Source organism: Acipenser ruthenus, chromosome 6 (assembly GCF_902713425.1).
Source record: "Acipenser ruthenus chromosome 6, fAciRut3.2 maternal haplotype, whole genome shotgun sequence".
Classification (NCBI taxonomy): domain Eukaryota; kingdom Metazoa; phylum Chordata; class Actinopteri; order Acipenseriformes; family Acipenseridae; genus Acipenser; species Acipenser ruthenus.
The window spans coordinates 8,593,638-8,718,794 of record NC_081194.1 but is presented as its reverse complement, the minus strand read 5'-3'; the positions used below and the strand labels follow the sequence as shown (position 1 = coordinate 8,718,794).

At 38.3% G+C, this 125,157-nt stretch overlaps 4 protein-coding genes across 17 annotated transcripts in view; 3 read left to right on the top strand and 1 right to left on the bottom strand.

Annotated features, from left to right (window-relative positions):
• The window catches only part of mrpl2 (mitochondrial ribosomal protein L2), a 6,743-nt gene extending 4,106 nt beyond the window's left edge, over positions 1 to 2,637 (bottom strand). Inside the window, exons 1-3 of one of the 2 annotated variants that reach the window (XM_034019081.3) lie at positions 2,522 to 2,637; positions 1,600 to 1,709; positions 771 to 996 (exon numbers count right to left, since the gene is read on the bottom strand). In XM_034019081.3, the coding sequence (XP_033874972.1) occupies positions 771 to 996; positions 1,600 to 1,698 (325 nt within the window). In that variant the 5' untranslated portion in view covers positions 1,699 to 1,709; positions 2,522 to 2,637. Of the gene's footprint in view, positions 1 to 770; positions 997 to 1,599; positions 1,710 to 2,455 lie in introns of both variants that reach the window. The other variant, XM_034019082.3, reaches the window with a different exon arrangement.
• A 1,025-nt stretch (positions 2,638 to 3,662) lies between these two features.
• Positions 3,663 to 72,433, top strand: klc1b (kinesin light chain 1b). Of its 12 annotated transcripts, XM_059024915.1 has the most exons (17): positions 4,339 to 4,459; positions 4,717 to 4,775; positions 29,091 to 29,354; positions 30,687 to 30,917; positions 32,195 to 32,273; positions 33,192 to 33,420; positions 33,857 to 33,944; positions 34,277 to 34,378; positions 38,526 to 38,699; positions 39,549 to 39,648; positions 42,809 to 42,861; positions 42,965 to 43,032; positions 43,573 to 43,681; positions 46,392 to 46,532; positions 67,224 to 67,348; positions 68,000 to 68,057; positions 69,220 to 72,433. In XM_059024915.1, exons 3-17 carry the CDS (start codon positions 29,106 to 29,108, stop codon positions 69,310 to 69,312), a joined length of 1,899 nt encoding a protein of 632 aa, XP_058880898.1. In that variant the 5' UTR covers positions 4,339 to 4,459; positions 4,717 to 4,775; positions 29,091 to 29,105; the 3' UTR covers positions 69,313 to 72,433. The 12 variants fall into 12 exon arrangements, with proteins under 12 accessions (XP_058880901.1, XP_058880898.1, XP_058880893.1 ...); XM_059024918.1 differs by lacking the exons at positions 4,339 to 4,459; positions 4,717 to 4,775 and adding an exon at positions 3,663 to 3,708; XM_059024910.1 differs by lacking the exon at positions 4,717 to 4,775 and having other exon boundaries at positions 4,340 to 4,459; positions 46,392 to 46,505.
• Positions 72,434 to 74,289: 1,856 nt separating this feature from the next.
• LOC117410920 (lysozyme C-like) lies at positions 74,290 to 77,199 on the top strand. Its single transcript, XM_034017875.3, has 4 exons — positions 74,290 to 74,493; positions 74,915 to 75,148; positions 75,985 to 76,057; positions 76,747 to 77,199. Exons 1-4 carry the CDS (start codon positions 74,319 to 74,321, stop codon positions 76,829 to 76,831), a joined length of 567 nt encoding a protein of 188 aa, XP_033873766.3. The 5' UTR covers positions 74,290 to 74,318; the 3' UTR covers positions 76,832 to 77,199.
• A 9,007-nt stretch (positions 77,200 to 86,206) lies between these two features.
• ptk7b (protein tyrosine kinase 7b) overlaps positions 86,207 to 125,157 on the top strand; it is a 94,385-nt gene continuing 55,434 nt past the window's right edge. Inside the window, exons 1-2 of one of the 2 annotated variants that reach the window (XM_059024908.1) lie at positions 86,207 to 86,314; positions 86,700 to 86,853. In XM_059024908.1, the coding sequence (XP_058880891.1) occupies positions 86,712 to 86,853 (142 nt within the window). In that variant the 5' untranslated portion in view covers positions 86,207 to 86,314; positions 86,700 to 86,711. Of the gene's footprint in view, positions 86,402 to 86,699; positions 86,854 to 125,157 lie in introns of both variants that reach the window. The other variant, XM_059024907.1, reaches the window with a different exon arrangement.

The window sequence follows — 125,157 nt, the reverse complement described above, 5'->3', positions numbered from 1 at the left end:
ATTGTATACTTCGAAACATTTGTTTTCTTTTAAATATTCATAAACTAATTTACTTTTTCTCCCCATTCCTCATCCACTCAAAATATAATATTTTCATGTAAGTATTTCAATTTCGTTTTTGATGAAGTTAGTTACTTTGATTGACCATTGGCCAGCAGAATCAGGTGATAATCTGTTTGTGAAGCAGCAGAGAAACAATCACGTGCGACGTCTGAACGTTATTTGATCCTCTGACATCTAAACGTACCTGCTGTATCCTAGGTCTGAGTAGGGCTGCTTATTACAATGTCAGTCAAAATAAAACAGCATTTTAATCAAAATTTTGTGTATTTCCTTGAAAATCAGGTATAAATTTTCAGTAAAAAAAAAAAAAAATCCTGTAATTTTTTGGTAAAATTGGGAATAAAGAGTTAATGTGCAACGCTACTCATATTATATTGCAATGCTTTCAGAAGTGTAAAGTTCTTTTCATATTTTGGTCTAATTAGTTGGAATGAGCTACCTCTAGAATTTAAGTTTGCATTTATTATTTTGTAATGTTTTAAAAGAATGTCTCTTGCCCCTGTATGTATGTATGTATGTATGTATGTATGTATGTATGTACAAGTACATAAAGTTCAAAAATACTGTTACTGTATTGTATTATGGTAAATCAGGGCTGGATTGTCCAGTAACACCATATTAAAAGATCTGGAGCTTGCCATAGGACAGCCTAATGTAGCTGTGTGCAGGCCAGGCACTTTTGAACAGTAAGCCCTAAAGCTGCAGACCTGTGTGATCTCTGCCTCCAGTCTTCTTTTTGCCGATTGGTCGGATGGTATATTTGGTTCTCTGTTTCCAGCGGGTGCTGTTTTGGCACAGTGCAGCGGAGGTCAGGATTCCTCGCCATGGCTGCAGTTGGGTGCCAAAACAGAACGATGTCTTCCGTACAGTCAGCAACAATCGGCTGCAGGGCAGACTGGAATACCGACACAGCTCTGTCGCCTGTTTGACTGTCTGTGAACACAAGTCAACAAATGATACCCTAAATACCTAGTGCAGTGTTTCTTAAATGAGGACCACCAGTATGATTTTGCATTTGTGACTGAACCAATATCAAACACTTCAATATCACAATTAATATATACAGTAATACCAAACCATGTTCCAAGAGTCTCAACTTAGACAAGTCAGAAGTCAGCAGGATTACTGAAGGGTGGACTTTAAACTTGATGCAAAACAAATAAAATGAATCTAAACTGAAACAGTGTTGCTAATGCTTTAGGAGATGTATTTGAAACAATGGTTATCACATCTTTAACACTACATATGAGTTCTCATTTTGATATTACGTACCAAGTTACACAAACTAATTCTGCATGAATTAAAAATATTGCATAGCAGTTTCTCCTATTCCAGGTATTACTACGAGCTTGATTAGCCTAGCTTAGGTGTGCCTCACTAAACTCATAGTACATATTACAATCCCTGCACAATTAATCAATACTTTAATGGTTGTTAAAGGTAAGGGCCCAAGGGGTAGTGTATCTTCCCTGGCCTGTGCTTTTTGCTTAAAGGCATTGCTATGTCCAAATTAACACTGACAAAGTTGTACTATACCTGTGACAAAAGGGGGGCCGGCCGCACTCTCTGAGCCACGTTTGATGAAGCCGAGAGGGAGAGGGATCCTAGGGCCCGAGCAAGGGCCGACAAAGCCATGACACCTTTCACTAAATTTCCAAAAGAAAGACAAAAACATAAGACAATTAAAAGGTGTAATAATATTTTTAATACCATACTAAAGAAGGTTGTAACCCCTCGAGCCCATGGTTAAAGTTTTTTATTGTAATTTGTTACAAGTAGTCTGTATGGAAATGCTATTTTGCTTCTAGAGTTATAATGCAGCTTAAAGATGTCAATTGTAACGTCTGAGTATTGCAAGTTGACGGCGCATGCCTATGCATCATAGGATGGCTGACAGAGTTCGAATGGGCAGTGGGTTAGTGTCCAAAAGCTTTAGAATATAAACCAACTAGACTGTTAATAAAGTCTGCTTTTTCAAAAAGCATTGTGCACAGGTAGGTAAAAATATATATTATTATCCAGTACTTCAAGTTCAACTGAAAATGGCTGAGGGATACCACAGTTGTATATGTGTTTACATAGCTTATTTCATTCATACTTCTATAAGAATAACGCTGTTCTGATCGCATTAAAACTGATCATGCATTGATGACAACCAACCACATTTTACTGTAGAGTATTTAACATATTGAATTCAATAGTAACTAATAACCAAGAATGCACAGAATTATACTGTGTAAAAATATAATTATTCCTGATTTGTAAAGCGTTTTAATAATAACATCTACTGTCTGCTAACCGTCCTAAGTCATTCTACACTGTGCATTGCCTACAGCCTGTCAACAAATGTACTGCTTCGACTGAGAACATATTCTTAGATGAATTAAATTACCTCGCAAATAAACAACAAAAAATATCAGTGTTCAAATAAAAATAATTCTTATCAAATCTTCTTTACCGCTTTCTGATGTCCACAGTAGGAGGTCACAGTCTCACAGGCACATAATTTCACTGCACAGCACACTAGTCTTGACGCTCTTTGATGACGCCTCCATCCTCTCTCGCGATGTGTGGTGTTTGAGAGCGTATGACCCGGGTTTTGCATTCACATTTTCAAAGATATATTTGTTATTATTTGTTATTTTTTTGTTACAATGTGCTGTGCACCGTTCTATCACCAGTATGTGCCTAGAATGCATGATGCACAGAAAAATCCTAAAACAACTTACATGAATTGAACCGATTGTATGTGTTGCTCCTCTTTGGAAGCAGCGAAGGTTACAGAATATACTTACTCTGCGACATGTTGGCTCAAAAGTTAGGGTCGTGCTGGACAGCTTGGCAAAATGATTTACTTCTGTTCAATAAACCCTGTATGCAGGTTTACATAATTACTTTTACAGACAAATAATGCAAAACTTTTTTTTAGAAAATTCTTATTAAATATATCCAACTAAAATATTTATGTTTAAATAATAATAATAATAATAATAATAATAATAATAATAATAATAGTAATATTTTGTATAGTTTGAATTGCATTTTGATCTGTAATTAAACTTCAGTTCATTACTATCTTAAATGTCCTTGTAGTATTAGTATTAAATGCTATGCAAATGAAATATCTTTGCAGAAACGTTTGCTATCGCCTTAAGAAAAGCAGCATTATTCCAGGAACATGGGGTTTGATGGATGAAACTAGAGATGATTGGAAAACCTCTGTGTTAGTGTATTCTATTCTGGAATGCATTGATTTATAATTTGATGTTATCTTGAATTTACACTTATAGGGCAGAGAGGGTGCAGGGTACGAAAACACTTCAACAACACAATTATTGGGAGAACAGTGGAAACGACGAAGCTTAAGAAAAGTTGGATATTTGGTTGTATAGGGTTATCAAGAACCTTTAGCCTTAACGTAATGATGTAACCCACAAGGCCAATGTTATTTATAGCTGACCGGTTTGGAAGGTCATTTGGGTCAATCATTTAGTACAGGTATGATTTGGACCAATCAGACTACATAAAATACTACGTGTTCTCAATAAATGTAAATGAGCTACGTATGTTGTACACGGGCTGATCATTTTACAGTAGTACCTACTAGAGGCGATCTGATGGGTGTTTTCCTATTATCAAACAGAGGTACATTTACCATTAATTATACATTATTTTTTTTGGAAACAAATCCGTTTCTCTAAAAAGAAAAAAAAAAAAAAAAAAGACGACCAAGACAAAATGAGAAGTCCACCGCAATTAAAAAAAATGTACAAGGCCCAATGTATTGCATATGATAAATATTCGCATCCTGTTTTCTTAATTGAAAGATTTTCTTCTACGCTGCAACTAAAGATTTGCTGAGTGCTGCCGACTTCTTGAGACACAATGTTGACCGTGACATACGGGTTCAATTTGTATTAACAATGTACACAATCGTTGTTTTTTTTGTTTGTTTTGTTTTTGTTTTTTTTATATTAGATTCAATGTAAGATCTTCCGACAATTGTTTAAAATTACACATTAGTTACAGTGGGGATACCACTGAATTAAAGCGATTTAAAACTACTTTTAATTGGATCATTTAGTACACATACTATTTTCTTTAAATTAATTGGCTCTTATTTCATTTCTAAAGAACTTATTGGACCAAATTTGTACGTGTAGTAACTTATTTGAAATGTGTACTACCAGCTCACATTTTTGACGCAGTTGGCCTTCCATAACGGGTATTAAATAACGTGTGTTTGGACCCAGATGGCCTTCCGTAGACGGGCCCCGCCTGGCTATGACAAAATAACGTCATTCATAAACTCATGCAGTGGCCGATGGGAATACACATGCGCAGAAGAAGACATCTTGGATTTAAAGGGACTCTAGCTACGAACCAGTTAAACAGGGTGAGATCCCTTTTAAAAAATATATATACCACTTCATTCACATAGTTTTGTTGCCTTACGTACACACAAGACAGACACTGCGTTGCTAGGGTTACCCATGCCCAAAGAATAGTCTGATTTTGACTTTGCTGGACAGAGAGAGCCCCAGACTGCGGTCGCGGATAGATACAGAAACTGACTGATTTTTTGGGGAGTGACCATACATGCCAGACAGTGAGTGATGTGAGATTTAATTTTATTTACTTCTTTGTCAAAAGCACGGCGTTCCTTAACGTCACTACAGTGACAATTGGCAGCCTGATATTATAATTAAAAGGTAAGTTTAATATGTATAGTAATATTTACTACAGTAATCTACTTTTAATAAAGTCGTTTATTATTGTTTCCAGAAATTGTAATGGACACAGACTATTTTTGTACTGTAATTTACAGTACAGAGCAAGACGTACCAGTCAGATAGGTAAAATCGCTTGTTTTTTTATGCGTTACTAATCAAAGTTAAACAAAAACATGCTTATATTGAAACTGTAACAAGTTGACATATTACAATTTCTCACAGAAATGTACGCGGTTTATTTATTTTTTTTGCTCCAGAGATTAGTACAACAGCAAAAAACATAATGATCATGATGTGTCCTGATACAAGTCGTTCCATAGGCCTATATTATAATAATGATAGCTAAACAAAGTCAGTAGAGTGATCAGAGCCAATTCACATATTCAACATATTACCTCACCAATATACAGTAGCCCTGCATTAAATCGGGGTGGCTTTTTATTAGGAAATATGAAATCAAAGAGCAAGTTAGAACATCAGAAATTGAATCTTTGAGCTTGACCATACATGTACTGTACAGTCATACAGACCTTTCAAAACCCATTGCATTAGTTGGTAACTTTCTTTTCTAGAGTGTGTGCTGTATTCTTTTTTTGTACTGTAAGTTAACCCAAACTCTGCTTTAAAAATGACATTGTCTTCAGTGTTTTGTGGCTCCTTGTCTCAGGGTCCAGTTGTAATGGTTAGTCATTCATAACAGTTTAATTGTAGTTGGGGTTGTCTCTGAACTAGAAGTTGTATTGTGTTCTGTCCTGCTAAGCCAGTTGATGTCATGAGACCAAATTAGAGCAATAGGAGAACGCAGGAGGAAGCTCTAATATTGCTTTTTCCAGCCCCTGAAGGAATAAAGCCACACATTCAAATACTGTACCTCACAGCCACAGATATTACAATCCTATGATACCTACAGTATTATAGTGGGAAAAAATAACACCACAAAAACTTTTGCAGTACTGGACAAACGGTGCAAAACTGTTTGTATTTTTGTCCTGCTCCATGTTTTATTGTGTTTTTCTCCCATGCGTGTAACATTACATTGCCTGGGTGGCCAAGCTTCATACTGTGTATCCCATTTCAAGGTTACCTAGGCTTGCTCGCCAATGTTTATTTTCTGCTTCTCATTGTTTATCAAAACACAAGAAAACAGTTTGGTGTTGCATTTTTCCAGTTACATGTTAACATTCTCACACTATGATAGCATGTTATTTAAATTGCTTGGCTCAGCCCTCATGCATTGCAAAGAAACTGCAGCTCTCTTGAACCTTTACAATGTTTTTAATTGGGAGATCAAATATAAACTAATATTTAAGTATTTTTTTAATTCCACCCCATGATTTTTGACAAGGTCTTGACTTGAATGTATTTAAATCTATTTTTTTTGTATTCCATATTTACCAGTTTCTATTCGTAACAGCGCTGTGGTTTGTTGAACTTTGGTCTTGTAATCCGACTGTTGTGGCAGTCTCCTAGTTTTCAGTTTCCAGTGAAAAAATACCAAGCAGATGAGTCATTTGGACTTTTCTCATTTCCAATACAATAGGCTATTGGGCTAATGAACACCGTGGTCATTAGTTTGGTTCCAGAGTTGAGGCTAAATCTGTCACTATGCTACACATACAAGTAAGCACATTGTGCAATGTATGTTTTATAATGAATCTAATACATACTGTGGCTTCTTATTTCTTTACTGTAAATTCATACCTGCTTTTCAATTACAGATTAGCAGGTTGCAATCCAATGTGCACCCTGAAGGAAAACCAGAGATGGAGGGTAGCGGTTAATATATTAGATTGTTGTCACTCACCACTCACTCTTACTTCCTAAGATATTGCATTGATTTGGAATTTTAACAAATAGCTTTGCAGCAAGTTCACTCAGCAAAACGGATCTACAAATTCAGCATCTGTCCTGGCTATGGCTACAGAGCCATAACACTAAATGGAGTTTGGTATCTAGGGCTTGACCTCTGGTAGAATAGCTATTGTTTACTGCTCTAGTGTAGGGATGGGCAACTCAAGTTTAGTGCTGCACAGCCTAGGTTTTTGTTCCAACCAGGTCTTTGACATTTCTTTTAAAACTTACTGCGCCTTGCTTTTCAATGCACTGCACATAAAGCTAAGACACTACTGATCAGATGTAAAAAGCTGCATTTTATAGGGCTGTAGTAAATAAAACAACCTGCAGTGTATGGCACTCCATGACACCCAATCCTTGAACTATACCAGCTTTAATTGGTGCACTGAGCCACCCTGCTAAGCTGCCATGTACTGTACAGTATATGATATATTTTAGTAGACTGAAATTATACTTTGTAGTTTTTTGATCAGTAAATCTGTGACCTTTTCCTTGTACTACAGTTCTGTAGTTTTTCTAAAGCTGTTTTAGAACTGCAACATTATATCATGCTGCTACAGTAGACAGGTAGACTAAAGATAATTAAAAGCAAAATAACCCTTTCCCAGTATCATAAAACTGACAGATCCTGTTCATGTTATATTTGTTTTGCAAATTGACTAGCTTAGACCGAAACTCAGAAGTTTAAAGCACCCTTGTGGCTTCAGTAGATTTCAACAGCAACTGTGGATGCAGATATCTTATTTTATACAAAATCCTTATGCTGTTCATATGGGTATATCAAAATTCTTCAATTTAAACCTCCCCCACTACTGTATGCATGATTAGAAGAGGCCCATAGTAGCTACTGTGGGCATATTTCCAATTGGTGTGTGCCAGTGCCTTCTACTACTCAGGAGTGAGCTACATGCAAATAGGCATTAATTGCCCAGATTGCCAGATGCCCAGATTCTGCCCAGCAGCCCCTCGCTGCGTTGCAAATGAAAGCCCTCGGCCTGCCGGGAGCACAGAGAATAACAGCTGGTCACATGTTTGGATGAGTACATACATGTCTATTTTAAGTTCATTTTATGAGCAGCTTTTACTTCCCAGAGGGCTGTTTTGCACTAATTGGCATGTAGATTATACCAACACATTACAGTCATTGCAGTAATAAAAAGCTAGCTTAGATACTCGGATTGAGTGCTTGCAGACTGGATGAGGCTGCCTGGCTTGCAATGAGTTGCAAGTCTGGGACAGGCTGCAGCATGTCTGCCCCGTAGGTCCTGAAGGAGGCTGCTGTAGCTTTTGCTGAAGGGAGGTTTATAAAAAGCATGTTCTGACAAAGTGTGGATTTATAACCCTATACCTATAGCATATTTTAATAGTTCCTTGCAGATAAAATTAGGTAAAGGAATGTTGTGCTTTATTTGTTTTACTGCCATAAGCAAGAGTGCTAGCATAATATTTTCCTTTGTTTAAAATCTAACACCAGACTTGCCCTGTGCTGCCAACTACTTCAGCGCTCATTCTTGTACACTGTCTTTGTACACTGATTATATGTCTGTTCAGCTGGTAGTGACTGAATTCAATTACTTTTCTCAAGTCTAAATAAGGATACTGTAGATTTTTTTTTTTTTTTCACATAGAAAAAAATAGTAGATATGTTTTTGCCATTGTCCATTAACAAATATATAATAGCATACAAACAAAATTTGATAAAACTGGTGGTAAAGTTTACTGATGCAATCAACACTATTGTGAAGATAATTCCGAGTTTATGATTGCCTTTAATGGTATGGATTGATAAAGTTACCATGGTTTGTTTATTTTCCCAATCAGTTGTTCAGCCATCTGTTCAACCAAACCCTTCAGCATGTCGCTTCTTTGCCACCCCTCATAGCAAAGTCCCTTCCTTTATATGGTCCAAACGCCAACATGCTATTATAAAACCTCCTTCATAAAACTTGTGTCATGTCAAAGTTGCATTAGCATTATTTGCTGTGTGTTAAAGTATTTGTTTACACCTTTTGGTAAGGAAGTTTAGCTCTACTGTATGTCATGATACAAAGGCTCTTTGCCTCATTTGTTATTCTTCATCCTAGTTTTCTGTTTTCTTTTTTCATTCTTGTTAAGTCTTCAGCTTTCTTTCTAATGATTTGTCTTACCTCTGCCAACATGATCACTGGTGTTGCTGGCTTTCCTGCAGGTCACATGTTCTGATTACAGCAAGACCACTGGAGTGAGTTTGAACTACAGTACAACACATGAAGTGATTGGGTACCAGCAAGTAACTTTTCATCTGCATATTCCAAATTGAAGTACAGTAGAAGTAAAATACTAGAAAAGAACCAAAGGGTCCTCAACAGAAATAAAGGGGACTGTGATAATATTGCTACTGTTAAATTGATTTAAAAACCTAGATTACCACCACTTTAAGTCAAACTTTACAGACTCTTTTTTTTCCATTTGTGCGGTCATGACAGAATCAAAAACACAGTGCTGTGGCCTGACTCCACCTAACTCTTCAGTGTGATGTCAGTGTTGGCCTTTCTTCAGTAGGCAGGTAATTGCCTAGAATTTAAGATTGGTTTCTGTATTGCTCTGTGCATCCAGTGAAGTGAGTTTTCTCTTCCAGTACTACTCTGTAACCTTGGTTGATCTGTTGCCAATGGCTTCTAGGCCACTTTAAGAGCAAGTTGGTTGCTACCATATTCAACTTCTTAAAATTGAATTTCAGACGACACTAAAGTGATAATAAAACATTAACTTACTGTCTGTACTCACTTGTTTGTTGCCTCATTCTGTTGAATAGGTAATCTATGCAAATGAGACTGCAGTGAACTCCGCATTTTATATCTGAGATATTTTTCAAGTGACCACACCTTTAATTGTGTCCAGGTGTATGATTAATAGCGTGCTGCAGCATGCTCAGTGTTAGTTAGTGGAGTCCTGGTCTGAGAGCATGTAACACAGCCAGCTCTTATGTTTTTTACTGTACTTGTAACCATGTATTGTTTCAGTAAAAAAACAAGTCTCAGTGAGTTTGTTCTGTTATTTTGATATTAAATACACCACAGTAAACACGGTGTCATATATATTTTAGATATTTCCAAACCATTCTTTTTCCTTATCAGTTTTAATGAATGGCTGTTTTTCTATTGCAATCAAGTAAGCTGCAAGTAAGCATTTCATTGAATTAGTTAATTTTTTTTTTTTTTTCAGCAGTGCACTTCCTAATTACAGTCCCAAGTATTTATTATTATTATTATTATTATTTATTTCTTAGCAGACGCCCTTATCCAGGGCGACTTACAATTGTTACAAGTTATCACATTATTTCACATTATACAGATATCACATTATTTGTACATACAATTACCCATTTATACAGTTGGGTTTTTACTGGAGCAATCTAGGTAAAGTACCTTGCTCAAGGGTACAACAGCAGTGTCCCCCACTGGGGATTGAACCCACAACCCTCCGGTCAAGAGTCCAGAGCCCTAACCACTACTCCACACTGCTGCTATATGCGTTCTGCTGTTACCTTTCTTTTAAAATGGTCAGTTTGAGAAATAAACTGCTTTAATACAAAGCTCATGCTACATTGACTGTTTTTCATTATGATAACATCTTAAATTACCGTGCCTGCTTTTTAACTGAATATATATGGGATATAACGTGGCTGCTAAAGAAGATGCAACAAACAATAAATCTCTTCGTGTTGACTCAGAACTTAGGCACCCTACAACATTGGTTTATTGGAGTTCACAAAGAGAATTTTTTTCATCTTGATATGATAACCTTTTCACTTATGTTTTTTTTTTTTGTTTTTTTGTTTAATTGACTTATTGCTGCGTATCGGCTCTTCATTATAATTTTCTTTTATTACGTTTTCTGGGCATTTTGTTAATGTCTATTTTTAGTTATGTTTTTCGTTCTAAATTTCTTGAATGCAATGTTTCATTAAAATGTACTTGCATGAGGTCACCAGCACAACTGCTGCATGAACCTGGGGTTACCGTATCTGCTGATGTTCATACAGCACCTCTGGACTTCCAGGCATTTGTGTTCGCTCAGATTGTTATCATCCCTCTTGCGCTTCAGTTTATAACATGTGAAATGTTGGCTTTTTTTTTTTCCTTTACAGACCAGTGTCATAGCGCATTTATAAATATTGACTTGTGTTGTGTATGGAATTGGTGCGACTTAACCACGCAAATCACGTTTTGATCCAAACAATTCCCAATACAGTCGTCTCTTGAGTTGATGTAGCTGAAAGGACACTGCAGCCATAATGGCTGTGAATAGACAATAATTTTGAGGGGCATTGCAGCAATTGCCGCATGTCTGCTGTTAATTTCAAGGCTTGCTTGCAGCTTGCATCCTCGTCTTGGTTCCGTTTTCAGGCAGAGTCCCGGAGTTGCAGCTTTGCTTAGCAGAGTGACAGCACCTTGTTTAGCATTCGATGTGGAGCGCAAAATGTTCAGTTTTGCTTGGATATTTATAGTCTTTTTTCACTTTGCTAAATCGCCACTTTCATGAGATCATTTGTGTGTCTTGCCTTTTTTTAAACTCGCAGTCCTTTGATGTTTTAGTGTCCTTTTCCACTGGGACATCGCTAGTTTATGTCTTCCTTGTTCAGTTCAGGCGCCAGTCCTCTAATCAGTAGGTCACATAGTTCAGTATGTCTGCAAGCCAGAGGCCCCCTTCTCAAGACACAGCAGTTTGCCCTGTTTCTCAAGACACACAGTTTCATTAATGAATCCAGTTACATTTCTAATACACGTTCATGTATTATCATATTCAGGGAATATGTCCCAAAATCAAATACTAAATTGTTAAATAATGACAGACAGAATTGTGTCAGTGCCCTGAAGCATGCAACCAGCTTTCAAGTGTACTAAGCCTATTCAGATCATGGAGGAACATCCAGTACACAATGCCAACATTTTTAATTTTTTTTTATTTACATTCTACTGCAAAAACAGCGTAATGTACTAACTTTCACCAGGACACACAAATCAAATTAATTCAGAAACTTTTTATTTATTTGTTTTTTTACACAGCAGCATTGCAAAGACAGTGTCGCAGGACTGACTTTATAACCACCTTCTAAATTTACAACAAAAGATTCATGAGCTGCAGACTTCATTGCAGCTGGCAAGCAAAAAAAATCAAGCAAGCAAGCTCAGGGACTGTCCACAATAAGGGCACAAGGTTTCCAAATCACTTTATTTGAGAGGTAGCTGGTCAGAGTCTCATGATGCAGAATGGACCACTGCCAGGCATGATACAGACCCCAAACCCTGCAGCTGCTTCTCTTTGCCAAGTCTGAACTGCCTATGCTGGGACATGAACTTCATCTTTAGGGGCTGTGCAGAATTACCCTATGTGATGTCATTTGGATTGGGGTTTTACTTTCATAAGGGTTGATAGATTATATTTCTCTTGATTTGCATGCTGTAGATTTTACGTGATGACACTTATAATCAGTGTTCCCTCAGGATAAAATGCGCACATTTTTCGCAATAACTGGCAAAAACTTTCACACTCAGTTTACTAACTTTCGCTAGTTCTTATCATAAATATCAACCTCAATCAAGACTCCAACATCTTTAGTTAACCCTGTAATCTACTAGTACAGGGTGGGGGAAGCAGGCGTCTTGCGATTCTGCCTCTGAACTCGTCGTATAATTGAACTAATCATTGAAGCACAATCTTTCTGTATTATTTAGAAGTATAAATACTCCGGTAAACATAAATAAAAATCACTACACTCATACTTTTGACAGTTTTTTTTTGTTTTATTTCCCTTTTAAAAAACGACCATTTCAGAAATATCATTCTCAAGCATTTTGAAACTGGTAAAATGTAATCAAAACATTAATTTAGAGTCTAAAATACACATTGCGTGTATAGTATAGTAATTGAAGAAGACATACCGTGTGCATTTTTTTTGTGACTTCATATCATATGCAGTGTGGAGTAGTGGTTAGGGCTCTGGACTCTTGACCGGAGGGTCGTGGGTTCAATCCCTGGTAGGGGACACTGCTGCTGTACCCTTGAGCAAGGTACTTTACCTAGATTGCTCCAGTAAAAACCCAACTGTATAAATGGGTAATTGTATGTAAAAAATAATGTGATATCTTGTAACAATTGTAAGTCGCCTTGGATAAGGGCGTCTGCTAAGAAATAAATAATAATAATAATAATAATAATGTCTCTACTGAAACTCAACATGGCGGCTGCACCAACGAAGAAAAAAAAATGTGATGTTTCCGCAGAAGACAGTATAGCTTAAAAAAAAATCTGATTATCTATATGAGGATGGTTGGATAATATTCTTCAAGTTAATACACAGCAGTGAACCTGTTCAGAGCAGGGAGTCAGTCAACACGCCTTTTTTTTATTATCAGCGTTTCATATTTTGTCCTGGTTAGTGTAATGCCAGTAAAACACAAAATTTAATTGTGGAGTACTGTAGATAGGATTACTCTCACATGACATTGCTGGACTAAACTGTTTAAAATGTTTGTATTGTTTTGTAATGCCACCAATAAGGTACTTTTTTTTTTTTTCAAAACTCCTTCATTTGTACACTGAACTACATTGTTAGTGGAAGACTGTAAATATGATTCTCACAACTGTGCTGGACATGGCTTTAATAAAAATAAAAAATAAACTCTTAGCTTTAATAAAAATAAAGGATTGTGGTAAGATTAACTATCAACATTATATTTATGTTCAAATGCCATGTTTAATTATTAATACATTGATAGAAAGTGGGGGAAAAAACTGAATTTGCTATTATGGTTACAATTGAAGGCAGTGCAGGCACCGGTGTTTTATACAATGGTATAAAGCAGTTCTATGCAGACCACCAGTTAAGCATGCAGTCTGTATCTGTGATAACAACTGACAGGGCTGCAGTTATGATAGGATCTCAGACAGGCTTCATAAAGGTAAATATACGCTTCATTAAGAGTCATACATACATACATACATACATACATACATACATACATACATACATACATACATACATACATACATACATATATAAAAATCAGAGGATGATTCCGAATCAGAGACAAGCCACAATAAATGTCTTTTTAAAATTTAAAGCAAATTGTAAAATTGAGATACTTGTGTTTGGAATATTGTTTCAAAATTGTATAATGCAACACAAACCAAATAATACATTAAGGTTTAATGCGTGGCCGAAGGTTTCTCACTGATATTACCCTTTCTCAGTCAAAACAGCAAGTTTGTCAGTATCAAAAAAGCTTAGAGGGAATGCTGCTTATAATAATAATAATAATAATAATAATAATAGTCACAGTATTTTTTCTGTATGGTGTGCATGGTTTTGCTGCACAGGTGCTGCTGTGCCCCTGCACGTGCTGAACAATCACGTTTTCCCTATTTGAATGTAGCCTACAATGCACCAGGCTTTGACCGCTCCAGGTTTTGACCTTCCAATGCACAAACAGATGACTATGTATATTATATATATCACCCATTCCAAATATTGATAACAGAATAGATTTTGATAATGGTTTTAGTAAGCAGACCTAGAACAGTACATAATGTCCTTGTTTAATGGCAAATGTCCAGATGGAGAGGAAGTCTACAATTTGAAAATAAGTCTGTGTGCCATGATCTTGGTAACACAGAGAAGTCCATTGTATTTTTCATTATATTGTTTTTTTTTATGTTTTTATTGGCTTCAACAGTAGGCCTTTTCCATTCCCTGTATTGTAAAACTGTTTTATGACATTGTCTTACAAAAAACTGCAAGTACTATATTGGCAAATTTGCTGGTGGTTGGCAGGGATAGGGTTAATTTCTGACACTGCCAGATAAATATTGGTGTGTTGTAGTGTTTGCACAGCCACGGGTGTAATTATTTGATTTAATTTAATGGGTGTCACCTGCCTGTAATTCGCAGGCAGGTATATAACAGGAACCAAATGTTTGTACTGGGCAGTCTGAGTGAAGGCAAGAGGCTGTCAGCCGATGTAAGGTACTGTGTGAACCTGTATTGTTTTGTATTGTGTTATGTTGTGTGTGTTACTGGTAAACGGCTTGGCCGTCCAGTTATAGTTCGCTGAAGCAAACAAAAGTGTAGTTTAGCACTCCATGTGGGAGTTAGGTTTTATTTATTTTTGTTTTGTGACTAATAAAAGTGCACAACCAAGCTAAACTTCAATTTCTGTGTCTGGGTCTGCTTAAAAGGGGCAAACGAACCTGTGAACAAGTGAAATCCTTCATTAATACATATGTGTGTGTGTGTGTGTGTGTGTGTGTGTGCTGGGACGAACACAGGATTTTCATTATTCAGCTATTTGCTCATAATTTAAATACTTGTTCATTTTCAAAAAGTAATAAAAGCCATTGTTTTGCTCAGAACGCAGGCAGAGACAGCATAGCAGCAGCGATGTGGCCCCTGTGTGTGCCTTTGCACACGCATAATCTGGTTTGTTTACTTTTAAATAGAGGCTCAAGAGCTGCTGTGTTGATCCTCTGTTTTATTATTTTTTTTTAATATATATATATATAAATTAATTACTGGAAAAAACGTTGACTAAGTCGATACAATCCATTTAACTTTTGGGTACTGCAACAATAAAAATACACCTTTGGTCCCATTAGACCATGTGACAGGGTAGCCATGTGGTGACGTCAGGCCAGAAGCAGGAAGGATTCAGAGACACTGCAGGTACTGTGCTTGCACCGTTTTATTTTCAAATACAGAAATAAAATAAAAGGTTTAACAATAACACACTTACAGAGCAAAATAAAAGTTTAAACAAAATCATCATGAACACTAAACACAAACAATAGGTCAGGCTGGGCAATCGCCTTCACTGTTCCTATAAGTTTTGTTTAAACTCACTGGTTTTTCTCTCTCTCTCGCTCTCTCTCTCTCTCTCTCTCTCGCTCTCGCTCTCGCTCTCGTACTTCTCTGTACTCCCACCCAGAGTGCAGAGAGCTGCAGACTTATATGCAGGTGACCATCTCCCGATTAGCAATAATTAAACAATTATTTAACTCGGGAGATGGTCACCTTCTGCACAAGGTTTTTAATGTGGATGGGGCTTCCCATCCACGCTGCAAAAAAATACAAAAATGCACAGCTTTGACGTCATACATATACATAAATAAATCATAATACAAATCATTATAATAATAAGGGCTTTGCCCTGCCCCCTTCTCATGTACAGGGCTCCTGGCCCTGTTACAGACCATATCAGTGGGACTTCTGTACAGATCAAAGATTGGTTCTTGAACCTGAAATATAATCCATACACACTTCTAGATACCAATGACAATCTGTTTTCTGTCTGATGCAGAGCACAATATGCAAATGGGATGGAACCATTCTGCATCTGGATAATGCTGTACTTCTTTCTTGCTGGTTTTGTTGTTGATTTGAAAGTTGTCATTTTTACTGTAACAATGCATTGCCCTGATGGCCTCCCCCACTCCCCATCCCAGCATTGTATTCTGTACCTTGCGACCGTTGATGCTGTCAGCAGGAGTACAGCCCTCCCCTCCCCTCCCCTCTCCTGTGCAATGGACTGCTCCCTGTTGTTTGTTCAATAGTGGCACATCCTTCCCAATCTGCTGGAGGAAGGTCATTGAATCACACGAGCACACGGATGCTCATATCTTTCTTAATTTGGTTATATTTAGATTCCTGAGGCAGTTTTCCAGGTAACAAAGCCACCAGCTCTGGTGTCGTTTTGTTATCACCATTAAAAAATAACTGAATTACATGGGTGAGCGATGAAGATTGTTTTCTAACAACAGGTAAATATGAATCCTTTAGTCTTTTGTTTTATAGGCTTTGATTGTTTTCATCTGACGGGTGTCTGCACTTGTACAGTGCATGACATTTTATTTCTAGTTTTTAGACGGAAAGAAAAACAGTATTGCAAATAAAATGTAAGATTTGCTTCTTGACATTTTTTTTATTATATTTTTGGTGGCTTGCTTGCGAACATCGCTTTTTTAAATATTGCTTTGCTACCATAAGTGTATTCAGAATTCCTTTAGGGTTCCATAAAAAACAGTATTGTAAATGAATGGTCTTTATTGTATGTTTTGCTAAAGAAAAACTGGATAACTATGTGATTTCTATAGATCAAAACTGGCACTTTAAAAAATACATTTTGTATTCAGACTTCAGAATCTAGTATGTTTTTTTTTTTAATATATATAGTTGAAAAAAAAGATATATGTATTGCTAGCATATGGTCTTATGATTTGATTATGGTTGTGAAATTGTATTTTGTAAAAGTAAATGATTTAAACCTTCATTTTCATGTAATGTGTTTAAAATGCTGTATTGCATAGATCAATAAAGGAGTGGTCAGTGCAGTGTAGAAGGTTTCCTCTACCTTACTGCTACAATAAAGGGGATTTTTTATGCTAAACATTGCAATACAATAACTTCTTTTTTTTTGGTTTGAGCTCAAGTATATAGTAATTGAATATTGGCAGCCTCATGTATAAAGCATTTTGTACCAAAGACTTTATTTTAAAGGGTGTTTTTCATAAGTAAGCAATGCTTCCCAAATGGGATAACAAACACATAACTGTGATCATTCAGAGAAGATGTTTTTAATTATTTTGAGAATTTTTATGGATCCAATCGGAATAACTTTATAGTTGGGTTGGGGTTTTATTTCAGAAATCGTACGGCAAAAAAGAGACCAAAACAGCTTTCTTAATGTAAAGTCAATTGGAACAAGATAATGTAAACTCGTTGGAAATTCATATACAGTCTGACTATTTTTAATCTATAATTGGTGATGTCAAAATCGTATATTGGTGTAGGTTTGCAGATCTGCTTGGCAGGTGTAGCTGGACAGGCCTGGCCATTCTAGAAAGCCAGCATGGCCTACAACATTCATTGTTGTGTCCCCCGGGGCTTTTATAGGAATATGAAGCTCGGCTGTCTAGATGCAGCTTGATGAGGCTGCTGCAGCATGAGCTGAATCCTAATGTATCCCAAGAGGGGATGAATTGTGAAGAGAGAAACTAGCAGCGGATCATTTATTTTCAGGGGGGAGGGGGTACCTATATAATGTAATAATGCTATTTTATTGACAACCCCATCACCCCCTACCCCCATCCCCACCCCATGCCAAACCATGTTATTGCCTTCTCTATTGTAGGTCTTCTCAGACACCACTGTCCAAGCAACACTTGAATGGACAGTTGGGACTTGAGCAGCTGCCCACTCCTTCACAGCTGCTGTTCGACAATGCCGGCTTGTAGTGTGACAGCATTGAGTATTGCAGGATAAAGTATCCCCACCCCACCCCACCCCACATCTCTAAAATGCACTCCCAATAACCAAGACAGATTGTTCTCCAAGTTTGAGCTAGAAGGATCTCCTACTGTATATATAATCTTGCTCCTTTGTCATCACAAATTTAAGTCAAATGGTACTGTGGCATAAAAGTATTGCAGTAGGCTTGTGGTTTAATCCTTAAATCCTTTAGGAAAAATCTGCACAAATAAAAATAGAACAAACAAGGAAGAAATAAGTATGCAGTTGTGTATCAAAGTACTGTGCCTGTGTGAAAATGGGCCGATCACAGTCTGTTATAAATGTTAGGGACGTTATGCACAGTGTTTGTGAATGCATCTGGATTTATACTGGAAATCCATTGAGCTTGTTAAACACTGCACATGTGACTGCCATATTGCTATTCCTAAAGGTGTCTGCCGTAATTGCTTGTTATGTACCAAGAGTGGATTATCATATGTTAATACCACAAGTGTGGGTCTACCTAGCGTTGCACTCAAATGGAACAACATGCTTACCGGGACTAGTTTTGAATGTGTCTTCACGTACATTCCAGTTCTCCTCAAGTGGCAAATAAAAACCGTAATTCATTCCAACAAACATTTAAAGCTTGAATCTAAAATCTGTTTTAATCAGCATTGCTTTGTTCTAGTGACTAAGCCTGCTTGTTTAATGTGTATGACCGACGAACAGCTACATTAATATGTTGTGGTGTGTGCTGAATTATGAGCAGTATTGCTGCTTTGGTAAGACAACAGTGTCCAGCTGTACCGTTCAATATAAAAAGTGTACTAAAATGGAAAGTACATTGAGAGGTTTCTGTGTTTGAAAAGGAAAGAAAATCAATGAGTGGCATGAGAGACAAAAATGTTTGGAACATGGAATCCAATGCAGCAAAATAGTATGATTACTACTAGCAAATAATAATAATAATAATAATAATAAAAATAATAATAATAATAATAATAATAATAATAATAATAATAATAAAACTGTACTCAGTAGGAGACTAATACAGTAACATACAAATTACAATAGTTTCTTAATGAATTGCTTAAATCTGATGCCAGAACAAAACAAAATGTGTTTTCTCGTAACTGTATTCTACATGAACCCGCTCTTGATTTGGAGCTTGGTGGCTCCAGTCACCTGTTGTCACTGCATTAAAGCAGCACTTAAGTGGATTGGCATCTAAAAATGTAAGGTTAGGCGAAGCACCACTGTTCTGGATAAAATGCCAACTCCTGTAGTGCAGACTGCGGTTAAGAACTCACTTACTGAAGGAAATAGGAGCTGCTGGTCTGCATCCAGGCTTAGACAGCTACTGTACAGTATATCAGTAATGGGATTCTTCAGACACCGTTTTATTCTTCACCATTTACATTTTGATTTGTTTTAGTCCTAGACATGACACTGGCTGGTGGCTGAACATGAAGTTCTGATGTATGTTTTAGCTTTATGATCCCGAAAGAAAATATGATACTTAAAGAATCGTCTTTGTTTCCTTTTAAATTCTTGTTTGTTTTAGAATTTTCAGTAAAATTGGTTACAGTGTTTAGCACTGTGCTTGATCTACTATTGCAGTTTGCTTTCTTTTAGCTGAATATCTTCTGCCGATTTTTATATAGTGTTGTTTTTTTTGTATAAATTGTGTTATCACCTACAATGAAGATTAAACAAAACCCCTATGAATAGGGTAACATGATCTAATTAACATCCACGCTTCCAGCATCAACACCTAAACCTTCTCTAACCCTAAATCACAATTGTACTACAAACATGTCTTTTTATTTTTAACTGTAGTGTCACTATAGGGATTGCAGAATTGCGATACAGTTCCATAGTGGTAGGACTAAAATATTATTCTGGTGTTTTTTAAATATATATTTTTTTCTTTTCTGTACTTTTAATACAGATTCAAACTGATTAGTACACAAAGTGTATGTCACAAAGGTTCATTAGGGGAAAAGAAAAGTGAGAATTGTACAAGCAAAAATCAGGGACGCCACTGTTAATCAGACATCTGAGAGCTATGTAGAAGGTAACAAGTTCATACAATAACACTGCTAGATTTTATTTGTATACATTTCACATCCAACAGTATTAAAGGACTAGAATTCTAAGCACTATTTATTAGGGATGTGTTTTTGGTAAATTTTTATAAACGTATAAACTCTTTGCAATGTCAGCTAAAGTTGCTAGTGAAGATATAACTATGTACATATTGACACATTTTCGGATAGTATAATGTTTTTAGAATAGTGTGTTTCTTAAAGGTTCATTTAACAACAAAAAAACAGGAACCCATTATGTTTTTTTGTAGGTTTTTTTTTTTTTTGTTAAAGTAACTTCGCCCAAAATTTATATGGTTTAAAAAAACATTTTAAAAAGAGACGATCATCACCCACTGTACAGCGCGAAAGCGAGTTGTGCTTACAATTGAAATACTTCTGGAAAAGGTAATTACCAGGGATAAAATAGCACAATATTTTCAAATTTTAAAGCGCGCTATGACTGAAGTTTGCGGTCTTTGATAGTAGAGGTGGGATTTTTGAGATCTATTGTTGCTCGAGACGAGTACTTTACAACACACTCGAGCATTACAATTTCCGAGTTCTCGAATCAAACGCCACTCTCCTCTACATACTGTACTAGCGTATATAAACCTCCCAAACATTGCCACAAGTCCTATTTTAAATGCCACATCAACACACAATCAAGTAATATATTAAGTAATTAATATAATGTTTGCCTTCTTGTGCAGTTAATTGTATATGGTCAAGTATTACTAAATAACATATTATTAAAATTCACGTATCCACACAACTTTACATTAAATTGTAATAAGAGATGCCTGGCCTACCTGTTTGAAGTGTGTCTCGGGTCCTTTACTTTAGTGCTGTAGTTCCAAAATACAAATAAAAACTGCACTAAACATAAACGGCCGTTCGGTCCAAAAGCTTACAGAACAATTTCAAGTGAAAAAAGCCTTCCACCTATATGGGAAGCTTGGGGAATGGGGTCCACGAGTCTGTGGTAATTGCAACTTTTTCTCCCTTTTGAAAGTTTTGTATGAACAGCTGCAGCATGATTTTCTTTAAGTTTTAAGGTAGCTGTCTGCCGTGTGGTTGTGTGTATTTGCTGCTGAGTGACAGGCAGGAGATCGAGACGGAGGTTGAAGTTGATACGCCTCGCAGGCTGTGACAGGGTCTTACGTCACGTGCGTGGATAGCTGCTGTTTACAAAGTACAGAGAGACATTGGGGGGTGGAGTTGAAACGCCGGCACAGACGCGCAGGATTTATTAATACAAAATAGAAACGAAATAAAGATGGTCATGTGACGCTACCAGCCATGGTAATGCACAGAGGACACATACAGCAAGCTGTACAAAAGGCAAAATAAAACACAGTACAAAAACTACAAATAAAAGGTGCCCCAGAGGGCGAGCGCTAGCCTTATAAACGAGGCGTCCCGCTCCAGGAACCGGCTACACTACGTAACCCTCGCTATACATCACATGGGATCCCTATCCCCTAAACTAACCTACTCATGAGCCGGTATTCATACAACGACTCCTGCTGCTTCATACGGCCTTGGCTAGGCATTGCCTTCACAAGCACCGCTTGTGAAGTTGCGTAGCGGTCGTTCCTGCAGCGCGGACCCTCTCCTCCCGAGTATACGCTGCTCCCCTCTGGCATGGCGTTGCAGTCACCCCGAGCCATCTCCCACGGATGTTTTTAAACCGACGGACACTCGGTCAAGAACCACCCACCTGCTGATTGAGGACCAGCACAGCCAATCACTTGCTGCCCTTCCCCTCAACCAAGCCTAGCAGGCAGCAAGTCTCAATCGAGCGCCCGTCTGTAAACAATAATGTAATTAAACAAATCAACTCCAAAACGACACACAATAAACCCATTTCCCCATACAAATGATATCAACACTAAATACACACCTGCAGGGCAATCGCCCTGCTACATACCTCCCTCCTTTAATATTACTATAATTAAATTACAATTTACACTAATAGACATCTTACAAAACCCACAGTCTAAACACCCAGTCTAAACAAAAACAAAAATTACTCTTTATATCTACTCCCCATCCCCCCAATTTTTTTTATTTTTTTTTAATTACTATTCTAAACATATATGGGTGGGTGGGAGGGAACATTAGAGCCCAGCCAGCCTCAACCAGCCACCAGACAGCTAACTGGCTCCAATGTTAATCATCACAATTATAACTACTTTATAATTCACTATTATTTACCATCATTATCATTTATCAATATTCCCATCACCATAAATATTAACCCATAATCATCATTTACCCTTTATTACTATTATCACCATACACATCACTAATTTACTATTATCATTCACCATTATCATTTAACCTTATACTTTATCATTCCTATAATTACTAATTATTACTAACATCACTACAATGATCATTTCACATTACCAATAACTATCATTCATACAATAAATCATTTAACAATAATCAACTAACATTTACTAATTAATTTACAACTATTCACCAACAATTATGATGACCCCTGGGCTTCTATGAGGGGGCACCCATTCAACCCCGCTTACCCCCTAAACCCAGTGTCCCTTCACGGGGCTCCTCTCCGGAGGATTGCCCATCCTCCTTCTGAGACGATCTCCCACGAATGACAGGTCCTCCTTCGCTGACGCTCGGCAGACAGTTCCTCCCGCTGGCTTCCGGGCAGGCAGTCTCTCCAGCTCCTCCCTCGCCAGGTTCCAGGACCGGAACTCCTCCTTCTGCAGCTCTCGGGGATGGACCTCCCTCGGCCTCTCTGACGTTCGGCTCCATCCGTTGGCTCCATCCATCTCCTTCAGCAGCCCCTCAGGGTTACCTGCGGTCTGCCCGTGTCCCCCCCAAAAAATTTCAGAGGTTTGCTCCTCCATGTCTCTCTGTAGCGATCTAGCCTTGCTTTGGCACGATGCAGCGGAATCCCCTTCCGACACCAAATGTGACCGGGTCTTACGTCACGTGCGTGGATCGCCGCTGTTTACAAAGTACAGAGACATTGGAGGGTGGAGTTGAAACGCCGGCACAGACGCGCAGGATTTATTAATACAAAATAGAAACGAAATAAAGATGGTCATGTGACGCTACCAGCCATGGTAACGCATTTCAGGTTTCTCTGAAATTACTCGACCTTCTGTCTTCATATTTTATGACGTCATAGGAACCCTAGATTAAATTATTTTCCTGTAACTCACTGAAGCCCATCTATTATATATATATATATATATATATATATATATATATATATATATATATATATATATATATATATATATATATATATAATTATTCAGAATTTTGAGTGACATAATTGTTGGTGTATGCAGTACCTTTCCCAGTCATTAACCGCATACTGTATGGTTGTGATTAGTCAGGGCATAATGGCTTTCTTTTCTGCTTTGCTTCCTAAATGCACATTGCTGCAGTAAAATGACTCCCCTCTGCAGATTTATTCATGTGTACGTGAAAATGCTGAAGTCAATGAATTTTTTTTCCCTACAGTGCTGGCACACCATCAAAGGATTATAAATAATTAGCATCCACTGCTGTTTCTGCTCTCACTGGAAGTATTTTCAGCCCTCATAAGATGACAATCCAATATTTAAATTACAAACTGTATATGGTTTAGGCTAATATAATACCTTAACATAGGTGGTTATTACCAGACATTAAATGGATCAGACATCACTGAATTAGTCGGTAATACATCCACATCCAAACTGGATAGAATACATACAAGGGGCTGTCATTAATCCAGGTTGTTATAAGACTTCACAGGACAGATATACTGAACTGATTTTCTAAAACGAATACAAAAATACATTATTTAAGTGCCCCTACATTGTATTGAATTTCTCTTTATCCCTTGAATACTGTATTTGCTTTGTGTTTTTTTTAATCATGTTTGCCCATTGAAAACTGCTGTCCCACAGGGCTCTGTTTTGGGTCCAGTTTTATTTGGTATTTATTTACTCCCTCTTGGTCAAACAATCAGCCGAAATGGTATTCAATTCCATTGCTATGCAGATGACAGTCAACTTTATTTGAAAACTACACCAGGTATTGCTGTGGCTGTCTCTCTATTGAATAATTGTCTAGCCAACATAAATACTTGGTTGCCTGCAAAATGTCTTTCTTCCACCTTAGGAACATTGCTAGTCTTAGATCCTCATTATATGTGACTGATGCAGGAAAGCTTACACATGCCTTTATTTCATCAAGGTTGGGTTACTGTGATGCTCTTTTCGTATGTATCTCCTCTAAGGTTATCAACAGGTTACAATATGTTCAAAATAGTGCTGCCCGTATTATCACTAAGACCAAGAAACATGAGCATATACTGTATCTCCTGTCCTTGCTCCTCTCCACTGGCTGCCAGTCAAATATAGGATTGATTTTAAGGTTTTATTACGAACTTATAAATCCTAACATTCTCAAGGCCCTGCCTGTCTTAGGGATCTCCTTCAGTACCACATGCCTAAATGAAAATTGAGATCTGGTAACAATGTTCTTTTGTCTGTGCCTAGGACTCGTCTGCGCACTGTGGGTGATCAGGCTTTATGCTCTTTAGCCCCACGCCTATGGAATGCTCTGCCGGGCTATTTGAAAAATTGTGACTCAGTTGATGTTTTTAAATCTAATCTTAAAAAATTTGACTGGCTTTCTGTAAATGATTTGTTGTTCTTACTGTTTGTCTATTGAAATGTCTGTTTTTATGCTGCTTTGTGAAGTGCTTTGTGATTTTTAAATGAAAAGCGCTATATAAATAAAATGTATTATTGTTATTATTGCCTTCTAGATGTCAGCAAGTTCGCTTTAAGGGTCATGTAAAATGTATACATCTCTATTTAGAAACAGTACATCTCACACATTTTCCTTTATAAAGTACATTGTCACGTAACTGGTCTTGCTGTGTCCTGGCCACGGACCATCACTTGGCATTTTCAACTTGATCAATATAACTGCAGTAGATACTATCTCTAAGTAAGCATTTTGTTTTTGCCAGGAGACTGTGGTATTGTGAATATAATGGAGGCGCTCATATATGAATAATAAATAGAACGTCTCTTATTTAAATCATTAGTCATGTATTGTGCTTTTCAGAAACTACATTGGCTATACAAGCATATTCTTCAGAGAGCTTGAGATTCTGTTTGTACTGATCCTAGCAATCTTTTAGCCTGTAGTTAACAACATCAATTAATTAAACTGTCTAGTTTAAAATATCTTCTCTTGGCCATACTTAGGTGAGATGTTAGAAATAGGAGGCTATAGGAGGCTGTGGAGGCTGTGTGGTCCAGTGGTTAAAGAAAGGGGCTTGTAACCAGGAGGTCCCCAGTTCAAATCCCACCTCAGCCACTGACTCATTGTGTTTCCCTGAACAAGTCACTTAACCTCCTTGTGCTCCGTCTTTCGGGTCAGACGTAATTGTAAGTGACTATGCAGCTGATGCATAGTTCACACACCCTAGTCTCTGTAAGTCGCCTTGGATAAAGGCGTATGCTAAATAAACAAATAATATGCATAGCAACTTTTTTATACAAATGTTATGACAACTACCTACTCCTGCCTTGGCGGTGTATCATCCCAAGATGCTCAAATCAAGAGCACATGTCAGTTACAACTAGTTTCATGTAAATTGACCTTGAACACTTAGCCAACTTATCTACTTGGCACATGTGTACGGTGCCTTGTCTTTCTTTCTGTTCTAGTGTTGGTCAGAGAAGTGTCTGGCTAAAAAAATAAGTCAACCCCAATTTCTAGAATATACAATGAGCTTTTTGACTACTGTAGCTACCTGAAGAATAAAAAAAAGGAACCTGTTTACTAGTTTAAGGCACACTTTTGAATTTCTTGACTCTTTGCCACCAAATTCCATTAAATACCCAAACTGTTGTCCAGATGAATTTCAGGTGCAGGGTTACTTAGCAAAAAATAAATAAATTAAACAAAAACAAGGTGAAAAACAATAGTAGCAGAACAGATGTGGGCGGTGGCCTGATCACTGTTACTGTGACACGGCAAACCTGATCGGCAGCTTTGGTTTCCTGGTTTTTATTTACGCTGACTGATTAACCCGGAGGTTTCATCATGTCACATGACAGGCAGGTACTAGATACTGAAGCAGATCTTGGAGAGCTAAACCTGCGTTCTGTGGAAGATCCTGACATGTAGTCTAACTACTGTTTTTGACAGATTTCAGGTGAAAGTTCTTAAATAAACAAGCTAGCGACTGAAGGCAGGATTTAATTTGAACAGAGGTAAGAAATTGTTTGCTTTAAAAAATAAATAAATAAATAAATAAACAAACTAAATCGATAGGCCCACTTGCAGCTAAATGTCCATTGTAAGTTTCTAATTTGTATGTAAAACATTTCTGAGCAGCCACATACATCATAATCTTAAGAACTGTGGTTATTAAAATGAAACTACTTGAGCTCAAGCTCAATCTAACAACTAGCAAGGACATAAGAATGTGTATACCTTCTAAATTCTCCTCACCATGAGTGCACAATATACAGTATTGAGCAAAACACAATACCCCAGAAATAAATGCAACTTCAGTTTGGGGATAACCATGTTTGTGTGCTGTATGAAATACTGTAAATCAAAGCACTGCTTTAAAATAGGCCCTTCACACTACATTTCATGTTATTTAAAGTGTTTTTATTTATGGTTACCTCCAGTGCAATAACCTGTCTTTTTGTTTACATGGTTTATGTTTTTACATTAGTGAAATGCAGATTTTAGATTACTCATTTATTTAATAAGTAACAACATGTTTTTGAGGTAAAGATGAAGTGAAATTGTGACTATACTGAAATAGTAACTCTATTGTTTGTTAAATCTAGTAATTTTTTATATGACAAAATGTTTAATGTCTGATTTAACAACCAAAAAACAGTCATTAACTGTTCTGCTTTAAATAAGCATCTTAGTCTCTTGCTGTGTGTAATTCCTTTCTGTGTTTTTGGCAGATTTATCAGTATTTCTCAGCAGGAGCACAGTGCTGCAACAGGTTTTAAGTGTGTGCATGTTCGCCAGCAACTTAGAATAAAAGCACTTGCCAGTTAATGCAGAATGCTAAAAAACAATGGCTGTAAGATGGAGTGTGTTTTTTTATAAAACACAATAACAGTAGATTATTTAGATTATAATGCTGGAGCCCTGGATCATGTACAAAGGTATTTTTCTTACTACAAACTGTTTATGGCATGTGTGCAATTGAGTTCTTCTGGTCTCAGTCCTTGTCTGAGGTGAGAGCTCTTATTCAAGAGAAGCTTTTGAGGTCAGTTTGTTACAAATGAATGATGCACCAGGGCAAAACTGGGGAACAAAAATATATCCAGAATCATTATTATTTATTTCTAAACGTTTTCAAGGTGCATACAGTACGATGAGTGGATATGAGAGCAGCTGGCCTGGCCGGACAGTATCTGTAGTAGACGTGAGAAGCTTAGGACCGCCAGTTGTGGTGACCAGACAGTGGTCACCACAACTGGTTATGCCACAAGCTGTTTCATTGTGGTATAAGAGACCCATCTACCTTGCAGCCAGAACTGTCTGCACAGCCCTAACTAATGTTTTCCGGTTAGATTTAACCCTGTACAGCATGGAATTGCTGTGCGGTAACAAACATGTGCTTTCAACTAATCTAGCATGAACTACTAAGGCCTGCCATTTCCCTTTGTTACTGAAGTGTGTACGCCAGTAAACATTTAGACAGTATGTGTACAAGGACTTAAAACCTCAAATTCCTCTTGACTGATGATCTACTGTAGTTATGCTCAGATATGCTTAAAGCTCTGTCTGACAACATGCCTTGCTTGTGCAATGCTGATTCGTTTTTGGACTCCCTAAACAGAATTGATTATTTATTTATTTATTTATTTATTTATTTATTTTTGAGTAAAAAGTTATTTGTTAATTTTATTATATATAAATAAATAAACTGACTGGAATTTTTTTTTTTTTTTTTCACGTTTGGTATGGCTTGCTTCACTGACCTTTGGTCAACATTTTAACTTTCATACTGTAGCCAGGCGTAGGTAATCATGTGACAGTCTGGTGCTTTTTTTTTTTTTTTTTTTATATCCCTGCCTAATCCTTCTGAAACTCGCCTGCTTTGAGGAATAGATGCTGTCTGTGTATACACTTCTTTTGCAAAACCAAACAACTGACTGCTGTTTCTAAAAGTAAAAGGCACAAAAGAGTTGGATCTGCAGAAAGTCAACTTATATTTGCACTGAGCTGTTCCATACCGTGCTCTATTCTACTACTGCTCTTAATTATAACTACTTCATGTATCTTGTATTTGACTTTACTCTTGTAGGTATCCGTATTCACGTTTTTTGTAATTGCTGTTATTTGAAATCATTCTCATCCATTCATCGTACTTGCTCATACTGGACTTTACTCGTATAAGCAAATAGTTTTCATATAAGTTAACTGCTCTTAGTCAAACCCGCTCTTACATGTCATTATGTACTGTATTCTCTATTTTTTTTTATCTTATTTGAATTTGATCTTTTGCTACTAATTTTATTATACTTTGCAACTGCTCTTATCTGTAATGTGATACTTTACAATGTGATATTTTGTAATGTGATACTTCATACTGTGATATTTTGTAACAACTGTAAGTTGCCCTGGATAAGGGCGACCTGCTAAGAAATTAATAATAAATAAATAATACATAATACATAATAATTAATGAATTAATTAATTAGAATGCCTTCATGGGAAGTTATGGGAGACGGGATTCCAGTCCTAATGATGGACTTACACCACCATCTTCATTTCGGTAAAAGACTGTGCTAGATTCTTCATGCTCTTTTTACTCTCAATCGTCATTAGCACATTTTTCAAAAACTCAGTGAAGTTACCAAACCAAAAATAAACAACTCAATAAAAACAACAACCACCACAACATTTTGGGAGCAAGCTGTCTGACAGCAAATTGTTTGTTATCCGTTTCAGAACTTTAATTGATGTTTCTTTCCTTCAACACAATTTGGAGAATCTGGATTCTGTGTGTGTTCCGCTTCTAACCATCACATGTGTTTTCCCCACCAGTTGTCTGAAAAGGAGATGTCCGCAATGGTTTACCCAAGAGAAGAGAAACTAGAGAAACTAACCCAGGAGGAGATCATCTCCAACACCAAGGTGGTGATCCAGGGACTGGAGGCCTTGAAAAATGAACACAACTCCATCCTCCACAGCCTCCTGGAGACTATCAAGTGCCTGAAGAAAGATGAGGAGGCCAATCTGGTCCACGAGAAGTCCAGCCTGCTGCGCAAGTCTGTGGAGATGATTGAGCTCGGGCTTGGAGAAGCTCAGGTAGATTGGAGTCCTTCACTTTGAAAATTAACAAGACCTTTTATTATTCCAAAGATAGTTTAGATATTTCAAATGCTGCTCATTGGTATAGCCTCATCATATTAAAAACATCATATTTCATTTTTATGGTGGTCTTTACTGATATTATTGCTTTTAGTAGTATATGATTTGTGATTTGTGCTTTGTTTTGTTGAATAAGGTACCTATAACAAATAGCATATTTATAAGCCAAAATCTTGCCAGAAATACCCCTTCTTTTTAATATAGTTTTCAAATCAAACTTGGTAACAATAAAAATGTCTGCAGGCTGCTTAGTGTCTCATCATTGATATATTACTGGCTGTTTCAGAAAGGAGACATCCACAAGATTTGAAATGAACAATTCTTTATTGCATTTGACAAATGACCATGCCCATAATGAAACATAATATAATTTGGCCCGTGGCCTTGTCCATTGGAGCTCGATAGCCACCCCTATATGCTGGCCGAACTATGATGTAATGTATATTGATTGAATGATAACTAATGCCAGCAGGCAGGACAAGTGGCACTCTGGGACATCTTCCCCCTAGACAAGGCACACTGCAAGGTGGAGGCAAGGGAGGAGGGGGACCAAACAAAACAAAACAAAAAAAACAGAGGCATAGACGAGAGGGCTGTTTAAAGAAACGGTTTGATTACGTATGTGATTAGTGGGTGGATTCTCCTTTCAGAAAGGCAACATAGTTTCCAGTTCCATGGCAATCTGTCTGGATTTACACATTTTTATATTTTTCATTAGTTATTTACTTTGAATACCCACACATTCCCATACACTTGATTCTGCACTGATATATTATATTTAAAATATGTATTTACATATGTCCTCTGTTTGAATAAACTTAAAGATAAACTGTTGGTGTAATTTGTTAGTGAAATCCGTCTCAATATTATTCCTGGAAGTCTAATGTCAATTATATAACAAAGACACAATAAAACAAAAACAAAAATTATCCTTTGTCCTGTGGATGGCTGTCTAGCCTAAACATTGATCAGTGTAAACAAATTCAGATACAGATGTTTATTAGATGCATGCTGGAGTGTGCAGACTGCCTTGTTTTGTAAATTGTTTTTTTAAGAATACAGTTGCTATGGTTTGAGAACCGTATTGGGAACTGCCAGTGTTAAAATGAAGTATATGAATATGGATCCCTTTTGTAAAACCAAGGTTGTTTTGGCCAATGGGTATTCTATACTTCACAAATAGAATGTTTTAGCATGCAGGAATACGGAGTTCTTACCCAAGAGAACAATCAGAGTGTAATTTCTAATGAGTGCTTCCTGCTGTTGCAGGTGATGATGGCCCTGTCGAACCACTTGAATGCGGTGGAGTCGGAGAAACAAAAGCTGCGTGCCCAGGTACGACGACTGTGCCAGGAGAACCAGTGGCTGCGGGACGAGCTGGCCAACACCCAGCAAAAACTGCAGAAGAGCGAGCAGAGCGTTGCCCAGCTGGAGGAGGAGAAGAAGCACCTGGAGTTCATGAACCAGCTCAAGAAATACGACGAGGACGTCTCTCCCACGGTCAGCACTTCAGCATGTTTATCCCCCAGACCAGCTTTATAACCTTCACAAATGCTGAGCGAAGCTAACCTGATGGCTTATTCTTAGAATATAGAAATTTGTTAAAAATTAATATTCAAAACAGTGTGGATTAGCCGCTAAATTAGATTGACTTTGACGTTTGGTTAGGTGTCTCAAGGTGAAAGACAAGTGTGATAATGTTAAAAAAGGCAAATATTTAAATGGTGTATAAAGACATTTTTAAATGTGTTATGTGAGAATTACAGTATTGTCCTTTTAAAACGCATTTATAGAGGACTTGTGGCAAAGCTTGTGCTGGGGGCTGTAGTAGCCAGAGTATATGATAATTCGCCAAAGTTTAACATTGTTTGACTTCATGTGATTTACTCCTGTAAATGTCAAGTTTCTGAATCTGCTGTGCATTCCTACTGGTGGTCTAGAGAGTTACTTATTTAAAGCCTGCTTGATTTCAGAAGGGATCAACAGCTATGGGCAGTCATTGTGTTTACAGCTCTGACCTTTATATCTAACCCTTGCTTTCATCTAACCCCTTCTGGTTTTATATTATTCATTTTAGTACAGCATATAATTCGCTAACCCCTAGACTAAACTGTGAGTTCTGAGATTTCTGTTTTCTGTGAGACAGTAGGCTGGGCAATAATAGGGGATCATTGTAAGAGACCTATACCCTGTAACACTTGGATGGGTTCAGCTGGATGTCTGATACGCAAGGTTAAATGTTTTATAAATGCCACTTTTGTGTGCTCAGTTGACCACGTCACTTACTGTCTTCTCATGGTCACCTTTTTGGGCACGAGGACTGTGTAGCCCCAGCTGTCGAAATCTTTAAAGCAATGTCAATGTCTGTTTACAATAATTCTTTAAGATGCAGGGTATACAAGAGGGAAGGGTTGTGAAGCTGCAGCTGCCTCTGTGATCCCAGGCTGTTGTTACTGCTAAGTTTCAAGTACTGTATATGTGAGCAGAACAATTAAATACAAGGGGCTATTTCTTGTATGCTTCTATATTATACACTTATTTTTCTTTTAGGGGGGCGGATCAATATTTAATTTGGATGTTAACAGGCTCTTACTTTAAGCATGGTAGCATACTAGGTCTGTATGGATAAACATATCTTGAAAGCTCACCATTATTGTAATGTACCATGGTTTGCATACCTTTTAATGCTTTATTAATTAATTATTCATACCTAATTTGTTCTGCACTGCGCAAAATGGTATTTGATGTAAACTGGACCATTGCATTTGGTTTCCTAGGAGGAGAAAGAAGGAGAGCCTCCGAAGGATTCTCTAGATGATCTTTTCCCCAATGATGAGGAAGAGCACGGCCAAGGAAGTAATAACGGATTGCCATGCTTTCTTTCCTAGTTTGTACATCTGTCTTGATTTGTATTCAGTCTTTTGTTGTTTTTTTTTTTTTTTGCTGAATAGAACATTATGTTGGCTAATGTGCTAAATTTGCATACCAAATGGCACTTCAGTGCAATTCTGCCTGGGGCTGAATGGTAAATAAGGAAATGCTGCTGCTAATGCTAATGCCATGTCGCAGTCACATTAAACAGTATGCTGCAACGTGCAGCAGCATCTAATCTATCTGAAAACGACTGCATGCGTATACGCTAATAACTGCCAAGTGTAATTTATGAACATGCTCTTTATGTATTTCAGTATAAATGATTCATGTAAAGAACATCTTAAGTTGCTTTTCGAAGTCAAAGTTATATCATTAGACATAAATGGTAAATGTCATAAACAGTAAAAGATATTTTGATAATCAGCTTCAGTTACGTTGTATATCCATGTCATTAGCCTCTTCTTCCTAATATGTGATAAAGCTGCCGATTTTATCAATTGTAAACCTTTACACATTTTTTATTCTTTTTTATAATAAAAAGAAAAATCTATAGCACTTATAAAATAACTTGCTTTGGTGCATAATCAGTTTATATAAATATAAAAATTGGATATTGACTGATTGGAAAAAAATGAAACTGGTGCTCGGTTTAATATTTAACAAGTGGCCGATGACTGACTAAACCTAATAATTAAAGTAGATATTTAGACTCTACCTATCAAAGTCTACAGGGCATCAAAAACAAGTACAGTAAACAGTTCTCCTTAAGAGAAAAATCCTTGTTAATGCTTGAACTTTTTAGTGAGCAGACATGAGAAAGGAGTTACCTTTCTCGAATTGTAATAGTCATTAGTTTTGAGAGACGTGTTTTAACCTGCCTGCCTCCTCCTGCTCTTGCAGTGCAACACCAACACAACAGTGCAGCGGTGGCTGCAGCCCAGCAGGGCGGCTACGAGATCCCAGCCCGCCTTCGCACTCTGCACAACCTGGTGATCCAGTACGCCTCCCAGGGCCGCTACGAGGTGGCCGTGCCTCTCTGCAAGCAAGCCCTGGAGGATCTGGAGAAGACTTCAGGACACGATCACCCCGACGTGGCCACCATGCTCAACATACTGGCACTGGTGTACAGGTAGAACTGTTTTTAAATACGTAGCTTTCACCCAAACCTCATGCTTGGCTTTCCCCTGCTCTGAAACAATGGATCAATTACATTGCATATCATTGCTGTTAAAACTGTTTTCTAGGTGTTAGATTAACGACACTAGGTGAAATCGCAAATGTCCCAGCAGTTGTTTGCACTTAAATCACTTTAAATCTTGATGGGTGGAAGATAAAAGACCATCTACCCCACTTTGGGTGGCATTACTTCTTCGCTAGTGTTTTACCACCCACTTGGTCTCAGCAAGCCTGACGTGTGTACTCAGACAGTAAGCATTAAATGCTTGCTGAACAAACTAGTGAATTATTATTGAACACCAAGTCATGGTTATGCCTAGAATGATTCAGTAGTAACCATTTAACTTACAGTTGCTTAATCCTAGGTGTGCTTTCTTCTTTTTTAATAGGGATCAGAACAAATACAAAGAGGCTGCACATCTACTCAATGATGCTTTATCTATCCGAGAGAAAACACTAGGCAAAGATCATCCTGCTGTGAGTACTGTTTAAAATAGCCTTGAACTATATAATATGCAGGTGTACAGTACATGTATATGTTAGAATATAAAAAGTGATTAAATGCTAAATTCGGGTAACAAAGACATCAAGGTTCAAACCACTGCGGTCAGTATGCTGTGAACAATGTAATTCAATACAGCCCATAGCAAACAGAAAATCTCTTTGGTGATGAATTGAAGTGAGAGCTAGTCGTGCTGAAGCAGAGATTTGTTTAATTGTCTAGTAAAGTAAGCATCGACAAACTGAATTGAATAGACCTCTATGGTATACTACAACATTAAAAAATAAAAAATCAATTGAACTTTTAGGTTGCTGCTACACTTAACAACCTGGCTGTCCTGTATGGCAAGAGAGGGAAGTACAAGGAGGCTGAGCCACTCTGCAAGAGAGCTCTTGAGATCAGAGAAAAGGTAAGAACATACTGTTTCACTAGCATTACCTCTGTGAGGAAGTGGATAAGCACTCATGAAATACAAAGCCTTTAAAAATGTTTATTGTTGTTGTCAGAAATACTCAGAAAATATATATATATATATATATATATATATATATATATATATATATTGTGATAAAATCGCCCTCACCGCGGTTCGTTGCCCCTTTAAAAACACCGACCCAACACACAGCAATGGATTTTTTTAAGCGCGGTTGCGCTATTTTTAATAAACAGAAAAACAAAAATAAACAAAACAAACACCTAGCTCTTCTTTGAGCAATAACTAAAACAGGAACCTAAACTGAAAACAGGACAGCTAAGCTGTTTACCTGTAACAAAAAACAAATAGAATAGCACACACAAAACAAAGGCTTCACTCTACCTTTTTCTTTTTCAAATTACGGCTGTACCCACACACCAGCACAGTCGGGCGTCTGCCCTCTTCAGCAGCCGCCCAGAGCAGACTGACTGCTCTCCTTTTAAACCCTGCACCTCTCCAATTTTCAATAGTAGCCAGGTGCAGGTAATGATTAATAATAAAACAATTAACCAAAACAATTAACAAACCAAAAATGTGCCTTCCGCACATGTTTTCCTAGAGGGAGGAATTAACCCCCTCCCTGCTGTCTCACACATCCCCCCCCATGTCTTTAAGACACCGGCCATACAACGGCCACCTCCCTCCACCCTTAAAAGACCACCCACCCTCAAGTCCACAAATGTCAATTTTCGCCCTCTTCCACGGGCGGGCTTGAGGGTGGGTTGGTCCCTTCGGCGTTTCCAGGGAGGGACCCAGGACCGGCGAGGAGGGACCCAGACGGCTTGTCCAGGGCGACCATAGCGTGGACCGGTGACCGGGAGCCAGGACTGACAGGCAGAGGCGTGCGCCTGTGGACCTGCGCAGCGACCTCTGGAATTCCAGGTGGAGCGCAGCACGATGCAAGGGGAGCGGAGCAATCAGCAGGGGGAACGCTAGTGACCTCTGCCCTTTGCGTAGCGACGTCTGCCTCTTGCGCAGCGACGTCTAGGATTCCAGGGGGAGTGGAGTAAGGGACCAGGTAAGCGACTGTGCCTGGCAGTGCTGCGACCTGGGAGCAAGGTCCAGCGCAGGGAGGTCTGGGCATTCCGGCCAGGTGTCCACGATGACGGGACTGGGGACCTCCCTTGGCAACGCCGGACTCCCTTGCATGAATGATGGTTCTGGAAGAGGCGACTCCTCCTCTCTGGGCTCTGGTAACAGCAGCTCCACCCCCTCTGGCTTTCGGGACGGTAGCTCCACCCCCTCTGGCTCTCGGGACGGTAGCTCCACCCCCTCTGGCTCTCGGGACGGCAGCTCCACCCCCTCTGGCTCTCGGGACGGCAGCTCCACCCCCTCTGGCTCTCGGGACGGCAGCTCCACCCCCTCTGGCTCTCGGGACGGCAGCTCCACCCCCTCTGGCTCTCGGGACGGCAGCTCCCACTTTTGTAGCAGCAGCTCCAGTTCCGTTGGCTCCCGCTCTTGTATTATCAACGGGGCCACGCCCAGCTCCTGTCTCTGCCTCTCCATCTTCCTTGTCTGCTCCTCCTGAGCAACGGTGTTCTTATTAAGCCTCTCTATTAAATCTCTAAAATCCATTCTTGGGTCTCCAGGGTCGCCCACACTCGCTGCCACCATATGTGATAAAATCGCCCCCACCGCGGTTCGTTGCCCCTTTAAAAACACCGACCCAACACACAGCAATGGATTTTTTTAAGCGCGGTTGCGCTATTTTTAATAAACACAAAAACAAAAATAAACAAAACAAACACCTAGCTCTTCTTTGAGCAATAACTAAAACAAAACAGGAACCTAAACTGAAAACAGGACAGCTAAGCTGTTTACCTGTAACAAAAAACAAACAGAATAGCACACACAAAACAAAGGCTTCACTCTACCTTTTTCTTTTTCAAATTACGGCTGTACCCACACACCAGCACAGTCGGGCGTCTGCCCTCTTCAGCAGCCGCCCAGAGCAGACTGACTGCTCTCCTTTTAAACCCTGCACCTGGCTCCAATTTTCAATAGTAGCCAGGTGCAGGTAATGATTAATAATAAAACAATTAACCAAAACAATTAACAAACCAAAAATGTGCCTTCCGCACATGTTTTCCTAGAGGGAGGAATTAACCCCCTCCCTGCTGTCTCACAATATATATATATATATATATATATATATATATATATATATATATATATATATATATATATATATATATATAATGTGTGTGTATTTAAAATGTGAAAAGGGAAAACTGTGTACCAAAAGGAGCAAAATCAAAAGAAAAGTACATAAAAATCAGAATAATTGATAGGAATGATAGATAAAAATCAATTATATAAGGAATTTTCGAACTACAAGCTGGATGGAAAAGCAGTCCTATAAACAAGTTGTCTTTCAAAAGAAAAGTTCTGGAGGATGGTGACGAGGTTCCAAAGTGCCTAATTTAGAAAATGAATTTGTGTTATTTTTGCTTATTGACTGCATTTGTCCCACAGCAGTGATTTATCCCACAAATTGTGATGTCTTCTGCAGTGTGATCATTTGTGTTGAAATGCCTGGCACAGGAGATGTAGAGGTGTTAATTCTTATACTTTTCGTAGGTGTTCCACAAAGCGATCAGCTAAATGGTGTTTTGCTTCTCCGATGTATAGTTTGTTACACTTGACACGACCAATGTAGTATATTTCATAGTTCTTGAAAAATGCTTGCTAGTACACCAGTTGTATTTCTTTTTTTTTTTTTGTCGTTGCCAATTATTTTTTATTATTTTCTCCCCAATTAGAAATGGGCAATTATTTTTAGGCTCAGCTCACCGCTACCACCCCTGCACTGACTCGGGAGGGCGAAGACGAACACACGCTGTCCTCCGAAGCGTGTGTCGTCAGCCAACCGCTTTTTTTCATACTGCGGACTCACCATGCAGCCACCCAAGAGCTACAGCGTCGGAGGACAACGCAGCTCTCGGGCAGCTTACAGGCAAGCCCGCAGGCGCCCGGCCAGTCTACAGGGGTCGCTGGTGCGCGGTGAGCCGAGAACACCCTGGCCAACCTAACCCTCCCTCCCCCCGGGTGGCGCTCGCCCCCTGGAAGCTCCAGTCCTTGGTCGGCAAAGAAATAGCCTGGACTCGAGCTTGCGACGTCCAGACTATAGGGCACTTCCTGCACTCCACATGGAGCGCCTTTATTGGATGCGCCACTCGGGAGCCCCTAATCGACTAATCATTACGTTTGGGTATAAATCTAGAACCAATTCATTGAACTGATTTTAAATGCTTACTGCGCCGCACCCGATTTAAAACCACATTTTAAATGAAATGCTTTGCCTTCTAAACCTACTAGTGTCTCAGAGTCATGAGCACAAATAATGACTAATCCCACTTAAAGACAATGAAACCTGGTCACTTTATCAACCTTTACTGCCATCTTTTAAGAGATACAGTAGTCCTTGTAGTTTAAAACTGCTGTTGGAGGAAGGGCTGTTATGAAAATCATTTGAGAGATTTATATCTGACATTAACAATATAATTTGATAAAGAAAATCTATTTACTGGCATCCCAATGTGTTGTGCCAAGGTTCTTGAAAAATGGCTGTCTCTCTGAAATGTACTAGTGTTCAGAGCAGCTTGCATTATATTCTCTTACACAAAGGTTCATCTTCAGAAATCCTTTGGGTGGGTGCTGACTCTGTAAACTTTCAAACTTAATCTTATTTCATTTACTGTATGATATGGATAATAACGCCCACCATCATTCATCTTATCATTAATGGAAGAAAGGATTTGCCCCCCCCCCCCCCCCCAAATAAACTAGGACTTTTGTACACAAATGTAAACCATTTATATACAACTTGCAATGTATAATAAATGCAATGTGTAATAAATGCAATGTATGACGTATGCACTTCATCCTTGTTCGCATTACATTTTCCAATTGAAGAAGAAATATTTGTTTTTTTAAATATATATTTCTAATAGTGTTTTATAGCTATTGATCACATTACGTGTTGCCACTAGTATTTAAAGCTGCATATTGTTTTTTTTCTTATACCAATTCTTCTTATTACAAGAATAATGCAGTGTTTTTCCTGTTGTCCCAATGGCAGGTCCTTGGAAAGGATCATCCCGATGTAGCCAAGCAGCTGAACAACTTGGCGCTGCTCTGTCAAAACCAGGGTAAATATGAGGAGGTGGAATATTACTACTGCCGCGCCCTTGAGATTTACGAGTCCAGGCTGGGTCCTGATGATGCCAACGTTGCTAAGACAAAGAACAATCTGGTGAGCTATCTAGCCTCTGGCATATCCGTTTCACAGCATCTCAGTTAACATTCAAATACAGTGTGTATTAGTGGAGCATGCCAGTAGATAACATGCTTCATGGAAATAATAATGACAGTACCTCTTTTATACAATGGAGAAGGAAGATCACACACCACAGTTCTTTTATGCATATTGGGGCGTGGTGCTTCAACTGTTTAAATAATGTACCTGTAATTTCTCTCTTCGTTGTTAAATTAACTTGATAACTTTAAAATCTGTTTCAAAGCTCTTTTCAAAATGGCCGCTCTAGTGCACTGTGGTTTGAGATCTGTCCTCTAAATCACTGCAGGAAGAGTCATTTAAAAGAAAAAAAAACATAACAAGTGCTCTGGCTTTTCTGTTCTGTATCACATCATGAATCATTGTTGCTGTTACCTGACAATGTGGGCAATAACCCTTGCACTATCAGTGCACTAGAGCGGACATTTTGAAAAGAGCTTTGAAAAGATACTTTAAAGTTTTATACGTGTAAAAGATGTCAGGATGTTCACAATGAAAATAAACATTTCAGGTCTGTTATTTAAACAGTTGTAGCAACATGTGGGGACGTGTAACGCTATATTTTTTGGAACCCTGCTACTTACTCTTTAAGAGCTATTATTCTAATGCGGGCAGGAAATTGACCTCCCTATCAGCCTAGTTTTGAATCGCTGAATTATGATGCAGGTATATGGTTTATGTTAACCATATTTGCAAACTTCCCATTTGAATATGGTACTTTACACTGGGGCTATGAGATTTTATAACTGCTAAAGTTAATTGTACGGGGGTGGCCTGGCTGATTTTAATTGCATGTTATATTCGTAGGCTTCCTGCTACCTAAAGCAAGGCAAATACAAGGAGGCAGAGATTCTGTACAAGGAGATTCTCACCAGAGCCCATGAGAAAGAATTTGGATCTGTGGATGGTAAGTACAGACTAGCTTTGATGACCAAAATAAGTTGCAGAGATCCACGCCTAAAACATATTGACCTTAGATTTAAGACACTACAAACTTCCACTAATGAACTGAATTCCTTGGTAAAAAAAACAAACAAACAAACAAAAAAATCAGTAAAGTGTTTCACAATGAAGTACTGTACTGCGAGTAAGGCATGGTCCAACTAGTACATAATGAAACAATAGCTTATCTGTAGTAACTGAACCAGTGCAGCAGAGCGTGTTGGTTTGACAAGTTAAGACTTGGCGTTGGCAGGAAGTTGCATGATTCCCTCTTCTTGTTTTCAATCAGAGAGTCAATCTGCAGCACAACAAACGAGGAACACACTCCACTATAAAACAATGGGGTTTTGTTGAGGTCAAGCTCAAGAATACAGCAAGGGACCAGTTCAGTGAAGGACTTAAAGAATTACCCAGCGATGTCACTAAACCAAGAGATATGAGAGAAAGAAGAAAAAACTTGAAGAATAAAATCATTGTGAAAGACTATTTTCTAAGGGTCATTGGTATCAGTTTTTACATACGGGTATTAATTCCCCAACAAGCTCTTTGATGGCATGGGATCAGCTTTGCTTTTGTCTTTCAATAATGAGATTTGAGTATTGGGGAAAATAGGGAAGTCAGGGTATACAGTCTAAAAAGTCCTTACTGTGCCATATAGTAAAGTAAGCACTTGGCATCCACCCAGCTCAATTAGAGAGTTAAAGAATTAGTCACTGTATAACTGTATCAAAAAAAAGATCCATACGCTGGCTGGACACCGCTTTATATAAGTAGTAGCTGGTAGCTGCCAATGGAGACACTATATGCATAAAAAAAAACATGACAAAATAAAATGAAAATGTTCTTCCACTTTTAGGTGATATTGGTGGCTTTTAATTCAGAATTTTCATTAGCATAACATTATTAGCTAAAGCTGGCAGACTAACACTACATTCTCATATTACTTCTTATTTGTGTTTGAATAATGGAGTCCATCACCACATCGCTGTTTATTTTGATTTTGTTAGAAATGGGCCACTGTCTACAAACTTTTGTGATGCTACTTCTCTCTGCTAATCAGCAAATGTGTTTTCTTAATTAAATATTTTTTTATTATATTTTTCCTTTGCATAATAAACTTTTAATAGGATTGAGTTGTTAACTTGGCTTTTGTCATCTTTCTTTTTTCCATATTAAGATCCACTGCTGTTTGATCATTAAAACCTTCATTAGAGGGGTGCAACACATATGTCAGTCACACCCACACTTTGTATTGTGCTCAGTTCTACCAATTAACTACCAATTAACTACCAATTAACTACCAATTACCTTGTGTGATCACCAGTTCAAGATGATAACCCTCCTCTACGGTGGTATGTTGTTTTTTTACAATCATCTCCAACCATGCTACATTGCAGTTTAATTTTAATTCTTTAACTTAAAAACACACTCAATTATAGATTATAAGGTAAAGGTGGAAAGTATGGCACTATTACTTTCCTACACAATTCAATAGCATCATTATATCATACTCAAAGAACTAGACTGCACCATACATAGAGAGATGCAAAAATTGTCTGGCTGGCTCAGTTGATTGGGATGATATAAATGTGTCAGTAATATTACTCTGTTAAATAAGTGAAACAGAAAATAACAACATGCAATACTGAATTTATCAAAAGTGTTAAAGTCTAATACAGTATGGTAAAAGTGATTTAAGCATCAAAATTTTCTAAGAGCGAGACATGAAAAAAACATTTAATAAATGCAAAAGTGAAAATGTACAACAGAGAAAATTAGTCATTGCTTTTAGAGCAAGACACACATCAGGCACGTACATGACATGGTAGATTTCATGCATTATAAAGAGAGAATAAGATTAAAAGAACAGTTTGCTAATCTGTATGCACCAATAAATATGAAATGCATACACCTCACTAAGAAATTGAAGAGAAAAGAGAAAAAGGGTTAAATTAACAGCAGTGGAAGAAGTTTTAGAAGTCAATCCAAGACGACCAGAAAACTATTCTGAAATGTATTTTCTTCACATAACACAGGAAACACAAAGTACAACAGGTTTCTGCAAAACCTGGTAAGGTACAATGTAGTCATTCAAAGACTAACTATGCTCCCACTGGGCACGTTAGAGGGATACTTTATTATCTACATTTTCCCAATATACAGAATAATTTATTTCCTGTTTAATATAATGTGTCTTTGATACATTTCTCTATTGTTAGATCATTTTTGCCATGCTACTATACCAGCAAAAATCACTTCTGAAAAGACTTCTCAAAGCTGTGAGGCATATCAGTGTTGCACAGGATTCAGTGCATAGTGCGATCCTAAAATGCTTCCTCACCTCATTTCTGAAAATGCAGTTTATCTGGAATATAGCAAATGGTTATCTATGCAGAAACCACAATAGAGAGTGATAGAGAATGCATATCATAGGATGTTAAACAAGTCAGGGTTTTATTTCTAGGGAAGCAAACGCTAGTAAGATGTTGAACTTTATTTAAAGACCCTTTTGAACAAAGAAGCAAATTAGGTCTCTGAGCACCATAACAGGGTTCACAGCTCTGGCAGGCAGTCAGACTTCAGTGAGGAATCCCCACCAGCAGGTGTGTCCATTTGGGGTTAAAATAGAATCATGGATTTCATAAAAACATGAAATATAAAAAAAATATGTCGGGTACTAAGTAAAAGGTTATTAATGTACCAAATCAAGAAAATGAGATTTTAAATGAAAAGTATTTAGTAACCTTAAGATTCATGTGTATAACGTGAATGCAGGTGGGTTCTTTACCTGGGGAACATCTTTGAAATAAACCTTGGATACTTTTTGGAGGGGTGTAAACCCACATGTCCTGGCTAAATCTCAAAACAGACCAATACAGTTCTGCTCTACTTAAATCCCCCCTGTGGTTACTCAAAGTCCTGAATCTTGGCCACCTCTCCTAAGTCACTACTTGAAACAATAATCCTGTTCTTCTTTACTGCCCTTCACATTGAAATCATTTTGGAGAAAATGGTGCATTTCTGCAATGTCCTTCCAATATGCTTTTAAGACTTGCAAGTTAGAAAGCTGTTTTCTTTTCACATGATTGATCACAGCGCTATAAATACATCTGCTTTGCTTTCAGCTGAAAACAAGCCGATTTGGATGCATGCAGAGGAGAGGGAAGAAATGAGCAAAGTAAGTGAAGAGCTGTGCTTTCATTTCAAACTCGTGATGTTGAATGACCTCCTTGAGGATTCAGCGTGGACATGTTCCTGATTTGCTGTTTGTTTTTGTTCAGGGTAAACACAGAGACAGTGCTCCCTATGCAGAGTATGGTGGCTGGTACAAAGCATGTAAGGTTAATAGGTAAGAACAGCAGATTGCCTTGTTAATATACTTATCTATATGTATATCTTTATGTTAATTGTATGAGTGTCCATCACAACTGTTGCATGCTTTTCACCTCTGGAGACCTGGTTTCACTATGTCCCATCCTTGCCCCTACTGGAGAGCAGTCTTCAGCACAAGACCACCACCCAATTCAGCAACGTCTGCCAGAGGCCCGAGACTGAAACACAGAATCCATGTAAAGCTCTCATGGTGCATGTCTGTATCAAGAGCTCAGAATTCACAAACATAAAACATCTTTAACATGGATTGCAGTTGCAATGAATCCTGTTGCCCTGCAATAAAATTCCCATTGAATTTCAGAAACTGCATTGTGCGGTTTGTTTGTTAACCATAAATGCATGAACTTGATATATCAGTTTGATCCTGTGTCGACAAAAATGTGGTTGAGATTTGAATGCCCCATTGTCTAGAGCCACTGGCTGCACACCACCCACACAAACAGTAATAGTGCCATCCAGAGGTGAAATTAACTGTGAGTCCGCTTCCCTTCCCCAGCCCCACTGTCAACACTACCCTGAGGAACCTGGGAGCGCTGTATCGCCGGCAGGGCAAGCTGGAGGCAGCAGAGACCCTTGAGGAGTGTGCCATGAGATCAAGGAAACAGGTAAACCTCATCCTTTAATCCCTGGGGTTAGATCACACAACCAAGCCTTCTCTTACAAGGGGGGTCAGGCTGATCAAGGATATGTATACATACACACATACATACAAACACCTCAACATGTTTTATAAATAAACAATTACTGTATGTTTTCCATCTATTGGCCTATTCAACACAGTTAGACGCCAGCTAATATTATTGAGTTTCTGGATATCAGTTGAATGGGCCAGCAGAAAAGTCCTACGCTCAGGGCCCTAATTGTAATTTTAATTTATGGTCTACTGATTTATGAAGTCTTCAAAATATGTACATGCTGTGCTGAATTTCTAGGATGCTGATTTCCCTGTTGTGATAGTGTCATGAATAAAGTAGTTCATCATATTTAAACAGTTTTTTTTGGATAGACAAAATACTAAATTTAGGCTTCTGTACATGTGTAGGATAAATACCATGAATACAACTCTCTTGTATATTGCAAGTACAATTAAATGACTACACATTATTCAGAGTTATGCTATTCATTATTGTGGTTTTAGTAATTTTGTAAAAGACTACCATAGGACAGGGTGGTTCATATCGGGTCTTCCATTTTAATATGGACAGTAGATTATACCATAAAGTCGCCACGTTGGCAACTAAGCATTTACAAAAACAGCACAACTTTGGTTCTGTTATAAAGGCTTTCTGGTTAACTGTCAGAGTCTGCACCGCCCTGTTGCTCTCGCAGAGCCAATCATTTCGTGGAAGCAACCTCCTTTTCTTGTTTCCATAGTAACGCCCACCAGCCAGTCAAGTTAGGGTAGAAGACCGGAAATGATCATTCCGAATTCATTCTTTGTTGTCTCAGTTCGGAGGAGTCGGCTTAAGAAACTAAAACACTTTTAAAAGCAAGTAGATTCCCCTCACCCCAACAACAAGAAGGGGCGAAAGCAGTGTTGAGGTGTCTGTGCTGCCTACTAACTAGGCAGCTTTTAAAAAATCCTCTGTGTTGCTGCAGTGCTGCAGCGCTGCAGGCCATTGAGTTTTCTCTGTCGCTCTGTTGATTTTGCTTAGACAGCATGAGAAATAAATATTACAAAATATCTCTTACTTACCCTAAATAAAATGTCAAAGAAACCGAAGCAACGGTCAAATCTATTTGCATTTGGAAAATCTACATCTGGCCAACTCCATGAAAATGAAAATGAGAATGTAACTGAAGATGAGGAGGAGTAGAGTGTTAGTATTTCAGCCAGCTTGTCTATGACAGTAACTGAAGAAAAGTGTTCACTTCCCCGGAATTTTTATATAGTTATCTTCCCTGGCATTTGATTAATATAGTTCTATTTCCTGACATTTTATGTATAAACTTAACTCACTGGTATTTTATGCACACAGAAAATAGCTCCCTGGCATTTAATGTATGTAGCTCCCTGACATTTAATTTATATAGTTCCCTGGCATTTTATGCACAGAATATAGTTCTCTGGAATTGTATGGAGCTAGTTACGGGCACGTCTTTGTATAGTTCCCCTCCCACAATTTAAAGATAATAAAAAAACACCCATTGCATGAAAAAACAGCATGCAAAAGCAATGTGTGTGCAACATACACCTGTCTCCTCATACTGTCCCCGTTTGGAAATGTTGGCCACTCTAAAAGTTCACTTGGCCACCACGTTTTGAAATCTAGTGGCCAAATGGCCACTAGCATACAAAGTGATTTGTACCACCCTGCCATAGGATAGCTAATTAAATAGTTTCAGTGTCTTTTTCTGAAATAGAACATATACATTGATATACATTTTAGTATATCTTCTATTTTGAGTGGAGTTTTCCTTCCTAGTCCAGTATGCAGGTCTACATTATTGAGTTCAAATTAAATTGATAGAGGTGGCTTATCAGTTATGATCAGTTCACCTCATGTTGTTTTTTCTCTTTTTCTGCCTTGCTTGGGATACAGAGCACCACAGTAAGTCCCTTTATTTACCAAGAAAGTATATAAGAGATTGTACATTATTTTTTTTTTTAATCTAATAAAAATGAAGTAAGGACCTTTTGTTTAGCATGTCTAACAGACTGTGACTGTTTTGTAAGAACCCCCTTGGTACCGTAGCAGACTGCATAGCTGTCAGTGGCAGAATAATGATTCTGTTACTGCTGTGCAGAGGAAAAACCCCATGATTCCTTGCGTACATTTGGATAGAGAACATGGGAAAAGTGGGGGTCATGTAGAATATGGAAGTGTAGTTCAAATAGTTGACAGGACCACATTTTACTTATGTTTATTTATTTATTTATTTGGCAGACACCTTTATCCAAAGTGATTTAAAGGTGTTACAGGGCAGTACACAGTTACAATGCAAAAATACAGTATAGTTTTACAGTAAGTGCAAATTACACTACTGAAATGCAACAAGTTAGGATTACAACAATTTATATCAGCAATGACATATTAGTAGTGCAAGGATAGTGCACTAGCTGAGGATCCAGTAATGTGGTGCTGCGGTCAGGCAAGTCCAGTGCTTAGTAGGAGGGGTAGATCCAGAGATCTGCAAGTGCAGTCTAAACAGGGGGTTCTTGAAGAGGTGACAGAAGGCAGTGAGAAACAGAGCAGTCCTGAAGTTTTCCGGTAGCTGGTTCCACCACAGAGGGGCTAGGGATTTTTTTTATTTTTTTTTTAAAGCAACAGAAAGCAGTAGTGAATGTGATTTTGCTGTGTTTGTGCGTGCCAGGGCACCGACCCCATCAACCAGACGAGAGTAGTTGAAATCCTCAAGGATGGAGATGCTCCTGATCGGAGGCGAAGCTGCGTGAAGTACGAGAGCAGCTCGGAGGGAGGCGAGGAAGTGAGTATGGGAGTAGATTGGAACGGGGTGAGTACAAGTCCACTTCATTCAAACAATAAAGGCGTAACAATGGCTGGTGGTGACAGTGCAGTCTTATACAGTGGGACTGGTGTATGGATATTTGACAGCTTGGTGTGACTTTCCGAATGGCATCTTCAGCCCTGCAGTTGCAGTGGATTAGGAGAATTTTAGGCAGCATATTTGTCGGCTGCTTTAAGTAATACAGACACAGTTCACAGAAATTTGGAAGCCTTAAAGTTCTGTAATGTTATGAAATTGTCCTCCAATTGTGTTTTAAATCATGCCTTAGTGTTTGTCAGTCCCTGAAAGTGCTGAAGTTGACCGATCCCAGTACACTAGTCCTTGCTGTATCACCTTCACTGTCATTTAAAGAAAGTTCACATTCTGGAGCTGATTGTATGTCTTGGCATACATTTATTGCCATCGTTGTTGTGTTATTATTTATTTAGAGGCTCGCTTATTTATTTTTTTTGCTTGTAATGATGCCTAATAGCTGTTTTTAGTTTATTTAATGACTGCTAAAACAGAGAACAGAAAGTTTCAACTGTGCATCTTGAAGGACTTCATTACTTTCCTTCAGCTCCTCCTTCTTAGCACACCTAATTATTTCTAATCAGTATTTATTACAACCCCTCCTCTGAACAGCCACACTCAAAGACACATTAATACTAGTGTGAACACAACAAATTGGGAGCAACATGCCTGAGGGAGCAAAATTCCTTCGAACATAACCCTGTTGCATAATGTCTTCCTCTGAAGAAAAAGAATCTTCTGCCATCTGTGTTGCAGTTTAACATCAGGATTACCGCAAGACATATTTAGCAGTCTTGCAGAGAGCTCCAAGCTCACCATAGAACCAATGATAAATATTTCTTATTAGTAATGCGTGATGCTGGTTTGGAGGTAGAAACAAGCTAGTCACACCTCACTGATCCAAAGAGATGTAAAGAGTTTGTTCTTTTTGATCCCATCATTCCTTTAACATGTTCATTCTGCATTGAAGTGTTCCATCCCTTTTGAGGTTAGGCCCAAGGGGACAATAATGTATTGGGAGATGCTCGGGTGAACTTGATAAGTTGTACTGTCATGTGGTATGGTGACGTCATCATGAATAAACCGTCTGACTAAAACTCTTGAAACCTCATATCTAAAGATGTAAATACTGATTCACCTGAATGCCAGATGTGTAATGGATCCATGAGATGCACAGTTTGAATTGTAATCCCCCACCGCACCCCCCACCCCCTTTCCTGGAAAGCATGTGCTGTCTTGCTGGTTGTAATGCTTGCTGAATTCAGGTTTGAAGTTTTAATTTATGCTTCACCATTAATCCTCATTTCTGTATTATTATTATTATTATTTTTTTAATTATTTATTCAAAAAGGTTATTGATATTTTTGTAATACAGTGTCATTTAGTATGCAAAAGTAATTAGTATTTGTACGATTACTTTGAAGAAGTGGACTAATTGATTGTGACTCTGGGCTTCATTTGGTATTTTAGACACTAGAGGTGTCATTTTGAGACATGGGCATTAGTTCTCGCAGAAGCAGAGATGTTCTTTTAAAAAGCCTAATAGGCTGTAATTCTACTGGTGTGGTTAGTAAATCATTTACTAATCAAGCACCCTGTAGCCCACCCGTATTGCTTCAGCAAAACCATACTTGAAAGGGGGTTGATTCCTTGACCCATGAAACTTCAGTACCACAATACTTTGGTAACCTATAATTTCACCGATGGCTTCAAAAAGCATGGAGAGCCTAGGGTGCTATTCATAGAGCATGTGTGAGTCTGTAATTTTAAACCTGGAACTTTTCTGTTGCTGAGATATCCAAGACACCTTTTTAACTTTGTCTTGACTGACTATTGTCATTCATTCTGCTTTACTTTTGTGCGTAAACTTTGCAGACACAGCGCTTTAAATCAAGATGACAGTTCATTGTATACACATGTTAACAGAAAGCAGTTAGTTGTGGTGTGTTATCCCAATAACCCCCAACCTCTACCTTACAGCTCTAGATCACTTTGCTCATCCATTCCTATTTTGAAAACAGTGGTCAGTATCCCATTGCTGAGGTTAGAATCTTGAAATTCACTGTCATAGCTGTATAGTTACAGCTTCAATCTAGTTTTGACTCTGAGTGCTTAACTATTGAATACATAAAGTATCCATTTATCCAGCAGGTAATGTTAGAAGTATTGTAGTGAGTAGTGCTATTGTTTTATTATTATTTTTAAATAGCATTTTATGCACAGATACAAACTCTAATAGCCAATGTTTGGGGGAAATGGAAGGAAAGTCCATCAGAATATACCAGTAATGTATATGGACATGATCATAGCCAGGAAATGTTGTATTTAAAATCATACAGTGCTTTGACATGGTTTATTTGTTCCTTTGTCTAGTTTTTAATGTTTGTTGTAAATATCTAGTACTGTTTTCTTCTTTGTTTTCTGCTTTACTGTCTCATCAGAAACTTGGTTCATCTGTCTGGGGATTCAGACCTGGTCTAGTAAATCTGAAAGTAATGCTATTAGCATTCCTTCTGTGTGCATTCTTCACAGTAATGAGTCTGCATAATTAATAGTTCTAATAAAATCACAGGATGGCTGGAGACAATGTTCCTTGTATACTGCATCGTAAATTCTCATTGAACACATGGCTATGATTTTGGGAAAGCTGCAAGTCTGTCAAAATTGCTCAGGACACAATCTGTTATTGTGTTGCTACACTCATTGGAATCTGGAATGTGTGTCACTGTGTCTGTTCAGTGCGTTTTAATCATTGCAGGATCTGGTGCAGTTCTTTGAGCTTTTTTTTTGTATTTAAAAATGATTTATTGAAGGAAGCTGCTCTTTTTTGATCACTGTATGAAAGCCAATATTTAGGGTTGACTGGAGTGACTCTGTATAACAGCAGACGTGTGCTGTTTGATTGGCTTTTACATCTGCAGGCTGCCTAGCTGCAGCCAATCAGATGCTTAGAAGGGTGGGATGTTAACATGATTTCCATAGAAATCCATTTGGGTCGATTGATGAAATGAGACACAGACTACAGTTTACAAAACGAAGAGTGCATTTTCTTTGCAGTTTCTGTTGTACTAACAAAGCATGAAGTCTGTGTGTTAAGTTCACAAACAGTTTGCATGCATTCTTTTTATCTGTATTAACCTGCGTTATGCGCCAGTCCCCTGCCTTGCTTTTTTTGTTTCATTAACCTGTGTGATGATTTGTTTGTTGCCATGACAACCAATCAGCCAATCAAATTTCTTGTCGTCTTCATGTGGATTGTACTCCCTCTCCTTGTTTTCCTTATAGCTAAAAATGTGAATGTTCTTCGAAGCAGACCAAACGAGAAGAACAAACTGAAGTGTATTTGGAGTTGGATTTCTTCAAAAGAGACTCGCACAAGTGTTAGATTTTTACTTTCTCTGCTGCGCTGGGCAGAACTAATGTCAGTAGAGTCATCAGTGCCATTGCCAAGAATGCCTAAAACTCCCTGACAGCAGTAAAGTAATGAATTAAAGCCTGTACATTTCAAAAGAAAATAACAATAAGATTAATGTTACAGAATACGTTCCTTGCTTAATGCATAGCAATGTTTGATGGCTAGTTGGTGCAATGTTTCCCTTTTTAAAAGAAAAAAGAAAAATTAAAACAAATGTATTTGTTCATTGTCAATGGGTCTTAGTAAAATAAGCAGTCAATGGACTTGCTAGCTGAATTAGGAACATTATAGAGTGTGCTGCATTTACATTTTGTTTATCAGAATGCAAGCCAAATTGCTATTCACCTATGTTGCAGAATTACTTACAAAACTACATCATTAAAACCAAGAAACAATTTAAAGACATTATCTGATGGTCCTGCTAATGCCACAATAGCAGCTAGATAGAAGTAAAACAGTTTTACATTAAATACTGCAGTCCTTGTAGAGATACTGGAAGGTTAAAAGGCATATTAAATATATTTATAACACTCATGGATATTTTTGTGTAATGTCATGAAAGGGATTGTTTTTGTTTTTTGTTTTTTACATGAAACTCATCATTTTATTGCTTAAAATACTGTGCATCTTTTAAAACAAGCTCTATTTACAAAACAATGACACACAAAAAACTACTATTTTAAGATGAACGTAAACTTTCATCTAAATTGAATTGCATTAGATTAGGATATTTTAATAGCGGAATTTCAAAAAGACATTACAAAACAGCATATATGAGGTATGCACTTCTCACAGCCAGCTCACAAGTCGTACTGCCTTATAAAAAGTGATAGATTGCAGTACAGTGCACTGAAATGATTTGAGTAACTGCAGTACATTCTTAATGATAGCTTATTCGTTTCCCTGCCCAAGAGAGAAATATTCTGGATTGCTACCATTTTTTGTGATTACTTGTATCCGGCTCTGCAAAGGAACAAAAATGTGCAAGTCTTTACAAATTGAATGTTCACACCAGTACTAATTTTTCATTGGATATTTTTTTTTTTTTTTTTTTTTTTTTACTTCCTGTTGGTTAAATTCTCTTGGGTTCACTTCAGCTTAGTGCTCCTTTGAAAGCTTTGCTGGCTCCTTACAAAAATCTAAATCAGTGTATAGTTTATTAATTTAATAAATAATTATGCATTAAGATTATTGCTCTTGTCAGGGAAGCGGAGTGATTTGCTTGTTATATTCTAGAAGCACTATACAAGCTGTGGCGGAGGTAACTAATTAACGGTTTGCTCATTAGCGTGATTAACATAGAAGCCACAGCAGCTACCGGGGCTCTGCTTCCCTGACACTGTGTGGCTCTTTCCCATGGTGAACATTGCATATTAATGCTCATTTGTTTTACTGTCAAGCCTGCGGTTAGTGCTGACCAGGAGTGTGCATTAGGAGGCACTGATCACACACAAGCCTGCCTTTTGCAGGATTTCCAACATGGAATGTAATCTAAAAGTAATGAAATCTCAAAACGTCACCCATTCTGCTACACGAATACAGAGCTGCACTGCAGACGTTTGGAAGCACGTTTAAAAGTGTGTGTGCCGCTGGATTTTCCAAGTGTAAGGGGAAAGCGAATGCAGAACATTGTTATTACAGCATTGCATTGAAAGGAAAGTTTCGTTTGTCATTTTAGTGTACCCTTATCTAGCAACTTTTGAGGTCTCAAACTGTCCTTTTGTAAGGTGAAGCAAAGACTTTAAAGGAGCTGCATATATTGTCAATGCTGAAGGGACCATGTGGCAGAGTCAACAGATCTGTCCTCCCAGAAACCAGCCATAGCTGCATAGCAAGATACATTCACGACTACTGATCTGTACTTGAGACGAGTGCTGTTCGGATCTGATCCTGTCGACGGTGTTTCAAGAGTGATCGATAGCATGTCAATCAGCCGTATGACTTGGGTTTCCTCAGTGGTATTTCTTTTTTCCGTTTCTATACCAAACGCATTAACTAGAGCTTTATCATTTCCACTAATCTGGTTAGGATGCTGATCATCCAACATAACAACTTGAGAAAGCTATTTCTAGTCATTCATCTAACTGACGGTTATAGACAGTCCAAATCTGCAGGAAAATATGCAAATATGCATTTTCAGTAGATATCTAGGAAGTGTTCTGTGGAGCATCTTGTGCGTTTTAGTATTACTAATAATGGCTTATAAAAATGTAAGTCAAGTAAACCGAATCATATCAAACAATTTATGGTTACGTACTTCTTTAATATATCCAGTTATAGATTTCAGGTCACTTTAGCAGTGTGTTTATGATGATGCGATTTCCGAGGAATTCCATTATCCACACATTTTGACTGCCTCTACTGACAGCACAATTTGAAAAGTATAGATCTGTTGGTTCTTTATTTGAATTGGGTTTTGTTTTTTATAGACTTTCCCAGCTAATAATGATAAAGGCTGTTCATAGTAACCTTCTCACTGCCCAGCTAGAGAGAATGCTACCTCCGTAAACATACCAAATTATACTGTACGAAGGAGGGTTTCCAACATGTGTTTTAAACATCAAGTCATTGCAATTCCCTTGCAGCTCTGTATTGCAAACCCACCTCCATTTAACTTGGGTTCTGAACGGGACCTTTGCGTGACCAGAAAGAGGCTATGCCATTTATAGAGACCACAATTTGTCTCCTATTTTTAATAGTATTTGAAATACCCTTCATCATTACTACATTAGGAAAGACATTATAATTCAAACTCTCTTCAAACTCAACACTGAAAAGGTTGCATTTTAAAAGCCACGGTACCCTTTTTTTCTCGGTTCACATAATCATATTGTCAAGGTAAAGCAAAGGAAGCTAAAAATATATATCACACTCCGAGGGCTTGGTAGCCCACACAGTATTGTACCTAAAGAATAGCATCCATTAACTCGCCCAATCCAAAGCACAAGATTGGACCTTAACTCGCGTCACTTTTGCAGCTACACACACAATCCAGATACATCTCTCATACTAAACATTTATAAATATATTTACTATCACCAATATTGAAGCAACAAAATCCCAAAACTGGCATGCATTCTGAGAGGAACAACATTAGATAATAATATAACAATTGCACAGAGGCTCGTTTGATACCCAGAGACATCTCAAAGTGATATAGTATTTTGACATTAGTGAATCAACCTTCTCCTATAGGTCTGCTTAGTGAATGTAACACAAGTCTGGTGCTGTTAATACCTCAAACAGTTAAATGAAATAATCTGTCTAAATATCTGCCAGGTCTTATACTAGACACAAAAGACACATTTTAGGATATATGTTTCTCCAACAACCAATGCGATTGTGGACCAGTATTTTGTGTTTTGTTGTAGAGTACCGCAAAAACCGTGAACTGTTCCCTGGAGGCTGTTTTGCTTCCCATTTTCTATCTCTTATCTGAGGACTAGGGACTATGTATAATAATGGATAGACATGTATCTTGCTATGCGTGATGGTGCTGGAGGACATGAGAGAATGAGAGATGCACAAAGCAATAGGGAAATGCCACATTTGTTCAGATCAATTTTTCATTCTTAATCATTTTCTTTTTTTTCAACATCTCTGAAAGTACAGCACTATTGATCAGCCGTCTCCTCAGTGTTGATCTGAAGGTATTGGATTTCTTTGTTAGGGTCAGGACTGGAGGGCTTCAACATACAGGAAACGGCTGCTCTATATTTTTGTTCTTATTGAGGAAGGCCGTATTGTTTTCACGGTTATCACAGACATCACAATTTCTGTGAAATGTATCCATTGACGTGTAATATGTACTGTAGTTCCCTGGAAAATTCTCATTTCTGAAAGAATTGTGTAAATATGCATTTTTTTTATCACTTAAAAATAAGCACAGCAAACGCCAGGCAGCCGGTTTAGTTTGCTTCCGGTAAATGGTTGAACACACTTCATGGAGATGCACGATTTCTGCTAAAGATCTCTCAGTACAAGTAGGGGACTTTTGATGTGTCTTGAAAAATATCTTGAAATACCTATTTTTAGGCTGTGAAATAATTCATTTTGTACCGTGAAAAAAATACAGACCTACTTATGAGGGAACAGAATGTTTTAGAAATGAAAAGTTACACAATGATAGAGAGCAGTGACATTACTGAGCTGATAACTGGGCAAGCAACTGGAACTACACCTTTTTAAGCTGTCATTGATCACCAGTGATGAATTCTCGTATGTCTTCTGCTGTATCTTAATCTTATGTGGTTTGTGTTTTTGTTTTTTCTCTGCATTAGGCTTAAGCCATGAAGATTTTCCTTCACCCCTCTTCCCCAAACCCAACCTCCCCAAACAAATAGCAAATCAAAAGGATGTCTATGTTGTTCCTTCTGGCTTTTTCCTCCCAAAAACGACTCTTCCTCCTCTACCATTCCTGCTGTCTTCGTCAAGACCACTCTCCACTGCTACTTCAGTACCTGAAAGAGAAAAAAGGGACATCTCTCTCTCTCTCTCTCTCTCTCTCTCTCTCTCTCTCTCTCTCTCTCTCTCCTCTTCTCTCCTCTCCTCTCCTGTCCTCTCCTGTCATCTCCTCTCTCTTTCTCCTCTCCTCTTTCTTTCTCCTCTCCTCTTTCTTTCTCCTCTCTCTCCTTTCTCTTTCTCCTCTCTCCTCTCTCTCTCCTCTCTTTTCTCTCTCTCTCCTTTCTTCTCTTTTCTCTCTCTCTATTATCTTTGTGTTATATTTAACATAATCTGTAACATTGTAAGGAGCAAGATAATAAAGCACTGTAGGAAACTGTGGTTGTGAGAAAACAAAAGCTTGTCGCATGTTGGAGGTAGAGGTAGAGGTCTTTGGGGAGCACTTGTGTAAAGTTATTTTCAGTTCACACCGGCTACAGCCAGACTAGACTCATTGCCATGTTCAGCTATAGCCAAATGTTTTGCGTCGCCCTATAGAATTAACACATTCTGCTTCATAAAGTGTAATGAAACCTGCTGAATAATGTTACGTTAACATATTGAATTGCATACCGCTCTGTAGTTTTCCATATATTTAATGAAAAACTGACAAATTAAAAAAAAAAAGTGACATTTCAAAATCTAACATGAAATACTCACCTACAATTGTGGCTTCTGGTAGACTTGCGATATCATTTTGTAGTTTCTTCGATTTACAATTATGTTATCACGATTATGTTCATATCGGGTTTATTTATTATTTATTTTTTTACATTGTCTCAATCCTGAAATTCTAGGTGATGCAAAACTTTTGGCCATCGCTGTACAATAACCCCCTGTCTCTTATCATAATGTTCAAGCCAGCAAAAATCCTGCAAAATACGTTTGCCATGATGTACAAAAAAGAATCATCTGTGTCTGTTTGAAGTGTAACGGCTTGTAAGACCGCGTGCTACGATGCATCACTTGCTGTACTATATAGTTTATTAGAGGCTGCTCTTTTTAAAATCTGGTTTTACTTGTTTTTAATCCTTGTTTGTTTTTGCAGTTGGAGTAAATCTGGCCCTTTTTAAATAATTCAATTCAACTAAATTAAAAAAAGAAGTAAATAAATCCCCAAACCTTAAACTGAAAAGCTTCCTCCTCTGTTTGAGACGATTCCATTGCAATCTGAATACGATTAGCTCTTAGGGTCAGTGTGAGGGCCCGCACTGCAGGTGAACTACTGGCTTCAGCATTTCTTTCTTTCTTTTTTTTTTTTAAGCTTTTGTTTTGTGTGTTTTTGTTTTGTGTTTTCTTTAATTCATTTTTTTTTAATTGAGTGCAACTTTTTGTCTTTTGTCTGTTCTCGATGATGCATACAAATGGACAACCTTTATTATTAATGAACCCAAACAGTTCAGTTGAATGGCATTGTTTACAGCAGGTGTTTTATAACCTGTGATGTGTGTCTAGTAGCTTTTATTATATATACCATTCAAAATGTTCTAGTTTTTCTAAATATAAGTGGTCACCCTATTTGCCTATGGTGTATATTAATATGTTTTTTCCCTTTTATAATACCTGAAGCAGTCAGGAACTAAAGCATGTTTAGAAGTGATGTAGAAATATTTATCTTGCATGCAGTCATTATCATTGTCCACTAGGGGGAGACGCTTCATACATATGACAGTTTTAGAAGCATTAAGCAGGTGTATCTGAAGAAAACACTATTGGTGAGCTTCGACCAAACCCCAGTCACACTCAGGGGTAGACGTACCAAGATGGGCCAGACGCAGCGCAAACATACCGCAGTTTGCATTTCCATTGCGACAATTCGCAAAGTATATATTTTGTCGTATATACAAAGTGAAAATATGTTAATGAAAGCAGCTGCAATACATTTTAAATACAAATCATTGCGCTAAAATAACACTAGTGTGTTTTGGGTACATTACACATTACATTATGTAAAAATATAAATCTGTACAAAAGATCATGGTCCCATACAGATGTTCAGAATGAGCTGGAGGGGTTTGTGACACATGTGTGCCGTGTATTGCTACCAACATGCTGGGAAAAGCAGAAATGTCATAGAAATTTGTTTTCAAGGCTTGTAGGTACACCCTGACTTTAGTGAAAATTAGGTACTTGGGTGTTCGTCTCAAATACATTGAGCACAACTGGCAACGCATGAGAAAAAGCAGACTGGGAAATGCCAGCAACAATTGTGACTGTTTAAAACGTGCTTTCAAAAGTTCTTAACACATTGATGCAATTGTAAGTGTCATAATTGCCTGCAGCGTTAGTACATCTCATTATAATATTTGAGAACCCTAATTTGCACACCATTTTTGCAAATTTATGCAGGAACGCCCATGACTACATATTCGTCTAAAGTTGAACCGCAAAGAAAAACTGCTGCTGCAAAGCATTCCCTGAAAAGTCACGAACAGCATTGCGCTTGTTTAGTACATTTCACCCGAGACTTCCGACTCGTTTGCAACTGATTTGCGACACCCGCAACACTTTAGTACATCTACCCCGAAAAGTATTACTTGCAGCCCTCTTTAATTTCAGTTTAGAACAGGCACTACAGATACATTATTATTATTATTATTATTATTATTATTATTATTATTATTATTATTATTATTATTGGCCTTCATTTTAAAGGGTAAACTAATTGAATGTATGATATGAATATTATTAATTAAGCTGATATGAACATATTGAATTTATACATTTAAATTGGTTATAATTCTGGCGTTGTTTTCACAGATTTACCTGTTTTACCATAATCAGCTGATACATTTTATATTTGTTAAAGACATCCCATAACAGTGTTATTTCTGTGCTCTTCGGAGGCATCTTAAGGTTACTTTGTTATTTCTATTATCAGTTATTGTTTTTATTTGAGGACAGAATAAGCTAGCTTGCTGAGCCTTGCTGATTTTTAACCTTGCTGACCCAGTTTGAACTTTCTGTCATGTGATCCTGTTGCCATGTGACGGATGGACCTCCCCTTTCGTTCACAGCGTGTTCTAATGTGCACGTAGCAGTTTACGTCACACACATTTTCCATCTTTGTACCGTTTCAGTGAGACACTTTTGAGCTGTAATCTGTGTGAACTGAATATGTTGCTAAAAGCAAAGGAAATTGCAAATTATTAAAAATGAAAAATACTAAAACAATCTGCTCTGGCCCAAGAGCTGAGCAAGCAGCTCAGTGTTAAAGGTGTGTTACAGCAGACAGGCAGGCAGCTTCAGTATTCATCATGTTAAACACGGCAGTCTGCGTTCACAAGCCCGACACTCAGTCTGTCATAGTGATGACGTTTTAACTTTATCAAAAACAACCAATGCATTGGAGGGTTGACTGTTTCATATACTCGGTAAACTAAACAGTGGTTTTAGTGCCTTGTGTTTTTTTTTTTAATATTCAAAACTATCTTTCACTTTATAATCATAATAATCACTAAATGATTATTAAACTGTGCCATAATGCCATCTCTGTTCTCTCTTTTTTTTTTACTTTACTTTTAGCATCAGGGAGACCCACCTGCATATCCTATGCAAATTTACAGTATGACTTTTTCTGCACCTTGAGATTTTTTTTTCTGAAAATTATAGTAATGCATCCCACAGAACTGTTTAAAATAGCCTACAGAAACGTCGCATTTACTGTACATAGGAGATGGAAACTGCATTGTCGATAAAGCCTACCCACGAATGCTGCTAAGTTCAAGCTTGCAATGCTGTCAGCTGTATAGATACGGTGATTCCAGTATGTTCTGATGCATGGTAGCCAGAGGTGTAACCGTTACTTATGAAGCCATGCATAATCTTGTGGCATATACTGTTGTTGCAGATTTAATATCATTTTTTGGAATGTAATGAATATAAACCTATTGAGCTGTGAAGATACAAATAAAACAGAACTAAGTTCCCTGGCAGTTTCTTACGTGTTACTGATATACAAGGGTCAGGTGACGATTTTACAATTGTGTAAAAGCCATGTTTTGAAATTTACCCAGCAACTCAAACATTCATCCCGTTTTTGATTTCTATTAATATCTGTTGAGCTGCTTTGCCGGCGCGTTGGGCCAGTATGCTGTAATTAATCAAGGTGCAGGGTTAAACAGTATTTTATGATGAATAGTATTAATAATGACACTGACTTTCTAGAGTAGGCTGTCCCCCCTCCCCCCAACGCTTTTGCGGTTTGGTGCAAGCAGTGGTTAGTGCTTTTTAATAGTGATACCATTTATTAATGCTCTTTAGTGACTAGTCTTTTCTCTGTTAGAGTTTGCAGGAGTTCATGCTGCTGTTATAATATCCTTGTAACCTACAGTTGCTCTTTCTCTTTAAATTGTATCTGGTTGATTTGCAATTAATGTTATTAACTAATTGACCTCTAATTAAAGGAATAAAAGAATGGATTGAGTGTCTTCTGTTTATTCAGTTAAAGGTGTTCATTCAGAAACCTGTAAAACAGCAGGTTTGTGGGTCTGAAGAAACATTGTATGCTATTAATACAGTTTAGTGTAAAACTTGCACTCTGAGGCTTTATTGCACTATAATGTATATTGTGTTAGTTGTCTATACATATTTGGGAGATGTGGGCAACATTGGAAGAAGAAAAATAGAAGTGTGTGTTTATTTTATTTTTGTATTATATATATACTCATGTGTTCATTCATTTAAAATGCCGAGTTCCAGTAAAATTGCTTCTTTTGCGGGTGTTTGAGTTTCATGGGTTATTTTTAGGATTTCTTTTTTTTTGTTTGTTTGTTTTGTAAGCTCCCTGTATGCTTGGTATGTATATAATACCATGTTGAAGTTCAGCAAAATACACATTAGTTTAAAATGCAACGAAGTGCATCACTGTGGGTTACACACAAGACTGCAGTTAACTCATATATTGCAGTTAACTCCTATATTGCAGTTAACTCCTATATTGCAGTTAACTCCTATATTGCAGTTAACTCCTATATTGCAGTTAACTCCTCATTTGTAATTTTTTGGAGCATTTTTAACTGGCATCTGATTTTCTCTTCAACTATATTGTCAAGATAACTTACTCTAATTTTGTTAATCGCAAAAGTTAAGAAAACAATACAGCCCTTCAGATGCTTTTATGACAATATAAAATAAGAAACTGAAGCTTAAAAGTGATAAATGTCTTGGTGTTTTCCTCCCCACAGTGGTGATGAAGCTCCGTTTTCTGTGTTGAGCTTTATAGCCGGCGTGTAATTTCACTTCTCTGATTACAGGTCTAACCTGACTGTGCTCAAAGTAGGACACAGCAGCTTGTAGGATTCATTTTTTCCTGTGAAGAAATATTGATTTAGAATGTATCAAATGACATAAATACAGCTTGGGTTCTTCAAAGAAAAATGTATTTGGTACTTACTGGGTTAAAGCGGTGGTTCCTAGTCTGCTTTACACAAGGCCCACCTGTTCAGCTGCAGCCCACTATTAGCACTTCTTAAGAAAAAATGACAATTTAAACACGTTCTAAACCTGTAACACTGTAAATAAATTGTTCTTTTTTCATTTGAATATTATTTATTCTTCATTAGTATTTTATTGTTGCTTTTTGTTATTATATATAAAAAATACACAGACTGCCGTTGATCCAAAGGCCCACAGTTTGGGAACCCCTGGTTTAAAGGACTGTATACCTTTGTATTATTCTGTCTAGGTGGTACAGTGGGTTAATACACTAGTCGGTTATCTGTGGAGACCCAACTCGGATTAGGTCACAAGTGAAATTGGTTCAACAATTATATGGGTTGCTCCCTCACCCCTTCACAGGGGAAGCAGCCTGAGCTGGGGCTGGTCTCTGCATCGCACTGCACAGAAACATTCCATTGTGTCAGAGGTACCTTCCACTTTACTGCTAATATGTGATATATGTTGCTTACATGTGAAAGGTCAAACCCACTGTAATCTGTCACTTATTCTATCCATGCAGTCATGACAGTTGTCTTAACAATTTAAGAAGGGTGAAGTGATGGATGGGGCTGATCCTTTTAATCTGAATCTCAATTTAGAGTAGATTACAGGTGTAAATGAACATGAGGTAAGATTTCAAAAGCACTTTCCAAGCTGGCAATGTGCCACATTCAATACCAGAACACTGAAAATGCCAGTACTCGTGGGGAAAGCTATTCGACAACATCAGAGCTACTGTATAATCTAGATAATGCCTTATTGCTTCATTTAAACCCAGTTTTCTGAAACTATAGGAGATCAAAATGCAAATAGCACAGGCTTATTATTTATTTGTTTCATATTTTCAAAGTGTGTTGGCATACAGCACCCTTTTAAATAAGCACCAAGGCCAGGCTGCACTGGTATTAATCATTTGTTTACTCCACTCTCCAGCTTTCATTTATTGTAAAAGTATTTTCTTTATACATATTTCAGTTAGTCCTAATAAAAAGGAATCGGCAGAAAAAATATCTTGGCTCTTACCATGGCTATCACAATGGCTGTTGAATCAGGCAGTCAATAGACCACATGTACACACACACACACTGACCTTGTGTGTATTCAGTTAGAGAATGACTAACACACACACGCACAAACACACTGACCTTGTGTGTATTCAGTTAGAGTATGACTAACACACACAAACACACTGACCTTGTGTGTATTCAGTTAGAGTATGACTAACACACACGCACACACTGACCTTGTGTGTATTCAGTTAGAGTATGACTAACACACACGCACACACTGACCTTGTGTGTATTCAGTTAGAGTATGACTAACACACACACACACAAACACACTGACCTTGTGTGTATTCAGTTAGAGTATGACTAACACACACAAACACACTGACCTTGTGTGTATTCAGTTAGAGTATGACTAACACACACGCACACACTGACCTTGTGTGTATTCAGTTAGAGTATGACTAACACACACACACACACACACACACACACACTGACCTTGTGTGTATTCAGTTAGAGTATGACTAACACACACACACACAAACACACTGACCTTGTGTGTATTCAGTTAGAGTTTGACTAACACACACACACACTCACACACTGACCTTGTGTGTATTCAGTTAGAGTATGACTAACACACACACACAAACACACTGACCTTGTGTGTATTCAGTTAGAGTTTGACTAACGCACACACGCACACACGCTGGTCACAAACTTTTTAAGCTGCATCTGTGAGAATCAGAATGTTTTTGTTTGCTTTGTTTTTTTTTTTTTAAAGTTTACAGATGTATTACTGATGTATTACTTGATTTTGTGTCTGACAATACTTTCGAAATTATGTTCTTGTCTAGGGGATTCCAAAATACAACATCTGTTAAAACATAAATAATGAAATACAAATAAATACAAAACCTAATTCTGCAAAAAAAAAAAAAAAAAAAAGTATTGTTTTAAAAGCTTATGATCATGTTACATTTCCAGTATGTTGTTTTATTGTATTTACATTGGATGGCATCCATAGTGGTCTATACAATACAACAGTGCCCCCTGCTGGATGGCTAGAGCTACTTGTTTGAACGGCAACCCTGACCTTAAAACAAAAAGAAACCATGGATATATTGAGATCTGTAAACTCACAGATCTCAATATATACAAGTGGAAGCTCCTTAGAGGAGGCAAGGGAGGCAGTGCCTCCTCAAAATTTCAAAGTGTGTATGTATGTAAGACTATTGTTACCGACGGGGCTGTAATGCCCTTAGCAGACACCCTTATCCAGGGCAACTCTTACAAGATATCACATTATTTTTACATACAATTACATTATTTTTTTACACATTATTTTTTACATACAATTACCCATTTATACATTTGGGTTTTTACTGGAGCAATCTAGGTAAAGTACCTTGCTCAAGGGTACGGCAGCAGTGTCCCTCACCAGGGATTGAACCCACGACCCTCCGGTCAAGAGTCCAGAGCCCTAACCAGTACTCCACACTGCTGCCCTATATATATGACCTGGAGTGGAGGGCTGTAGTAGAAGATTATTGACCCGAGGGAAGACTATGTTACCGACGGGGCTGTAATGCCCGAAGCCTCATCAGAGGAGACAAGCCTCTGTTACAAACTCCTATCTGCTTTAACCACAGTACTTGCAATGGCAGATGACTGATACCTGGTTTTAATTGGTGGAGCAACTCAAACCATTCCGCCCCCTGCTGAATCTACCATAACTGTTAAAAAACATCTGGGATGGTAGACAAAAAATAAGTGCACCGCTGCTTGATAGCATGGAAAGCCCCTTGACTGGTTAGTCCCATTAAACCAAAGTTAAAAAGCACCTGTACGGTATGTCATTACTTTGTTGCTCATTTAGCAAATTAAGTCGATAGGATGTGCTTGATTTTTTTTCTGCCTTTCTCCTGCCTTAGCTTTGTTTAGAAAATATTGTATGCAAAGTATGTTATAGTCTTGAAATCTGAATGGTATATCAATGTTGTATACGGTGCATTTCTAAACAAATGAGGCAGTGTGTAACAGTTAAGTATATTAGAATAAACTATGATGAGCTGCTGTTTTCTTTTCTGGAGAAAATGCGTTTAACAGCTGAATTGGGGTAAAGACTGCACCTGCAGATCTCTTGATCTATCTCTACTACTACATACTGGACTTGCCAGCTCTACACCATGTTACTGGATCCTCAGCTGATGCACTATCCTTGCACGATTGCATTGCTAATATGTCACTGTAGATATAACGTGCTGTAGTCCTAACTTGTTGCATCCTAGTTCATATTGTATTTTAGTAGAATTATTTGCACTTACTGTAAACCATACTGTATTTAAATATTAATATTGCAATAAAAGCTTCTGCAAAATAAATATATAAATAATATGAAAAGTGTTGTCAGTCAGAATACAATAATAAGATTCTTTTGCTGCTGGAGGATTAATGGGACCCCCAAGCCCTCTGTCTTTTTTCTGCCTCCCCATTTTTTGCCACCAGTCCCCACTGGTTTACACCACTCATGTGGTTGAATTTCTGAGATCTGGTGCATAGACTTTTGAATCCGCTTGTTCAGCTTATTATTGTGTATTAAAAAAAAGGGAACAGTTGCTCATTGAATCTGTGGATGTTTTAAATCTCTTTCATTTGATCATAAGCTGACCGATTTTCAATAAGACACAGAAAACAAACTACTGCCCAAAGAACATAGTCATCACAGTGAATACTGAATATATTATTATTATTATTATTATTATTATTATTATTATTATTATTATTATTATTATTAGTCCTTTGACATGGTTACAACCCTCAGCCTTTTCATTTTACCTGAAGATTCCCCAGTAGTAGTGCATGTAAGTTAGGAACTATGGACCCTGTTCACAAGCTTTAACTTTTTGTTTTAAGAATTTGAAAAATAAATGTTAAGAATAAAGTACTGTTTGATATTAGTGAACATCAAACTGTATTCTATTAATACTGTGCTGCCTTTGAGTAAATAAAGAGAAAGTGACACCCAAATAAAACGTCTTGGTAGAAAGCAATGGCAGGACGAGGGCTGCTGCGTTCATTGTTGTCAGCAGACAGTCAGCTGTAGGGTTCAGGTTCACCTGTTACTTCAGGTGTTCGGTGTCCTGAGGCAGTAACAATATACAGCTCTGGCCAAAAGTGTTGGATCACCTACAATTTTAAAAGTCATTCGACTTTATGAAGCAATATGAGTTAATTCTATAGAGTGATGCAAAAAGTGATCGCAAGAATTGTAGAAGCATTTTATCATTAATAACTGTTTCAAATGTGCTTTTAAACCAAGCTTGTCAAGTTTGTTAGAGAATTGCTGTAACGCTAACTTGAAATTTGATGACTTCCTCCGAAGAGGAAGCTTCCTGGAGCTGTTGGTTTAAATGGATGGTGGGCTGCACATCTGTTTAATGCTTTAAATATTTTACACACAATACAGTTATAAACAGCCCATCCATCCGGAGACACTGTGTGTGTGTGTGTCTGTATGTTTAACCCTTTAAGGACCAGGATCTTGTTAACACGATTATACTGAAGCAGGCTTCTAGGATCGCGATCGTGTGAACACGATAAAAAAAAAAAAGCACTTTGTTTTGATGACTTACAGGGCCACTGTACTTTGCAGTACAGGCTTGAAACACACATCAATGGATAGGGGAGGGACTGACGTTCTGACATTTCGATTGATGTGACTGAGAGAGGCATTTAGTGTCTAAAGGGCGGAGACAAAAGCAGAAACAAACATCACAGGAACATGTTTGGACCTAATAAAATGGGAAACACTGTAAATCTGATGTATTTGACTTATAATTATATTAGAACATTTATTCTGTCTCGTGTTTTAATATATATGTTTTTACAACATTTATAAATATCAAGAAACGAGTGGATATAAGCAGATACTATTTCATTAACTAAATGTATCAGGTTTTTTTTTCCTTATTACTGATAATAATGGAATGAGTAACTATTATTTTATTTAAAAATATTTATTTTGAGAAAATAATCAAGAGTAGTGTCCTTTATTTCTTATAAAGACCCTGAGAATAAACGTGTATTACCGTATGTCATAGCAATCACTCAGGTGAAACAATGTCTTGTAAATTGCCCAAACATCAGTATTTTTCAACAAAACTTTCAGGAAGTATTGTTATCTCTAAGTAGAATACATAATAAAAAATTACTTAACTTAAAAAGGACACCATTTCCAAGATGCTACTGTAAAAAATAGATTTTCTGTGAATTTTTATAGGAAAAGAGTCAACTACAGTCAAAAAACACATGGTCCTGGGGGAGCATCCCACTGAATAATGCTTGGTCCTGAAAGGGTTGATTCTGCATGTAATCTCCATGATGGAAAATAGTTATTATGATTACACTTGCTTCCACACACGGCATCTGTTTCTTACCACTGTGCGAGCCATGGGGCACTGACCGGGTTTTACAAGGAATTATCAATAATGGTGATGATGATGACAACCTCATAGGAGGCTGTGTGGTCCAGTGGTTAAAGAAAAGTGCTTGTAACCAGGAGGTCCCCGGTTCAAATCCCACCTCAGCCACCGACTCATTGTGTGATCCTGAGGAAGTCACTTGTGCTCCGTCTTTCGGGTGAGATGTTGTTGTAAGTGACTCTGCAGCTGATGCATTGTTCACACACCCTAAGTCGCCTTGGATAAAGGTGTCTGCTAAATAAACAAATGATGATGAATGAGGCATTGATTATTTTGAACTGTAATAGATACAGGTTGAAAAAAACCACCACAAAGGTTTTTAAAATGGATGTGCAAATCTTTTAACTTCAAACAAATTTGACATGCATGCTTTTTAAGGAAACTGTCTGGGCAACATAAAAAAGCAATGCAGTGCATTGTTTACCCGAAACACTCTCACTGAAGGGGTTGTTGAGGAGGAAGGCCTGGTTATTGATGGTAATTCAGTGCCTGCTGTGAGACTTGCAGCTAAGCAGGGGGTGGGTTGATTGTGCCTGACCACTGGACAGGAACTAGACACTAGAATATCAAGAAACATACTAATTGTAGGATTTATTGCATTGGGTAATAATTACTTAAATATAATGACTGGACATTTCCCTGAAGTGAATGCAAACCACCATAACAGTATTATAATGATGTATTTTTAGATTTTGCAGCTTGTTTTGTTAAATTATTAATTACTAATAGCTAGAGCAAAATCTGGAACAATATTTCTGTTTATGTTTGTATTGAATTACATGTCATCAGCTAGGGCGGGCAGGGATAGAGGATTTTCTGGATGAATTGAATAGAATCTTGTTTACCAGCTTTTAAAATGAACACTTGCCTATTTCTGCATTAAGGATATGGGAAACAATTATAATCCATTGTCACTTTCCACAAACACTTTGTAGTATGATGAAGACCATCTATACCAGCACATCTCTGATGTGTTCCCTTCTGATAGTTTAAAGTAGTTTTTTCATTATGTACTAATACTGTAGATCTTCCCACACTGATCACCAAGGATACTGGGGTACAGAACTGATTCTTCACTTGTATATACAGAGGCCAATCGCATTTTAATCACAAAGTAACCAGTTAATGATGGTAAATTGTTCAAGAACATTCTTGCTACTTACTGTTGCTAAAACCTATCTACTACTGTATGCTTGTCAGGAGCTGGTGTCACAAACAAGCACAGCCTGCATCATCAACTCCGAGTATGAATATGCTTGACTGGGCACATGCTTGACTGATGCTGCTTATCGTAGACGCACCTGAGTGTCTCCCAATCATGGGCTGAGTGGAGCTCCTCCAGTCCAGCACACAGGGTGACACAAAGTCAAGATGACAAATGATACATCCAATGTCTTTATCAGAGCTCTGGTTATTATCTAATGGATGGGCAGCAGTGTGGAGTAGTGGTTAGGGCACTGGACTCTTGACCGGAGGGTTGTGGGTTCAATCCCCAGTGGGGGACACTGCTGTTGTACCCTTGAGCAAGGTACTTTACCTAGATTGCTCCAGTAAAAACCCAACTGTATAAATGGGCAATTGTATGTAAAAATAATGTGATAACTGTATAATGTGAAATAATGTATAATGTGATATCTTGTAATAATTGTAAGTCGCCCTGGATAAGGGCGTCTGCTAAGAAATGAATAATAATAATAATAATGCACTAAAAGTGATACCAGATCTTTGGTATAGCTGATGCATGATATCAAAAAGGATGGTGATTGTGTTTAATGCCACAATATACAGTGTACAGCAGACAGCAACAAAAGTGATTGTAAAGTAATGCAGTCATTTTCTCTCAGTTCTGACTGTGTTCCACCTTGTCTCTGTTCAGGACGGCAGTGGGGCCCTGCGCAGAAGTGGGTCTCTGGGGAAACTCAGAGATGTTCTCCGGAGGAGCAGTGAGATGCTGGTGAAGAAACTGCAAGGAAACGGACCTCCGGAACCACGAAACACAAAGTGGGTTATTCAAACTGGGGAGGAGCTGCTTTGAAAAAACACCAAGCTTTCATTTTCTACAGCTTTAATAAGCTTGTCCTCTTTCACATATGTATGATTTCGTATTGCTATCTCTCTGGAGACAATACAGTACAATGAAAACATTAGTATATAATCTGTGATTTTTGAAAAAAATGTTTTTAAGTTAAGAATACTTTGGAATTATTATTATTATTATTATTATTATTATTATTATTATTATTATTTACAATGTGTTAAAATACAGCACAAATCAAATACAATTTATTTCATTTTCTAGCTTTTGAATAAAGAAGCCATTTACAAAAAAAAAAAAAAATCTTATCCCATCCCTAACTATCAAATTCAATACATTTTAACAGTGGCGGATCTAACTGTGTGGATTATAAACATTGGTGTATTTCTGTACGTGCAAACCTGTAAAATCCCAGAAAGGTATTTGTTATAACAGTATTTAGATCGGTCACCTTTTAGATCAACTGAAGAGACTGTCCAGTCTGTTCTAGAAACTGCAGATATGGTTTGTTTTTAAATGAAGTTTTCACTGTGCTTCTAAACAGACTATATTACATATTGTGTTTATCACATGTTGGGTTATTTTGGTAATTATTTACTTTATTTTATTTCCTCCAGCATGAAACGTGCTGCCTCTCTGAACTACTTGAATAAAACCAGCGATGACTCTTTCCAGGTTCGTGCTTCGCTGAACCTTCCTTTCAACCCATGAAACTGAACAGCATGTTTACAGTTACAGTAATGTAGTTACGAGCACCCTCCAGCGATGATCATGCCAGCTTTGAGAAAAACAGAATTCTCTATTTGATCGTAAAGACTGTACAACTGTAAATCTAACTTATTATAAATCGTGTTTTAATTAAATATCTTTAGAATTTAAGTGAGTTGGTATTCGTGCACGAAGGACATGAAGTGGCAAAAATAATGTACTGTAAAACTTACATTGTTTTTTATGAAAATGTTCTTTGTGAATAATTTGAACTAGTGTATATTCTGAAATTGTATCTCAATAACAAAACGTAGCATGATTCTTTCAGAGGCAAAGTACATACAGCTGGAACAGTTTGAGTCAGAACATGGTTCACGGTGACTGTGCACAAAATTTAACAATCAGTCATTGTGGGAGCAAGGACCTGGTTCTATAGCTGTATTGTTTGTAAAGCGCCACAGACGTTACTGTGCACCCAGAGCTGTGTTATTACTGCATTAGAAACCCTGAGAATTCAACAGTGAACAATGTACTACAGCTGCACAAAACCATTCTCCAATTATTATTATTATATGTTTATTTAGCAGACGCCTTTATCCAAGGCAACTTAGAGACTAGGGTGTGTGAACTATGCGTCAGCTGCAGAGTCACTTACAAAAACGTCTCACTCGAAAGACTGAGCACAAGGAGGTTAAGTGACTTGCTCAGGGTCACACAGTGAGTCAGTGGCTGAGGTGGGATTTGAACCGGGGACCTTCTGGTTACAAGCCCTTTTTTTTAACCACCAGACCACACAGTCTTCTAATCGGATAAGCTGTCCACAGGTGAGGGCCATTGGTGTTGATAGGGCTAATTTACCATTCCAAGTGAAATGAGTAAAGAAGCAGCTGCTTGGATTTGTTATGATTGCTGCTCTTCTTGGATTCTGTGGATCAGATGTTATTCAGTTATTTCACTTGGAATGGTAAATTAGCCCTGTCAACACCAATGACCTGCTTAACTGAATAAGCATTGTGCAGCACGACAACATACACATCTTTTTTTTTTTTTTTCATTTATTTATTTTTTAAATCGGCTAGCAATTTACAGACTTTTTTTTTTCTTCTTTCTTTCTTTGTTTTATTCCCAGGGTCCCGAGAGGGGGAGGCTGGCAGAGAGGCGGGGGCTGAGCTCCAGCACTGTGGATCTTTCACACCACGACTCTCTCTACAGCACCAACTGACACGCAGCTTTCCTTCCAGCACCACTTCCCGAGGAACGATTCATGTTTTTAAGAGCCTAAAGAAAAGACTTGTTTTTATGTTTTCGTGTAGCTGACCAGACGCCGACCCCACTGTCTTCTGTTGTCCTGTGAATGTGTTGTGTGAACTACCAGCAGAGTGGACTGGGCTTGCAGGCCTGGGTATGCCCAGCCAGCATCAGAACTTCTGCAAACTGTTTTGCACTGAACCTAAGCTTTAAGTAGAGAGAGTGCAATTCAGCCTCATTGTGTAAACCTTGCTGTTTAAACCCTAGCCCTGATTAGTAACTCTTATGGCTTCTGTGCTCCTCTTCTCCTGTTCATACAGAAAGGGCATTGATATACTGCCGATGAGAAAGGGGAGCTGTGCTATTGTGAGAAACAGGTTATGCTTAAAATGCTATCAAGAGTAGGTACAATTGTGCACACTGAAGCAAACAGGGTGAAAGGTTGTACCACTGCTTGTAGGCAGTGTGTGCATTTGAGAAGAAGTGAATGCAACCCCCTGGCAGCATTTTAAAGATCATTTTACTGTACTACATGGTACACAGTGCCGGAACAGAAAATCAAGAGCTGTTGTTAAAAGCCTTCGCGTGGTTTATGTTATTAAAAGCTAATGGGCTAAGCTCCCACCATTTGTGGCTTTGAGTGTCTTGAACCATTCTAGGTTTTGTACAAAAGAGTGGTTTTCAAGGAGTTGGTATGCATGGTTGGAAATCAAGTTAGGTGATTCTAGAAATGTTGGAAATAAAAAAAAAAAATAAAAATAAAAAAAAAAGAATAGTTATAGGCTGAACGATTATTTTACTTTTCATATTCCTTTTAGCATTAAAAGGTCTGCATTAATTTTAGGTCTTATGTTGGCATGAAATAACAGTAGCCCATCTGGAATATATATATATATATATATATATATATATATATATATATATATATATATATAATTGCTTTCTGAAAAATTTTAAGGAATTCTTTTTAGCTGAAAAATGCCTTCATATTTTAAGCCTCCTTTTCTGTGAATTTATGTAAATGGGGGGTCTAATTTTAGAAACCAAACAGTGCTTTTTAAAATCTTATTAGCAGTTATTGAGATTTGCAATAGCATCTTTGGTCCTCTGATCGTTTTGCATAAAATATTAGTTCTTTGCTTACGGGATATGCAGATTTGTCAAATACCACACCACAGATTTAAAAGTACTGCCTCCCAGTACCTTCTCACTTCCTGTTCTCACTTATGAGGCCTTGTGTTGTTGTAGCACAAGAATGGATCTGGTAATAGGGAGAGAGGCCGTTTGAATCATTAGTGTGGCACTTGAAAAATATGCAGATCTCAAAGGGGAAAAAAAAGTCTTGGTTACCTGGACCCAGAACAATAAGAAACAATACAGATAAACCCATCAGACACACGTGTACACAGAGCACAGGGATACGCGATAAGGACACCGTTTTCATACAGTATGTTCTGGAAGGCAGATTGTGTCACAGAGGATGCACAGAACGAGTTGCAATGGAATACATGCAGATAATGTACACATGCAGAGGCAGGCGTTTGTATATGTTGAATTCCTCTTTTAGATTCCGTAGTTGTGACACTTGTATTGTTGGCTGTCAAAATCAGGGTATTATGCATACACATTGGTCTGTTGGGTCACATAACACATCACATTAGTACACGTGCTAACATTCTCTTGTTAGGGCAGCTGTTTACCAAGTATAACTTCCATTTACACTACAGATTATGCAATTGTACTTGTGTAGAAATACGCACATTTGATTGAATGAAAAGGAAGCCATTCGATTGTGAATCCTGTTTTAATACTTTATGGGGAGTAATGGGCACCTCCTGGTTTATATTAGTGTTGTGGATGAGAATAAATACAATGGCATAAGATCTGAATCCGGAGTGATTCTCAGGGTCTTTTAAACAGACATGTCCAATGAAAGTGAAATGCGCCGCTGGGGTTAGGGGTTCTCATGCTGTTGCTACACAGCACTTCTCATGCAGATATGACATGACAGAAGGTCTAGGTTATGCATACAGCTGGCCACAGTAAACTACAGCCAGGTCAAAACCTAGTTGCAGTGGAGTGGAGCAAACGCTCAGGGGCCATTGTGTGGGGGAGAGCAACGTGGTGTAAATCCAAACTATGCAATATGGGGTTCTGGCCGCTGTAGTTGACCTGCTACTGCTGAAAATTAAAATACTTTAAAATTGGATTGAAATGCCTGGTTTAGTTGCTTTAGTAAAACTGATATGGTTGAAAAATAAATTGTTTACACCTTCTGCCATGTATGTATATAATCCAGTGATGTGTGAATATGCACATGATGATTTTTACTTTAGTGGTATTGGTGGAGGGTGGGGGCTGTATTGTTAACTCTTTCAGAATCGTACAATGTGCAATCAGTATATATTTTATTTTCAGTTCAGATTTTGACAGAAATAAATACATTCAAATCAAATTAATTTGGAAAGCGCTACATATGGTACGAATTTAAAGCATTAAAAATCAAGCCTAAAATATTGGTAATTTGCTAAATGTAGTTAAATGTATATTCTTGAATTAATAATTTTCCTTCCTTACAAATGTCTTCATTGGAAACGCTGTGCTTTTCATACGTTTGCTGCTCCAAGCTTAAGGGACTGTACCTTTTAGGGTTCATTAAAATATTTTCTTTCAGAAGTAACACTTTGTATAATAGACCATATCCTACTAACACATAGAAACTGTTACTGGGGCCTGTTTGTATCTAAAGAAAATGCCTTCACATGTTTATGTGCTTGGTATGAAGCCAGTACCAGAACTTGGAGGCTTTCAAATGTACCAGGACAATTAGTTCATTACAAATGGATGGTAATCTTAAAAAACAGACCTCTCCTGAAAGTCTCAATCCCTTAAAGCACGGTCTGGCTCTTGTCTGAAATAGTATTGCTGCGTTTATTCATGTTTGCTCAGGGTCAGCTTCCATTTCATGCAATCCTAAAGGTGTTTTATTTTTGTTAATTTTTTTTTTTTTTTTTTTTTTTTTTTTACCATGATACCGAATGATCTTACTGGCATGTTAAACTGTTTAACTCAATAAATTATGAACCTGTCATTTATTATGTCTTCTGTCTGCAATTCTTTTATTCTTAAAGATTATTAGAAAAGAGCAAAAAGTAGTATTTTGGCCACAGGGGACACCATAACCATTATAACCCCCACCATGTCATTTTCAGGTTCCCGTACGTTGAAGTGCTACAAACCTACACATCAGACTGTATGTGTTACATACATTCATTTGTAGATAGTTGTTGTCTCTTTTCGTCAGTGTGTTTATTTTGCTGTCGATTCACAAGACTGTAACCGTATCACACAAACACATACAGTGCTTTCTTTTTACACCACACACCCAAAACCAACAGTTTGTTTAGAACTCTGCTCCAAATCAACACACAGAATCACAGGGAGGTTCCAAATGGGGAGATTCCAGGACCGTATTACTAACATTTATTTCATTTTATCTAGGGTATTATATGTACAGCATGGCTCTTGATGTAGAGACCGCTTTTTGGCCTGGCCTGTTTTAAATGGTATTCCGCCAGAATATGGTTTGCTTGGTTATAACTAAGCCAATACCCCAGAAACTGATATGATCAAAGATTAATACTGTAAGCAAGACAGAAGTGATCTCCAAACAAAAAAAGAAACATTCCATTATAAATTCTGCATGAAGGATAGACAAAGGCCATTTTTGGGCTCACCAATAAGGATCACAGTGTATCCAAATCATGCTGCTTGTCTTCCTGTTCCCACAATACACCATTAATCTCCAGCACTAGCATTGTTACTGAAGGGCACTGTACATACTACAAAGCTAAAAGAGGAATTCACGTTTCCTGGTGAACACTCCCTGGAGAAATGTAGTCCCCAGTTGATTATGACCCATGATGTGTGATAAAAAAATATAAGAACAATCTGAATTATATTTAAAATAAATGACAACTGAGGATGGTCACAATTTGATCGAAACATTTGCACGTAGCATTGCTTTTTGTCTGTACTTCCTTTAATAAAGAACATTGATTGGCATTATAGTGATTCCTGTTTCCACTTCAGGGTTTTCAGTGTGCAGATTCTTCCATACATCAGCTATCTGAAAATATATTGCTGCAATTCAGAAAACGCAGGATGAAGAAAATGGCATTTGTTTCTCGTAAATGTTATTTACTGCTTCGTAGACGGAAATGACATTGCAAAGTTTTTATTTTTTATTATTAGGAATGGAAAGCATTAAATAGAAGTTGCATGACTATTACAGAAAAGAACATGCATCGTGATACTTTACACACAAATTGTCTGAAATTGTATATATATATATATATATATAATTAATAGAATTAACTGAGTTATTTGTTGCAAAAAAATTATATAGCTGCTAACAGCCTACAATAGAATGATAGAAAACAGCAGTGTGAAATTTCTTTTAATGTCTGCTATCTGAGCAACCCTTTAAGAAGTGAAGTCTTCTTTAAGGCTACAGTATTGCAGGTTAAAGTTTAGCACATTCATGACCAGGCATCTTCTCATATCAATCTTAGATTGCATTGTGCATGAATACACTGGGAGGCCAAAGTACTCAACAATTTCAAAGCTTGACATCAGAAAAGAGTATTATTTACAGAAAAGAACAAAACTGAATAAAACCTGATCACATGTCTCCCTATTAGTTGAAAGGCTCTTAGATGTGGCTTCTATATATAATGAAAGACAAATACGAACTTTTGCTAAACTTTCTCTTGATGACGAAAAAAAACACAGACAATGGCATGCGCTGGACACGCAAAGCAAATGATATATTTTTAAATGTCACAACAACCTCCCCTTAAAAATAACAAAAAGCAAAAGGAATGCGATCACTGGGGTTGGGCGGGAGGGGTGGGAGTGCTCAGTTGTATATAAAGGGGTCGTCCCGGTGCCAGAGCATCAGACACTTTCCAGGGAACAATGAAGACCTTCCTTTTTGTATCCGCAGCAGCTCTGCTGGCCATAGTGGCAGTCCTGCCACCCAGCACTGACGCCAAGGTGTTTACCAAGTGTGAGCTGGCATCCCAACTGAAGGCTAAAATGCCACAAATGGGACCTGGAGGCAATAAGAAGATGCAGGAAATGCTTGCCAAAGGTCAGTATTCTGTTTTGTTTTAATAACAATAGCCATGCTCGGACACCCTCTCCACTCCAGCGCTGTCCTGCTTCTACCCAGCTGTGAGGATAGTAATCAGGTTATGTGATTTGCACAAGCTGGGGTGATCCAATCCTACTTAAATCTACAGCAATTGTGTAAGAAATGTAAAATTCGATCAAACATAGCGCCCTACGTCGTAGGCAAATCGACTCCTCAATATGACTTTTTGAATGGCAATTTGCCCATAGTTGAAAAAACAAATAAGGAAAAATGCACTACAATAATATATGCTTGTGTTCCATTTGAAATTAAAATAAATACCTTTTATAGCTTATTTCATTGCTGGTTATAGGGTGTAAAGGTTGAACTTTTATGTGGTGCACTAATTATAAATATTCCTTCTCCATATTTTCTTTAGTGATTTGCAAGGCGGAAACGACTGGCTTCAACACCAGTGCTGTGAACCCTGCTGGTCTCCCTGGTTTCAACCCTCCTCGACCCCCTCCTTCCAAACCTGCTGGACTCCCTAAGATCCTCTCTGATAAGAACCACGGCAAGATACCAGGCTTTGACAATCTGTTGGGCATCTTCCAACTCCCCAGCCAATTGGTCTGCAATAATAAGATGAGCTTGTGCAAGCTTGACTGCAGCAGTAAGTAGATATCTTTGAAGTATTTTATCTCTTTTTTTCTTGGGTGGGATGCATCTCTGCAGTGAGTTATAACCAAGGGGAATTAACATGTTAGTGGGTTCTTAGAAACAGTTAATTACAACCTTTAAACACTGTCAACACTGGTGGCCTTTGGGTTTGGTATACATTGCTGTTAATGCCTTAATCAATTTGCATAACCTATATATATATATATATATATATATATATATATATATATATATATATATATATATATATATATATTATATAATTATACACACATCCATACCAATATGTATAATATATGTACTGTTCTATTGTGCATCCTAATCGATTAAATTAAGAACAACTGTAGGACTGTGATTTGTTTTCCAGTGGGGACCATGTCATTTCTTCTCTAAAACAGAAAATGATGTTCTAGGATTGAGAATGACAGATAATATTTCGCCATTCAAAAAGTCAAAGCATTCTGATCATTACATTGGACAAACACTTGGTCACACTTTTGGCACCCAAAAGCAGAGAATGACTTGAATACAGTACTACTTTGTAATACTGGAACCATAGGCAAGAGACTGTGCAATGTGTGCAATGGCATTACAGGGCCAATTGGATCATGCCACATTATAACATGTACCACAGTAAAATGGGATGGCTTTTATCAAGGGAGCACTATTAAAAGGCTGTGTGCTTCAGTTCTATATGGTTTGGTAAGCTTGTTACTTGAAAATATTTCCTGGGGAAAATCCTGAAAGGGTTTTTTTTAAACCAAACAAAAAGTATTTTCCAGAGAAGTCAGAATTAGATGTGTTTTTTTGTCTTTTTCTTTTATTAAGAACTGATTGATGATGACATCACCGATGACATTGCTTGCATGAACAAGATTGTTTTTCAGTTCAAAGGCAAGGGGTGAGTACTGTTGTGTGACATCATTGAACGGAGGCTGATCGGTGTTTCCCCAGGTCTGTTCTGGAACATTCCCAGCACAGCTGCAGTACTTCTTAGGTTCTGATCAGGGACACAACAAAGACCATGCTAGATCACAGTACCCAGATCCCTAGCCAAGGTCTGACATCAGAGTACCAGAGGAGTCCCAGTCTGAACGTGCACAAACTGTTATCAATTGTTAAAACAGAGGACGTTATCGCATTTTTTAACTTGTGGGTTTCTAGATTGTGACTTGTCTTCTCATTGTGTAGGTTTAGTAGTAAGCAACGTCAGCATTAGGGTCAGATGTTAATGACTTTCTCAGTTCGGCGAAAATTGTCATGACAATCACATTTATCTTAAATTACGTTTTATCTGCCATCTATTATGGTGACTTTATTTCTAATTAGTAGTTATCTCTCTCTCATCTACCATTATTCTTTTTTTTTTGTCTGTCAGCTTTTTAAAATAAAGGCATACCCCAAATATCCCCAACAATAGAGAGGGGACTGAATTAAATGCCCAATTAGATTATATGGAACCAATTTTAAACCCCATTTTTGTACAAAGTAGGTTGTTGTTTCAAAACGACATATTATATTTACACCGAGTGGGTTTAATGACTGTAAATTACCAGAATATTTAGCAGTCTCTTAAACCCTCTTTTTCAGGCCTGGTCCTCAGTTTGAAGAGGAGTGCTCTGGGATCGACGCGTCTTCCTATCTGTCTGAGTGCAACCTGTCACCAGCAGTCTGAAGCCAAGAACCAGCTTAGAGCATCTTTCTTCTTTCTTTCTAAACCGAGCTGTCCCATAATGTCCTGGTAACAACACCAGCCAGCTGTTAACAGATGGATAACTGTTTGTTGTCTAAAATGATACACCGTTAGACAATTTCTGCAACAGAACTGAGACAGCGACATGCTTGTATACTGTAAATCATTTGTGATCATGGTTTTAATATTCTAGTTCACTGTTACTTTATAGGGCAACTGTGTCTGCTGTAAATGCAATGTTGAAATCTGTACTTCCAAACATCTATCAGTTATTATGACACTGGGAACAGGTACAATCGTCTGTGACTTTCACTTCTTTTGCATTTTTATTTCAATAAAGCTTCATGAAAAATTAAGTACAGTTTTGAGTACAGTTTGTTTTATTTTTAATTGCAACAGTATGCAAATTCCTTTTTATAAATATTTTGACATGCTGTGTACAATATTCTATAGGGTAACACCTTTGTTTCAATTCTTGTTCCAAAAGATGTCCTGTCCTATGCTGCTTATGGGAATTTGTCAATGCCCACATTTCTTATGTCTTGAGTCTCATAATACTATAGAAGGATTGACTGCTCCTGCTAATGCCAGCTTTATTTATTTATTGCATTTATATAGCGCTTTTTATACAAAACTATCGCAAAGCACTGTACAGTACATAGCAGAAAAAAAAGAACAAACCACACTACATTTGTATAGCATGTCACACACACAACTGCCACAATCAGCCCATTTAAATAACATATTTAAATAACAGGATGCACATAATACAAAAGCAGCAATTTTAAAGTTACATTAAAAACCACTAAGATAGAAAGACATTTTATAAAAGTGCATTTTTAGTCTTGACTTGAAAACGGTAATGGTCCCAGCTTCCCTGACAAATGAAGGCAGAGCATTCCATAATTTAGGAGCTCTACAAGAAAAAGCCCTACCTTCCATGTTGCTTTTGTTGACCCTAGGAATAACCAGCAACCAGGAATAAAAAGGCACGTTTTCACAGAGGAATATAATAATGTTAACTACTCAATTCATTTAAGTGCTCCTGCCTGTAACTAATGTATTATTTTCATTCCTCTCAGAAAGTTAGCCTTTGCTTCCTTTGCACTTGCTTAAAAAAGGGACCCTTGTTATTTTCAGGATTAAAGAAACACAAAAGTGAATAATTCTGTCCTCTGTGAAGTGTGAATTCTATTTAAAATAAACATTATTTCCAGTTGTACTTTATCTATTCTCTGAAACTCACATTTTCAGAGTACACAGCCCCTTATAGAACGTACCATATTAAAAGCATAGTGTAAGGATGTTAATGCTAAGGTAAACATCGTAAAGCGCAGAGAGGCATGGTAAAACAGCAAAAAGCATGGTAGAAAACTGCAAAATTACTGTACAAATTTAAACTTTTATAAGGGAGCTCCCTTAGCATTTTCAGTGGTTGAAACAGGAAAGAGAAACACATCACTTATCTGGAGAATATCTCCCGACTCCAGCCAAGATTAAAAAGTAGAGAAAAACTGCTGAAACTAAATACAGGACCGGATTTCTGGCTAAATCAAGGGTAATGCCAGATTAACGTGAACTAGGTTTGAACTCTGTAGCACAACTTTTTTTAAATTATGTTTTCAACGTCAACCATGGCCTAGTAGTGCGCTTAGCTTGAGATTTCTTTTTCATAGTTTTATTTTTATGATGTTTGCAGTCAATTTGAATGTTTTTATTGTACACACTTAAATACTGTTTTGTATTTTGTAGACTCCGCATTGCAGCTTGGTTGTAGTTGCCAGTCATAGACATCTGCATAAGCTTGCTCAGCCGAAGAGTATTCTTTATAAGTAAGTGCTAGCACCATCTAGTGATAACATACCGTATTGGCAGCAGCACAGAAGGAAACTCAATCCACAGTTGTTGTTCACTAGATGGCGCTGGCGCTTCCTAAAATAAAGACATTTTGGCTGTTACACATGTCTATGGCTGGCAGCCAGAACTAAAGATAAGCTTCTGAACTCAAACGACCTTAAACATTTACTTATTTGAATAATAAACACTGTATTTGAGTAATAGCAATAAGGAAGTATGGAAACAACATAAAACGTTAAAGGCATCGTCATTTTTAGCTACTTAATCTTTAAAGTTACATAAAAGAGAGGCATTGACATTGAAACTTTTCTTAGAAACGTTTGTCTAATGTGTATAACCAAACTAAAGTTACTTGTATTAGTCAGTACGATGTGATACTGACGAATCTATTCAGCTGGCATTTCTTTAACCCTCTTTGTCTAATCCCGGAGCTTTACAGGACTCTGTGCATCTTTACAAGAATCTCATCAGTGACAGTTACCTGCTTTAGCCGGTGAAACCAACATGCCATTAGTAGGGCTACTGATTTTCCATTCTGGGGAATAGCAATTTCTGTTTTTAAAAATGACCATTTCTGTTTTTTCCCACTTTTTATCAATTTATTGATAATTAAACACAAGATCTGAGCATAAATATAATGTTGATAGATAAAATAAGTAAATTAATAAATATCACCACAATTGTTATTTTTTTTATTTTTTTTATTTTTTATTAAAGCCATGCTTTTCAATAGGACTCTTGTTGCTGTAATATTAAGTAAAGCACCCGAAGACATGTCATAATGTTTATAGACATCACTTGGCTCATTGCTGGCATTAAAATAAGCAAGAAAACCTAAGAATTATATTACAACTGTTCAGAAAACAAAATGTCCAACACAGTTGTGAGAATCATATTTACAGTCTTTCATTCTAAAATGTATTGACAATGTCGACCCAGGGGACTTTTTCGACCTGAAAAAAGAAACAAGGACCAAGGGTCACAAATGGAGATTAGATAAAGGGGCATTCAGAACAGAAAATAGGAGGCACTTTTTTACACAGAGAATTGTGAGGGTCTGTAACCAACTCCCCTGTAATGTTGTTGAAGCCGACACCCTGGGATCCTTCAAGAAGCTGCTTGATGAGATTCTGGGATCAATAAGCTACATGTCATGTTAGCATAATCCTATGTACAGTACGCCACAAATGAAGTTTGGCATTTTACTGGCATTACAATAATAACCAGGATAAAATGTGAAACACTAAATTAAAATTTATTTTTAAAAAAGCTGTGTTGACTGACTCATTGCTACATAGGTTCACTGCACTGCTAATTTAAATATTGTCCCTTTTAATGTAAATGCATAATTTATACTCACAATGGTTTATTTGCTAATTCTGCCTTGTTATTTGCAAAACGGTTTATATAGTCAATAGTTTTTTTATGATGGGTTCACCTTCAATATTTTTTTTAACCATTATGTTTTGTTGACTTTAGTAAAAAAAAAACAACAACACAGGATTAGTTATTGGGATATTATAATGAAGAGCACAGCCGGTTAAACTATGGAAGTTTTTACAAAACAGATACAGCATTGTGGGAGCTTCAGTGTGTAGGCCCAATTCAATTAACTTTTACAAGAAATGAATTATTTGGGGGAAATTTAAGTCAGTTCAATGATATCATAGAGAAAATGCTAGCTGAATCCAAATCCATATCGCTTCATATCTGCCCTGCTTATTACATGAATTGAAGCCCTAAAACAGTGGTGGGGAACCCATGTTCCTGGAGGGCCCTACTGTGCCCTAATTAGACCAATAATTGAATTATTGGTCTAATTAAGTAATTTAGGGCACAGTTGGAACAAAAGCCAGGGGGACACCGGCCCTCCAGGACCAGAATCCCACCCCTGCCCTAAAACCTCATTAAATCGGACTCCGATTTTTTAAACTTTAACCAGATGCTGTAATGTAGTTTCATCAGCTTTGCACGATTGCTTACTGTTTAGCAAGAATTGCCTTTCCAATCACAGAGCACCAGCGATACTAATCTTCCGACCTGTTGTTTTTAATGACCTCTGGTACTCCAGTGCTGTATATCCTGGGCTTGTCCCTGCTTGGGCTGATGAAAACAGAGTAATGCATCCCTAGATTGCCCATTTTAAATATTGGAAAGACTTAACCTGTCTCGCAGATCCCAGCTCCGGCTACTCTTATCATTAAAGTTATTACAATGTATGACAGTAGTTATCAACTGGATAAAACAAAACCCGGACTGCTGGGGTACTTCAGACATGTCAAGTCGCATTCATTTGGATTTAGACTAGGGTGTCTAAAGTTGGAATGGCCCTCCAGAACTGTGATTGGACACCCCTGATTTAGACTTTTTAGGAACTGTTTTTCATGGTAAATTGTAGCATTCAAGATGACGATTTGTTTGAGTAGGGTATTCCTCGCTCACTTCCCCATCTCACTCGTTGAGATGTTCTGAACTTGGAACTTGGGATGATTCCATTATTGCAGTCTATCTGTTCTGTATTAGTTATTAGTTAGTGCAAGTAAACCGTAAACCAAAGAAACAGAAACAGAAGAGTCATACGAGGACATCGACCTTGATCCCAGACAGTCTGGAATGTATTTTAACTAATTGCAAATTCAGAAACAAAATGGAAACATTTTCCCAATATATGAATCACTACTATAATATACACTCACTAACCGGTATATAATTATATCTGCGTTGGCACGGTAACTACTAATTACTTTGATAGTCTGTGGCCTGATTGTATGAGTAGGCATTAATTAGAGAGCACTGTTATTTTCCTCTTATGCAGAGAGATTATTCCTGGGAGAGTGCTGTATAAACATATGTTAGGAGTTATTGTTTGTCTGTTTTATGGTTAAGAGTGCACATGGAACTTATCAGTGAATGCTAATTGAACTTTGTTGCCTGGTATTTCGTGCATTCAACAACAACATACATCATGCACAATGATTCAGCCTCACAACTATGAAGGTGAAAGATCCTGTTTTGTCTCAGCCAGCGTCTTGTCTTAACACCTAATGATTGCATTATTAGAATGATCTGTTTCATGTGCTGTAAATACTGGCCTGTTTCAAACACTGCAGCAAATGAGTACCATTCTTAATCCATACAGCGTTCTTGGCTTTTACAGGTTAAAGAAGTGATTTTACAAGATTTGTATTTCCCAATTTTCCAGAAATATTCTTTTCATTTTGATTTCTTCAAACAGAATACCTCATTGCCTTTGTTTTCTTGTTTTCAGAAAAGCAAAAACAACCCTTATTACTCTCTTTACGGGGTGTGTATCAGTACACCCCCTCACACAACTATGTACTATGCTGGGGCAGTAGCAGGTCAGACAAGCAGAATAAAATGGAATTTCTTCACGTCCTCAGAAATGTTGTAATTGTAACTCAAAGTTGTCAGAAGGGGGCAGCAGTGTGTTCTCTCATCTCTGCATCTGGCGGCTCAGATAGAAGATTCCAGTCAAGATCGTTTTTTGAAAGCCGGTTTTCATTTGTTAGATTTTTTTTTTTTTTTTTTAATACATTAAACTTTTTTCAGCTGTTTCAAAAAACGGTTTGGAGTTTATTCTTGTATTTCAAAACACTTAAAAAAATATTTCAACTATAATTACCAAATCCATTAATAGAAACTAACAAAATGCTTTTAATCAAATAAAATAGATTTTAAAAAATACATTTTATGAATACAAAGCACTGCTTTTCATGTTGTACAGAAAGCTGTTATTCTATGAGCATTGCCCTTTGAGCTGAAGGAGTTGGTTAAAGTCAGTCAGTAGCAAATCAAATTACAACTAAATATAAAAGAGCAGGCTGATTTTCAAATCATTTTCTCCAGGGAAAAGATTGCAATAAAAACATTTTAAATCTGCATTCCTTACTTATCTCAAGTGTAATATTAACAGACTATACCCCGCCTTCAGAAAAAAGAGCAATTTCTTCTCCATTGATGTAAACGGTTTCTTAAAGAGCAAAATGTCAGTCTAGTTTCAAAGGGATTTTAACCAAAATAATTTCAAAGTAATAACATTACTTCCAGACAATTCCTTCTTAAAATCAATTCCCAGTTCCAATTCCCTTTTAATCAATTCCAACACATCATTAATCAATATTGCAATTAGCAGTGTACTTACTTAAATTGCAGTCCCTGTTAGTCAATTAAATTGGCTTAAAATGAAAGCAGATGGACAATCACAACAATGATGTCTCTGAAATATCAATTCCAATTCCTTCGAAGGAAATGGAATGGGAATTGGAATTGGGAATAGATTTTAAAAAATAATTGAAAGTGGAAAGTGGCCTGTCTCACTGCTTGCAGTAACTGCAAACACAATTACAACATCCACAGAAGACACAACAGCATCAATCAAGTAAAGAAGCGACCTGTTCTAACGAGAGCAAACAGATACGAGATATAATAAGAACCCCCAGATCAAACAAAAACCTTGAATTACCTCCCATTTACCTTGACATTCTCTTGTCAGTGATGATGATAAAGACGCCAGAGCTTGAGCTCTCCAGACTTATGTATGTCATCTTCGTACTGTACCTGCTTTAGCTGTAAGCAACCCTGTTGTTTTGCAAGCTGCAGCCAGACTTTCTGGAGTAAACAGAGGACCATTTATAACACTATTGCCAGAGTAAACAGGAGCTGGTGCAGACTTTAAAGAAACTGTGTGCTCCTCGCTTGCAAAAGTGAATAACAGACAGCTGATGCATGTTTTCTCTATTTAATTTGCCATTAGGTTCTTCGGTTTACTTTAGTTTGTTTGGCTTGTGGGAGTTTAATCATATTGATGAAATCTGCAACCCAAACCAGAGAGTTAAACAGCGAGGGGACTGAACCACGGGAGTGTGGAACGCTGTGTTTGTTTACATCGAGCTTGAATTCAAAGTCAGTTTAAATGATGAATCCTGAAATGACAAGAAAAGCATGACTGTAAATAAAGGAATGTTTGTCTCACGCTACCATCCAACAGGTAGGTACTTAGACCACAGCTTTCTAAAAAATCTTTCTAAAAAATCAATTTGCTTGTCTGTGTAGTACTTTTGTCAGAAACTAATTTCTGTGGTTAAAGAACGAATTTCCCACCCTGCTGCTCTGCTTTAGTTGCATTTAGGGTTATCAATATATTTAGTGAGCAAGGGGTCTGAGTGGGTAAAACTGGGCTAGGTGATACTGCACTCTATACCAGGGTAGCAGCTGCATTTTCATCTTCCAGTCATGATGTCGGCGTGATGTCAGTCAGGTGGTCATAAATGCATTTGGTTCTGTTTTCAAACACAAGTTGTGCAAGTAGGAAGTGGCAGACCCAGAAATATATCAGGACTATGACCAAACCAGTTCAGCTGCCCGGTAAGCAACTTAGATAAAACGCTACAGAAGCTTTCCAACTTTTTTAATTTTTTTTTTTTCCCAAAGGATTAATGTATTTAATTGATCTATTTTTAAAAAAATGATAAATGAATAAAGACAACTTTATTCATAACACATATTACACACAATGTAACAGTAAACAGTTGAATCAGCACATTAATATTTAGCCCTGTTTAGCTTTAATCCAGCCTCTAGATTCTGGAAAATTATCTAGAATCTGTGGGGTGGGGTGGGGGAAACATCTTGACATCTGTTTCAACTGCTCCCTTTTTTTCAGAACTAAGTTATGCAGAACATTAATAATAATAAACTAACAATAATGGATATGATACAGAACACATTAAATATTAGGAAAATGTAAGCATACTTTACAATGTAAGCATGTATTAATTTCCTGTAGTTACTTTTAGTTAAATTAAAATAAACAAAGCCTTGGGGCATTCAACAGTGCAATTCAAATATGACATGTCCCAGGAAGGTCAATTCCATCTAACATTAAGGTTAGCACATATTTCATTTTTTTTTCATATCCAAAGTTAAAAATGTCTATCTTTTTATTTATGTTATAACTCTTATTAGTTTTGGAGTTTGTTTGAACTGATGGCCATGTTAAATAGAACCAGATACTGGCTATTGTTTGGTGTAAAAACAAAACCAGTCGGTTCTCCCAGTAGTACTGAAAAAATTAAATTGTCATCTAAAGTCTGGCTGGGGCAGGTTGTCACATGTAAATCCTATAGGAAGAAGACCTTTATTTTTTCTTTCGACTTTTTTTTACACCAACATGTGGGATATGTCACCATATAATGCTTATTTAAATTATTTACTGTTTGTCCTCCAGTTCTGTGGAGGATGTGGTATTATTTTGTAGCATGGGTCAACATTTCAAATATATAGAGGTCTATATTTTTTTATGTTCACATAAAAAGTAAAAATACAGCTTTTTCTGTCATTGTACACAGTAGAAAGGTTATATTATTTTAAAAAACAAAAAATGTTGCCTTATTGTCTACTGCAAAAGCAAGAACATACTTTGTGACACCCAGCCCCATATCGTGTGACACCCAGCCCCATATCGTGTGACACCCAGCCCCATATCGTGTGACACCCAGCCCCATATCGTGTGACACCCAGCCCCATATCGTGTGACACCCAGCCCCATACCGTGTGACACCCAGCCCCATATCGTGTGACACCCAGCCCCATATCGTGTGACACCCAGCCCCATATCGTGTGACACCCAGCCCCATATCGTGTGACACCCAGCCCCATATCGTGTGACACCCAGCCCCATATCGTGTGACACCCAGCCCCATATCGTGTGACACCCAGCCCCATATCGTGTGACACCCAGCCCCATACCGTGTGACACCCAGCCCCATATCGTGTGACACCCAGCCCCATATCGTGTGACACCCAGCCCCATATCGTGTGACACCCAGCCCCAGTATGGGGCAGATTGTGACAGGTGACCGGCGCATTTTCAACCGTCTAAATATCATCAATGGAATACAGTTATGCTGAAGTAAAAAACATCAATTCCTAGGTGTGTTATTGCACCTGTTTGTTTTTCCGTTTAGAAAAATATGGGGCAAACACCCCACTGGAGCAAATGCGTAACGTGCCCGGCCCTCTGATGCCATCATACAGGAGCAGCTGGAAGCTGTGGCAAAATAGGGAGCACTCTTCAAAATGTGTGATATGGCTAACCAATGCCATGTTATGGGAACTATATTGTGAGGGGGACTATGCTTTAGCAGTAACTTCAATTTTACTTTAATAGTATATATTATAATATGAAATATCTGTAACAAATGCAAGGGTGTTAACCAAGATTATTCCTTGCTAAATTCCAAAACGAGTGTAAACAAATCATGTTACCGGGATAAATTCCTATTTCACTGGGAATGTTCTTTTTTAAAACGCCCTGAATGTCCCCACCTTTTTAATGGAAACCTCGTGACATGCCTAATAAAACGACATGTCTCTTGGCTTGCACCACATTATTATAATGTTCAAAAACATAAGACAGGTTTGCGAGGTGTGCGGTCATGCCCTCTACCTACAAGCAAGTATTTTCCCTTCACCTGCAGGTGGCAGCACTGAGCTCTCATTCTGCAATTCCATTCCCATTTTCTCGTGGAAACCGGAAGCAAGCCCTGATCCACAGTGAGCGAGAGATATTCGCCCAGAGAGCAGCCGGTGTGTGAAACTCGTGCGGTGGTTTGTGGGACTAGTGGGCTCAGAGCTGGGTTTCTCAGGAGACGGTGGTAGAAAGGAGGAAGCAAGGTAGCGCTTAGATTCATTCACACACAAAAAGAGCACAGCCACATAAATATAAAAAAAAAACAATATGGAATAGAGCTGCTAAAGCTCAGGATTCCTATCGAAAGAAAAGTCCTTTTTCAGTTGGTCGTTTTTTTTTAGTAGTCTCACCACGGACGGTAAAAGATTTCAGTGGCGCTTGTTGAACCCCTTTCCCCGGTTTGATTTGCTCACTGAGTGACTGAGACTGAGCGTTTGTTGCTTCATTGTCCACTCGCTCCCTTCTCTCTCTCACATACGGTTTTGGTTTCGGCGATTTTAGTATTCGCTTCTCATGGCGGTATCGGCGGCGAAGCGGAGACCGCGGCAGGAGGACACCTCCATTGCCCCCAACATTAAAAACAAAAGGCGAAGGGTCGTCCAATTCTCCAACCGGGCAGTTGCAGCATTTGCGATCGGCATCCTCTGCACCAAAGGTAAGCCGGAGCTGAAGTTTCTTATTTGTTTTGTGCTTTTTGTTTGTTTATTTCCCGCAGTGATATTATATATAAAGAACGAGCGAGGTAACGAATGCGTTAATTTAACGCTAGTTTTGTTAACTAAGCTTCTAGTTTGGAGGTGCACACCGGTAACTTGTGTTAATTTTATTTACAGTACCCAGCTTTTACCATCTTAAATATGTACCTGTCGTTAGAGGTAGTTGTTATTATTATTATTATTATTATTATTGTGAACACATTTTTAAAGCTATTAGCGTCACTCAGTCTCAATTACGTATTTATTTTTGATGTGTTTTTTTTTTTTTTTTTAATGAACGAACTGTTGCAATCGAGTTTAATTATTTTTTCGTTGTGTGAGCAGCAGTGCGAGTCCGAGGCCCGTGAATGGAGTAGTACTGACCTTATTTAACTAGCCTGAAACCAAATAATACATTCACGTCTTATTCAGACCTGCTTTAAAAGCAGTTGACAATATACAGTTTGAAGAATTTGAAAATGTGGGGTTTCTCTGCTGCTAGTGCTGCCTGAAAAGCATGAAGAAAACAAGGTAGTGTAATGCCATACGGTACTTGTGGTTAAACCAAGCTCAAATAAAATAACTATTCACTTTCATCCAGATTCACTACTCATGCAAGTCTGTACAGCAGTAGTACCGGATCTTTTACAGTAAAAAAGGGCGCTAGTAAATTACAGTAGACGCTCTAGATCTGCTAAGTAATTTACTGTGTATGAGCCCCACGAAAGTAGATTTAGTTAAGAAGTTTTATGAAGTTGAACAAACACTGTTAGGATCACTGGGGTTAGTGCTCGAATCAGGTTACAGGTTGGATAAAAAAATAAAAATAAACTGTAGATTCACTGGTTGATAGTGTTGTCACTTTACAATGATTAATTGGCCTGTTCAAATTGAAGTACTGTAGTAACACAATAGCCGTTTTCAAAGTCAAAGGATGCATCCGTAGTGCTGCTTATCATTCGCCTTGATCTAAATTAATGTGTGCAAACTAAGGAAGGATGGCTGTGGGGTCTGGGAAGGAAGTGGAAACTCATTTGGAAAAAAAAAAAAAAGCCCCAAGGGGTTGAGACCCTTCACCAATACTCTCGAATTTAGTCACTAGCAGTTACTGAAATACTTTGGTCTTTTGTCATGCAGATTCTCTACTAGAGAGCAATGGGACCTTCGCTATGTGGCAAAAAAAGGGGTCATGGCTTTTTGTTGCAGTGTTCACCTTTCTCCGATTTATTGTGCCAAAGCTCAGTTTTTGCTTTAAATAAAATACAAGAAACTTGCAGGATTTGGGTCATTTCCTGATTTTCAAGTCCTTTTTGAAATAGTTTCCCAATTTCATTTCCTTTTGAAGGAGTTGGAATTGATATTTTAGAAACATCATAATTGTTGTGATTTTGTTAAACTGCTTTCATTCTGTTTTCATTGACTGACATTTCAATTTAAGCAGTTTGTTGCCACTGAGAAGCTCATTTTGACAGCATACTGGTAATTGCAATTTTGATTAGTGATGTGTTGGAATTTGATTAAAAGGGAATTGGAATTGGAAAACAGGAATTGACCCCGACCCTGGAAAGTAGCCCAATTGATTCTTTTGGAGGAGCCCCCTCTCAATTACCATATAAACCTATATTATTGCAGATGTGGAGGTTTAGCATGTCTGCTTTTGGAAACTCTTGGATTTAAACTACAGTTTTACATGTGTCGGGTCCATCATTCCCTGAATCCATTTGGCTTGGCTCAAGAGAAGGCTTGTCCATAGCTTATGTAAACAGCACTGATTGCAGTGCTTCAGTAAATTATGAATGGATTCACAAAAGCAACTTTGCAGGCCTTAAATACATCTCTTTGAAATAGTTTGGGGTTATTGTTTATTTGAGCAACACAACTCGGTATAGAATCCAAACTGATTCCATCAACTCTCGGCAGTCTGTCAAATAATCACCCTAAATATTTACACGCTTTGGCTGGGTGTCATAGCATCAACTGATAACATCTGCCATGCTTGGTTGTATTTTTATGCATTCTCTAAATAAATAAATGCAGCATCCTCAGTCATATATATAAGGTGATAATTGATGTCATTTTCCAAGGCTTGAAACAACACAGTATATTGAATATTTGTTTAATAAACAACCTTGAATGTCTATGTGATGCAGGTCTCCAACACAAATGAACATTGCCTTCTCAGGTTTAAAATTCCCAACATACTCAGCTTTTAATAAGGCAACCATTAGACTCGACTGGAGTTCTGTTTAATAATTTAGAGCATCCCTTTCAGGTTTTTGGAAGGAAGTACACATCCTTGAGGCTTGCTTGCCTGTCAGTTGCATAGAGAATGCTGCATGTGTCTTCCAGTTCTGACGTCTACCAGCTCTTTTTTTTTTGTTCCCCCTTTTCTTTCCCAACTCATTTCCTGACATGCAATTAGAGAGCTAGTTAGGGCATTCCTTTAACAGTTCAATATCAAGCTAACACAAAAAAAAAACAAAAAAAAACGCCGGGAATGGAAATGATGCTCCCATTTCATAGCGATGGGTACCGAGCTTATTATTTAGCAGACGCCTTTATCCAAGGCAACTTACAGAGACTAGGGTGTGTGAACTATGCATCAGCTGCAGAGTCACTTACAAATACGTCTCACCCGAAAGACGGAGCACAAGGAGGTTAGGTGATTTGCTCAGGGTCACACAATGAGTCAGTGACTGAGCCGGGATTTGAACCGGGGACCTCCTGGTTACAAGCCCTTTTCTTTAACCACTGGACCACACAGCCTCCTATTCTTTGTACTTTGTATTCTTTGAGCTTCTTTGTACTGTGTCTCAAATTATTATAGGTCTAAAAATGACATTTTCAACAGTTCTGTCAAATATATTCCTGGTTGATTTTTTTATACTGAACATTTAAAGAAAATCTGTTAGTGACTAAGCTGCAAGGTCCTGATTGACATGGAGTGATCCTCCTAGCACTGCATGTAACACGCAGTAGAATTCTTCTATGTCCAAAGAAAATGTTTAAGGAGTACTACTGTGTGCTTTCGATGCATTGTGTACCATATTGCCCCAATTGTGTCTCATAATTAAGGCTACGATTTTGTCACAGAAATCGTGAATTTGAAAAAACGTCTCTGAAATCTTGGACATGGATGTAAAAACACTCTTGATTAGGCGCTTCCTTTATTTCCTTTAAAACATGCAGTATTATGCACTGAAAATATAAATCTGCGAGTATCTGTAAATTGTTTGGGATGTTTCACGCAGCATTTACGTGTAGCTATAGGTCAACAAATGAGATAGCTGAGTGAGCAAGCATTTAAATCGGTGACAGTTAAAATGCAAAAAAAACGTGTGTGAACTCTTCTGTAAAGACAGAAGAAAAATTAATCGGAGTAGAAGTTTACCAACTTACAGAGGCTTTCTTTACAACATGCTTCAAGAATCGTTAAACTATTAAAGCCTGGTTCATACAGCACTTCTGTTGCAGATGAATGCGATACGTTGGGTGCAGACAGCTGAAAGCTGTGCAGCTTCACTATTTGCTGTACGGGACGCATTGTGTCGCAGCTCCATTGACTGCGCAAATTGGTCGCAGCTGTTCATATAAATACAGTACTTTAAATACAAACTGTATTTGCGTAATTGGATACATCTACACTTAAGTAGATGTGCTGAGTTTGTACCTCTATACAAGAGGATTAAAGAAAATCAAAAGCGACGTTGTTGCTCCGTCCTCTCAACCAACCGAGAACTTGAAAGGGAGACTTTCAAATGTTATTTAGAGATGCAGTATGTGACAGTGAGATATTTTAGAATGGCAGATGAAAGGTTCGATCTGTTAAGGCTGTACGCCTTTCCAAAAAAGATGCACGTTGCAAGATTGTACATTATGTACTTCCAACCTTTTGCACAGGGTCAGACTCTCGACGTGATGTCTAAGTCTGAAGTATGTGCTGTAAGTTTTGTAATCTGAAGTAACATTTAAACTGGTCAGTAGTCAAAAGCAATAGTCTTTATATTATTGGTTTTGGTGTACTATTTAAAATCTCTTGTGTATGCTGATGTAGCAAAAACTACATTTGGTGAACTTTCTGTGAATTTTTTTTTTTTTTGCCGCACCTCACCCCTGAAATGTACTCAAAATTACTGTGCCAAAATCGTAGCCTTACTCATAATTGTGGGTAGTCACTACATTTCTTAAACATCCCATACTGTCCATCTCTCCTCCTTTGTTTGGTTTGGCAGTCTCATGGTGTAAAGAGCTAGCTCTTTGTCAACTACCAGTGGGTAGTCCAGCCTTGGCTTTCCTTCCAAGTACTGTACATCCTTCGTTGCCACTGGGGCACTTTTGAGATGCAGCCATGCAGTTACATGCATTTCTGCTAAATTTGTAGTAGGAATCTGTGTGAAATAACTTTGTTCGAGGACAATAATCAATGTTAGTGCTGAGTCATTGGTAATTCTGTCTAGGGTTATGAGAGCAAGACTAGCCTTGTGGTTCTGACTCATTGTGTTATATACAGTAGCCTTTAGGCATTCAGCACTAATTTAGTATTAGTGAACTGAGCTCAATTGCCAATAGCAGAAGTGGTATTAAAAGTTGTGTGTTTTATGTTTTTTTTTTTTTTTGAGAAGCGGTATTCTTGCCATAGAAGCACCCTCATTACGGTGAAATGCAGAATCAAACTCGGACAGTTTGCCATTGTGAAAGCAATTAAAACAAGATCCGTCAAGTAAGCATAACTTATTTGACTAATAAACACTTGTTTCACTTGACTGTAACTGTTTAAATGAAATTATTGAAGCCCAGTGCACTTTCACAGGGCACAAAGGCGAATATTGTTCTGGGGTCCGTTTCATCTGAAGTACTGTGATTGCGATGTGCTTGCGAGGACGCAGAGGTCGTTGCTGCGAGCGTTTCATAAAACACATATCGCAAGTGCTGTCGTTGCGATCGCTGTTTTGTGATCTGCGTTGAGAAAAATCAGTAAGTCGGTAATCTGTTATGGAATTGCATACAATGGCAGGTATGCCAAGGAAAGAGACCGTTTCTGCATCCGGTAGTGCGGTTTGTAAGAAGTGTGGACGCTGTAATACTGAACTACATTTTTTGTGAACCGTCCAATATCACAAAATGATTTCTGATATTTTCTGGCACGTGGACATTAAAAATACAGTACTGTACTCAGAACCGGTGCCTGAAGGAGTTGAGAACGACTATCAATACTGCTGCACCGTGTACAATTTGTGAGGCTTGTTGTAAAATGGTGGATCATGGAGCGACGTGATCAGATGCTGAAATCAAGGCACATTGAGATGAAATCGGTCAAGGAGAACTTCAGTTCAAAGTGAAACACATGATAAAATATACCTTATTTATTAAAAAAAAAAAAAAAAAAAAGCCATAACAATCATACTAAAAAGCGCTATGTCTTCCATCGGCACAGACTCCATATTTGCCGTGTTGTAAACATAAAATACAGTGCATGGTGGGATAATGTCATTAAGTCCCACAGTCCATTGCTATTTTAATAATGTTTGTGCGCATTAAGCCCAACTAAACCTCAAATGGTACTTTATGGACGCTTTCAGCTGGATTAAAACGTTTTTGAGCATGGTTCTCGAGATCGGTTATGTAGTATGGACAGGGCCTTGGTCTGTTCACTGTAAACTGTGGTGGCATCAAATAGCCCCCAGCATATCATCAGTGATACTACATCTTTCCTTGAAGTTGTCTCCTGTGAAAATCAAATCTGAAGACAAAAGTATGGTTTCAAAGGACAGATGTGCAGGGACCGCTGATGGGGTTCATTAGGACAGCTTTGTTTTCAATTGTTTAATGAATAAAATAAGTTAACTAGTCCTGAAAGAATGTTGAAGAAATCACCAACAGTCTAGAACAGTGTCATTAATATTCAACTATTTTATTAAGAGGTTTTTAGGAGGTAAAGCCTATTTTACAATGTTCTATTGACTGGTGCCAGTGATTAGTTATATGTTCAGTCTGTTTAGATTGATTTAGACCTGAATGTCTGCAGAGAGTTAAGCTTAAAACGTGTCCTCCTGAATTTCACTGCAACCTTCACTTAAAAAAAGAAAAAGAAAAAACAAGAAGTTAAATCAATCATGGCACTTGAAAGAACATTTTAAGTAGTGGTGGCAGAGAGAAGATGAGGGTATGCACTAAAAAGGGCTGAATATTTGTCTACACTTCTGTGCAAGAAATCTGGCTTGCGTTTTCCCAGCTGATTTGAAAAAGTGAATGTGAATTAGATTCCCAAGAGTCAAACCGGTGCCTGTGCTGCTGATACCGTTTAGCTTTTGCACTGAGGGACCCCAGTGTGCTTCAGGTAGAGGTACTGTGTATATATAGATATCTCCCATCTAAATAATTTCATAAGCAAGTTGCATCACAATTTGGCAAGTGGTTCTTCTAGGTGGTTTATGTCACGTACATACAAATGTTCTGTGAGGGTTAGGTGATTGTCAAAGCTGCATGAAGCTGTGCTGATGCCATATTTAAAACAAAACAAAACAAATGACTAAAGTACTTGGCAGCTGTCTTGCCTTCGACCCTACAGTATGTGCAGGAAGTTGTGTCCTTGAAATTGAAGGGCTGTGTGAAGGCCTTTGTCAAAGCTCTTCCCCTTGAAGTGTGCTCATGTTGACTTTTTATTTAATTTTTAATTTCCAAGTGCCAACCCAGCTCCCGAGATGCATCTTGGAAGCCAGCTCATGCAACACCTGCAGTGAGCTTCATGATTAGATACTGTAAAGGTAGAATTATAATAACGTCCTGGCCCACATGCACTACTAGATCATGTTTGGCAGATACCTTCTAAACTTTGTTCAAACAGATTTTGCTCGAAAGAAGCAAGCTGCTTTATGATTTCTTTTTTTTAATCTGTGATTTACTTTTTATTTTTGGGGGGGATATGCCAGAATTTTCCACTCTAGTTCCATCATTGCATGGTGTCTTGTTTTTACATGATGTGTTCGTATACTTCTCTCAGTCCCAACAGCTAGGGTCATACTGCTGGTAGAAAGGAATTGCAGATTGCCATGCCATATACGCACACACGTACGCACACACACACACACGCACATGTGCACACACAGTCAATCGAAACGGTCTGGTTGGCACTAGAGGGGAACAGAAGACCATCTGGGACTGACTAGTAGAGGCATGCAAAAAAATGATTTAATACTTACTCAGCAATGCAGTAGTTTGCTGCTAGACAGGGGGATAGCAAAGGTAGACAAGTAGCCCAATTAGCTGCTTTTCCAGAACTGACTCCTTAATAGTCTTCAGTCACTCACTCAAAGCGTTGTCTTTTGATTTCCACAGGTCCGCTTGCGTTCATGGCAGATACTTCATGTCAGTTAGATATTTTATTGTTTTACTTGGTTCTCAACAAAACTGGGTTTGAGGGCTTCAGTTCAATATTGTTTTTGTTTTATTAGGATGAGAACCACTTGATCTACATTCCAGAGGAGCAGGAGCAACGCACACTCAATCAGTTACAAACAATAAATGACAATGAATTAAATTGCTTAAAGTACAACACCATTCTAAAACCGCAGAATTTCTGGGAAGACATCAGTTGCACAGGTAATTGAATAGTGTTGTCTTTTCATAAATGTAGTGGCAGAAGATCAGGGCAAGTCATATAATAATAATAAAAAAATACAGTAGCAGTGACTGATAGTTTAAAATTCTGACATAAGATAAACCAAAAGGGCTGAACATGTGCCCCTCTTATTCACTTGGGTTAATGAGAGGGTTTTCAAACTGGCACCAAGTCAAACTGGCACTTGAAAAGTCTTTCAAATAGTTTTGTATCCCACTTTGCCTTTCTGTCGATATGGTACCAAACAAAAAAGCAAGCATCTCTGCCTGGAAAATCAGTTTCAAACGGCCCTGATTTGCACTAGGATTGAGTTCTTATTTTGGCGTAATGAAACATGGGGGTGGGGGGGGAAGATCCGCAGACCTGATTTTGGCATGAACGTCCTGAGCCCATGCCTGGCCCTAATCAAAGCGCAGCACACAGCTGGACTGCAAGCGCTTATGCATTCCTTTGTTTTGCTGCTTGATCAACTCTAATCAATGAACAAATATTCCCGTTGCTGTTTGTGTTTGATGCACAATGACTTCATACTCAGGAATGCACCTTTGGTGATAGGTAGTACAGGTCATCGCTGTGATCTTTTTCATTTTTTTTTTTAATGTAAATTCTTTGTACTGGCCAGTAGTCAACGATTGTTACTTTTGGTAATTTACTCCACACATCACCTGCATGTAGCTGGCAAGTTCCTTTTTAACGATAAGCATATGTTGTAGCTGTAGGCCAAGTTATTAAATGCTGCACAGCTTCTACTAAGCTGGCAAAAAGTATTTATTTTTTCCAAAAAGTTTGACTTAAAATACATAAATAAATAAAAATTAACAACTTGCATGTAGGATACTTACTGGTGTACCCTGTAATTTATTTGAGATTTTATTTTTATAAAATGGCTTGCATATCATTTTGATCCATTCCTTGTTTTACTATGTGTTTAATAGGATGCACCCGAGCTTGTTACCTGTACACTGTGGCTAATCAAGTGCGTAGTAAAACCTGGAATGGGTGAAACTACTATGCAACTGGAGTCTTTTTTCCCTGATATTCATAGCTTCTACAGTATGAAATAAGGGATTCAGCATAGGAGCCAGAGAGACAGTAAAACATCTCCCATAAAAATCAAGGCACACACAAACATGCTCATTTGAATCATCTTATACATGCATATTATCAATCAGGGAAACCTTGTTTCATTTTTATGGTACCAGTTTGAGAGATGGTGGAATTAAAATGTATGCCAAGTTATACATGATATATTTATTTATTTATTTTGCTGCACTCCTTGCAATTGGCAATGCTTAGCTGGATCAAAATCAGGGCCACCCGTGTGCAATCATAAAATGTGAAAGAGCTGCAGCCCTCCCAACTGGAAAACAGCTTGATTTTAAAAAGAGGCCTTTGTCCATTGATGTGCCGAGAAGTAAATCTCGGATACATATAATACAGTATATAGAATAAAACCTCTTGATTTTAAAGATAATTTATACATATAAATGTACATATACATACAGCAGGAGATGGAAACTTTGGAGATGCATTTACATTGTACGACACATTAGTGTTCCTGGAATGAATGTAGCCTCCAATACACACCTATAATACTGTTGTGAAATGTGTCGACTGAAAACATCTGTAATAGTAACCCACCGGTTATTTTATTTATTTATTTTTCTCTGTGTGGATCTTTTTACAAGAGGTGAAATTCCTAGATAATGTAATTTTCATAGATATTTAATGCGATCATGGGACGCACCGTGCTTTAAAATACTTAAATTAATGTGTGCGGCCTGCTCACTTAAATTTATCATTTTTACAGCTGTCTTCGGTAAAGAACACCACCTATGTGTTTTTTGGCCAGCACAGGAAAGTGAACATTCTTAGAGTATAAAAGGGTTAGGCATAGGATGATTGCTGTCATCACCAATAAGTCAGTATGGGAAAAAGTAAAGAGCTATTTGAAGACCTTAGGCAGAAAATGATTTATTGTCATAAAGCTGGAGAAGGATATAAGAAGATTTCCAAGCATTTGAGTATCCCAATTTCAACTATTGTTTCTATTATCAAGAAGTACAGGACTTATGGTACTGTCACAATGCTCCCTCGGTCTGGAAGAAAGAAGGTTCTTTCACCAAGAACAAGTAGAAGAATTGTGAGGAAGGTTAATAGCAATCCGAGATTGACTGCCAAAGATATTCAAAATGAATTGGCTGCAAGTGGGACTGGGGTTTCCATTTCAACCATAGGTCGAGTATTGCATCGTGAAGGTCTTTTGTTACAAAAGATTTTTCCTAAAATTCTTTATTTGAGAAATTTATATAAATTATACATTTCCATTGGGGTATGTAAACTTTTGACTACAACTGTGTGTATATAAAATGTATTTATAAAATGGCTTGGATAAATGAAGTGCTGTGATTGGCTTAACAAGATCACATGACATTGTAGACCAGCTTACTTACCTGATTTACTACACCTTAATAGTAACACTTCTCTAAACCGTGTTTCTGTAGGTAAAAATCTTAACATAGAACTGAAACAGCTTTTAAGTAACCCAACAATCTCTTTTTTTCATCTGTCACTAAGAATTACAGAAAAATTGTAATTTTATAAAGTAAAATTGCACATTTATTTAAATAATTCTAGATGTAATTTTAATGTAAAACCTTGTGATTTTTATATAATTATTTTGATATATTTATATACTAGTTTGCTGACTGTATGTAAATGGTTTATTCTGGTGAAATGGTTTCTCCCCTGGGGGAGGAGTGACCTCCGCCCAGTGTAAAAGAAGGCTGTGACAGAACAATGGAGGATGGTAATCAGAGTTGAAGAGAAGATTTAGAGAGATGGGGGCTGTTGTTGCATCTGGAAAATGTCTCGTCTGTTCCTGCTAAAAACAGGTGAATCAGCCTGCACTTAAATTTTTACAAAATAAAATAAATAAATAAATTAATTTAATTTTTTTAAAAATTGTTTTGCTATAAATTAGTTCTGTTAAATGTTCTATGTATATATGTGTGTATATATGTGTGTGTATATATATATATATATATATATATATATATATATATATATATATATATATAATTTTGTGTGTGGGGGTGTATATGTGTATAAACTCTTGAATTTCATAACTACGTAAATAAATACAACATAAATTGTAGGATATGCTCTACACATACATACACGTTTGTGTAGATCTTTCTTCTTCAGAGCAATAACCATGCAGCTGCTTGCATCTAATCCATATTACCTTCAGATTATATCCAAATTTAGCAGGACAGGGTGGTGAGAACTTTTTTTTCAGTGAATTTTGCATTTTTTTTCAGTGATTACGCTCAAGTGTGAAAGGTAGTATTTAATTCCATAGTTTAGATTTTTTAAGTTTTATTTTTGTAACCCTAGAAAACGTAGCGAATAAACGCTATAGTGTGAATAGCCCTTTAACGATAATTAAACACTGAACCTGGCAGAAAGGAAATGGTAATAAAAAAGTGACGCTCCAGCTGACTTGGCATTTGAGGAAATGCATGTGGAGAGAATGGCATACTTCAAAGCACTGCGGTTAAGGTCTTAACAGCTGAGTGTAAAACAAAAAAAATCTATTTACTTCTTTGTGTATTTTACGGTTTCTTTTTTTGTAGCCTCACAACTAAACTGATGCTTGCATACAACACAATAACCCAGAAATGCAATGTGATCTTGACTTGAAGGAATTTAACCCTTTCGTCTCTCGGTGCATTTAGAAGGGCTGTCTTTTGGCTAAGGGTCAGAGTGCGAAGATAGAGAACATTTTCCGACACTGACTGCTTGACAGCCTTGCAGAAAGAGAGACTAGTTACTAGGTAGGCACAGAACTGAAGACTGCAGTTTTTTCCATAAGATTTGTAGCAAACTGCAATATGTCGCTTCATTGCCTATTAGTTCTGTAACTTGTTGGGTATATTTCAAAGGGAGGTGGAGTAGGGCCACCAACGATCAAAAGGGGTCATGGCCTTGATTTTATTGAAAGATCAATGTTAGTATGTCTATGATTTAGAATTTTATTATCTCAATGGTTGAACTGTAATTCTCAAAGTTAACTATTCTCCCAAATGATATCCCCACAGTGTTCGACCACTTTATTTGTCTTGGCCTTCGCTATGTTGAGTTTTGTAATTTTCAGAGTTAATCTGAGCCTCCAGTTTGAAAACTTCAAAGGGCACTATCAGGTTTTTGTTACAGTTTTCGAATGTTACCTCATGCGCTTACTTGCAGGAGAGTTGAAGCAGAAGATTGACCAAACCAAAAACTTGGGTATAATGTAGGTACAAAAAGCTATTTGTTTTTTGGGGTCAGTTAAACATCAAATAGTATACTTATGAAATAAATAGTTACACAGTAAACCTAATTTCCAATCCATCTCATTTTAATAAGCAGAATATAAGCTTGTGCACCTATATATAAAAATATATATTTATATACAGGTATATATATATATATATATACACACACACACACACAAAATATATATATAAAAAATCAAAATAAATGTGTGCAATCTTTTTGTGCATGTGTTTTTTTCTGTTTTCAAAAAGAAAAAGCTGAAATACTTGCATTTGTCCTCCCATAATCTTGCCTGAAAGCAAGTTTAACCTGCCACAACTTGTGAGTTTTATGATGATAATGATTACTTTATTATCATTGCTCCTATTTAGTAATTCAGCAAACTGTATGCGTGTACATGTGGTTTACTTGTGGGAAGTAATTTACCTACTTCTGGTTATTGACACTTCTGTCAGATTCTACAGTGCTCCTTCCATTTTATTTCAGCTACAACACAATACAATTCACATTTCTATAGCGCCTTTCATCACAAGGATCCAAAGGTGCTTCACACACACACAAAAGAAGAACAATTCAACTATGAAATCAAAAAGTCTAATACTAAATTTAATGAAACAGAAGTTAATTGTAAAATTAAAACAAAAGATAAAAAGCTAGTTTGTAAAATTAAACAATTAAAAACAGCAACTGTAGATGGGATGTTTAAAGTGTTGGCAAATATCTGAAAACCTTCTAGCATGTGGTGTAAATGCTAATACGGTCTGTTTGAAGACAAGGCCAGTGTCACTCGAGCACATGTTGGGCTTCCTAGTGATGTCTGCTAAAGGTAAAAAGAATGCAGAATTACAAAAGCACCATGAGGTTCTCGGTGAAAGATCTGAATGTACACAGACAAAGGTTTACCTACAATTCATTTTCTGTACTTGACAGATGGGCCTAGTGGATGAAACTTCCTGTAAACCTCTGGTTTGCTCTGCACTTGGCTGAAAGAGGATTTGATTGAGCTCACATGTTAATGCTGTGCTTCTTGCCTCTGCATGCTATGAAACCTGTTAGACAGGGGTCCTTGTATTTTAACTTTTTTTTAGTCTCATACCTTCAGGAAGTGTGGATTGGTCCTCGGGGCAGAGGGAAAACATTCCTCTTCACACGAAGTAATATGAAACAATAGCTGTTTCCTTTCAACAGCACTTGATGTTATTCTGTGAGCAGACTTCGTTCATCAGGATTTGGAAGCCTATTTTCCCTCCTGATTCCTCTCATTGCTAACTCAATCTTCACATGAGAACACCCTCTAGCACCTGTGTGCTTCATTTTTTTGTGTGTTTGTTTTATATCAGAAGTTTTACCAACGAGTTCAGTTAGAATTCAGTCTGATGTATTGTAATATAAATAAAATAAGACTTGCTCAGTTTGCTCATATGCTCTTTCCACCAAAAATGCCAAAAGTAATAACACTGGTACAGTCTGTGTTTTACTATCCATTAGCCATTTCTAGTATGCAATTCATGTTAAATCGCAAACTTCTGGGTTCCCGTCTGTAAGCACTGCAAGGAGTCAATTGACTTTTTGTAAGATGAATAACTTTAAACAGATACGTCAAACTGCTTTCTCATGGCTTAAGTATTTATGCAGCTGTTTGTTGGAGTGCATGCTAAATCGGCCATGATGTATAGTGTGATCTTTGTGTGTATAAAGTGTTTTATTTCACAGCTGCACAGGTCGACTACTGTAGCTCAAAACTATCTCCACCACACAATTCGTTGAACGTGAAGGTAAGTTAAGAGAGAGAGGCCTGTCAGATAACTTGCTATAATACCCACGTAGAGTATACTGTAGTTCCTTAGCCACAGCACCCATGAATCAGACCCGTTAACAAGCTTTCTTTTTTAAAACCAGCTGTGATTAGTAGATTTTATTTTTTTTGTACTCCCTCCAAAAGCATGGTAACTAAGCACTGTTATGTTGTGGGTTTTATTACCACTCACCTATTGGAGAATGAGCTCATCAGAACTCTTCAAAATTAGAAACCTAATGGTTGCCAGATATAAACAAGTTTGCAAAAGAAACAGACTAGGAGCAGACACTCTGGCTGCTTTCAGCTCTATATAGGATGAGTAAGATTTTTAAATTAGCCAGGCAATGAACTTGGCATTGTACATTGGTAGAACTGGAAAAACTTTGGATAGTCCAGACATTTGTTACCTTGCATTGCTTATAGCATAGTTTTTTTGTTTTTTTTTTCATACATTGTTGCAAAAAACTTGTACTTTATAAAAGTATAAAAACCTTCTTACTGTAAACTCACTGCCGTCGGTTAACAAACAAATGGAGCAGAGTATTTTGTCATTATCCACTGGTTTTCATTAAGCATTTTCCTCGTAAAAATAAACAAGGCTCAAGTGGTTTGGTCAAAAACAGAAATTGGATAAATTGTTGTTTTCACATCAAACTATTAGCATGCAGTATCTGCAGGAATGTAAGAGCAGGCCAGAAACTATTCAAAACCGCAGTAATAACCATGCAGGAAGAAACCTTCGATCCTCTTAATTGCATGCTTTAGGGCTGAGGAGCCGGTAACGTAATATTTTGCTAATTTGAAACGGAATGGAGCTTGGGAGTTTCAGACCTGTTAACTCAAGCGGGCCAGGTACTTCACATTGAAGAATGAGACTTGCAGATGTGTTAGAAATGGATCAGTTGACTTTTTTCCCTACAAGATAATCTTTGCACAAAACAGTAAAACCAACTTCCTTTGGCAAAAAAAAAAAAAAAAAGAATTTTGTGCCGTTGTTGGGTTTTTTGTTTTTGTTTTTTGTAATAAAAGAAATCTTCTTTCCAAAAGGTTTGGTTAATGCTCTCCAGGGTGATTTTATGATTTCCTTTTTTATTTTATTTTTTGTAGTTCCAAAAGAATTGCTTCTGTTTGTTCATCTCTTCTGTTAGTAACACCAGGACTTGTTTACTGTAGCTGGCAGTTTCAGTTTGTTTGAAAAGCTTTTGGATTGAGTGTTGATCTCGTTAGTGACTAATGTACGTTTCTACACAAACCCTACTATGATTTACCTTGCCTCTGCACAGGTGATCTGCTGTGCTTGTTTTGATGTTTTTAGTACCCGATTTCACACCTGGTCTAAATCAGTGTGGCTTGAGGATGCAGGGATGAAAATAAGACTTCTATTGCATAACAGATTCACTTGAACCAGGTTTTAATACAAGCTTCATTAGCCTCAGTGTATAGGTAACAAGATCAGGTGTTACTGTGGGTTTAATAAAACAAGTGATGGTGCAAACTGCTATGCAATGGAAGTCTTATTTCTATCCCTAGGGTGCACCATTTTTGACAGCTGTCAGAAATATTACATATTACTGACCAACATAAATATGGTAAAAGGAAAAGCCAAAGCTACTGTACCAATGACTAGAGCCCTTACCATTTTATTTTATGTATAGTAGGTTCTCATTTAACTATGTGAAAAAAAGATGGATTTTACAGCCGTGGTAGGAACCCCTTTCTTAACACTGGTTCCAGATTTGGAATGAACACTTAACTTGTAGCCATACAGTCCTTTTATTCCCTTTTGGAAAGTGGAAAGGCCAACGGCCTTCAATAGCGCCTGTAGTAAGCAAGGCCACAGTCGGATTGGCTGGATAACCACACATCAAATTTTGTAGTGTTGGACCCAGTGAGTATTGTCTACAGGGCCATGGAGCATCCAAGCTGTGCAGCATATGAGAAAAAAGAAATCAAAGCATGTTGTTTGAAGTTTCACATAATAGCAAAGCCAAGACACAATAAAACCACAACCACACAGGAAACTGATACTGTTTATTTTTATATATATATATATATATATATATATATATATATATATATATATATATATATATATATATATATATATATATATATATACACATACATACAGCTCTGGAAAAAATTGAGAGACCACTGCAAAATTATCAGTTTCTCTGGTTTTACTATTTATAGGTATTCATGCGTCCTTCACAAAGACAAAGCTGCCCGATTCCAGCCTTGCTGAAGCACCCCCAGATCATCACCGATCCTCCACCACATTTCACAGTGGGTGCGAGACACTGTGGCTTGTAGGCCTCTCCAGGTCTCCGTCTAACCATTAGACGACAAGGTGTTGGGCAAAGCTGAAAATTGGACTCATCTGGGGGTGCTTCAGCAAGGCTGGAATCGGGCAGATTTGTCTTTGTGAAGGACGCATGAATCAAAATATAAAATATAAAATAGTAGTTATTGGCAGGTCACATAAGCACAACCCTAGAGATATGGTTGAGGTGGAAAGCAGCCTTCTATTGCATTACACTTTGAGCCATGCCAAGATTAACTGTGTGCTTGATTAGTAACGCATGTGCTTAATCAGACAACTTACCATATAGTGGTTGTAAGCCCAGTTGTGTCTAAACATGTTGTAAAGCCCTGAATTCTAACTCGGTTATATTTTCTTCATAAATTGTAACTTATTATAAGAGTTACAGGTTCCTGTGAACGCATTAGCTAATGGAGGGAGTTTTCAGTGTAGCAATGTCACTCCCAATACCTTCTCAACTTCTCAACAGGGTTTGACCAATGAATCTTCATATGAGGAAGTCCTCAATTCTGGTTTTGAATTTCTGGCGTTCTTTTGGGATGTAGATTATTGCCCCAACAGTCAGAGTACATTCTTCAAGTGTGGCTCCAGAACTCCGAGTGATTACCAAAAAGCATGGTGATTCTTGGCTTGCACCAACAGATGCTAAGACCTGAGAAGCTGGGCAGATCATATTCCTTGCAGATGGTTCTTGACAAGCGAGGTATTACTGGCTGCTATGCTGAACCTCTAGAGCACAGGGGTTACCGAGGAGTAAAATAAGAAGTCAAATCGGATTATTAGACAGAACAAAAGGTACTTAGACCTGTTAGTCTGTTACCGTTTTTTGTCCCCTTTTTTCTTTTTAAAGCAATGTTGTGGTCTTCAAAAATTCAGTAGTAAAACACATTCAATTGCAAGTTCTGTTCCTTCAGGCATGGAAATATGTTATAGCCACTTTGGGTTTTACAATGATTTCACACCTGGTTGTATTGAACCACAAACCTAGTTCAAAGCTGTAATAAAATCTGACTGACGCCTGTGCCATTTGGGGGGGGGGGGTGTGTCCTGTGTACATTCCTTTCCTTTATCTAATACATCAAATGTATGAAAGCATACATGTGTATCTAGAGATATTATATTAAAAAAAAAAAGCTGCTAATCTTTATTATAATCTATCGCAGTTTAACATGGCCTAAGTACATGTTTGACTGCAGATTTGGATTCACAGCCAACAATATACAAAAGGCAGCCAAGCTATTCACGTGTGTGAAGAATCAGATTTATTTGAGTGCTGCTATGATCTCGGACACAGATAACCTCTCATAGCTTTTGATGTTCAGAGGTCAGATTAAATACCAAAGCCACAAACCTCTGCCTTAGCAACACAAAGCCATCATGTGCTGCCTTCCAAAATACCCCCCTGCATGAAAATCTTTGTATTTGGAGCGGTTCCAAGAAAAACCTTGCCCTGACTAACATATCAATCCGGCATTCCATACCTACTGAACCTAAGGAATTCATTGTGCAAGATGTTGGTCTACAAGTCTCTCTCCCCAACATTCACCCAATATACAGTTGCCGTGTAGGTTCCTGATTGCAACTCTGGACTATCTGGGAGCTTGGGGAATAAAGCTTCTTAATGACCGTTTTAATACGGCGAAAGTCTCTTCTAGTATTACTTTGAGGCTTTATCACAGTGGGCTCCTTCCAGTCAGTGGTTTAATAGATGATGTGAAGTGGCTTATCCTGGGATTATGGTGTTTTACGGTATGGGGCTGAAGCTGGACCTCTTGTCTCAGAGATGGGCAAGACAGCATCAGTATGGTTTCATGTTTTCTAAAGAGATCCACAGCAGTGATTTACATTTACACCTGGGTCGGCTGTACAGCAATGAAGCAAATAGCCCAGTATAGGCTAAATAAGTACGGTATTTTAAAAGGCTACACAAACTGTATACCATTTGAGCCCAGATTGTATTTGTATGCTGATTTTATGTATGAAAAGGCTTCTTGTGTGAAGTTTTTAGAGCTGCGTCTTTTCGGATACTGTGCAGTAGTAAATGTTGAAGCTTTCAGATAGGCTGAAATACTGTGTAATATATCGGAGATAAAACTGAATTGATAGGGGGTTAAGCCATGCTGTCATACTCATTTTAAAATGGGATTTAAGCCTTTTTAGTTCCTGCTACAGTAGGTAAATCTGTTTTCTGTAGTAGTGTAATTAACACTCTCTTTTTTGAGGGTGGGGGCAGACAAAGGGAAAAGTATCTAATGCAGAAATAGGATTGTGCATTTGGACTTGGTAGTTTGTGTTTATTTTTTGGGGGGAGGAGAAGGAGGAGTCTGGGATACCCAGGCAGATTAAAGTGTTTAATCCGTCACTTAACAGTTTGAACCGTAAAGAGCAGGCTCTACTTTTTTGTGGGTTAAAACTCCCATTCTCTGAAGGATAAAAAAAAAGCTCTTCGGGAGTATTTTTTTGAGGCAGGGTTTGAAATTGAACTAAACTGTGGTAACATTCAGCGCTCTCCTCAGTGCTGTAGCAGAGAACAAGTGGTTCTTGTTAGTAATGTGGTCAGAATGAGTCTGTAATTAAATTGGAGTCCATATGCTTTTCATTTGGGGCATGTCTTTTTTTTTTGTTTTTTTTTTTAAAAGCTTGTGTTAGTAATGTGCATGCCAAGATAGGTTTGGCTGCAGCAAGGAGAGTGGGCTTTTAGTTAAAATAAAAATAAGTGTTTCTTTAAGTCAAACTTTACAGTTTCATCTTAACTGAAACATGCAGTTGAAGCACTGCACAGGAGAACAGTACATTCATTAGAGGGTTGACAAACTTTACTTTTATATCAGCTCATTGACCCACTCTCCTGAGTTTGCCTCGGGGTGCAAAGCTTCCTGCGCTATAATCTTTTACTAAAGAGTGCTTCCAGACCCATGATGCTGAAATGCAGTTTTATTGTTTTGACGTATTTTGTTTCTCTTATGCGGTGTCCAGATTTGTCACTGACCGCCCTAACGGCCTTCTATCAGACAGTAGATGCCCACTGGAACGTCACAGCATCAACTGAGAATCAAATTTAAAAGCAATCCGCACAATTACCAGCTCTTATTTTAACTTGCTGTAATGAAAGCTCAGTTCACATCTATTGGACAGGAAATATTAAGAGACACCAATTGGTCCAAATGTATTTTATTATCCATAAAAACAAGCTTATCAATACTTTGCACTGACGAAAGCAACCAGTCCTGTACCCGTAACTGCTGAATCAGACAAACGCAGCCTGTCGGCTCCACTGGCGCCCAGCACCTTTCAACAGCCAGAGATACAGACAGTTCAGTAATATTGCTCCATTCAGATATCTGGCAGTGTCCAGATACATTTATAAGCAGCTTTGACAAGTAAAAAGGTTACTTGTTTAAAGTGGGTTATTTTATTTATTTTATTTATTTATTTAAATAATGAGAAATATTTTTATAATAGGTATTGTATCCTCTCGAAGGCTGATCTAAATACAGATATCATTTTAAAGATGCACGACAAGACTTCTTGGATGCAGTGTTTGATTATAATAACCTTTTGTGCACAAAGGATTTAATTGGATCTGACCCTGTTTTAGATTAACTGGTTAGACCCGTCTTCTGACAACCTACGGCATTGTAGCGAAATGACTTGCTTTCAGCAAGCTAAAATCAAATGTTACTGTATTCTGAAGAACAAATTTATTCTGTTCTGTAAGTCTAAAGTTAATTATTTTAGGGGGTGGGGAAGAACAGAGAAAAAAATAAATAGAATAAACTGTCCAATTTGGCCCGAGCCCATGAAAAATGATCATGCCCCGTCTAAGAAAAACAAATGTTGATCTGGGTGGCTACAATAGTTTCTAGTTTAGATTTCCCGCTGCATTATTGTTTTTGACTAGCTTTGCCTCTTGTGCAGTAGTTTCTTTGCATATTGCCATACAAGTTGCAATGAGCAGCATGCAGTATAAATGCAGCAGTATTAGGCATTTACTGTTCGCATCCGCTAAAGGAAATGGGATAGGGATCTGCAGTTATATATGGCTATGATATGACAGAACCGGTATTGATTCAGGGTAACCGACTGCCTCCAAACCTCATGAAACATTCATTAGTGGGTTAGGGTCAGCTAAACCAAGGGCAGGCCATTCAAATGCTTATTTAACCACTGAGCATGTTGGAATGGGGCCTATCTACTGTCGCACCGTGCAGCCAGGGAGCTGGGATGAACCACTCATGCAAGTACTGTAGCAAGATTCTTGACAGGTACAGCATATTACCAATATAGAAAATGGGATCCCGAATTGATGTGTGGTTATAACCAAGAGGAGAGTTAGAATGAAGTATGTAATGAGATTTAGAGGTTAAAAAGGTTTGTGAATTTGCTGTGTTTGGTTAGTTATTTTATTTATTTATTTTTTATACAATTTCCTCCAGTCATGGTTGACTGCCCTCCTATAAAAACCCTTTTCAGTGGTGAGCAGATGAAACCCAGCAACTCCTTCAAATCCTGTGCCTCCTCGTTGTAATTAAATCTAATAAACATGGCCTCCCGATTCAGTTGAAAATATTTGTTTCTTGAGCAGCGTCCTCTGTAGATGTTGACTTTAGTGTTTTGTAATTCGCTGCATGTTCACACCTTGCATAGATCATTTACAGTTTGTTTTATTTTCCCTGGTGGCTAGCTTTCTCAAAAGTGTTTGTTTCGACAAAATGTTCTCCTTCATCAAACCATTTAGCATGCCAATATACTGTGTGCCCTTGAGTCCTGTGCCAGACACGTTGCTGTTGCTTTAAATAAATACTAGCCCAAATTGTCATATTGTACAAAGTGGGGGATCAGACTGCTATGCACTTTAAGTGTTTGTTGGGAAGTATTATTATTATTATTTATTTCTTAGCAGACGCCCTTATCCAGGGCGACTTACAATCGCAAGCAAATACAAATACATTCAAGTGTTACAATATAAGTCATACAATAAGAACAAGAAATACAATAATTCTCAAGTGTGACAAACCACAATTCAATAATACAGCAGATAATAGTGAAAGTTACATCAGGATATGATTAAGTAGTGATAGTTACATCAGGATATGATTAAGTACAAAATACTACAGATTAAACACTTGGGAGATTACAATATTCTGAGGTACAGGATTAAATGCAGTAAAATAGGGGGCAGATAAGAGCAAAATAAAGCATATTTAAATGAAGGGTGATAGTGTCCCAGGATACAACAGAGGAGTTCTACAGGTGCTGTTTGAAGAGGTGAGTCTTAAGGAGGCGCCGGAATGTGGTCAGGGACTGGGCAGTCCTGACATCTGTAGGAAGGTCGTTCCACCACTGCGGAGCAAGGGTGGAGAAGGAGCGGGCTCGGGAGGCAGGGGAGCGTAGCGGAGGTAGAGCCAGTCTTCTAGTGCAGGCGGAGCGGAGAGGTCGAGTGGGGGTGTAGGGAGAGATGAGGGTCTGGAGGTAGCTGGGTGCAGTCTGATCAAGGCATCTGTAGGCTAGTACAAGAGTCTTGAACTGGATGCGAGCGGTGATCGGGAGCCAGTGGAGCGAGCGGAGTAGTGGAGTAGCGTGGGCGAAGCGAGGTAGAGAGAACACCAGGCGAGCAGCAGAGTTCTGGATGAGCTGGAGCGGACGGGTGGCGGACGCAGGGAGGCCAGCCAGGAGGGAGTTGCAGTAGTCTAGGCGGGAGAGTACCAGGGCCTGGACCAGGAGCTGGGTAGCATAGTTGGTGAGGAAGGGTCGGATTCTTCGGATGTTGCTCAGGAAGAATCTGCAAGTGCGTGCCAGAGTGGAGATGTGCTGGGAATAAGAGAGGCAGGGGTCCAGGGTGACTCCAAGGTTTTTAGCTGAGGAAGAGGGAGAGAGTGTGGTAGATTCCAGAGGAACAGAGATAGAGAGATCAGAGGAGGGGGAGGAGGAGGGAAAGAAAAGGAGGTCAGATTTAGAGAGGTTGAGTTTGAGGTGATGCGAGTGCATCCAGGAGGAAATAGCAGACAGACAGGTAGAGATACGGGAGGAGATGGTGGAGTCAGAGGTGGGGAAGGAGAGGAAAATCTGAGCATCATCAGCATAGAAATGGTATGAGAAACCATAGGATGCGATGAGGGGGCCCAGGGAGCGGGTGTAGAGAGAGAACAGGAGAGGACCCAAGACTGACCCTTGGGGGACTCCAGTCAAGAGAGGGTGAGGTGTGGAGGTTGCTCCACGCCAGGTTACCTGGTAAGTGCGGTTGGAGAGGTAGGAGGAGAACCAGGCCAGAGCAGTGCCAGAGATCCCCAGGTCAGCAAGAGATGATAGTAGAATAGAGTGATCAAAAGTGTCAAAGGCAGCAGAGAGGTCGAGGAGAATTAGGACAGAGGAGAGAGAGGCAGCTCGGGCACACTTAAGTGAGTTGGTGACAGAGAGAAGGGCGGTTTCAGTGGAGTGAGCAGAGCGGAAGCCAGATTGGAGAGGGTCAAGCAGAGAGTGGTTGGACAGGAAAGCAGAGAGCTGGCGGTGTACAGTCCGCTCGAGGGTTTTGGAGAGGAAGGGTAGGAGGGAGACAGGACGGTAGCTCTGGAGGGAGGTGGGGTCGAGGGTAGGTTTTTTGAGGAGGGGAGTGATAGAGGCTTTTTTGAAGGCAGAGGGGAAGATGCCAGAAAGTAGAGAGGTGTTGAGGAGGGAGGAGATGAAGGGGAGTAGAGCAGGAGCAGCAGCTTGAAAGAGGTGAGTGGGGAGGGGGTCCAAGGCACACGTGGTGGGTTTGTGACCCTGGAGCAGGGAGGAGAGGTCAGAGTCTGAGAGGGGCAAGAAGGTGGAGAGGGAGGGCGAGTTAGTAGGGGATGTAGTGGGTGTAGGGGTTGGAGCAGGAGGGGGTGCGGGGGAGGGAGAGGTGTTAAAGAGTTTGCGGATATCTGAGATTTTAGAAGAGAAGAAGGAGGCAAAGTCGTCAGGGGAGATAGGAGGGAGGAGGAGGGGGGGGAGGGTTTAGGAGGGAGGAGAAGGTAGAGAATAGTTTACGTGGGTTGTTAGTGGAGGCTTGGATTACAGATTGGAAATAAGCACATTTAGCAGAGGAGAGAGTAGAGGAGAAGGAGGAGAGAAGAGTGCGGTAAAGGTCTAGGGCAGCAGGGAGTTTGGTTCTCTTCCATTTCTTTTCAGCAGATCGCAGTGTGATTCTTGCCGAGCGGAGCACAGAGGAGAGCCAGGGATGGGGAGGGGAGGGGCGAGCGGGTCGGGAGGTGAGGGGACAGAGGGAGTCGAGGGAGGAGGTGAGTGAGGAGAAGAGGGTGGAGGTAGCAGAGTCTACGGAGAGTTGTGAAAAGGAGTCGATAGGAGGGAGGTGAGAGAGAGCAGTGGAGGCAAGGACAGAGGGGGAGAGAGAGCGGAGGTTACGGCGAGAGGTGACAGTGGGGGTAGGAGGAGCAGGGAGAGGGGGGAGAGACAGAGAAAAAGAGATGAAATAGTGATCAGAGAGGTCCAGGGGGGTGACAGAGAGGTTGGAGGGGCAGCAGGCCCTGGAGAAGGTGAGGTCCAGTTGACGGCCAGCTTTGTGGGTAGGAGGGGACGGAGAGAGACAGAAGTCGAAGGAGTGAAGGAGAGGGAGGAATCCAGCAGAGTGGCTGGGGTTGGAGAGATGGATGTTGAAGTCACCCAACAGGACAGTCGGGGTAGACAGAGAGGGGAGGGAGGAGAGTAGATAGTCGAGTTCATCCAGAAAGTGAGTGAGAGGCCCAGGGGGGCGGTACAGAACAATGAGCAGGAGTTGACAGGGAGAGGTTAGTTGGACTGCATGAAATTCAAAGGTAGTGACAGAGAGGGAGGTGAGATCAGAGGGGACAGAAAAGAGTAAGGAGGGAGAGAGGAGAAGACCCGTCCCACCTCCCCGTCCGGTGAGACGCGGGGTATGGGACAGGACGTAGAGAGAGGACAGGGCAGCAGGAGTAACAGTGTTATCAGGGGACAGCCAGGTTTCAGTGAGAGCAAGGAAATCGAGCGAGAGGTGGGAGGCAAAGGCAGAGATGAAATCAGCTTTGTTAGCAGAAGAGTGACAGTTCCAGAGTGCACCAGAGAGTGTGCGGGAGGGGGGGAGAGGCAGAGAAATGAGGTTAGAGGGGTTGGAGGAGCAGTAGCGGAGGGAGGGCAGAGGACGAGGACGGGAGGACAGAACAGGGATGTGAGAGACAGTCATAGCAGGACAAGCAAGACAAAAGGCACAGTAGGAGCAGTGGGGTGGAGGATACAGACCTGACTAGTAGATGGCTTCTTCCAGAGCGCTGGTAGGTTCGGATCTAGTCGAACAGCGTCTCAGCGCAGGCCTCCCCTCGCTGGACTCCCACAGCTAGACTCCCGGCTCTTTTGTTGAGGCTCTTCTGTTGAATAAATGTTGTTACCCCTGCTTGGCAAAAGAACCAACTAAACTGTGTGGAAACCAATCAAATAGCAAAATCAACTGCTAATCAATTTAGCCACTCACCTGGTACTAATCACACACAAACTCAGCCAATTCAAACACCACCTTACAATGTAGTGTGAGCTACTCCCATACAGGGTAGACTTGTTTACTGTATGCTGAATTACTGTAACAATTTGCAGTGTCAATTAGACCGCTGCATGGTTAAGGTAAATCATTTCCATACCTTGCCTCCACTAGTTAGACTTGGTTGGAGGAAGAAAACAATTTGTATCACAGAAAATTTAAGTGATATGCGGATTCCCAGGGTGCATAAGGATTTAAAGGTTACATCTGCATTCACCCCAGCCTTCAGGGAACGCAATACATTTTGCCAGCTTTTAGGTCTGATCTAGAGTGAATTACAAATATTTTGCTTTTAATTGAATTAGCAATGGTGCTTCTGTATTTTATAACCAATGATTGCAAAAGGAAACTCATGCTGTGTGTGTACGCATATATATATTTTTCTGTCTATGCTTGTACAATGAAACTTGAGACCTAGATTGTTTTGGCCCGCCGTGCATTCTTGTTTAAAAAATGTAAATTGATCATATACCAACATTTTTTTTTCCGGATTACCGAAGGAAAGTGACTTGTAATAATGCACGATTAGCTACTGTAGGAATGTATTACAGATGCACTGTGTGGATAATAAAATCCAATTCTTTAGGGTGATTGAATTATTTCACAAAGCATAGACATTTAAGCTTGTTATTTCCATATGGCCTCATCGCTAAAAATGTACCTGTTTCCTGGAAGCAGATGTCCAGTAATACTCAAAGCAGAATTTGATCATGCTGCGTATAAATTCCATATTGATTGGTTATGTGAAGTAAAAGAGAATATTCAATCACGATTGTGTTACTTTTTCTCCTGTTTTCAGACTAATGCATTATTCATGTGCTGTGTTTTTGGGGGATTCTCTGGAGAAGATGGATGAAAATCATTAGCCTGACATTCTGTCTGTGTACTTTTCTGTACTGAATTGCATTTAGAGGGAAGAGCATGAATAAATATTTTATGCAGTCTGATTTTTAGTCCCACTTTGCTGTGGTTTAGAAAGCAGGAGAAAAATTAAGAGATCAAACATTGAAATATAATTGATACAGTACTGTAGGTATTGCAGGATCCTGTTGCATCAAGATTTCCCTGCTTCTGGAAGTGTATGTAGCATTTACGCAGATTTCTATTCATCTTTTTTTGGTCAGTTTTCATCTAGACTAAAAACTTGCCTACAGGTTTACATTTGTTGAACAGTTTGTTACCCAGAGTTGCAATGCATACAGTGAAACCACATCTATCTTCTGCACTTTACACACAAGATGTACATTTTCTGTTTCTCTATTTTAAATTATATTGTAACTGAATTTCTGTGAATCTTACAGCTGTTTTGTTTTATTTACTTAATGAAAGCAGTAATTACATTACTGAATGGGCCGTTCATAAAGTAGAATGGACTTGCGACCAAGGGAGGTGTTAGGAAGACGCAGGATGACCAGGATATTACATTGATCAATGATGTTTATTTTAAACATCATAATGCCAATACAGCGCATACCCGGATACCGTCATGGTGGCGCTCCTGCTGCAGAGAAAGCTTTCAGTTTGTAAGTGTACTGCTTAAAATGCTGATCCAACTGACTACATGAAAATAGATGTGTGTACCCATCGCTTTTCACAGCAGAAAGCAGATCGCCAACAAACCTACTAGAAACAAATGATGCAAATTTTTTTTTTCTTTACTGATGACCAGGCAGAAAGGATGCTCCGCGGGACCGTGAATACAAAAACGTATTATTTTTTCTTTTCATTATCATTATTTAGACAGTATTAATGTTTTTAACAAAAAAAGTCAGTGATGAGGTCCCGGTAAACCACATCATCACACCCCCCACCCCTTATTAAGATTGTCCATCCTCGAAGTCGGGACAAGAAGTCCCCTATGACGTTTTGACGTCCAGCCCGATACTTCACTGAGTACCGGAAGGGTTGCAAAGCCAGGTAAAACCTGGTAATACGAGCGTTTACTGCCCTTCATGCGATGTAATCATTGCAACATACGCTACTATTGCTTTCCCAATTAACAGGAGAACTAAGGGGGGGCCCCCGAGTGGTGCATCCAGTAAAGGCGCTCCGTGTGGAGTGCTGGATGTGCCCTATTGTCTAGATATCGCGAGTTCGAGTCCAGGCTATTCCTTTGCCGACCGAGGACGGGAGCTTCCAGGGGGAGGAGGGAGGGTTAGGTCGGCCAGGGTGTTCTCGGCTCACCGCGCACCAGCGACCCCTGTAGTCTGGCTAGGTGCCTGCGGGCTTGCCTGTAAGCTTTCCGGGAGCTGCGTTGTCCTCCGACGCTGTAGCTCTTGGGTGACTGCATGGTGAGTCCGCAGTGTGAAAAAAAGCGGTCGGCTGACGGCACACGCTTCGGAGGACAGCGTGTGTTCGTCTTCGCCCTCCCGAGTCAGCGTAGGGGTGGTAGCGGTGAGCTAAGCCTAAAAATAATTGGCCATTCCAAATTGGCGGAAAATAATAAAAATAACTGTCAATGACTAAATTTTTTAAAAAAAGGGGATCTAAGTGCAAGGCCCCTTCCTCCTTCGGCCATTTGCACGCCAAAGCAATTCACTCAAAAGTAGTTAAATAATGTTCAATGTCCTCACCCTCAGAAAACTGATGCATTTCGGGACCTTTCCACCCCATAGTAACGCCTGAGGCGTTGCAGGTACTGAAACTGGTTCTGGTACTGGAGCTGGATCTTGAGGGCTGCTGCTCTCGCCGGTCCTGGCTCATTTCTTCCTGTAGCCAAAAGAACGAAAAGGGCTCGCCACTGCTGCCCTTGACACTGTGTGTCCCGTTCCATCCGCTCTTCTCTCGTTTGCTGAATCTTCATGAAGTTGTGAAGCATGAAGCTGAGCTTTGCGGTGCTGCCTTCCGATGCTGATCCACCTTAGGACTCCTCAGCACCCTGGGCTGCTGCCACTGCAACCTCTTCCATGACTTCACGCCTTCCCTCACCACGAGGTTGTCTAGCAGACATCCTGCGTCTTCCTAACACCTTCCTTGGTTGCAAGTCCATTCTACTTTACGACAGGGCCGCTCAGGGCTGCAGAATGTTCACGCCCAGGCACTCTGTCCTACTAACTGCTCTTTCTGCTTCCTCTGCCCTATCCTTACATACCCAGCTCACGTCCGATGAAATTACATTATAATGCTAACTAAGATTTGAAAAACAAAATAAATAAAATAATAATTTTCACCGGAACAATGTGTTCAAGGTTTAGTGCGCAGAAAGAAATGCTGACCAACTTAATGTGCCAATTCATATACAGTGCCGTGAAAAAGTATTTGCCCCCCTGTCTGATTTTCTGCATTTTTCACATTGTATTTGGTCAGATTATTTTGTGGGTTGTAGTAGTATATAGAGGGAGTCCGAGAGAAAAAATGACACCAAAGTTTCGTGGTGCTTTCATTTGTTTGGTGTGCAAGGTAATCAAACATGTAATCTTCAGGTGTGAAAGTTATTGCCCCCCCCCCCTAGTTAACTCAACCCAATTAAATTAGGGTCAACTGTTTGAGTACTTTGGTTAACAACCAGGCCTGATTTGGGCCAGCCCTGCCCATTATAAATCTGACTAACTTTGGCCCTTACCATCAGAGTGAAGTTGTCAGCACACAGGTTCTAGAGGCACATCATGCCACAAATAAAAGAAATTCCTGAAGACCTCCGGAAAAAAGTTGTTGATGCCTAACATTCTGGAAAGGGTTATAAAGCCATTTCTAAGGCTCTGGGGCTCCACCGAACCACAGTCAGAGCCATATTGTCCAAATGGAGAAAGTTTGGGTCAGTAGTGAATCTTCCTAGGAGTGGCCGTTCTGCCAAAATCTCTCCAAGAGTAAGGCGTAAAATCGTCCAGGAAGTCGCAAAAAACCCTAGAACAACTTCCAGGGATCTGCAGGCCTCTCTTGCCTCGGCTAAGGTCAGTGTTCATGACTCCACCATCAGAAAGACACTGGGTAAAAATGGGATTCATGGCAGAGTAGCAAGGCGGAAACCATTGCTCACTAAGAAGAAAATGAATGCTCGTCTAAAGTTTGCCAAAAAGCACCTGGATGATCCTCAAGAGTTCTGCAACAATGTTCTATGGACAGATGAGTCAAAAGTGAAACTTTTTGGCCGACATGGGCCCCGTTATGTCTGGCGAAAACCAAACACTGCATTCCACAGTAAGAAGCTTTGCATTCCACAGTAAGAACCTCATACCAACGGTCAAACATGGTGTCATGGTTTGGGGATGCTTTACTGCATCAGGACCTGCAAGCCTTGCCATCATTGAAGGAACCATGAATTCTGCTCTGTATCGGAGAATTCTACAGGAGAATGTCAGGCCATCCGTCCGTGAGCTGAAGCTGAAGCGCAGCTGGGTCATGCAGCAAGACAATGATCCGAAACACACAAGCAAGTCTATATCAGAATGGTTGAAGAACAAGAAATTTAAAGCTTTGGAATGGCCTAGTCAAAGTCCAGACCTAAACCCCATTGAGATGTTGTGGCAGGACCTGAAACAAGCAGTTCATGCTCAAAAACCCACAAATGTCACTGAGTTGAAGCAGTTCTGCATGGAGGAGTGGGCCAAAATTCCTCCACGGCGCTGTGAGCGACTAATCAATAACTACAGGAAGCGTTTGGTTGCAGTTATTGCTGCTAAAGGTGGCGTAACCAGTTATTGAGTCTAAAGGGGCATAACTTTCTTTAGTAAATAAATGAAATATGTATCAAATTATCTGTTCACTCATATTAGGTTTTGGTTGAAGATCTGATAACATTCAGTGTCAAATATGCAAAAATGCATAAAATCAGATGGGGAAAATACTTTCACGGCACTGTAATTGCATACTATTATAAAATTACCTGTTTTGTTTTGTTCCTTCTAAATATCTGGTTAGGCATACTCTTAATTCGAAGCAGCTCTGGGAATGGCCTTCAACTTCAGTGAAGCCCAGTACAACAGCTGGTCATAATTAAAAAAAAAAAAAAAGCATCAGTATTTGTAATCTCATACTGATTTATTACTCTGATTTCACTCTGGTCCTCTGTTGTACGCACCTAGGGCTCCTGATTTTCCAATCTTGGAATGGCAAATTCCGTTTTTTTCAAAATGACCAATTCTGTTTTTTACCAATTTATTAAGAATTAACAATGTAATTTGAACATAAATAACATTTATACATTAAATCTATTGAATTCATTTTTTTTTTATTTAAGTCCCTGAGATACTGTAGTTTTCAGGAAAAAATATTTCTTATAGCAGTCCATTATTATTTGTTTATTTAGCAGATGCCTTTATCCAAGGTGACTTACAGAGACTAGGGTGTGTGAACTATGCATCAGCTGCAGAGTCACTTACAATTACTTCTCACCCGAAAGACGGAGCACAAGGAGGTTAAGTGACTTGCACAGGGTCACACAATGAGTCAGTGGCTGAGGTGGGATTTGAACCTGAGACCTGTTATAAGCCCTTTTCTTTAACCACTGGACCACACAGCCTCCACTAGTAACAATGTACTGTAGGTCAGTCAACAAATAAAGGTGTTTTGACTAAACAGCTTATTGCTGGCATTCCAATATACAGACTAGTCAAACGAGGGGCATTATTACAAAAAAAAAATACAATTTTAATAGTTACAAATTAAATACAATGTTCAGGACACTTCTCTCCCATCTGTAGTTTCATCTGCAACAACGCAGCCTGGTTTATTCTGTACTTGCTGTAAAACTGCTTGCATGTGTTTCTCGTATACCCTGGACAGATACAGTTGCCTTAGTTAGAGCAGGGCTCTTCAACTAGTTTTTTTTTTTAATTTAAGGGGGCCAGAGTGGAAAAAAGTTAGGAGTAGGTGGGCCAGAGTATTTTACTCTGTGCATTTTTAAGCAATAATGAATATTATGTAACTTAATGTTCATATATTGAACAAGACTTACACATTTTACCATATGAATAGTACTTTGATATAACAGTGTGAGAATTTAACAGAGTAGCATTGCAAACATTTTAAAATGTATGTGACATGTTAATAGAATAACTGTTAAGAAGAGATCAGCGCTTCTACTTTTGAGCTTCTAACTACTGTGCCCTCTGGATATGTATTTCCAAAAGCTCCTTGTTTGGTTTCAAAATGCCTTTTCACATTGTATTCCTTAACTACTGACACACATTCATTGCACAATAAATACATTGGCTTTGCGTTCGGTACAGTTGGTAAAATAGTAAAGTATTTATTGGTCCACTCATTGTTGAATCTATAATTCTTACTAGCTAGAGTAGAGAGCCATGTTATAGCAACACAAGTAAAAAAAAAAAAAAAAATCACTCTGAGTACGTAGTATTATTAAACAGTTAATAATAAATTAGAAACAATAAGTTATAAAACTATAGGTTTCACCTTAACCACCGTGTCGTTTCCTTGTGTTCAGCGGGTGATGGAGTAACGGATTTGCGATTAATAAAGTAAAATAAAATTAATACATAAATTCAATTAAGTTTTTTTAATCGGGATTGACGATCGTTTTTTTTTTTTTCAGGTACTTTTCACTTCTGTATATACAACTCCAAAATTATTCCACAGAATAGAACTCTGACAAAACAGCTAGTTGCTTTTTTAAACATCTCGACTCGCACAGCACACAGGCAGCGCCGCAACAGAGACAGACAGTCCGTCAGCATGTTTGCACAGTATTTTTATTTATTTATTTTTAAAGGTGCAGTTGCAAAGCAGAATTCCATTCCAAAAATGCCAATCCTGTTCCCAATGCCTAATTCCGCTATTCTGTCTGATTCTGCGATCGTGGAAAATCAGCAGCCCTACGCACCCTGAGGCTGAACAACCCCTACGCTGTTTTCAACCTAGTCTTCACTGAAGAAAGTAACAGGAAAGCTGTTGAAGTTGTTTATCAGATCTATATATATATATATATATATATATATGTGCGGGTGTTTGGGAAAACCTCTTGCTTGGGGCTTGGTTGATATCCATACTGCGCAATAGGTTTTATTTACTGTATGTGTAGGAGTGTTGGACATCCAGCTCCACACCAAGTTATGATTCACTATGTGCAAATATTACATTGACCTGCCCGGGCCACGTCGGTCAGGGGCTGTGTGGAGGAGATGGAAGCATCAACATTGGCAATCACTTGTCTGACTGACTGCACCGTCTCTTAATCTCTAGTGGTGCAATCACAGGAAGATGTGCTTTAGATTAGAACAAGTGATTATGCAGGCTCTCTGTGCTGATGAACAGGGTACTGTAGTAAAACACATTGACAGCCATGAGCGGCATCACACGACACACACACACACACACAGCACAGACCATTCAGATGCATGAAAGGATACCACCAAGGAAGAAACAACATGTTGGTTATAGATTGAGACATGTGCATGAAAAAAGTGATATGTTTTTAAAACTGTCAGTATGACAAGAAAAGGCCATTCTTGCTGTGCACTTTTAATGCAGTAACCTTGCCTGAATGCTTTAATGAACTGATTTTTATTATTAGCCTCATTTTGTATCATTGCCATTTGATATCGCTGCTATAGCGTTTCACTGTTTGTCTGCTAAAAGTGGTGGTTGCTGACTCGAGCTCCATAAATGCTTGTTGCTGGACTCTTCCTTTTATTGTACCATACCCCGGAGCATGCTTCCTGTCCCACTGAAGCATATTGAGCCATAATTACAATGAATTGCATGTACATAAAGCACAATTGCCATCAGATTATTTTGGTTGCCTAAGGCTGCTGGATTTATGGCTCCTTGGAGTCTGTTTACTTATGGTTTCTATCAAGCTGTCCAGTTGTTGAAAGGGCGGTGCCTGCTGGGATAGAAATGTAGAGCAACACCTGGAATGAGACACCTGTGTTACATTTCTCACATTAAGTAAAGCAGCAGTGTGACAGCTGCACAAATACAGACAGTTCTCATGGCCATAACACCACTGCGGGAGGCAGACAGCAATAATACACATCTACTGTGCACATTTTTTTGTTTAGTAGTATTTGCTAACGTTTGGGGGTGGTCACAGTTATATAATACTAGCTGAAGTACCCGGCATTGCCTGGGGAAATTCAATATTTCATGCATGACAAATTGGGGAACGGTAGCCTTGTGGTTTTCTATAAGTTGACGATCTTGGGTGTTGCACAATGCGCTCGGACCCCTTTCCCTTTTTTTTAACTAAACTTTTTTTTGTTTTTTGCCATTTTTAAAAATTAATTTTTTACTTATACAAATGTTCACTTACTGTGTTGAAGTGAGCATGTCCACATTAGGATTCCGGCAGTGTAGAACTCTGCATGCATTTTGAAGCTGAGAATTGCGAGAAGTAACAGATTTCATTTTGCGCCCTTACCGCAGGCATATCTATCTATCACTACAGTCCATGTTGTGTGGTGGGGTTTTTTTTTTTTTTTTTCTGTAATAATTAATCTCAGCATACAAGAAGTTATTTACATTTTTTTCCTAAGATTAAACATGCATCATGTTACTCTGATTTAGGGTTGGAACAATAATCTAATAGCGATAATCACGATAAATTTATTGCTGCAAAAAAATTATTGATAATCATAATTATTGTGACCCAAAGAAACAGGAAGCGGCACTGAACTGTCTGTGTGAGGCTTAAAACATGATCTGTGTGAGCACTGTGTACATTGGGAAGTATTGATTTTAAACAATATGCTTAGGCTTTTAACTTTTACGTCATGGTTTCATAACATAAAAACACAAGTATAGTTTTGTAAAATTGAAAAAAAGCTCACTGTAAAATTACTGTAGAAAAGTGGAACTTTTGACTTAAACATTTTGACACAGGATTTTTTTGTTTTGTAAATTGAATAATTGCAAAAAGAAAAAAGAAAAAACACTAACATATGGCAAACGTTTAATATAGCTTAAAGAACTTCATTGCTTCTGTTGCTAATTTATTTTAAACTACAGTATAAAGACATGACTAGGCTACTATACTGGCGCCTATGCACTGCACGGGGAGATTAAGCTTGTGTGTGTGTGTATATATATATATATATATATATATATGTATATATATATATATATATATATATATATATATATATATATATATATATATATATATATATATATATATATACACACACACACACTATATATATATATATACATTTGGTGGAATGTTTTTTGAATTAACAAATGCTTAAATAAGAAAAAAATTGTAGGAAAACTACATAATTTATTAATATACAAATTACAGTAGGTGTATTTTTATACTAATGTTTTGTTCTGGTCACCCACCAGAAATGTAAAAACTTGGCGCATATACTGTAGTTTCTTTTTCTAGCCTTTTATTTGCCTCATTTTATACACTTGTATTTGAAGCATTCCTAAGATATGGTCGCTGGACCTAATCATATTTACAGTAAGTAGGTCAACTTAGGTACTGTAACTGCTCAGACAAACCGTGAGTGTTTAAACATTTATCTGGCTGTTGTAATCGGGTCTGGGTGCAACATTGGAAGTTTTGATGACGCCATCACAGCTTTTACTCAGCTTTGAAATCAACCTTGAGTAAGTTCAATAAGTCAAGTTTACTCATACCGAAGTTGAATAATGGAAACTGTTTGAACAAAAAATAGGCCACAGCATGTTTGTTTAACAATGACTTAAGAGACTGACTGTTTGCATTCATCAAGTCTGGGACCTCATCTCTACATAACATCTGACTCCAGTCACAGGAGTTTGTGATGTAGCTTTCATCACAGTTGGTTGATAGTTGTGTTTGCTCTCAAGGTAAGAGTTTGGAAGTGTGGAATTACATTAAAAGCCTTTTTACTCTGGCACTTTGCTTTCTAGTTGGCATTGGAGCATGCACTGTGTTAGCAGGAAGTTCAGGGGGAAGTCATTGTTAGACTTTACAGATTGCTATCTTGGTAATAATGGATGGGAGTCTGAGTCTTACAGGTTTCAGCTTTTTTTTTCCCATATAAGCTGTATGTAGCTGTATGTATGCACCAGTGTCTCAAATTTAATATTAGTCCCCTCTGGCTAAGAGAACACCCCTCAGGAAGCAAGCGAAGTGTTCTTATAACCGAAGTGTTCTCTAAGACGGAGTTAGCCACCAGACACACTATGAATCGATAAATAAATATGTATTACTTGTCATGATGCATGTGCATCAGCATATGAAATGAACTGAATAGAGAAAAGCAATAGGCAAGTGTATGTTAATAAACTCTGATAATAAAGTTTCCTGCTGACCATGCAAATAGGAATCCAAACTACATTATAAAACACTTACAAATAAATGGAATCTCTAGTGTGTGTTGTACAGCCAAAGTCAAGCTGACTAAGGATAGGTTGTAGTTTTAAGTCCCTGTTCAAAAGCAATTAAGCCACGTTTGGAAGTATTTTGAGGAACCGGACGAGAGAACAGTGCTATATAAATAATTATGCCGAACAAAATTGCCGTACCACAAAAACACGTTCAATTTGAAATGAAAACCTTTCAGAAATTAATGTGGCTGGAGTTACTGATGGCTGTAAAAAGCAAACATCCACAATAAACAGAACACTCCACATGGCGACATTTATTTAGCCCTTACATCCCTGTGAATGTGTATAGCACGGTTTTTAAAATGATTTTTTTTTTTTCAATATTAATTCAAAGAACATGTGTATGAAATAAATTATGTATAGGCTTTAATTTACCAGTACACTTTTATTCAAATCGTTTTATAAAAAAAAAAGTAATTTTATGTATGTAATTTATCAATGAAGGGGATATTTAAAAAAAAAAGTGGCAAAGATTCCTGAACAGTAGCATTAATATAACAATGTATTGGAATCTGTGCATTTGATAGATTCTATAACATGTGCAGCTGTGTTTATTATTATTATTTATTATTATTATTATTATTATTATTGGTTTTATTCACTTTGTGCCCACAGGTGGTGCAGTACACATTTTTTTGCTTCTGTAGATTTTTTAGTATTACCGTGGAACGTCGCATATCCGACCGTCACATAACCGCCCTGATCAATTAACCGCCTCGCTAAATAAATAAATAAATATTAAAAAGAGGCTATGAGAGTAATGGTATTGGCAGTAAGTGCAGCGTCCGCGATGGAAACAGAAAGAAAGCGTTATAGCAAATCAGCCTTTTGGTGCGTTCCCCTTTAAGAGAGACGGGCTGTGTCAAGAGAGTATAACTGCAGGCCGGAGTCCTTTTCTGTGAGCGGCTGTTCTGTGGGAGGGCGTGCGCGCACAGCTTTAAAATATGTCCTCACTGAAGGCGTTACACCCCTATCACGTGACAATATAGTACCACCTTGTTGCAAATGATTATTTATTAATGCCTTTTGTAGGGCTGTAACGTTAAGTGCATACTGTGCTTTTTATTATTTTTTATTATTATTATTGTAAAGCACTTTGTGATTCATTTGAAAGGTACTCTATATGTTTAATACATTTATTATTATAATATTTATTTCTTAGCAGATGCCCTTATCCAGGGTGACTTACAATTGTTACAAGATATCACATTATTTCACATTCTACAGATTTCACATTATTTTATTTATTTTTTTTACATACAATTACCCATTTAGACAGTTGGGTTTTTACTGGAGCAATCTAGGTAAAGTACCTTCAAGGGTACAGCAGCAGTGTCCCCCACCTGGGATTGAACCCACAACCCTCCGGTCAAGAGTCCAGAGACCTAACCACTACTCCACACTGCTGCCCTACACTCCATGCTGCTGCCCTACTAAAATATTATTAAAATGTGGTCCTGATTTTTTTCACCATGTACAATTGAAATGTTTAAATGTTGGTGAATTTTTTTTTATTTTTTATTTTTGTATTTTTTTTTTTTAAAGCTTTGCGTGTAGATGGCTTATAATAAACTGCATAAGAACACTGTGTATTTGTAGCCTAATTAATCTCGTTAACGTTTTGCTTACTTTTTAAAGCAAAGTGTCCCTTTGTTTTAAAGCAGTTTGAGTTTTTTTGTTCACTAACCTATTTATGCATGTGTAAATGTCATTGTCTATAGATGTTCGCAAATCTGACTTTTTCACATATATCCGCCTATACCCCAGTCCACAGGGGGTCGGATATGCAACATTGTACTGTACTATGCAGGACAGCCGCTATAAGAGTGTTAGCTTTATTAAAAATGTGTACGGATAATGCCCATAAATTAACAAATCAAAAATGTTGAATCGAGTGACAGCACTAATTTCAATATATACTTTGGTGTGTACATGTGCTTTTTTTTTCTTTTCTTTTTTTTTACTTTGTGGTTAAGTCTTTGCGATATTAAAATGTTGTTTACTTATTTAGGGGTTCTTTTCTTGGACAATACTAACCATGGCTGTCATAATGTATACATCATAATGTAATATACAGTGTGTGTGTTTGTGTGTAGATATGGTCTAAATGTTTGACTGCTGTGCAGGTGTCAGCGTATAAACGTTCATAAAAATTTACCAAAAGCACACCCGTAGTACTGTACCAATGAAAAGGGCTTGGACTGATTCTTGGTATGGCGGTTAACTTAATATATAGTTGAAATGGGTTAGTGAGATTCCCCTTTGTTACTGGTGTAGATTACTTCCAGTGTAAGTGAAAAAGGACATTTGAAAACTAAATGACTAAAGTAAATTGTAACTAGTTTCCACAGCATTATCTTAATTCGGCATACTGTCAACCCAAGATGATTTCTGTGCTGCGATGCACCTTTTACTAGTGTCTTTGTCAGGTTGTGGTGGTGTCACTGTGCCTAAAGAGCCACTTAATGCATGAAAACAGTTCCATCTTTATAAACTGCTGCATTTGGTAAACAGGCTGAAGGCGTCTCCTTGATTCCAGCATGAGAGATTTTGATGTTTGCCAGCACCCTACAGGCTGTCATATTTCCCTGAGGTGTGTGTGAGCAAATTGGAGAACATTACACACTGGGGAGATTATTATGAAGAACAAGATACTGTATTCAGGAGTGCTGATTGCATAGTTGTGTGGCAGATACCCAAGATTAACCTGTTCATGACTTCTGGAAAGGATTGAGCTAATACAGATTGTTAGCAGGTATTAGTGTATATCGCTGTAAATGAACCAGTAGCAATATTTAATGAATATTGTCAGTATTCACTTGGCTGCTTGCCTCGTCTTTAATCAACAGCCTCTGCGGATCAAAATGTTTTACTCTGATCTCCCAGGGTGGTACTGTAATATATACATTTTTAGCACAGGTGGCCTGTGTCTTCATTGAGGTAATAAACGATTCAGCATGTAAACTGTAGGCAAAGGCTTGCCAGAAAATCCAGTCTCCCAAACCAAAGATATCAACTCCTTTACAGTCACTATGCATTCTTTCAGTGGCTAAATGGAAAGTATACTTTATTGCAAGGGGAGAAGGACCTTGTTGTTGAAAGGTTTGTGTTGGATATTAGTGGGTTTTATCAAGCTTGTATCAAGGAGGGTCATCGCATACTCTTGGACACCATCCTGTTGCTGATTGTTGGCAATTCCCCAGCCACACTGCACAGACCTTTTCAGGACAGCTGTTGAAGCATGTTTAGTTGCCCTTCTTATATTAAAAAAACAGGCTACTTTGACTAGGGATTGTAGTGTACTAAGCATTGACTTTGTTCTAAAAATGTGGTTTTGGTTTTTTAATAATTATACCAGGGGTATGGTTTATGGTTTTTCATACTGCTAGCTGCTTCT

Excerpts from the sequence above, each read along its gene's own strand:
- LOC117410920 (XM_034017875.3), top strand. The coding sequence starts at position 74,319 with ATGAAGACCTTCCTTTTTGTATCCGCAGCAGCTCTGCTGGCCATAGTG. Across the intron at positions 75,149-75,984 it reads GTGCAAGCTTGACTGCAGCA|AACTGATTGATGATGACATC; the intron begins GTAAGTAGATAT and ends TCTTTTATTAAG. Across the intron at positions 76,058-76,746 it reads TTTCAGTTCAAAGGCAAGGG|GCCTGGTCCTCAGTTTGAAG; the intron begins GTGAGTACTGTT and ends CCTCTTTTTCAG.
- klc1b (XM_059024909.1), top strand. The coding sequence starts at position 4,376 with ATGCAGTGGCCGATGGGAATACACATGCGCAGAAGAAGACATCTTGGA. Across the intron at positions 29,355-30,686 it reads TCGGGCTTGGAGAAGCTCAG|GTGATGATGGCCCTGTCGAA; the intron begins GTAGATTGGAGT and ends CTGCTGTTGCAG. Across the intron at positions 38,700-39,548 it reads CTAAGACAAAGAACAATCTG|GCTTCCTGCTACCTAAAGCA; the intron begins GTGAGCTATCTA and ends TTATATTCGTAG.